Raw genomic sequence first — 144179 nt, 5'->3', positions numbered from 1 at the left:
GCTACTGTGACTTCTACTGTTAGTATCAAACACTTTGTTAGTATAAAGCAGTACTAAACAACTTTATTAGTCCTGCTTAATAGCCACTAAACAACTTTAATAGTATTTAACACATCAGTTAGCCATTGGGAGGAACTTCCACGTGTCCCTCGCTTCCTTTTGATATATAACAAAGGTCTCATAGAGAAGTGTTCTTGAAAATATACTAAACAAGAGCTTACAAACTTGTGCAACTGATCATGATATGAAAAGCACAGTGCGATCTCAAATCCATCCACTTCCGTCGACAGTTGCTAGACTGTCATTCAGGAACGATCTTGCTTGTTTTAAGATTCTTCGTGAAGAAACATAACGTTCAAGCTCAGTTGAATCGATCGAACCCATCCATTGCACAGATCCTGGGTATTCTCTCCCAAAACAGACTGGGAGGAGACCGTGAGCACCCATCTTCGATATAAGGTCTGCAGTTTGCAGCTTGTCATGTAGCTCCATGCAAGCCCATTGCACGATTTCCACAGTTAATGAACGAAGCCGAATGCATTAGCGCCGCTAGTCAGACTGCCAGCCCTTTCATCTTCATGCTCAGGCTTCTACTATGGCACAGGACCTAGCCACTATTGGCACAGTGCCCGCTTCCTGATCGTCATTAGCATCGGCGGATTCCCACCCGCTCAGGAAATCCCTGGCCAGCAAAGAGCTCTCGGTGACCTGGGAAGATTCTGCATCGAAGGAAGACATGCTCATAGAAGGGGAGATTAGAGAGATCTGAGGGAAACCAAGCTTGTTAGTATTTGTCACCGAAGATAGGTGGTTACTATCTTGCCACAGCAGAGGGCTTGTTCCATCATTGTAACTGACCATCCCAGTGTGATCATCAGTCAGCTTGGCTTTCTTCCCCGGGTGCATTCCGTCCTGATACCCTAGAAGCCTGCTGACTGCATCAATGTAGCACGGCCACTGCTGATCCACACTAGGGCTCTTCTCTAGATACCCTCCTGAGTCCTTCAAGCCTCTGAAGGACGCTGAGGATGACCCTTGGTAGCATAAGACGCTGCTGGTAGGAGAAGAACCGGACGAATTCTTGGCACAGCTGCCTCCTGACCGCTTCTCCTCTTTCTTATACCGTATTCCGCAAGCGTTACAAAGAGACTGACCATAATGAGGAATACAAGAGAGCTAAGTTAGTGAAGACATGGCGAACGACACTTTCTGACGACACAAAATGAGAAACGCAAATGGGCAATTGCCACAGGCTTGAAGAATAATACCTTTGGACCTAGAGGACCGTTCCTCCACAACGGGGTCTTCATCGTCTTGCATTGTGCACAAATCCTGATCACATTTCGTTGCCCGTTACTCAAAAGTTTCCACGTCATGCCCGACGAGATCTTCTCCATAGAGGGGCCGGGATCACAGCTATTGTTCACGGATTGAGAAGACTCCCACCCGTCATGGTAACTCGTCGAATTGAAAAAGTCCTGTAAATGGGAATACTGTGGCATGCCTCCTTGATGGGGGAGAAACATCAAATCTTTAGGACGTTCCTCCGACTGCACGGGTTTCACGTTTATACCGTTGGATAAGTCACAGCTGTAGTCTACTAGTTCGGATCGAAAACTTGTGCTTCTCCTGAGGACACTCGTGGCTTCTTGCTCAGCAGGTTGCCCATGCAAATACTCAGTATACGGATGGGATTGTTTGATGTGCTCCTCACATGCTCTCGCCTGCAGCCAACAATGAATATAACTATCGTCAGTAGCTGCAATATGCAACTAACGTCCCCGGGCGCGGCTCTCTAGAATCTATGACACGGTTTGAGCTTCGAAATCCTACTGTAGCTCCTCAGTGGCTGAAACATGACATATGACGCGGTCGCAGCTTGTATCAGATATTGCATCTTAGCACGAAGGAAAATGTTCTATGTTCTCCAAAGTCACCCGGTTTACCTTCGGGTATGGAGCACTTCCGACGTCCAACCGAGTTGCCCCCATCCAATCATGCAAAACACTTCTGGAGTACCCATCTCTCAAAAATTGTAGCTGCTCCCTAGTGTATACGTGAGCCGTGATCTCGGAACCAGCTGCATTAGCTCCGCGGGCAATCAAGGCAGCCGGCTTGGCAGCGCCAGTAACGTCCACGAAAGTTGCCGCGGCGAGCGAATCGGGCTCAGATTCTCTTCTCAGCGTCAAATTGGCTTGTGCTCTTGCCGAGGCCTTGGGGTAAGGAGCTGAATGCAAAGGGGAGCCGGATCGTGACTGTCGAGTTGCAGCTTCAGTACTGCGATGATCCCGGGAGGCCATGGTTCCAAGAGATAGGGTGCAGTCGACGTCTGAGTCGGAAATTTCGGAGCTGAATTCCATGGGGGCGGTGGAGTACTCATAGTCTGGAGGGTCTGCAGGTAGGGAAGAAAGCCAGGGAGCTAGGGAGATAGGTATAGGAAGCCATAAGGAATCCAATGGAGGAGCAGCTACGGAGTACTGAGGAGGATTTCAGGGGGGGGGAAGGGAGAAGGGAAGAAGATGGTTTGGGCAGGGGGAGAGTGAGCTACTGAGAGGCAATGGAGTTGTCCATTATCAGTGATCTTTGAAGGATCTGATGAGCGAGTTGTGTGGGTCGAGAGCTTGAGAGAGCAGAGACGCTGCGAGACTACTACTAGTGAGAGCCAATGAAGCAAAACCAATAGCGTACAGATGATTAGGAAAGGTATTTTATGAGGGCCAATCCACGAGTGTGAAGGTTCCGGCGAGCGACTTATCAGGTAGGAAAGGAAGAAAGAGATGCAAAGATATGCAAGAACCAATGTTGGAGGTGTAATAAAATGTGAGAGGGACACTCTGTGCTCACACCGAATGAGAGAGAGAATGAGGGAGTTTAAGATGGGGAGCCACACAGCCTCTACAGTCATATACTCACCCCATAAGAGAGAGAGTGTACTCTCTTTGTGACACGCTAGATAGAGAGAGAGGTAGGTTTTGGGGGTAGGGTGGTTTGTGAGTACTTAGTGCCTAAGGGTGGCTTCACCCCTCATAGACGAATAAACCCTTTTGGAGGATGGCCACCACGTGTGGTGGTTCACATGACCCGGGGGTCAAGTTTTATGGAGAGGCGTACTATTCAATTACACCAAAGTTTTATTGGTGGAGTAGATAGAGGGAATACTTTGTGTGAGGAGATGTTGGTTCAACCCCCATTCAACTGCCATTCGTGGGCAAATCTATTGCAGCCAAAATCTAGGCCCATGTTTCCTATTCGTCTAAGTAGGACGACGAACCTTCCTATCACCTTTTGAGGGCGATCGAGTGAGTAGTCTGAACTACGCCTAAGGTTGTCCCAAAGGCACCCAACATATGGGAACCCAAAAAATGTCATGGGAAGCCTTCAATGGACAGGGGTTTAGAGCGCATTAGCAAATCATGGCATGTATGCTCCATTTTCTAATTGTGCAGATTGTAACCTTGCATTTCATGTTGCCTGCTTGTAGCAATCTTGTGCCCCATTGCCCAGATTGCTCCCACCTCTAGCCTTGCATCTCATGTTGTCGACGTGAAGCAATCATATCCCATTGGAGTTGGGAAAAATCCCTCTCCACCTAAGTATTGCCATGTTGAAGGCTTAATTAGAATTATGGCTATGTAAAAGCAAAACGGTGGATGGAATCAATTTGGCATGGTGGATTCAAGATCACGAGTACAGAGGCCAACTAAGAGCACTAGCAAAATATGCTAGCCTGGCAAACCGTGGAATGCGCCCTTATACCTACTAAGCAAGAATCTTTAGAGAAAACTAGCATTTAATAGGGAGTGATACTCTACTCGAAATTGATTGGTTGGACAATGGGTGCCACAAGCTTGGGCATCCAAGGTTGCCTCCCTCTTATGATGGGCAGGAGATGATAACTGACTCAGACTAAATGAAAATGGCACCACAAAATCTTAGGGTGCCAAAGATCTATGGCACGAAGCGAAAAAAACTCTACTTTAGGGTCTTAGCAAATATTGGAATGTTAGCGTACTCTAATCTAGCATGAGAACAAAAATCTTGGGTATGGAGACTAACATGTGTGACTATTTGCTTGACGAATGTTAATGTGCTCTAATACAGTATGAAAACCAAAACTTTGAGTATGGAGATTAACATAATATGAGTAGCAGAGGAACACTGATAGCTCAAGTGGGTTGGCACTCGTCCACTTGAGTAATTGCCTGCATTCGATTCCCTTTGAGAAGTGAAGTGATGGTAGCTCAGGCGATTTGGATGCTGGCTGCCCACCTTAGTCATCATCCATATTTGATTCCCCCTGGGAAGAAAACTTGTTGCTTGTCAATGTAAGCCATAGGTCAAGTGCCTCTCGTAGATGGCTATGTGTGTGCATCGGGGGAAAATAAATGTGGTGTGAGCATAAATGGCAGTGTGCATCAGGGGGGGCAGGGGGGGGGGGAGACAAAGAGAGAGAGAGAGAGAGAGAGATTGTCTATCCTTGAAGGAACATTTCCCTTTTGCATCATACCAAATGGTGTCTATGAGGAATCGAACTCATACACCTAATGACAAAGAAAGCTTCCTTAAGTCCAGTGCACACGCACAGGTTGGAGCACAGCCTCTATGTGCATTCTCGTGGTGCTATGGAGCGATTACAGAGGTGATGAACAAAGAAAACTTTATCCATGCGACTTTGAACAACGTTGACCAGATGTTATTGCATAGTCCCCCCTCTCCACACTCTGTAGTTGGAGAAACCTCCATGTCGAAGTGAAAGTTGCTACGATTGCCAATTATCCAGGAGTGGCACATCGGTGTTGAAATTGGTAGCCCCAAACCTTGAGGTGCGAAAGAGAGCACTGAGGGTGCATTTATGTGCCTTCTCAATTGAAGTGCATGAACATACATCACCCCCAGCCATGCACGACTGGGAGCACGTGCACTAGCGCTCCCATTAGTGAACAGCTAGTGCATAGTCCAGCTGCACACTGGTTGCAACCTGTTCGCAGCTCGATGGTGCAAAAACACTTGTCTCTTGGTCACCAGCAATTGCATCTATCGTACGCATCTGCACTCCTCTACACCTCCTTCGTCTCTGACAAGGCCAAATGGGTGTATGCATTACTGCGAGAGGGTACGTTTTAGAGAGCACTAAGGCTTAATGCACAAATGCATGATAGTGCGCAGCTGTTGGCGTATGGTTTAGGCCACACGAGAAATTGGAATAAGGCTGGAGCGCCTCCAGTCTTAGATAAATGTGAAATTGGAGCACTTGGATTTTGAAGGTGCGAAGTTGCACACCAATGCTTCATTTTCTCTTCACCCGTCTGCACGCTTGTCTGCAAACGTTCCAGAACTTTGAAACTATAACAAGAATAGTTAACACCCAATCTTTAAGTGCCAACTAAGGCTTTACAGAGGCAGGTACAAGCTCTCACGCTCCAAATAGACCTAAACTGCAATCCTTAATGGCAGAGAAGCAGGTGCACATTTGATTCACAGGCAGTCATTAGCTTCATTGCACCAATTGAGCACCAGTTACGCCGTGTGCACTCGTGCTAAAGGTGCATTGATGCTTCCCTTCAATTAAGTAGTGTGCACTAGCTCTTAGCCACGAAAACCCATCCAAGTTTTACAAAACTTGAGAGAGAGATGTACACAATGTGCAAGTTTTACAAAACGAGAGAGAGAGAGAGAGATGTACACAATGTAGAGTGTGAAAGTCTCAAGAGAGTGTGTTTGGAGAGAGAGAGGGGGGGGATAGATTTGGCACAGTAAAGAAGATGCTTAGCAGCAGAGGCACGTGCGAAGCTTCAGAGTTCCACGACGCTCTTCTGCTGTACATCTTCTGCATATTATCGTAACAGGGACTATTCCTGACTCGTCCACATGTCGTCTTTCTGATTTACTACACCTTTTGGACCTTAGGCTTTTCTAAGGTTTTTCAGCCTTCCTTTTCACCCTCTCCTACCATCTTCATCTCCTTCATTCATCGCTCTTTGATGCTCACCACCTTCGATTTGGTCGCTTGTCACCAAATCTTTCGTCCCTGGAACATGATCTTTACGACTCCCCTTCCGATTGCAATCTTGCAGGCTTTGAATCTTGGATCGCCCTTTCATTTCTTTCAACCGGCCCCCTCCTTCCGTAGCGTTACGATTCGATTGATTATTTTGCCACCCTCGGTATCTGTGACCTCGTAAACTTTTCGTAGAGATCAACTCCGCCCGTCTCTTCCCCTGCCAATCCCGCAGACCGCAGCCCTTATCTACCTCGTTTTCTAGACATGACGGCAGTCTCCGTGCTGCCGACTCCGCAGTTTTTCACCCCAAAGACCGTGAAATAGTCCTTTCTGGACAGCAACGGAGCTGTAAACTTGTAAAGCGCAGAAGTTTCGCGGGAACATAAACAATCTTTTCGATCTTCCGCATGGGATTTTGAAATTTGAGCCTTTGAACCTCACCTGGCTGCCTTCATCGGTTTTTCTCGAACCATTGCGAATTTGCATGTCGGGTAAAAGATTCCGAGGGCGATCCCGATAGATCTACCCAGTTTGATTTTTGATTTGCGGAATGTTTTGGACGTGAATTCTTGCATCCTGGGTAGATTCAACGTGCCACTGCCAACCTATTTAGGCAGATCTACCAGCCCGGTAATCGATTTATCGTTTATTCTAGATTCCAGAACGCATCTGATGAACCAGTAAAACAAGGTCCCGATTCCGATATTGTATGTTTCTAATAACGTAAATTCATGTGGGCGACCTGCACCTTGCAGTTATTTCTATGTGCATAAGACAGCCTGAGCTTTGTCTGTCGTTCGCAGAGTTTGTCTCCTACCAAAAAAAATAATTCAGGAGCTTTCGATGGCGCCAGACTCCACACCAGAACCTGCAGATCGGCGGGGTGAATGCAGAGGAGCTGAAAAAAGAAAGAATCAACAGCCCAAGCGGTAACCTAATGAATGCAAAAATGCGAGGCAATCAATCGATCTACTGCCGTCTCTCAAAACAAATATACTTTTGCAGAGCAGCTCGGGGATGACAATAATAATCAAGCGTTTTCAAACGCATCTTCGCCTCGCCCAGCAAGCATCCACAAACACACTTGAACTGCAAATTGCATGGGGGAAGCATCGAGGCGATTGCAGGGTTGCTCTGCGGTGGTGCTTAGGGGCGTCGTCTTCTTCTTGTTGCCAGTGGGTGCTGCAATTTCAGCATTAGCAAAATGGCCTGTATATAGGCCTGGTGCGATTCTGATGATGAATCAGTTGACAGACTAGGTAGCCTCCAGTGTCCACAGCCTTTCAGCCGCAGCAGGGCGCGGCCACCACCATCCTTGCCTCGATCTTTGCGAGTTTTCTGTCTTCTTTACGATCCACCATTCCGATCCCGATTCGTCTCTTGTTGTAGACGATGATCTATCGTTATCGCCCGCAGACAGCCTAGTAGCCTCCTGGCATCTACCGGGACGGCGGTCCCCGCAGTCTCGAAGTTCCGAACTTCCTTTCTTCCTATTGCTCCCAACTTCCAAGTCGCTCCTTTCGTCCGTGCTCTGACATCCCGGATCTCTGCGCCTCCTACGCAGACGCATTGAGTACTTGCAACGGATCCGTCTTTCAAGTTTTGACTCCCCCTAATGAGTCCCTTGCTTCATTCCCTCGATCCAGATTCCGCACCAGACCTCATCGGTGAGACCCACTCGCGTCATTAGTCATGACTCACGAGCTCCACAACCAGCATCAGCCTCCGGGTGACTAGATCCGCGCATTGCTCCCTTTCACCACAAAAGCAGTGGTTCATCCTGGAAACAATACCTGCCCGTTCCGTTTCAAGACGTATGTCACGGATCCAATTCCAGCTCTCTGCAAGTTGTCTCACGTTCTCAACAGCTAAAAATTTTCACAGACAAAACTGCAGCTGGCCTTTGCAGTGTGCAGGTTTCTCTCGTGAGTTTAGCTCCAATGCCCCAGCTAGCACGCCTTTATGTAAAGATCAAACCTCGTGCACATCTAATTTCTATTCAAGGGGAGCGAGAAATCAAGGGTGCAGCGACCTAGCTGGATGCGAGCTACCTATATTTTATATGTGGTCTCAAAATCTTCTGAATTCAAATTTCGATAACCAGCAGTGGGTATCCAATCCGCGAGGAGAGGCCTAGATCGACGAACGCCCTAGGCGGAGCACACGTATCTCCTCCTACTTCATCAAGGATAGCTGCTCAATCGTGATCAGCGCTCAACAAGCCAACAACCCTGTTCTACGATTGACCGATAGGAGCTACGTCGTCTGCTTGTACACCGTGCCCCATCATCAAGACTCAACTGGTTACAGCATATTCATATTCAGTGCCGAAAGTTGTTAGCTATCAACAACATTCCCTTTCAACAGTAGGATCTTCAAAGACCCTGCTATAATGAAGGTGGAAGCTTCCGTATGCTGATTTTCCATATCTTCTTATTATGGGCTTTTAGTCTCACTAGATCATGCCTAAGATCACGAACCACAACAGGAGTGATTCTTTATTTTGCGTCATCGATTGAGGTTGAGCGGCAACCATCCTAGACAGATATCCTCTACCTCATCTCGAAATTTAACCCCCAAGGAAATAGGTCCTTTTAGGTTTGTGAAGGGATACAATTTCAAGAATGCTTGGCCAGCGGTTACACATGAATTATGTTCCTTGCCAATAGTTGGAGAGGTTAGACATTAATCACACGGGTTACTCATATGCATGATGTGCACAAATTGTATGTTGGCCTCTATTCCTTTGATTAGAATTTTAGATGTGCATAATAAGTGACATCATGAATACAATCATCTTATAATGTTCAAATATTAACTTTTTTCTAAACATTTATTTCAAATTGTCACATTGGTAAAAGGTTTTGTTATGTGTACCTTTTGAAGCACATATTCGTCCAAACTATGATGTTTGTTTCAGATTCGCAAACTCCAACACAAACATAGAAAAAGAAAAAAGATTAATAGGCCTCGTATGGAATACTAGAGCAACATAGACACACATGAGAAGAGGTGCTCATTAGAATGCATGCACAAGGATTGGGAAGGGACGGGAAGGGACCCAAAAAAAAAATCCATACATGTGTATGGCGGAGAGTTGGCACTCTCTCTCCATAAATTTATTATCATAGGGGAATGTGCCTTTCCCCCATTTCGAAAAAGATCACCGCTAGTGTTGGAGGTGTAGCACATAAAAGAGCACATCTAGTGTTGAATGTGTTTTACAAAAAATAAAACAATCTTATAATGTTGTACTTACGTGGAATGCCACATGCATCTTTTTGGTTGCCAAGTTCGGTTTGCTTATTTGTTATTGGGTATTGATAGTACTTGTAAATTAATAAAAATGATGAATGTCAATGTTTGAAAAGGCAATTAACTCGCAAATATGTTATACCAATAAAATGTCTAAAAATGACAACATGATAATGCCTAAAATTTTATGACGACTAGATCCCAACGGATGGCCAAGCTAGACTGTATAGGACTATGTTTTACACAAAGTAAGAATGTATCTCTCATCAATGGACTCAACGGTACTAGAATATTTTGGATTATGGGGATTGTCAACTTGTATTATGCTCTTATGACATCTGTCAAGTAGTCAAACCCAGACCACAATTTATTGGGAAATAGTGACGAGAGCACTAGGTTAACTATGGAGTACAGACTCCATATGCCCACCATAAGAAGTGAAAAGCACGGCATCGAAGGCTGCAAACGATAGTGAGAGAGCACCCATGCCCTTATCAAGAGTGCAAGCCTATTTCAAAGAAGCTAAAGCGTACTCAACAAGTCCTCCAATTTGTGAAATTACAATCTCTAACTCCTCTTGGTTGACCTTGAGAACCACCCCATTTGATTTCACCCACATACTTGCCCATAACCTTTCTCATGTCTACTTTTTCTATTTGAAAAAGCCATAATTAGCCAAACTCTTGTTGATCATAACCTTGACAATCAATCCCTTTATGAGAAAATAATTCTTTATGTTCACCTTCTCCTTAGCCCTTTCCTCCTCCTCCATCACTTCGGCAAGCAAAAGCATGTTTTTTTTTTTGTCAGTCTCCACCTTGGATCGTGAGAACCACCTATGAGTGTCTTGTCCTGATTGTCCTTGACGTGAAAAACTATACTCAACATATGTTGTCCAACTTTATTACTCAAATTTCACTATCCCCAATGGCTCTCTATCATGCAACACCAAGTGAAAATGCAACCCTTAAGCTCTCAACAAAGTCTCCAGTAGCTGGCACTGTTATCCAACTATCTGATTTTCACTGGTCAACACTTTGGCCGGTTGAACAAGCTAGATCTTTCACAGCACAAACTTACAACAACATTCCATAGACCGTTAATGAGCTCCGAAGCCACATAATTGCCTTACTAGCTTGATCCCCCACTTTCATGTCCCAACTACGTTTCCTCAACATTTTCCACAATCAACTCATTTGCACCATCTTTCCACTAGTTGGTGAGAAGGTGACAAAAACCATATGACCATACACCTTCCACAGCAATCATGTTGCTCACCCCATTCCATTTCTACAAGGGCTCACAAATCTTTTCAACCTTAACCTTGATCAATTTTGAAGAGCCTCACTGGTATTTGGGTTTGTATAGCTTCGCAACAAGGAGAATGTGGACCTATCATCCAAACAATTCTAGGATGAAATTTTTAAGATGCACAAATAGCTTCATCATCTTGGGAAAAGATTAAAAGCCCAATAGTCATATTTTCATATATATCACAGAGAAAGTGTTTGCATTGCTTAGCTTAATTCTTCACAAGATGGTCCTCAAGGATGGATAGACTCAAAATTGGTTTGGAATGCAAGGCCTAGATTTTGATGAATGGATACTCCAGAGTCTGGCCCCATCCTTTGAGAGCCTCTAGAGTCACCTTTCTCAAGTCTAATGAGCTAATAAGCTTATAGATCGAAGAGGGGGATTGGAGACAAGGATTAGAGAAAGACTGTGTTGAAGGCACATTGGTGGCAAAGATATGTCATATGCCATTCAAAGGAAAGAAACCTTAGAAGAATTCATAGAAGGGTGGAAGTACTTGTCTAAGAACAATCAAAGTCAACAAAGAAAATAGTCTTATGCCACGAAGAAGTCATTTTCCAAGAGAAAAATTAAGTGTACTGGTTATGGCAAGCTAGACCACATTTCTAGAAATTGCACAAGTGTGTTGACGGCTAGGCATGGCAAAATATTGCCAAGATATAGTTCAGGGCACATGCAAAAGACGTAAAGTATGAATTTGAAGGTTTAAAACATGATGTAGTCTCACATAAGATGTTTTGTGAAATGGCAAGAATGACAATTTTTGTAGATAGGTCATGTGGAGACCTTGGACATCAAACTATGTATAGCTTTGATTGCATCAAAGAAAATCTGATCTAGACTCATGTTCATCACAAACATGTGTTACCAATGTGATTGTTCAAGAGATGGTCCAGTTAAGGGAGGTCTATATGTTTCTCTTGGAGACAATCATCCAATCACAATCAAAGGAATTGGTGGCATATTAGTTCACTTTCCATATGTAATGGGCTTTATGTGCCAAGACTTACCATGAATCTACTAGGGGTGACTAGAAGTTTCGAGTTCTATTTGATCATAATAAGTCGTTCATGTCCACCTAGGAATAAGTGATTGGACTTGGATTGAGAGATGGAAATTTTTACAAGCTAGCAGTGATATCCCTTGTTAGAGAGCATGCATGATTGCATGTAGTGACTCACCATAGTGATAGTGGCACCAAAGTTATGCACGTCTTCACTTCAAATCCATGCAATTGCTTGAATACAAGAACATCATTAGTGGACTCCCATCCATGAAAGAAGGAGAATTGTCTAAAGGACAACCTTATAGGAAATTAGCATAGATAGTCTTTTCCCAAGGTGGCAAGCCACTCGAGCCAAGAGGCCATTGGAACTCATATAGAATGACATTTTCAGGTTGATGCACCATCAATATAGTGTCTATATGTCTATACACTTTGAACTTTGTTAATTATCATATAGATACTTGGGTTTCAAGAAAATGTGATGAGTGTGAAACCACAAGTGAGTGCAAGAGCTAACATTGATAGGAACTAGTCGATTGAGTTCGCATAAGGGTTAAATTGGCTTTAGGACTTCAGTCTCTTTTAGACATAGAATGATCTATGCTAGACCAAGCATAGTAGCAATAAAAGCAAGAAATCCTTTCTTTTATTGGCTCTTTTAAAGTGCTAGGATCATATGTGTCAATGAAGAGGCTTCAATATGCAAAGAAAGTGGATCTAATATAGAGGTTCAAAAGTATAAGCTGCATGGCAAGTGTCAAAACTTGCACATGATGTACCAAATGTGTAGAGCTCAAATATCTATCCCTTTTCATTTTTGGATCACTTGCGAATTCTTCCTTAATCAAAAGTTATGTCTTGTCAAACTATGATCAAGAAGAGGGGCCAAAATGGATGACGTGGTACCGGGTAGTCATGTTTAAATGCAATTTTTTTCATTGTGGAGCATAGGTACAAATATTGCAAGTGTCTGCACATACAGTGTGCAAAGTGTGCTTTGCAAGAGGTTATAATGTGATGATGTGGTAGTGGTGCCACGTGTATGGTGCCATGTGTACATTGATGTTGGAAGTGTGTGCACATGCAATGTGTAAAGAGTGCTTTGCAAGAAGTTATAATGTGATGTTATAGGAATGGTGTCATGTGGATGGTTGAGTTGATTTGATAATGCCACACGTCACGTTATTCTCTCCACTACCATGTAGTCTACTACCAAGTGTCAAATGTGTGTGGGTTGCCGTATTTACTACTCCCATATGGTCTACTACTAGGTGTCAAATTTGTGGGTTTTAATGTATTTTCCAGGTGTTAATGGCACATGGCTTATCTTCTTGAAGCTAATATTGTGGATGCAAAATTTTGTCATTGTGATGTCAATCATCCATCAAGGGTGTGTTAAATTTGCCACTACATGTTTTCTCTATATTTGTAGTTCTTGTAGGTCATCCAATATGTTCTCCTATTGTCCATTGCATTGCAATAGTCTTTTGCTTGTGTTATAGCTTCTATATCTAGTTGTCTATACTGCTCCATCACATTGTAGAGTTGTTAATTTGTGTCAGGCTATTGAGTTTGTTGTTGAAGTAGTTGTGTATCATTGTTTGCCCAATCATCGCTGCTTGCTTTTTGGCCTACCCGAATGGGGTAGTACTAAGTTCTAATTCGACTCTTAAGATAGGAAGATATTTTCTCTGAAATTTCTTCATTCTCCAAAGTTTTTTGGTGGTTCAAATTTTCCAAGCTCCAATTTTAGCATAGGCCAATTATGTTGTGCCATCAAATTGCATCAAATTCTCCATACATCATAGATGTTTCCAAGTACAATTCTATAGGTTAATCAATTCTTTACCAAGAATAATTGGGTTTGCATGTGAGGTGGGCCATGGCTTATGAGCACAATAGTGGTAGCCGGGGCTTGGATAGAAACATTTTTCCTGAGTAGAATCTTGGAAGAATTCTTGGCTCTAGCTCTGATGATCATTTTTCATCATTTAGACTCTCCCTTCCACAAAATGATCCACCTTCCGCTCCTTGCATGCTCCCCACCTGGTGGCACTGTTTAGTGGTCAGCATGTTTTTGCCATGCGCTTTACTCAAGAGACCTTATACATTGGGACCTTGGATCATCTAAAGCTTCACATCAAACACATATCTATGTTGACCAGCCACAGGAGACATGCTTGGCTACCTCAAAGTTGTCGACAGGGTACCTATAGAGATTAATAGATTTCACAGTCCTCAAACTTGAGTAGCCCAATGATCAATTATGCTCAAAATCTATTACAGCTTGCAATGTTGTGCCTTGATAGATCTTTGAGAAAAGATTTATAGGAAAAAAGGCAAGCTTCTATGTTTGGCGATCTTTTCCCTACTGGTGAACATCGGATCGAGTAGCCAGTTGGGATCTACTGGTAAGAAATTAGGGAATCCCTATGTAGACCGCAACCCTGTATTAACAACTTTAGCTTTATGTCCCCTCATCTCAAACAACCATTGTCTCTTCAGCTCTATATGGTGGATCTTGAAACTTAAAATGGGCAAGTGTTGCTTTGGCCATAGTAACAATGGGATTAGGGTGATCTACATTTTCCACAAGTAGGTGGCCTTCCATTCTCATCTGCCATGCTTCATCTATGGCTCTCTATAGATCTTTCTATGACCACATCAAATCGTGCAAATCCCATTGCATTTTAGCAACAGAGACACCTAGAGTCATATGATGGGTGATCCTTTGCAATTTAGGAGGTTTATGAATACCTTGCATATAAATGAGTAGGCACAACATTAGTGTGCAAATAAACTTGAGTTTTTTAATGCCTCCCATGGTGTAGTTCCTCCGCCGCCAATGGATTGCAAGGAGATTATGCAAGACAATAGGATTTTCTTGGACAATAGAGCTATAAGATCAACTCTAGATTTGAGCATAAAATTGTAAAGCTTACGTACTACCTTTGTACTCAACATTCCCCTAGGATCATGGCATACTAGTAAATCACATTATGATGAGGCATTCCTTTACCTCCTAAAATGTCGCAAAGCTACTACAAGCCTTCAATGCACCAATGAATGTTTTTTGATCCACCGTGAAACTTTCGTAGCCTGTTATATATAGGGTAAAGGGGCTGATATAGGGTCAGGTGCCTTGGCCTCAAACATGGGGCATGTGAGATATGTTGAATGTCTTCTATCTGGATTTTCAACATTGGTGTATTTCAAAACAATCATTTGTTGATTGTAAGCTCCTATCATAGTACTCGCCCTTCAATGCCTTAGGTATTGGATATTTCTTTTTTTCCCAAGATTTTAAAAAATTCTCTCTTTTTTTGAAAACTTTATATCCCCCCTCTATGGTTATCAATGTGATGCATTTAGAGTTGAAAAAACTTCAAAAAATCAACAATGTAAGCCCTTCCACTAACAAAAAGCTAGGGGTGTATAGTTAGTTTTACCCTATTTTTTTAATAACACTAACTTAAGGCTCTTTACCAACAAGTGATTCCTCTTCTTCTCTACCAATTGCTTAGTGAGATAGAGTGGTTGGAGTAGTATCTTGTTAGAAAATAGAGGTGGAGGTTGCTTTTACATCCAGCACTCCTTGCAATGGGGGTTTCCATTTTTTGAGCGAAAACCCCCAAGCGACGAGCGGACAAGAGGTGGGACATGTCTAAATATATAGTCTCAAATCATTTTTGGGGAACACAAAATTCCAAATTCTTTCTAAGGAATATAAGTACATATGAAATATTGATGAATAGAGATAGATATAAATATACCTTTATATAGTTCCCATATATAATGCTTGTGGTGACTTATTTTATGACTTTCAAATATCCTTTTTCTTTCTTTCACCACTGGATAGATCAAGAAATTTTGAGCAAATCTCCTCTTTACAGTTCATCATGCTAAGCTAAGAAAAAGATATGACCCCTTTCTAATCGACCCTCCAAGTGTATTCTGCTACAGGAATGTGGTTTGAAGAGCTTTCCCCAACCCTATTCCATTGGCATAATACACTTGGAGGGCCTAAAAGAAGGGGTCATAACTTTTTCTCCTTAGCTCGGATTGAGGAGCTGTCAAAGCAAAACTGTTCCAAAATTCATGATCTATACAATGGTGGGATTTAAAGTATAATTTTGAGAGGTGGCAATTTCAAGATGTATATAAGAGTTACAACTTGTCCCTAATTCATATTGTGGTAGGAAGAAATTCAATGCAGACTACATTTCCTTAAAAGTAATTAGGCTCGAAGAATTGGGAATATTTTGAAAAACTAATCCATGCCTTCCCATATTTGATAATATAGTAGAGATGAATTTATGATCGATTATAATGGCTTAGGTATGAGGATTTTCAATATCTCTTTCCTACTATACCAAGGAATATGGTATACACTATTACATGAGAGCTTGCTAAAGCTAAGGGAAACTATTCTAAATCCATTGAAGTATGATAATCCTCAAAAGAGAGTATGGGAAGGAGGGATTTATAAGAGTTTCTAAAATGTTCACTATTCGTTCATATATAGATGATGTTTGAGGAATTAAGAAAGAATTGTTTATTCCTTTGAGAAATATACTAGCATAATTGGTGTCAAAAAATGTCGCTTAGACTTTTTTGCTCATAGGTTTTAGCTCAAAAAGCATGTACATCCCCTCTTAATGGGTCCTATTCTGTAATTTCTTTATCCATATTTTTGGGTAGTCCTAGTGAATATTATTCACCTTGTTTTTTCTATTGTTTGTCAGTTTGTTCTTTTGTTCTTATCTCTTCAAGATTTGGAAAAACTTCAAAAAATCAATAGGTGCAAGCCCTTCCACTAGCAAAAGGCTAGGAGTGTATAGAACTAGCCCCTTTACCCTATTTTATGATGACCATTGGCAAAGGCTCTTTAGCAACAAGTGGTTCCTCTTCTTCCCTACCAATCACTCAGTGATAAGATAGAATAGTTGGAGTAATATCTTATTAGAAAATATAGATGGAGTTTGATTCTACAACCAGTACTCCTTGCAATGGATCCTCTTCTCTATTCCTTTATCTATTCTTTTGGGTAGTCCTAGTGAATATTATACACCTTGTTTTCCTATTGTTTGCGAGTTTGTTATTTTGTTGTTATCTTCTTCCATCTTGGTCATTATATATTTGCTATTAGCATATTTGTTGCACGTTGCCTTTGTGTTGTCCTCTTGTCGTTGCTTTGCTATGTGTTGCTTCAATTTCCACAATTGCTACTATAGTTTTGTTATTGAATGCTAGTCATTGATGTAACTAGTTGCCTTGCTTATTGGCAATGTTATGGTGGTTGTTAGTCATCTGAAATTTATCAAAGGGTTTACTTGTGTCTAGCATCTTGAGTCATTGGCACTGCGGACGTTGAGCGATGCTAGCATCATAGAGAAAAAGTTGCTTTGTAGTGTTCCATCGGTCTACCATAGCGTTACTATACCATCTAGGTGTTGAACATCGCCTAGGATGTGCTGCCTTTGTGTGTTCCAATGCATAGGTATTTTGCTGGTCTTTGTTTCTTATTGATTTGCTTGCTTAGACTAGGATGCAAAACTTTGTCTCATGGAGCAAGTAAGTTGAACTCTCTCTCTATCTCTCTCTTTGGGGTTAGAATTAGGTTCTAACCCTCTCTTTTGTGTTAGTTCTATGTAGAATATAAACATCATGTTGAGATGAATCCTCAAGAGGGTGGCTGCAGGTCCTGGGGAGGGACATTGCATCTAGTGAATAATCATATTAGGGGAGAAATGGGGTCTCAAAAGGGCCTCCAATTAGTGTTTCCTAATTTCAAGGGGTTAGAGAGAGATTTGAGGTGTACCAATGAGAGTGCTCCTTTGTGTGGGGCAATGGTATGTTGATGTGTACAAAAGGCCATGTTGAGCATTTAATGGGTGGGTAGACATCTCACCCATGGTTTAGACCTTGATCTTCACTCCTAGCCATTGATCTCATCTACAATCCAAGGGATACACCCAAATGGAGTCCATTCCCATAAAAGAGCCTTTACCAAAAAAGGTAAGTTGGCCTTTTATATGTTCAAAGGCATACCATAAAGTTTCTCCTCTTGGTCATACAAGGCTATGGCTTGCCGATAGCTGACAGCATGGGGTAGTCTTTCCATTTAGGTGCTCTTACAAGTCTGACAAACTTGAAAGTCCTTAGTAGTAAGTTAGCCCAATCCTATTCATAGTGTGTTATAGCTTTTATGATCCATGTGGTTGCTAACTTGAAAGCTGATTTTGTTGGGCAATGGCAATATCCAATCATCCTTCCACTTTTGGCCTAGTGCAGAAGGACCACCTTACTTTAGAAATTCTTCTCCTAGTTTCACTACCCCCCACAAGAAAGATCTGTATACAATGTTTGAGACCTACTTCCTACCAAATTTTCTTGAAATCCCCTCCATCTATCAATCTTGCTCCTTAACTTGTTAAAAAACCACTCCCATCTTTTTTTCATACTAAGGTATGCCCAAAAGTCTAAAGATTTGTTGATCCTGATATTTTGTTGACAATACTACATAACCCATTTTAGAATGGTTAACTTTTGAACCTAAGGTGAGACAAAAAATGTCTAAACATCTCAAGGCATTTTCTATGTGCAAAGGAGTGTTTCTAATCGTGAGATGTGTCATCTACAAACTATTGGTCGACCAAGTGCTTTTTAGAATGTATTTCAATCCTTTTGAGGGCATCCTTGTCCACTTGATCTTGAATCAATGACCCCAAAGCATCTACCACAATTGCAAATAGAAGAGGTGCTAGAGGGTATCCTTGCCTAATGGATCTTTTTAGCATAAAATAATGTGATATTTCCCACATTAACACAACATTTGGCTGAGGAATTTGTAAGTAGTACGCCACAAAAGATGTAAATCTTTCTCCTAGACCCAATTCTTTAAGGGATTTTAGAATGAAATCCCAATTTAACCTGTCATAGGCCTTGTCAAAATGAATTTAATGAAGTAGATGTCCTGATCTATCTGTTCTACATGAGCATATTTCTCCCACAATTGATTATAGCTTCCAAAATGTGTCTACCCTTTATGAATCCCTTCTACTCTTGTAATATCCATTTATCCATTTTAAGTTTTAGTCTCAGTGCTAGAGCTTTGGCAAAATTTTTATAACTACAATTGAGCATTGTCAACAGTCGCCAATTTTTTAATTTAGCTTTCTCTCCTTCCTTTGGAATGAGTTTCATCACTCCTCCATTCAAGTGTTCTAAAAGGCTACCCACAACCATACATTCCTGCCACAGCTTGATCACAAAAGGTCCAATAATATCCTAGAAGACTTTATAGAACTATATAGGCAAACCATCTTCACTAGGTGTTTTTCCATCAACCACAACAAAAATTGCCTCCTTTAGCTCATGCTGCAATGAAAACTCAGTGTCATGCTGGGTTTTATCTAAGTTTGAAACCATTTTTTTCTTTGTCTACTACTGACATTTAAGGCAACCGACCATCACCTTCTCATTAAGAATATCTATAATACTCAGCAGCCTTTGGAAGTGTTTGAGAATTATTTCTATGTTTTCCTCAATTGAAGAAGCATGTGAGAATTCATCCTTCTTGAGGAAAGGTATTTCTTCTTGGGTTCTCCTTTTCTTGATCAGCTTGAAGTTTTCTCTTATCAAGTTTGTCAATTTGCCAGCCCACTAGTCTCAAAAATAGCACTTTGTATTTTACAATCTCAGTTATTCCTTAAACCTATTTCTTTCCTTTTAATGAGTAACTAATGTTGAGCCTGAGTGTATAAGCCTCTTGCCTTTTCTTCCAAATCCCCCAATTCTTCCTTCAACTTATCCATTCTTTTGGCTCTAATAATTGCCCTATTTTTCCTTGCCTCTTTAAGAATTCTATGTGTACTTGTCACTCACCCTTGGGAGCACATTTTCTTTAAGCTCCTCTCATATTTGAAATTCAAAGCCCCTCAGAACATAACCATTCTTCAGCCATCTATCCTCTACACATTCAGCCATGATAAAATCTCCTAACAGCTCACTATTACAGCTTAGATTATTTAGGGACTCTCCAATTAACCCTCTTGGCCGTACTCTTGTAGGAGCATAAATTGAGGTGGGGCTTGGCATTTTGCGAGTAAGTTTTTGCGAGTTTTGTGAGTTTTTATTGAATTTTTTCGATAGCTCATGGCATGCCATTAAAGATCGTATGGTGTAGAACTCTTACAGCCACCTTGATCTCTAGCTACAAGGATTGATTTGACTCAACCATAATGATTTTTTTTAATGGGAAAATTTAAGCAAAACTATGCATTTAGCATTGGGAGAAATTTAAAATATTGTTTCATGCACAACTTGTATTCTTACATGCAGAGGACCCAATACAAACAAACACATCTCCCACAAAACTAGAAATTACAGATGTTCAAATTTTTGACCCATGGATGAACATTGTTACTTTGCTCCATTGGTACAAATTCCTTGGAACAAAACAAAACTTGATTGCTAGAGGGGTATAAATTCCTTGGAAGAAACAAAACTTTTAATACATGCACAATTTGACTTTTTGACACCAGAAATGAGCTCAAAAGGCCCAAAAACCTTGACAACAACTACAAACATGGGTACCTTTAGATGAAACCCCAAAAATGCCATCTGGGAAAAAAGTTTTTGGCACCCTGTCTTTAAAGCTCGCCGGCGAGCTATTGTTTCAGCTATTTATGGTTGGCTCAACCACGAATGCAATAATGCTTGGCTACTGCTTGCTTGCCTTTATAGCTTAATGATGATCTATTGATCCAAGGTATTTATAATGAGATCTTGTCCTCTAATAGAATAGCTCCATGGTTTCCATTGAGTGTTTCCTATGTTTATGAAATATATTGCCTAGTTTATTATTATTTATACTTGCATGGTGATATGCAAGAATTATAACTAGCCACTAGCCACACATAAAAATACTTGAAAAACTCGCAAACTCGCAAAAACATTTACTCACAAAATGTCAAAACTCAATTGAGGCTACGAAAAAAGATGCATTTCTCATCCTTCATTTTATAGAAACCCATCTGTGATTTCTAAGTTTAAAATCCATGCTTGATAGTGAGTGAGTACAACAGGTGTAGTACCTCTCCTACCTTCCTCATGAGAGGTGAAGAACCACACCCTTCTTTTATCAATTGTCTTGAGCCTCTTCTCCAATGTGTCCTTAGTAATGTTAACTACTTGCAAAGCAAGAAAAATTGGGGAGAGCGCATTCTCTTTCAGCCAGCTAGGTAGTTTCGGATGTCTACCAGGGGCAATTAGTCCACACACATTCAGTGTGAGAAAAGTGATTGGGCTACTTAGCATTTGTACTTTTCCCCTTTTTAGCCTTGGGGGCTATTCTTTGGACCCGGGGACTCCTTGACCTATCACCTGGGAAATTCTTCATTTGTTTCAAACTATTGCTTGATGCTTGCTTTGCCCACGTAGTGCAATGTAACTTCTAAGGTTATCTACATTTTTGTTGGTACTATGAGGTTCCCTCCTTGTTGCAGTCAATCGATGTTGCAAGCGATAGTAGCAAGGAAATTTTCTTCTAAATGTCTTCTACAAACTAGCAACTACAGGATATGTTTGTTATGATGACTACAAAACAATCTTTTTTTCTTTTGTTATCAAAATAGGTCTACTTAGGCGGTGCTTCTCGTAGGGATGCTCGGGGCCTAGTTTCACAAGGATTACATGAGAAATTAGTGGTAGTTTGCTGTGTGCAAAGGTTTGGCCATTTTTTTAATGCCTTTGTAGAGGCCTTTGCGATTGAATTTGAGGACCCAATTGTCTACAAAAGCTTCATAATGGGCATTATAGTATGCTATGTGCAAAGGCTTTCACAATTTTTTAATTGCCTCTATAAAGGATTTGGCGATTGATTTGAGGATGTGTTTGATTGTTGTGAAATGTTTAGCATGGGCATCCAATCCTAAACCTTGAGAGTCGAATAATTATTGCTTTAAGAGTCAATTGTTTCTTACTTGTTGTGATTTGCTTCATGTTGTTTGCACCCAGTTTTCTTCGAAAGGAGCCTCCTTTTGATAATAATAGTCTACCAAGTTGACATTGTAGAGACATTTTGTTGTTTAAAATTATTTTTAATATGATAGAGAATGTGTGTTTGATTTCATTGCCAGAAATATAATGCATGTGTGATTGCATTGGAATATAGGAATATAGGACAATGCCCCCCATATTTCATAACTTGCATGCAATTAAAAAGGCCTTCAAAATTAAGTTTCCTAAGAGAAAATAAGCACCTAATCGAAATGTTTTTTTAATAATATAATGCTTAGTGTAGAACTAATAAATTTATGGTTTTCCTTGCATTACAATCCATTTCAATAGCATTTTGATTTCTTGCCATTACGTTATGTACTTGACAAAAGCATAAACTTTCTTTATATAAAACACACTAGTAAACTATATTGATAATGTTTTGACAAAATTTCTTTTGATGCAAGAATATGTAATTAAGTTTCACACAAGAGAAGCAACATTCTTGGCATTGAGCCCTCTCCTATAAATGTTCATGTGCAAGCTCTTCTTTGTTGAGTGGATTTGCATCCCTTCTAAATTGTTCCCCTCTCGTTAAAACAAATTGGAACAAAAAGGTATGTCCCAAAAGCAAGTTGTTTGAAACTCAAGTGTGGATGAGAAAAGGCCTAGAGCTAATGAAGTCAAAGATTAATACCATCCATCCATTCCATGCTTAGAGTCATTGAGTGTACCAACCTTTCATGAGGTGAACAATTGGTTAGGTGATGAGAAGGAGATAATTAACCATAGTATAGGAAGTTCTACTTTTGATTCACCAACCTATGATGGCATCCTATTCACTGACTTCATTTTCAAATTCCTTGGACCATCCATGTTTAACCTTATCCTCTTCCATATCATTTTGACTCCTTGACAAATTTAGACCTACTCCTCTTTAAGGGACAATGCTTAACAGTATGCATTGACAACCCATAGAGGAAACAAGAATTAGGAAAAATTTTAGACACCAAAGGTTGCTCTCCATACACACTCTCATTTTGATTAATAATTACTAAAGTATCTAGGAGATCCTCTACCATGTCTAACTTGACATAGACCTATGGTTTACTTCTAGGATTGATGAATTGTTCCTTATCAACTCTAATTACTTGACCCGGACTCCCACAGAAATAGGATGGCTGATTTGCTAGTGAAATAGGGACGTCAGGGAGTTCAACCCAAACTAGGATAAATGTAGACCTTGGTTTATCTGGGTTAAAGTCTTGAGACCAGTACTCAAGATAAAGGGGATGTTTTGTCATGGTTCATAAGCTATGATGAAGGGCATCAAAGGCCATATCCTTGTTTTTTCAAGGAGAGATAATTAAAACCTCTTCCCTAAAAATATTACACTAGTAACCTCTAGACCTTTCCTAATCCAATTGGTCCTCAACCAATTTTCTAGAAAGGCAATTGGAGGTCTAGGACCTGGGAGGAATCAATAAGTTCGTTGGAAGACATCCCATCAATTGATTTATCAAGTATATCATCATCTACATAGGCAGCCACCTTAGCTTTTGAATATGCACTTTCCTCATCCGAGAGTCATCGTTCTCTTGTTGAAATGATGGTGGATTGTTTGGTGGTCCAACTCCAATTGAAATATTGGTCTTTTTTGTCTGGTCTACCTCTGGTTGTATTGGGGTTGCTTCTAGAGTCACGAGTCATCTCTGGGCTGCCTCTGGAGTGTCCATCTACTCCTCTATGTGAGAACGAGGAGACTCCTCTTGAATATCTAGCAAAGTCGGAGGGGCCACTGATACTTGCACTTTTTTCTGGCTTTTAAGAGCTTCTTCTAAGGGGGGTCACTTAAGAAATATGCAAGATAGCAAGTGTGATCAACGAAAGGGGTTTTATATTTTTATGGAGTTGCAGAATAGACATAAGGGGCTTTAAACTCAAAAGTGAAATTTTTCATACATAAGGGATTCTTTAATCATCTCAAAATTTACAGAAGGGGGGTATATAGGTTATAAAAATCCGTAGCTACGGGGTTTTTTTAATACCCCTTGATCGCACGTGCTAAATGAGGTTTTGACATAGTGGCCCCCCTGAGATCTTCTTGGGTGCTTCAACAATCTTCTCATTGTTTCCTATTCCAACTCCTTGTCCAGGTGGCCAACTAAGGATCTTGTTGCATTGAATTTTGATTCTCTACCTCCAAGTTGGTCCCTTGTGTCTCTTTAGAAGTCTCTTGTGTCAAAGGGAGATGACTAATATCCTCTAAAATTTGCAAAGGCGAGTCTTCTTTTTGTTCATAATGGGGAGCACTAGAATGACTGCATGTGAAAGGGGGGGTGAAAAGTCCTCCCTTAAACTACTGAACAGTCCCTACATAAGAGGGCCTCCCACTCTTTCAAGCATATCCTCTAAAAGGATCCCTTGGAAATTAGCTTCTAAACATATCTCGGACACCTCCTGCTTGATGCAGCTTGTTGGAAGGCTTTCCTCCATGGCTACTATCCTTCTGACTGGGAAGAGAAGAAAATTTTAACTGGGAGCTAAAATCCTTGCTCTCCAATCGATTCTGGGAAAGTGCAGCTCTCCATCATCATGCAAAGAACTGGCCATCTATTGGAGGTGACTGGGAGTCACCTCATGCAATCTTGTAACTAGAGTCACATTAGGCTCATATACATCTATTGTTGGGCTAGATTTGGTGGTAGAGGTCAAGTTGGTGGGAAGCTCCTTCCCTCCACAGTCCACCTCCATCTCCCCTTCCTTTGTCCCATACTTTTTTACGTCCACCTTTTACAAGAAATAGGATCTCATAATCCTCCAAGGATCTTGTGAAGGACCAAACACTATGGTCAAGGATGTGGGCACATTATGATCAAAATGGGGCCATCCAATTTAGACATTGTAATTGAGGTGTGCCATCATGGTGGAGGATTTGGTGGACCATCCACCACCATGGTAGAGGATGTGGACAGTGTGCTAGTCATAAAGACATGATAATTGAATTCTAATTATTTAGCATGGCATAAGAGATTGGGTTAGAATGAAATTCTAGCAATCACAGTGTGCCTGATTGGCCCATTATGCTATTTTAATTACGTCCTCACATGAATGTATGATGAACCAAACTCCGATTAATCAACTAAATCAACTATTGGCTAAAAATAAAATGCTAATTACCACAATGCCTAACTTTGGCTTGTATGTTGGTTTTAATTACATGCTTGCATGTATGTGATGATGAATCAAACAACAACTGCTATAATTAAATATCTTGAAATATGGAAAATTTTTGGGATGCCCACTGAGATGAGGGACCATCATGGTTGAGTTGGGCCATTGAAATGGAGGACCCATCTACCTTGTTTGACAACCAACCACCACACTGGATGGGTCACTGTGACTGCACACTTGAATGAATGTGATGATTAATTTAATTTCAACCATATAATTATTTATCTTGGAATATGGAAAACCTGTAAGATGACATCAAGATAGGACACCTTTGTGTATGAGGTGGCCCATTTTGGTGGAGGATCTAGTCCCCAGGGGGGCCACTATGTGAAAATCCCATATAGCATGTGCAATTAAGGGATATTAAAAAAAAACCCTACCTACAGATTTTGATAACCTATATACACCCCTTCTATAAATTTTGAGATGATTAAAGTATCCCTTATGTATAAAAATTTTCACTTTTTGAATTTAAAAATCCCTTATGTATGTATATTTTCTGTAACTCCATAAAAATATAAAAACCCTTCCACTGATCGCACATGCTATCTTACATATTTCTTAGTGGCCCCCTCGGGATCTAGTCTACCTTGTTAAAGAACCAACTACCATGGTGAAGGATGTGGACCAGAGAGAGAGAGAGAGAGAGAGAGAGAGAGAGAGAGAGAGAGAGAGAGAGAGAGAGAGAGAGAGACCACTGCTAGTTTTAATCACATGTTATCATGAATTGAATTACGAGAATTATGGATAGATTGGACTATACAATTTTGCTAGATGTCACTCAAAGTATGTTGGTAACAAGGATTTTATCACTTTCATGCAATGACAAGTGTGGTGGTCCACAAGGATTCTACATGGATATCATGGAATTTTGCAAATTGCATGTAATGTACATGAGGCTAAGGGCACCCCACTATGCCCATCTTGGGCTAACCAAGCCACCACTATGCTTGACTTGGGCCATATGGCTAAAAAAATATTTGAATGTTGGCTAATGGTTTGCCCCAATGGTGGGCAAAATACAAGCAAGGTGGGCACATCTGCTTAATGGGGGATCTACAAGGGATTTGGAATATATTTTTCCCACCCTCATCCTTTGTCTCCGCCATTGTCTTTCCCCTCTGCCACCATTCTTGTCTTGCCCCTCTATCACCACCCTTCATCCCCACCCTAGTGTTCCCCCTCTATTGCCACCCTTCCATAGTTGCCTACACTTTTGTACTCCATCTCACCCTCATACCATCATTTCCACCTCTGTCTAAAGTAAAGGTGAATTTATAATAGTTGATCTTATCTACATATATCCTTCACAACTAGTAAAGTAAATCTCGTATCCCTTACAATCATAAGACCTTCACCTCATGTCTCCTTCCACCTCTTGCATGCCATATTGACTCTTTATTAAATAGTCCACGCTTAATATTAACTTTCTTTATAATGTGGTTGTTTTTAAAGAATTCTTCTAGAAAGTTTCTCTACATTGTGGATTTCACAAAGTGAGTTGTGGATCAATGATTTGACACATTTTTTTGTACTTGATCTTGAATACCACGTGTAAAAGATTTTTCACATTGATAATGATTGTTTACGGTATCTTGTTTGTCTTTAACTTGGCATATAGATCCTCCGATTGATAAGGTTTGTGTCTGATTTTGAATTTTTGCATCAATTTTGTTCATTAAATTTTTTGTCACTTCATGTATTCTATTTCTATTGAATAGAAGCTCTCGATATCTTGATATTTGATTGATTGCTCATTGAGAGGGATATTTGTTAAGGAGGCAAGGATGAAGTAGTCAATGATGAGGGTTAGGGTTTGCATTTATAATCTTGGATTTCATTGGTGAACTTTATGTGTAGTTGTTGAGATTGACAAGGTGAATACCTTTGCATTGAGTGTACTTGCTACTTGTGTTGAGCTTGTATTGTCTTCTATTAACAAGGTTAATACCTTTGCATTGAGTGTACTTTCTACCTGTGCTGTCTTGTATTGATGGCATGCATTGGTTTTTACCAGCTTCATGTTTTCACCTATGGAATGTGCAAGTGTACTCTTAAAGTTTGTTGGGTGCCTTGTGCTACTTAAAGTTTATTGGGTGCCTTGTGCTATTCACCCAAGGGCTATTGCCTTCATTCTAGAATTAAGTGCATGATGTTTTTTTGCTCTTTGATACTCAATTGGGTTTTATTTGTGCAAATCCTTTTGTGCATGAAGACATGTGAGTTCTGTATGCATGATCAGTTAAGTGGGACACCTCCTACATGCTTGTCTCAGGAGAGTTCATATGATGCCAATACCTATACCTAGGGTTCTAGGTTAAATTTGTTGACTACCTAAGGCACCTACCTTACATATATGAATGAGTTATCGTGTGGTTATCTAGTCACAACTAAGTTTTATTTGTGAATCCCAAATCTCTAATGTTATCAGCAACGGCATACACATCATTGTAGTAGCACTTGAGTCTACTCCTGTTGATCATTGAAATGAATGAAACTCTAGTGACGGTTTCCAGAACTATGATTTAGAGTTTTGATCCTATAAGTCCCTTAACTTATATATTTGAGATTTCCCATGAGGATCGTGCAAGTTTCCTCGCATATACGGCTCAAGCGGTGAAGAAGAGTGATGGCCTGGGGGTAGTAGGTACTATCGACCTTTGACTCCCAACACCAATTTTGAAGGTGTAATCTTTTACAAACAATAATTGCTGTGATAATACAAGCCGATGATACTTTCTCAGAGAAAGGTTTATAGAGAAAGGAAAGAAATGAAAAACCCTCTTTTCTTCATACACAATTTCGGTCCAAGGATTTCCTCCACCATCTGGCAAGTTCTTGCAAAAATTCTAGCCTTCATGACAGAGGTGACTTCAAGGAAAGCATTAGGAAAAATGGGAGATCAACAAAGAAAACAATTTGGGTAAATTGCAATTGCCTTTGTTTATTTCTTTGTCCTTGAGGTTTCTATCAAACCAAGCTTTCCTCTATTATTGGCATCATAGGCTCTCTATGTGCTTCTCCAATTGGTATAAAATTTCTTGGAGGGATTGTTAATATCCTAGGCACCCATGTACTATGAGATGTAGGCTTGGTATGATATTATTTCAAGCCCATACACGAATTGAAAATATTTAAATCTTGTGTTGAGATTGAGTGTAGTCTAATATGCCCATATAAGGCTACCTTTAGCTTTTCTTAAGGCTAAAATGCTTGGTTCAACTATTTTACTGAGGGCATTGCATAGTATTTTGTTGGTGGACTCCACTTTCCCATTACCTTTGTGATAGCAGCTTGTGCTTCTTCTATGGATGACCACAAAACCACTCAAAAGTTCCATGATTCCTTCTTTCATGAAATGGGTGCCTCTATTTCACACAACGTCTATCAGGCACCCATATCAAATGATCACATTTTCATTTAGAAATTTTGTTGTTCTTGTAGCATCTGCATTCCTTTTTGTTTTGCATTCAGCCCAATAATCTTTAGCCCCAAATAACGTATCGGGCATATGTTCCCACAATAGTTGGATTTATGGGTCTCATAAAATCAATCTCCTAGCTTTCAAATGGGTTTTGAAACAAGTATTGTTAGGGGTTTGAAATCCTTGTCTATTGTCTTGTTTAATCATTCTTTGGCATACATTACACTTATTTATGCATCCTTCCAGAGTGTTAGGCACTAGCAGCTTACCAAATAGATTTTCCTTGTGCTATGTCTTCATTGGCAAAGTGTCCTCTTATACTACCCTCATGAACCTCTCAAGCGATTGGCATGATCTCATCTAGCATCATAAAAGACGTTAAGATTTGATATTTTCATACTTTGTATAGTTGACCTATAATCAGTTAACATGGGTTAGCTTTTAGGATTAGATCTATTGCATATCAACTAGTTTAGTTTCCAAGGTCTCTTCTTGTCTCATCAAATACCCAATGATGTTTACAAATTGGTCAATGACAAAATTCTTTGGAACAATGCAACATTTGACAAGGGGGTATCATGTCATCTTCTCCTCCAATTGACGCTTTTGTTGTCATTAACCATGACACGTGGTACACTGTGTAGTATTGACCTCCCTTCTACAGCACTATTTGAAGTCAAATTCTTGTAACAATAAAAGCCATTTGATTATTCAAATTATGGTATATGGAGATATAACAAGGATTGATGGGACTAGTGTAAAATATAGATTCAATGGTGGACAATGGGTAATGTCCAAATCTCTTCACAATATAGACCATTGGTAGTGCTTCTTTCTTTGCGGTGGTGTAGCTCAATTAGACATCTTTTAGTTGCGTGAAATGCAAACTAAATATAGAGTCAATGGCCAATAGGTAATGTCTAAATTTCTTCACAATATAGACCATTGCTAGTGCTTCTTTATTTGTGGTGGTGTAGCTCAATTTTGCATCTTTTAGTTGCATGCTTTGCAAAGAATATTGGATAGTAGTTCTTTTGTATTCCCCAGTTTGACACAATACTTCCTATTGCATAGTTAGAACCATCCATATGTACATGGAACTCAATGTCTAGTTTGTATCCCTTAGTATGCAATACTTCCTATTGCATAGTTGGAACCATCCATATGTACATGATGGAAATCAATGTCTAGTTTGTCTCCCTTAGTATAGGGGCTATGATTGTGTTTAAAATGCCTATTCATATTCTTCTCCCGATGCACATTTTATCAATAGCTTATGTGCTTGTATAGGAGTCTTGCAACTAGAGTACTTGAGGATGAATAACATATAGTACTCTACATGGCCCATACTTGTACACACTTAGCATTTATGTTGAGTACCTATATTTTTTGCATGTCAGTAGCAATCCCAGGTCTATAGAGCATGTGTCCCAAGACAAGTTCATGTGTAACCAACACTTTAGAGGGTTGAAGGAGATGCCATACCCTTTACAATTTTTCAATACCTCTTTAAGACATTTGAACTCATCCATTTTCCTTGAATGTATGAGTAAGTCATGTAGGAAGACCTATAAAAATTTAGTAAGGAATGCCTTGTACATGGCCCATTGGATATGAGCAATTTATACTTGTTTGTACTCAGTAAACCCATCTAAGAAGTTAGAGACTGCTATCTCAGCTACGTGGAGATTAGTGATCTCTAATTGTAGGGGTAGAGGTTAATGATCTCTATTTATAGTAGCATTTTCATTTTTCCATATTCATTCATATTCTTAACTTCAAGTTCTTTCATAATGGATATGAACGTGTGTGTCCAATAGTTTTATAATTCCTAGTACACCATGGTGCCATACTTTAAATTTTCCCTATAGTGTCCATATATATAAATTCGGGTTGGCGCTTTCCCTAATAAGTGGGATGTGTGCTACCACTTTAAGAGAAATTTCTTCTATTTCTTATAGGAACAAGCCCATAAAATCCCTATAATCCCTCAATAATGCTTTTACTTAATTTTCTTCTTTGTGTGTGAGTTGATCATTCATGTAGACCGGATTTTGTTCTCCTTTCATGGCAAGTTTCAATTTACTTGTCTTTCTTGGCACCTCATAAACAGAGGTTTCCCCTTGGCTATTTGTTTCTATAAGCTCTAAGACCCTTACGGGCTTGGCCATTGCTATGTTACATTTCCCCTCATATAGTTCTTGAAGTTGTAAGTTCTTCTAAGCTTGGCCATTGCTATGTTACATTTTCCCTCATATAGCTCTTGAAGTTCTTCTCTTAGGTGCACATACCAATGCAAGAAACTTTCTTGGCTTTTGTTGCTACTTGTTGATGGTACTTGGCCTAAGGTTAAAGCATGGTTAGGTGGTACCAAAAATAGTGTCTTTCACACTGCTTTTAATACTATTTTTTATTTTGTTTTGGAGATTTTTAGGTGAATTTAAAAAATACTAGTAGTACTTTTAGAGATTTTTGTCCATAAAAGCACTTTCAAGAATATTATTTAGAATTTGAAGCCACAATGGAACCCTCAAATCATCATTTTTTTCCTACTTGAAAGAAAAAACATGGTACCACCTAACCATGCTTTAACCCCCTACTGTCTTAATGATTTTTTATTTTATATCTTTTGTGTTGACCATTCTCACATTGGGATGAAATAGTGCTTTGAGAATCTAGTGATTGATTCTCTACTAGAGCTTGGTTCTCAAGTGATGGTTCCTCTGCCTTGCAAGCTTCTTCAAGTCCCTTGTTGTCCTTGATATGTATTCCTCTCTTACAAGCATTACTGTAATGCTCATATTTGCTAATCTTTTCCATTTCCTTCTAGATGATTCTTTTTAGGCAAAAAATGGACCAAGTTGTTAAGTACTTTTCATCCAGGTCTGGGTCACACTTGGTTGTTACTATTAGAATAATCTAGATATCTAGGTAAACCTCGTGGGGGCTTAGAGGTGAAAATCTTGCTTGGACACTTAGCATCATCGCATGGTCCTCAGGATGTGGCTAGTATAAGGATGTTGTTCTCCTTCTTTCACGTAGTTTCTCACAACAAGGCAATTCCACTCTTGGCCTTTCATGAGCGTCGAGCTGGTGACCAGCATATGATTGGAGTAGGTGTGCTGGAGATCATGGCTCTTGACCTCAATCGGTTCTTTTATATAGTGGTACTTTCTAGTGTGGAGGACTCTCTCATAGTCTCTTGTGTAGGAGGATAATGTTCTAGAGTGTGTTGCATGTGTCATAGCTATACTTGGTCACTCACAAATATGTAAGCATAACACATGGGTTCAACAGAAGGATTTTTAAAAACCCCCTTTTTACATTATTTTTACATACGTAAGGGTAACATATAAGTGGTTGCTATGTTGCTTAGCGAGCAAAGAAGAGTGGATTTGAGCACAAGTATTGGAGAACAAGCATTTGTGAAAGAAAAGATTAGAGAGAAGGCAAAAATCGTGGTAAGAAGGTTTCGTTAGCTTGAGGCTATTGTGGACGAGAAGGGCACGATGAGAAGAACTACTACAAGAAAGCATTTGACATTAAATACAAAGAGGGTAAAGATGCCAGTAGCAATGCAAAAGGGTACCTAATTGAAAAGAGTAGGATGATCAATTTGCAGGACTAATCCAAGGAGACTCACCACCGATGATTGATGTGCTGCATTCTGAAGCAATAGTCTTGGTGCAACAGTTTTGGTTTGAAAGCGATAGTTTTGGTGATAGATGATTCGTTTGATGTTCTTTATGGTAGTAGTAGATCTTTTCCCACTTAGTTTATGAGGGGGGGGGGGGGGGGGGGGGGGTGTAGAATTATCTAGGTATCTAGGTACTGACCTCATGGGGGGGGGTAGAATTATCTAGGTATCTAGATACTAACCTCATGGGAGTTTAGTGGTGAAAAGCTTGCATGGACACTTGGCATCAGTGTTTTGGAGTGTCTTGCATGTGTCGCAGCTATTGTGTGCTCACTTCACTGGAGTCGCCTTGCATCAAGAGCGTATGTGGCTTATACTAGTGTGGCCATCTTGAGCTGCATGTGTTGCAGACGATCAAAAGCTTGTATGGCTTTTATCTCTGATAGTGTGTCATTTCAAGTTCTCATCCTTTTTATGTAGGCTATAGTTAGTTGTGTGAATCTCTCAGGCTTTTGTTGCCTTTTGTCGAGGTCATTATCAAATTCTTTGTTTTCTACTACAAGCCCAATAGGGCTGCTCGGTGAGTTGACAATCAATATAGTGTGTTTTGATCATATGCTCTCGGAAGACTTCTGCAAACTTATTGTCATTTTATGTGATTGTTACTTGTTTCATGTTTCATTCTTCGTTACCTTTTTTTTCTTTCCCTTGCTTTTGGTTTGGAATATCGTTTTAAATTGATAGAGAGGATATCCTAGGTAGCTCTTTCCTCTATCAATAGGGTAAGATGATATTTGGAGGCTTCATCAACCAAGGCCACAAAGAACCATGCTACTTTGGTTCCCATTGAATTGTTTGTTCCCCACCGACTGACATCCCATGGTTCAAAAGAAATTTGCCAGAATGCCTTCTTTCATGAGTTTGAGTTTGCTCAAATTTTCATCGTTGTCACATGGTTCAAAAGAAGTTTTCTACGTCCACATCTTCATATATTTCACCTTCACTTGTTGAGATATTATCCTCAATTGATTGGATACTCCTAGATTGGATAGGATTTCAGGGTCATGGTTGCTTATTTGATAGGTAGAAACTTTGGTGTAATGTGTGTAGCACACCTTGTTGTTTTCATCTGAGAGAGGGAGAAGCTGTTGAAGAAATCAACCTCTACACGTGATGTTAAAGCAGATACCTCTTGGGGCATGCAGTTGCTTTGCCGATGATGTTAGCCTCTCAATGTGTTGAGCAAGGGAGATCGTATGAGTTGCCAAGGTTCTTGCAAGGACGAGTGACCTGAGTGACACGAAACAATCCATGCGGAACAAATGCTGACAGCCTTGAAAGTTTGAAGACGGTTGCAAATCCGAACCCAGAGTTCGTGATTCTCATCGTTGACGGACGGACAAACCGGATGGAAGTTGTAGAGCAAAGATAATAGAAGTCCCCCAATGCTTCGTACTTCATCGGCTCCCTTATGCAACGCTGCTTAGTTGGCCTGGGAACATATGTAGAAGCTGAGAGTTTAGAAGGAATTGAAAAGCGGGAGATGCCCATGGACGAGTGTTTTTCAATTGGAACGATTATCTAAGAAGCACGCAAGTATTAGCCGTAGACTCCGTCCAGCCCGTTCTTTATGCCATGCAACACAAACGATTTTGCATGTATGCCGCATTTGCCTTCTTTGCTGGTGGATTTTCCCCTTTAAGCTGCTCTCGACCAGGTTTTCCAGCTAGTTGGCCGATTCTTGTGGTTTTGCTTTGTTGATGCAGGATGCTCTCGAAATCAGAACCCATCTAGCACTTTAATCCACCGGCAGACAAGGCAAATCCGGTGCTGTGCCGCAGATGCGACCAAAATCTCATGAGAAGATCAAAATGACGAAGGAAGACAGAACAAGAAGATGACACGCACCTGCTGCTGCTGCTGAGAGAGCTTGAGAGCCTCCATATCCTGGGCGCTCATCATCTTGAGGGTGGGGACGTCGTCCCAGCCGTCTTCGCCGAGGGAAGGGAGGATGTCGAGGAGGGAACCTTGGCCGACGAAATCGTCGAGGAAAAAGGAAGCCATGGAAGCTGAAAGCGAAGGCGAAGAAGGAAGAAATTGGGCAAAGATTCAAAGACAAAGACGAAGACCAACAGGATTTTGGAAGGCTTTGAAGAAGCAGAAGATGAAGAAGAAGAAGAAGTCAGAATTGCATGTGTGCTCTATGGCGATACAAACCAGAAAGTTTGGTAGGCAAGATACCGGTGCGTTCCTTGCTCTTATTGCCAAACTTTCTGGTTTGTATCGCCAGACTTGCAATGGAAGCGGGGAGAAACTCGTGTGGTTCTGTGGCATGATCACGACGATAATGGTTCCTTCTCACAAAGCAGGCCTGGAAAGGAGTAGGGAAGGGCCATTGGGAGTACTTTCCAAGGAGGAAGCCCGGAGGATTTCCGGTGACAGGCCGGATGCCGGGAGCTGAAATCCGACCCGTTTTTCAATCGGGAAAGGGCGACAAGTGGCCCTTCCCGGCCGTCAAGGTGGCTTGGGAGACGAAATTCGTTCATTTTTCCATCGACTCGATTCCTGGTTTTAGGGTCTTGCAAAATGGACGGCTGAGATTTAATCTCAACCGACCAGTAGGAAGGAACAAGGTTGCCAGGAGGTGTTCCGCATATATGTAACCTTTTGTTTTTTTTGTGAGGAGAAGGGGAGAAAAGGTGGGAAGAAAAACAACAAAGGGAGGGAGGCAAGAAGAGGGCGGAAGAGGGACAATGAATGGAGTCTTACTCTACAAGCAAGAGAGGAGAGAAGGTATGCGGTGGGAGAGCAAAGGGCGACAGGGAGAGATGGCCACTTAGCATAAGTTAAATTTACTTAAACTTCATTTTTTGGGGGTTTGGAGTCTGTAATCACATTTCACGTGCTGTTTTGCGAGAACAGCACGTTAAATGTAGGTCTAATTAATTTGACATCTGAAACTATAGATTGACTCAATCGTTAGCCTGGCATCTTTGTATGCAATTTTTAAAAAATGTTGGCGTTGAAATCATGCTCATCCAGGCTTTGGATAGGAAGTTACAGATTTTACTTGAAACTTCACCCATTTATTTGTCTTATTCTGCTAGGGGAAAATATCATATCAATGTAAACTTCAAAAATAAAAAACATTAGAAAAAATGTTTGGGATAGATACTAGCGTGAATCAATGAGTCTGACTCATTTAGGATCCAATTTTTGGATGCTAAATTCCATAACAATGTCATGTTAAGGAATAAACAGATCATACTCTCCAAGATTCTTAGTATCCTAGCATTGGAGATTCATTCATGAAATAAGGGTTGTGAAAACTATTCTATACTTTGATCCCATATCTATAATCCTGAGGTAAGTATTGTAGATTATATACATTGTTGAGATTGCCCACTGCACCTTATTTCTCAAAAGTTACAAAAATAATTTTTGCGTATGTGACTATTGTAATCCCTAAGTTCACATTCACTATGCGCCTTCTACCATGAAGGGTAGGGGCTCCAAGACACCCTCGTAGCCACAGCACTAGCAACACATATTGCAATATCTATTTCAGTGTACAAACCGAAAGCATCAAAACCACTCCACATGTCCCATGGCCATCTTTGCACACTGCCAGCAAGTGCGTATCACGACAAACACAAACCTCCGCTTAAATCCTACCATCTTATATACTATGGCCAACAATTTATGGTTTTCTAGAACATGTTGCAAGAATTGAAAAGCTGCAAGGGCTTCAAGGGTTTAGTGAAGTTTAAAATCTTGATGGGGGATGAGATGGTGTAACGTCAACTACGCAAGACACGTCCAATAATAAATTCAAGATAAAATAACACAAGATCTCATCATTACAACTCATATATATGCAACAAAGGCAATTCACGAAAATTCTTTTCTTATGCATGTGGTTTGCATGTGTGAATCAAGAAATGAGAGCCAAATGATGACAATGGATAGGAACATGTGTACGTTCCGGGTCCACTAGGGCATAACCAGGGGCCATAACACCCAACATCTGCATCCGTATGCATGCCCCCTCATAATCATTGTCAATGAAGCAAAACTGAAACGGTATCGATAAAAACTCGATATATAAGGCTGAATTCCTTTGAAACTTCACATTTAAACACGGTTTGAATTGACAAACACCTTTACTGGATGAGCATTCAGTTAGACATCATGCAACTAATTCCATTGGTCACCACCAAGGTACCAATGGGTAACATCTCTTTCAATTCAACCATTGAGCCTAGCATTCAGTTAGACATCAACCCTCAACATTATTGAGCTGACTTGATATTATGCAAACGTGTGTGTGTGTGTGTGTGTGTGTGTGAATGGGGCCATAAAACCATTATTAGTGAGCATGTGTGTGTGTGTGTGTGTGTGTGTGTGTGTGGGTTGCCAAAAACCAAAAGCAGGAGTGGTGATGTGAGCAAGTAAGGAGCGCATCATAACAGCCCAAGGCTGATCATCTCCTTTTAGGTCCTTGTTTCAGAGCTTGCCGTCAAACCACTTCTTGCAGCGCACTTTTTTTAATCTTGATGCCATATGCCGCTCTCAATCTGGTCTCATCGAGCATTTCAAGCTCTACTAGTCTTTCTGGAAATGCCTCATGAGATATTCGGTCTCTAATTGCAACTTTGAGATTGTTACCCCCTTCAACAGAAACACCATAATAAGTTTATCCATATCACGTAAAGTACTGATCAGAGTAAGGTGCATACAGGAGGGAAATCCTGAGTAAACTTCCAGACGGAATTGCTTGTCTATTACAGTTATAGTACCTCCAAGAAAATGGCTGTCAAATAGCATAATTACAGGAGCAAACCACAAGCAATCCCGCAAATGATGCCACCGCTTAATCTCAACCAATGTACAGACATTGTTCGACAAACAATTGGATGGCTAGCAATTAGCCTGCTCTCATATATGTTACATTTCCTCAAAAAAAAACAGATTTACAAATATGATGCAAAAGAATCATGCTGTCTCTTTGCCAACTAGATTTCTATTGGTACAATATGTAGTCGAAGCAATGCAAAAAATTGCCTTCTGTATTCACCCTTGCGGATGTCCGCTCTATACAACACTGAAAAACTTCTGGAGGAGATATGGCTTCCAGAAAATCATTTCTGACAGCTAAACCATATAGTCAATCATCATCTGACAAACAAATTATCCCAGCACATGCAATGTTCCCAGCTTCATCAAAAATATCTGCCGCCAACCCTAAACCATTGCTTAAAATTTGAGCATGTTGACCGACCATTTGAGGTGAGGTTCTACTGTATATACTTTCATTGATGAGCCCATATGCAGCCTCAGAAACAGATAATGTGCGTGTATTCTCCTCAGCCTGTGGTTCTAAACTGTTTACCAGAGGGGCCCTTGACACCTCATGGGTTGAATTATTAATGATAGGCCTTTCAAGTGAGTTGCCCATCGCCATAGAAGAACTGGAAATTGGCATGGGAAGTCCTATAAAAGGGAGGAGGTCCTGGGCCACACCTTGACTCAATTGTGGCAGAGAGCTCATAATAGAACCAGCTGTATTGACATCCCCTGAGAATGGAAATGTCACGTTGGAATGAGAAGCGACAGCTGTTGAGTATGTAGTGACATAATATGTGGAGGTTCTTCCTGTAGAAGCTGCTGTGAATTGATTTTGAGTGGCAGGCAGACATGTACCCCCATTGAATAAATTCGTGGCTTGGGCATTTTGTGTGGATGAAACTGGAACAGCATACTGCAAGCTGGAGCTTGTGGGATTTCGCACTAATGCCATGGATGAAGGCATTCTATTCGGTGCTTGAGTAGCCTGGCATGCACGTTGTGTCGGAGACCTTGACAAAAAGAGCTGACTGCTCTCACGAAGGTGAGGACTCTGACTAGGAGCATGATGTGTAGGCCTTGATTGACACGGCATCAAAGCCACAGGGCTGTTAGCATGAGCAGATTGCAAACACATTCCGCCCGTGGCCTGGACTTGAGAATACGCTGCTGCTGCATGAGTCGCTGATGATTGTACAAAAACCCCTGCAGACGTGCTTGGTGATGTAGCAGGAACCACTGGCCGCTCAAACACAGATGCACTATTTAATGCAGCAGCACCAGGTGAAGCTGATGGCAAGGTGCATCTATTCTGGTCTCCACCCGAAACTGGGGGTATTAATATACCCCGTAGAGTTGATGAAGGTGTCCTCATATTTGCTAATGTAACCTGTTGCTGACGACTCTGCGTCTGACCAATACCAGCAAAATCTTGTGTACCACTAGCGGTTCCTGCAGCAAATCCTGGGAATCAGGGCTTCATGTGCACAATGCATCTGGTACACTGAATTTATGTATATCCCATGCCCACACAATTTTTTGAAGCTCAGGAACGTAAAAATAAGGATATACCTGAGTTTACAGAACCAGAATTGTCATGACTATTTTTCAGCCTGAAAACCTCAGCTAGACGACGATTCATCTCCACCTTTTTCATATTTGTCTCTAGGGTTCCTGCTTTCTGTGTATACTTCTCATCCTCCTCTTGTATCATTGCCCTGAACTTTTTCTGAATTGCCTCTAGTTCTTTTCTATATTGAGCATTTAATCTGTCCTTCTGAAATTGGCACATAGAGCATCACAAGTAATGGTTCCGTGTTAGCATATCACCAAATACAGTCATAGCATGGTGTCATAACATCTTCAAACTAGATGAACACAGTTCCTTCTGAAGTTAGCACATAGAGCATCACACGTAATGGTTCCACATTGGCATATTACCGAATACGGTCATAACATGGTGTCATAACATCTTCAAACTAGATGAGCACACAGTTATAGGTAACAGTGACGATTAAATCAATGAAAACAGAAATAAAGCATGGATTAGAATCTACCTCTGCTTCATGTGCACTCTTAAGTTTATCTTGCTCTTTCCTTAGTCTCATCAACTCTTGAACCAATGGATCAGCGTGATGTGGCTGATTCAATCGTAATGAAATATTCTGCAGACTGCGGGTTACAGATGTGCCAACAGAACTACCAGTGCCTGTGGTCACTCTTTGGGCAACAGCACACGAAGCATTCATTCCTGCACCAGATGAAACCTGTAGAGAACTTGCTGGCATGCCTCCTGGTTGACTGATTGAACGATTGGTACCGCGCAATGTAGTGGCAGGTAAATGGACGGTTCCTGATGTGAGAGAAGCAGGAGGACGACTAGTTGCAATATTGTGTCCCAACTCACTTGTGTTACTAAAACTCTGCACGTCTTGAAGCCGTTGCTGCCCAGCAGGAGCTACAGTAACAGCTTGGGACTGCTGCACTTGGAATTGAGGCAGCTGCTGGTGAGGTGCCAGCTGCACCTGTGGCCGGGGTTGTGATTCTGATTGTAAGCATGGTTGTGGGATCAGCTGCACTTGCAGTTGTGGTGGTTGTGCCGGTGGTGGTTGGTTGACACTCGTTCCCACAAATGGATATTCCTGGTGCCCTGTAATGACAACCTGTTGTACACCAACTCGGTCTGTGGATGGTGTAGACAATCTTGGTTGCTGCTGCTCCTGCTGCTGATAATCTGGATGAGGATGTTGCTGCTGCCCTGTAATGACAACCTGTTGTGCACCAACTCGGTCTGTGGATGGTGTAGACAATCTTGGTTGCTGCTGCTCTTGCTGCTGATAATCTGGATTGGGATGTTGCTGCTGTTGATGTTGGTGATGCCTCTGTTGATCATGGTAGTGATGCTGCTGCCTTTGCTGTAAAGTACTCTGTGGGCGATGACTTTCTTTCTGGAATGGTCCATCTGAATGTCTTCTACCTACTTGGTTATTAATTTGAACATTCCCTGGAATGCTAAGAGTATCTGGAGAACCACCTGGCTGAATTTGTCTTGTAACTGCCTGTGAAACCGGTTCACAGATACTTGTTGTCCTGGCAGAAGAAACATGGGAGTCTGACCTTCCAGGTCCCAAGGAATTTTGAGCAGCACTATTGCCAACATGTGGATTTTGATTTAAATGGTCTCCTGCTGCAGATGAATTTATATTTCCTTCGCTCATAGCCACAAATTCTACAGCCCTATGTATAACAGGTGCCACACCTAAATCCACGGCGCCTAAGACTGACTTTAAAAATGCAGGGAGAACATTATATACATATGTTTCACTGACGTCAATGCTTCCAACATCAATATTAGGAAGGGGAGGTGGAATCTGGCCAGCAGTTATCATCTGTATATGTGAAGTCATGAGCTTGTTCTCCTTCTCGCGTTCTTCAAACTGTCGCTTCACAATATTATCACGTACTGACTTAAATGATATCCCTAACATGCTCTTGTTCTTAACGTAGTAGTTTTCTTCCCGAGACAGCATCTGATCTTCATGCTTTGACCCGAGTTTCAAGATTTTGATTTTTGAGCATGTTGATAGATATCGCTCCTTCAGTTTCTCTAAGAATAACTTTTTTATCCTATCAAGATTTGTTATTTGTGATTTCTGAACATTCAACAGAAATTGCATCCGCTCTCTCTTCTGATTGGTCACTTTTTCCTTCATCAATGTCAGGCTTCGTGGTGAAGGTTCTTGCTGTTCCGAAGAGACTCTGCAATTGTCCACACAAAGATCTCCCTCACTTCTTTGCTCAATTTCAGCCCGGTCTTTTAAGTGGGATGAAGGGGCCACTTTTTCAGACAAGGTGGGTACTCGCTGCTGCTCCAATGGTGATGCATTCAAAACTGTTTGCCTCAAACTCTGTGTCTCCCCTTGTGAGGACATTTCCTTTCCTGGTTGTGCATCAACAAGTTTTGGGTCTGCTCTTTCCAATAAATCATGTTCTTGACCTCTTGAACTCAAAGACTGCTGAACAGAATCCTCAAAAGCAGCAAACCTTTTCTTCCATCGTTCCTCCAATCTAGCATAAACAGTCTCAACTTTGTCAAGCTGTACACCAAAGCAGGACTCTGCCAGACACAGAGTTGCACGGCGATCTATTGAATAATGTTGTTGCTCAGCTGCCAGCCAGCACTACACAACAGATTGAAAAGGGTCTGATTAGTAATTCAACCATCTCCACAGATTTACCGTTACTAGAACAAGCCATTACATAGCAAATGTACAGAAGTTTCATCTGATGTTTTAACTTTCTTTCTATACAAACTTGATAGAGCTATATACCAGGGAGAGCTCGATTGCATGTAGCAGATGTTTTTCCTTTGGCAATTTGAAGGAGCTTCCAACTGAAAAAAGTAACTGTTCCACATGCACTGCTGTATCTTCCTGAGGAAGGAAGGAAAACTATGTCAATGAGCTTTCTACAAAACATTGCAGAGTCAAGCACATGTGAAAAAATAACTAAAGAGCAAGGGTAGTCAAAAATAGTCAGTGCATATCACTCATCGACATCATCTAACAGAAGTTCATCTTTCCACTCATTCGCAAACTATTTGAAGGGAAGCATCTAGGCAAAGATGGCTATGACTGCTAATATGCAAGAGATATGCATCCTATCACTGTTTCGGAGGACAAGGGCCACCAATAAATGCCAAAAGACCAATCTTGCATTCCTTTGTATCATACACATTTTGTTGTTCACCCAACCTAGACATGCAAAACAATTGGTTGAACAAGCCATGAGAATTCTCTGCCCGAAATATAATAATTAAAAAAACCAAACCCCCCATACCCCCACGAGAGGGGAGCAGGTTAACTAAACTTTATGCCACCCAAGTGAAGTGTACCTGAAACTGCAAAGCCTGGCAGAGCTTAGCCAGATCAGGTTTCATGCTCAAAAGCAACTGTTGTTGCTCTGTCCTCACACCAGCAACAGGTTCAATTGGACCTTCATTACCACTTTGTTGCTGAGCACCGTCAATCGAACCCTTCTTGGGTATTTGTGGAGAGGATTCACTTGGTTTGGCCAAAGCTTTCTGGAGGCCCTGGCCACTCTCCACTCTCAGTGCACCAGCAAAGCCCTCAGTACCTGCACGTGGATCAAGTGATATCTCCCGCTCAAACAAAGTGCTTCTTCCACTCTTCAATCCAATAGGACCGGAACAAAGTTCTGCCATCTCAGAAATCCTTCGTTTTTTCCTCCGTAATTCATCTTCCTCTTCCACTAAACCTTGTGTATTGCTATTAGTAGTAAATGAATCTTCACAATATTGCACCTTTTTCCTGGTCCTCAGCTCTCTTCCTTGAGCATCTTGTAACTCTATCTGCCTATCCCTTAGCAGCTCCAGCCAAAAATCTGTTGCAGTAACTGTGTCTTCTTCAGCAAGTTCCTCATTGGTCTCTCCATATAAGAGGACAGCCTTGCTATACCGTCCTGCTTCTCTTGGACAAAGAGCAGTTTTCCAATAGCGATTATTACAGTAGGCTTCAGTCGAGACTTGTCCTCCTAAAAGAAGGTTTGCATCTTCCCTGGAGTAGCTGATTTCCTGAGCTGTCTTTACCTGCTCTTTTCGTCCAGAATTATTGTCAAATAATGCAAAATTTATTCGAGCTCCCCATCTCAACAACTTTTGGCATAGCGCAAGGGTAAAGGCATTGTAATTATTATCAAGATCGGTGTTCTTTCTGGCAGAAATAAGGACTCTTTCCTCAACAGTATGAGGAGAGTAGAACCTGCATATTGTCAAGTTTTCGATTTGGGGATTAAACCCCACTTTAGTGAGAGCTTGAATATCAATCTGAGGATTCCAGTCACTATCAAATATAACTACACAATTTACAGACAGCAGCTTTATAGATGCTGAACATGCACGTTTGTCCAGTAGGAAGACAAAACACCCAGAATCCTGGGCATTGAAACGCTGCACAGCTGCCATTTTCTTATTCATTACAAGACAGGCATCAACACGCTCATATGAGTTAACACCAAATTGTTGCTGCATATAGTCATCCAAAATTTCCATTTGACTGGTCTTCTCACTTCGTAGATGCATCTGCAAAAGCACAAACAATTCAAATGAATCCATCATTGAGAAAAGAAAACTAAATTACTATTAAAGGAAATTCTCACCATTTCCCTTGTCTTTTACTTTCACAAAAACAAGAAAACATACTTTCATTCTTCCACACCCATTCATACGAGCCAAATAAGACTCTAATTTCCCTCCATCTGTGATAGCTAGACACCCTTGAAAAAGCAGGAAATCAAAATTAAAAAACTCGCATCTTCATAATGATAAAAACTCTTCATAATAGCATCCATGAAAGGAGCTAAATAAGCACCTGCAACAACCAAATAGGCAAAAAAGAAGCAAGCGGATGTCTTTAAAGTTTTAATGTAATACTCAAAATTACCTCTGTTCTCTAAGATAGCTGATGAAGGCGATGGTCAATTTCCAGCATGAGTATTAATCGGAGGGATAACCTCTCAGTAAACAGCGGATGGCCCTTATTGCGCCAAAATAGACTGCTGACTATGCAACTAGGTGTCTCTGTCACCTACGTCTGGCACTAGTGCATATTGTGTTTATCTCTTCTAAACTTGTTGCTAGATGTAGACCTTGCAACCCTTTGCCCCGCAAAGACACACAAGTGCGCAACAGTGGCAGGGCCAATCACGGTCAAAGTGGGCAGCAACTGGACCAGACCAAGCCGGACCAAGCGACCCCAGTTGGGCTTACCAGATCAATCAAAAGGGACGACCAGATTAGGTCGATCAACTAACCGACCAGTCCAATCGTTCATGTTTTAGGCCCTATTTAAGGAGTCCTAGGCTCTCATTCCAGGCAGCTATCCCAAGACTCACTCTACACGATTCTGGCCCTCCGTTCCAGCAGCTAGTCTTGACCATAGCCAAACAAAACGGCGGAGCAGATGCCACATATCTAAGAGCCATGGTGTAACCATAGCAAGCCAACAGTATCCTCCTAGGCGTTGAGTTCAACAATAGGCTCCCACATCAGTTAGGGGAGTTTCCATCACATTTTTGGTGTCATTTTACAGCAGCATGATACTCCAATGGATATCCATTTTGTACGCCATTATAGCATTCATGTAAAAGAAGATGTAGGGCATTTTTACCAACATTATATATATCATAAGTTGTCCTTCATGCTTGAGGTCTCTATTTGCATTCATCTTTCAGCACGGTAAGTCGCCACATGTTACACAAAGAGGCTTGCAAAGGAAATCTCTCTCTCTCTCTCTCTCTCTCTCTCTCTCTCTCTCGTGCCATGGGCAGACAACATGATGCAACTTGGAGCCATGTGACTATTGTGGGCTCCTATGGCCTACAGGGATAAAGCACTGGTCTGCAATTATTGTGGGCTGGAATTTGGTGGAGCCACATTTGGGAGGTACAAAAACAAAGGGAGTTGAAGTTTTCAAGCAAGTGCCACCACCTGTGGCACACAGATTTGAACTTCAAGCTGCAGCCCATACCAATGAAGTTCAAGAGAGCAGTGAAGAAATTGAAGCAGCGGGTAGTACTCTGAAGAGGGCAAGGCAGGAGCATGCAAGCTCCTCTTTTCAAGGTACTGATGTACAGCCAGCACATCTTGCAGGAGGAAAAATGGGACAGCTTAACATTAAGAAATCAATGAGAGGTGTCTACGAGAAGCAAGCTCGTCAGGAGATACGTATACATTTTATCAATGCAATTTGCCTTTTCATGTTGCCAAAACTCCACAATGGAGGCACATGGTGAGAACCATCTCTCGCATTGGTGAGGAGTGGGAGGGTCCTACCTGCAAGGCCTTGCGCACTAAGGAATTGAAGGAGGAGGTAGATCTTGTGCATGGAGAATCGCAGCCCATAAAGGAGGCTTCGGCACAGTATGGTTGCAGCATCCTGTCAAATGGATGGAGTGATGGGAGACATGTTATTAACATTTTGGTGTCATGCTGCAAGGGTACTACTTTCTTGCATGTTGTTGATGCTTTAGGGGCAAGCGTTAGTATCACGGGGGAGTTTATCTTCCTTCACATAAAGCAAAAAATCTTGGATATTGGCGACAACAATAAGGTACAAGTAATAACAGTTAATGCAAGTAATTGTGTCTCAATGGGCACAATAATTAAGGAGTTCCCGCGTATCGTATGGAGCCCATGTGCAGCCCATTGCTTGGATTTGCTGATTGATGATGTGGGTAAGTTGGATTGGGTGTCATGGCTTATGGACACAGCTGGTGCCTTCATCCGATTTGTCACAAAGACGCCTAAAGTGTTGATTACGTATAGAGCTAACAATGACCTTAAGTTATTGAAGCCTCCACAAACACACTTTGTGCATATGTGTTGTCATGTGCACGGATCGGTATCTGACGTGTACTAGTTACACAGAACTAGCTCAGGTTAGCTTGGGGAGGCTTAGAGCTAGGCAGGCTTGATTCTCGGGTTGAGTGGCAAGGGTACGAACTATTTATAGGTCTTCGCTATTTTTGGCGCCGGGGCCCGAGTCTATAAAAGAGGCCCAGGGGGTTCAGTTCTCAGTGTGCAGTTGGGAGCAAGTCTCGTTCCCAGGTGCTAGGTCTGATCCTGGATTGTGTCGCGGACGCGCGCCTGCATCTTAGCGTAGTCCAAGGCCCAGTGGCAGATCCAGGGCTTCACAGCGCCACCTAGTGGTATGGGACACCAGGCTGGTTTGGGATCTGATTGGGGGTTCGTGCCAGTAGCTCAGCTCGTGACTCGGGGGGACATCTTCTGATTCGGGATCACATCCCGTAGATGTCACGGTTGGGTGGTGAGCAGCCTGCTCAGTTCTGATGTTGTGTGTGGTTATTTTGCAGATCAGGGGTTTCAGGAGTGCTGGGATGTGTCAGTTGGTATCAGAGCCAACTCCTGAGGTAGGAACTTCTGATGCGAGAAATTTGACGGATTTCGCTTCCAGGTATGCCCTAAAATTCGAGATTACCTGCTGCGTTTTTGCTGTCTACCTGGGGTATAAGGGGTGAAGGAATATCTGGAAAAGGCAGGAAGAAGGAGAGGCTTGATTTCGAAATTACTGAAGAGCCTAAGTGAGAGAGGGAGTGAAGTTCTAGCTAGGAGAGTGTGGAAGAGAGGCGAAACAGGGCTGTTAGGTAGGAGATGGAATCGGGATGCTGGTTAGGGCTGCACAGAGGTAAGTGTCGCTGGTAGGTGAGGCTGAGGAGTGCGCCATCTGATGGTGCAGAAATCGGCCCAGGCAGGGGGTGCGTCAGGCTGAGCAGGGTGCGGTCAGTAGCATCTAGGGGTGGCTGAGGTGCGAAAAAGCACCACCTTCCAAGCTTGGAAGGTGGCGCAGAAAAAAGCATCGACCCTCCAAGATTGGAGGGTGTGCATGCTAAATTTAGCCCCAAGCCCCAATTTTGGGAGGCCAGCTTTTCTGGAAAGCGTGGCTAGGCTTTTCTAGAAAGCACAGCCTCCAGAATAGCTGTGCTATCTTCTATAAAGACTGGCGAGACCTCAAGTCCAGCCATAGCCTCAAGCTTGACAGCGCAAGAACAGCCTGCCCCTACCAGAGTTCCGCCATCTAGCTACGGCTGCAATAGCAGCAGCTCTGCGACCTGCCTCTGCCTGAGATCCGCCTCCACGAAACGGCTGCAACAGTAGCAGCTATTCCGTACTGTACGGCCTGCAGCGGACCTGCAGAAGGACACCATCACCTACGCGAGCTGATCGTTGGTGCACGACATCTTCTTGTTCCAGCCAGCTTCTCTGATTTCGCCACATCTTGGAGGGACGGTTTCTTTCCTCTACTCTTCTCCTTCCAGTTTCGATTCTCCCAGCTATTTCTCTCAGCCTGTAATCGAGTCAGTATTCAGCCATGTCTGATGCTCCGAATCCCGAGTTCACTATGGGAGAGCAGGAATTAGATTACACTCCAGTGGGAGAGGATGATCAGGGTCTCTATGATGACCTGATCACTAAGAAAGCCTTCAGTGAGTTCACGACTGCTCTGGATGGTAAATTTGAGCAGGTCAACGCTAATCAGTCGGGGTTGACACAGCAACTCCAAGGGATACAAGCTACTTTGACTCTTCTGGCTAGCACGGTTCAGGCACTCACGCATGTGGATGCCATGGCCTCCGTGCTAGGCCCGAATATCACTCCGGATCCCTTTCCAGGTGACCAGAAATCAAGAACAAAGGAGGTGGTCGACACTTGGTTGCACAAGTGGCAAGTTCACTTCCAATTTCACCCCTACCCAGATGAGAAAAAGATTCAGCTAGCAGCAGGGTTTATGTCAGGTAAAGCCTTGCTTTGGTGGAAAGAACTTCAGCCTAAGCCTGACACTTGGACAGAATTTGAGGGTATCTTCAGGAAGGAGTTCCTGAAGAAGGAAGATGACTATGATATCGTCGGCAAGCTCAAAGCCCTCGATATGTCAAAATTGAATTTAACTTTTGAAGTTTATCTTCAAAGATTTAGGGATCTGCAAACCAGGGCCACTAAAATGGATCCTGTAACCTTGTTAGGTTTTTTCGTGGATGGTTTGCCAGACTCCTATAAGTTACAGATTAAGAATAACAAGTGCACAACATTGCAGGAGGCCATGACATATGCGTGCATATATGATGATACCATGGCCGGTACCAAGGCAACCACAGTTACCGAGACCAGCAGAAAGAACAAACGCAAGTTCTTTCAGCATGCGACTGGTATTGGGGAGACGAAGTCTACGGACAACGCCTCCAGGAAAAGCTTAACTCCTGCGAAGAATGGTAAGGCCCGTTTCCTTCGCACTCTCAGGCTCAAGAAAGAGGGCCGGTGTTTTTATTGCGAGGAGCGGGGCCACACGAAGAATGAGTGTCCTAAGCGGAAGAACCAGAAATTGGTGCTAGGACCGAAGCTCCAGGCAGGTCCACGTACCGCAGCCAAGGGAGCCAACCAGGTTACGATGACAGGTATTTCAGTAAATGTCATTACCTGCCCCCTTTCTTGCAATTGTACCTTTAATACTTCGTTGTTTGGTTCCCATGATCTTTTCCGAGTTTATGGAGAAGTTAGGGACCAACAGGTTCACATTCTCTTTGATCCGGGCAGCTCTCACAATTTTGTTGATTACAAATTTGTGCAGAAGATGGGGCTGTCCACAGTACCTAGCGACCACACCTACGAGGTGCAGCTTCCAGCTGGGAAGCAGTTTTGGGATCGCAAGGTTGAAGCGCTTCCCATCCGGATTCAAGCCTACACGGGAGCTCTCACATGTTATGTTATGCATCTAGAGCATGTAGACTTGTTGATCGGGATAGAGTGGTTTAAAACCCACAATATCCAGATCGGATGGACGGAGCATACACTTTCTTTTGTAGACAAAGGCACCCAATTTTGTATTCAGTGTGATAAGATTATCCCTTCTCAGGGGCCTATTGTATCTGCGATGCAGCTTCGGAATATATTGAACACTTCTCATTATGATGTCTATCAGTGTGTTTTGATTCCACTTTCTTCATTTGTTGTTTCGGTAATTAACAAAAATGAATTAAGTGTGTTTGAACACCGAGAATTGAGAACGTTGTTAGATAATTTTAAGGACGTATTCCCAGCTCAACTGCCGGTAGGGTTACCTCCAGAAAGGGCAGTAGATCATCGCATAGACTTAGTCCCAAGGGCTCAACCTATCAGTGTACCACCGTATAGGATGAGCCAAGTCGAGGAGGATGAGTTAGCTATCCAGCTTCAGGATTACCTGAATATGGGCTATATCCGCCCAAGTAAATCTCCTTGGGGTGCACCTGTCCTCTTAAGAAAGAAGAAGGATTCTTCCTGGAGGATGTGTATAGATTATAAACGACTAAATAAAGTTACAATTAAGAACCGCTATCCTTTACCTCGTTCTGATGATTTGATAGACCGTTTGGCCGGAGCGAAGTATTTCACTAAGATTGATTTGCGTACGGGTTATCATCAAATCCGTATCTATGCTAAACACATAGATAGGACCGCATTCCGGACTAGGTATGGTCATTACGAGTTCCTCGTATTACCTTTTGGTTTGACCAATGCTCCTGCTACTTTTCAGCAGATGATGAACGATTTGTTCAGAGATTATCTGGGCAAATTTGTTGTAGTGTTCTTAGATGATATCTTGGTATATAGTAAAACGCTTGAGGATCATATAGGACACCTTCGGGTTGTCTTACTTGTTCTAAGATAGCATAAGCTTTATGCCAAGATGAGTAAATGTGACTTCTTTATGAAGGAGATCATTTACTTAGGACACAAGATTTCTTCTGAAGGTATTAGCATTGATCTGGATCGTATCCAGAAGGTTTTAGATTGGCCTATACCTCAGACTGTGAAACAACTTCGCTCTTTCCTAGGATTTACGGTATTTCTTCGGAAGTCAGTCCGTGATTATTCACAAATCACGGTACCCTTGACCAACATATTGAAAGGTCGTGGACGCAGGTCTACTCAGCCGATCCCTTGGAATGATGCAATGAACAAGGCTTTTGAAACCTTGAAGTTATCTATCAAGGAAGCACCCGTTCTTGCATTACCTGATCCTACCCGGCCTTATGTTTTAGAGGCCGATGCGAGTGATTATGCGATTGGGGCAGCTCTATTCCAAGAGGGCAGACCTGTAGCTTTTGAGAGTAAGAAGCTAGACGACACTCAGTATCGTTGGCCCACACTCGAGAAGGAACTTTATGCGGTAGTGTATGCTCTCAAGGTTTGGAGACACTACTTGTATGGTTCAAAGTTCCTTGTATTGACTGATCACCAGTCAATTAAGTATGTGTGTGATGGATCAGAATTGAGAGGAAGGAAAGCCAGATGGGCAGAGTTAATGCAGGATTTTGATTTCGAAATACGTTATCGTAAAGGTTCGTTAAATAGTGTGGCGGATGCCTTAAGTCGAGTTAAGTTTGTAAATGCTTTGTCATTTACGGAAATATCCTCAGACCTATTTCAATCCTTGAGAGGGCTATACGCAACTGATAGTCATTTCAGTTCTTATTGGCAGAAAGTCCAGGATGGGAATTCCATGGTTGACCAGGACTCAGGGATTGTGCCACCTAGGATACAGGCGGCGGGAGGTCAGTGGATGATTAGGAACGGCTTGCTGTTCCGGAATGAAAAGATTTGTGTGCCTGATGTTCTGGACCTTAAATCCAAGATTCTCTGGGAGTGTCATGATGCTCCTAGTGCGGGACATCCAGGTATACATAGGACTCTGTCTCTTGTGAAGCATACCTTTTATTGGCCTAAGATGCGTGCATTTATAGAGAACTATGTGGTAGGTTGCCGAGTTTGTCAGGTTACTAAGGCTGAACGCCTTAGGAGCGCGGGCTTATTACAGCCTTTACAGATTCCAGGTAATAAATGGGAGAGTATTTCCATGGATTTTATTACTGGTTTACCTCGGACGCGCAAGGGTCATGACTCTATATGGGTCATAGTCGACCGTTTGACAAAAATGGCTAGATTCTTACCTACAAGAACAACTATTTCAGCTGTTCAGTTGGCTCACGAGTTTGTGGACCACTTGTTCAAGCTGTATGGTTTGCCATCTGACATAGTCAGTGACAGGGACTCAAAGTTTACAAGTAACTTTTGGACACTTGTATTTGAGAAGTTAGAAACTACTCTAAGTATGAGTTCCTCAGATCATGCACAATCTGATGGCAGTACAGAAAAGGTCAACCAGTTGGTTGAAGACATGCTTCGGGCATATGTATCTAAGAGACAGTCTTCGTGGGAAGATTATCTACCCATGATTGAATTTGCTTACAACAGTGCAAAGCATTCTAGTACAGGTTATAGTCCTTTTATGCTTATGTACGGGTTTCAACCTAAGTCACCAGTTATGGTTGGATTAAAAGGAATTCAAAATGATGCTGCTAAGAACTTCTTGCAAGACATGCAGGAAATGTTGCAGTTTGCCAAGGAATCTATTAGAAGTGCCCAAGATCGGGACAGATTTTATGCTAATAGACATCGTTCACCTAGAGAGTTCTCTGAAGGAACGATGGTATATTTGAAAATTCCTAAGGAATCCAAGAGCCTAAGTACTGGTTTGGTTCCGAAATTATCCCCCATATACTGTGGCCCATTCAAGGTCATTAAAAGAATTGGACCAGTTGCATATCGACTAGAATTGCCTCCTGATGTTAAAGTACATCCAGTCTTTCATGTCAGTAGACTGAAAGAAGTATTGGGTGCTGATGATCAAATTGTTTCTCCTCATGAGATTATAGAAGTTACAGATTTAACTTTTATTCCTCACGAACCTGAATCTATTCTTGAATTTCGTGAAAGACAGATTCGAAATCGTACTATCACGGAATACAAGATTAAGTGGAAGGATCGTGTTGAGGAGGATGCAACATGGGAGACATTACAAAACCTCCAAAGAACATTTCGCGATTTCTTAGCAAACTCAGGAGTGAGTTCTTAGAGGAGGGGGAGTATGTCATGTGCACGGATCGGTATCTGACGTGTACTAGTTACACAGAACTAGCTCAGGTTAGCTTGGGGAGGCTTAGAGCTAGGCAGGCTTGATTCTCGGGTTGAGTGGCAAGGGTACGAACTATTTATAGGTCTTCGCTATTTTTGGCGCCGGGGCCCGAGTCTATAAAAGAGGCCCAGGGGGTTCAGTTCTCAGTGTGCAGTTGGGAGCAAGTCTCGTTCCCAGGTGCTAGGTCTGATCCTGGATTGTGTCGCGGACGCGCGCCTGCATCTTAGCGTAGCCCAAGGCCCAGTGGCAGATCCAGGGCTTCACAGCGCCACCTGGTGGTATGGGACACCAGGCTGGTTTGGGATCTGATTGGGGGTTCGTGCCAGTAGCTCAGCTCGTGGCTCGGGGGGACATCTTCTGATTCGGGATCACATCCCGTAGATGTCACGGTTGGGTGGTGAGCAGCCTGCTCAGTTTTGATGTTGTGTGTGGTTATTTTGCAGATCAGGGGTTTCAGGAGTGCTGGGATGTGTCATGTGTATTGTATTGGAGAGGCTGATTAGAGTGCATCATGGCTTGCTTCGCACTATTGTATCTACATAGTCGATGGCTTGGGAGGATCATGATAACCCAAGGCTCTTGCATATACAAGCATAGTGATGGGACAGAGCTTTTGGGATGACGCTGCTGCACTTGTGGTTGCTTTGAGGCCGACTTTTGTGTCCTTCGATTCACAGATCGAGATGGCTCAACTTTGGGCTTGTATGAGTTCATGTATAGAACCGGGAGATGCATCAAGAACAACGGGACATTATCCCTTGCAAGGTAAGTGTGGAATGTCTTGTCTCTTAGTCTCCAACCTTCAGCTGCAAACATTATTTTTTGCCCCATGATATAACTTCTTTTTTTTTGCAAAGGATATGATATAACTTGTTAGGACTTACAATGATTCATGACCATTTGAGTTTGTCAAATCTGAATATTTCAGGATTGAGCATATTAGAGACATTTGGGAGAGCAGGTGGAATTGGTTTCGCAAACCAATACATGTAGTTGCCAATGTATTGCATCCATTGTGGAGGTATGAGGAGCAATACATTGATGAGGAGCTGAATTCAGGTTTTAATGCCTATATAGATCTTATTTGTAAGGGGAACACTGAACTTGTCAAGAAACTAGAGGATGAGTTGTTGGTGTTCTGCAACTCTAGCTTGACTTGTAGCGAGGGTTCGAGAGACGCAACTTCATCCTGTGTCTAGGTGGGAGAAGTATGGAGGATCGACTCCAAGTTTGAGGCGTATTGCTATGAGTGTTCTTTCACAAGATTGCACTGTTGCAGCTTGTGAGAGAAACTGGTGTACGTGGGCATTGTTTCACACCAAAAAGAGAAACTACCTTTCATCGGCTCAATTGGAAAGGCTGGTTTTTGCTAATAGCAACTTAAGTCTCTTGAGCAAGTTCAAAGGTTGAAAGAGCCAATGCAAGTATGTAGTATGTACTTCTATGATTTGTTGCTTAAGCCTTGATGCATAAATTGCAATTTGTAATATTCTGAATTTGTATTTTGAGCAATGAGAAATCAGTATCGAGTTAACATTTCAGCAAAAATCACCTCCAAAGCTTTCATTTGTAGGTTGATCTTGATACAATGGAGATAGACAAGGCCCCCATTTACCTGACATTCCATAGGAGGAGCCGGACATCTATGCCCAGTTGTACGAGGAGATATTGCAGCATGGCCCACACACAAGAGCATGCGGCAGGGTACAGCCTGGGGCTGCAGCTTCAGAAGGTGGGGTTGGAGGAGTGGGGCTGCAGCTCCTAGGATGGTCCCACAAAGTAAGGCTTCATCGGAGAACGAGGTGGATGATGAGGAGGCTGTTGCATAGAGGCAAAACGACCTATACATTGTATTGCAGGAAATCAACTTAACTGAACTACAATGAACCCTAGAACTAGGTTGGGACTAATAGTCCTAAAGCTACTAATCATACGTTGACTAAGTGGACTTAAAGTCCCAAATAATACTAGAAGTAGCCTAAACCATAGGACAGCCATACCAGAGCAATAAATCTAACAAAACCCCTCCACGGTATAGGTGAAGTATTCTGGAAACACCTCAAAGGTACTTGGAACTAATGCCATGGATGGCACTATCATGTAACAAATGGAATCGAGTGTAAAGCTTGCCGAAAAGCTTCAAACTTGGGTCATGGAAGCACTTTGGTAAAGATATCTGCCAAACTGTCTTCCGCCAGAAGACAAGACAACTGAATATCCCTTGCTGAAAGCCTCTCTCTGACATACTGATAATGAACCGCTACAGGTCAGAAATGGTAGTGCTAACCACACCCTTCTCTATTTTAAGCGGGGCGGCCGCCGTGCAGTGGGCCCTAAAGAGGCTGCTTGATACACTTGAGAGATCATCGACAATAGCGTGCAGTCAAGTGTCCATGGCTTCTTGCTAGAATCCCTACTTGGTTCCTCTTCACACCAAGAAGCTTTCAGGAAATCGCACAAGAAGCCCATGGTCCAAGAAGGATCCAAAAAACACAACGAAGAACAACAAGAGGCCACGAACAAAAAAGAAGGAAATGAAGAGAAAGAAGCAAACAAGAAAAGTTTAGCAAACACATATCCAAATAAGAAAATCAAACTAGAGAAAGCATCAACTAACTAAACAAAAGGAGGAAAAGAGCGTAACAAAAGGGCAGACATCATTGAAGAAGTTAAAATTAAAGCAAACAAACGAAAAAAGGCTCAGCAAGCAAAGTCACTCAAAACAATCAAGAAGTGATTTTAGTCTCAGTCCATCACAATCTGCTGCCAAGGCTTGTAGGCTAAAGCAGGTCAACGCAATGAAAAAAGATACCGTAAGGGGATAACCAAATGTTGCTGGTCAACCCAATGCAAAATGATACCGTAAGGGAATTACCAACTATTAGCAATAGAGTTCAATAACCAAACTACCTTGGATGCTTCCCTACACATGGTGGATAGCTTGGAGCAAGCAAGGCAAGGTCAGTTTTTCTAGGTATGACACCAATCCCATATGAAGAAGTCTCACTGAGTCAAGAGAATATACGACCTCCTGCGCAAAGGAGTCAAAAGAGGGAAACACAAAATATAAGTTCTCTTCAGCTAACAATAGAAGGGATTTCTATTATTGCAGGGAAGTTTTCTTTTTTTTTAGATTTCTTACTAACAATTTTTTTTGCAACCTTTTCAAGGGTTCTTAGTAGCCATTTGAGTACACTGGCAACCACTAAGAACACTTTCAGCATCCGCAATTACAAAGAGAACATAACACATAATTTCCTATTCAAAAGATTTAAAAACTGTCCTGTCCTAAATAGTGGGCAAAGCCTCCTTGCATCTTTATCAAATAAAATAAGCAGAGCCTTACAGAAGTTGCACCCACACCTGTGTGATTATAACCACTCTTTTGCCTGATGATTTAGCTTGGGAAAGCATTATATCCAAAAGCTTCAACTTTCCGCTCGCCTGGATTCCAAAATCCAGCAGGTCCTTTCCAGGTAAATGTGCTCGTGACTCCTGGAGTTTAGGATTGACCATATATGGATGGTTGCAGCACTGCAAGAAAACGAACCACAATAGATTGTATAATCAATTAATCCATTCATAATCCATCCCACATCATGCACATTAGAAACAAATATCCCACTGACAGAGAAGCTAATTCACCTTCCAGATTGAAATGATAAAACATACTGATGATAAATTCTGGCTAGAATATAAGTTCCATTGAATAATTCCTGTGCTAAACCTACCATGGACCTTGAATGGGGGTAAATTAATCCTGAATATTAAACGACATTTTGAAAATAGCAGGGCAAAGTCACTGTAGAACAAGGTCAACATGAGTGGCCATTTCATTTAAACTCTTGTGAAACTATAGCCCTAGACACAACTAGAAAAATCATTGGTAGTAACTTGCCAAAACTTTAGAATGGCCATTTCATTTAAACTCATGTGAAACTATAGCCCTAGACACAACTACAAAAGTCATTGGTAGTAACTTGCTAAAACTTTAGAATGATCAAATCCACCTCAAGAAGTCCTTAGCATGTGGCACAAGGCATCTTTCAAAGAATTACTCACCTAACTACAATGCTAACTCTTTGCTTTTCTAACATTTCATGATACCCCAACCCATTCACTTCCACATCCCACTAGATAAAGAGCAACATGTGGACACCTATGGATCAAGATGATTTAGCTTAGATTAGATCCTACCATATGAGGACAAAGGCCCACCAACTAGCCCAAAACAAAAGTAAAGCACAACATTTAGTACCACTGGAATGCCCCATGAAGACACAAACAACTAACAAATGCATAGATTGTCAATCTTTGGTTACCGAAACCCTCCGACCCCCCTCCCAAAAAGGGAAGAAAGCAACCGTAAAGAGCCACATTCTAATGTCTTCAAAAGATCAAATGATAACACCTACAAAGATGTATAATGGCAAAAAGACTGACTTCTTGTTAGAGAAGATATATTTGAGACATATAGTGTCCACAATGGTGTACATTGAAAAGAAAAAGCCTAGGCACTCAGCCAAGCTAGGTGCAGCAGTTAAATATGAAACCAAAAAAATTGTAATCCTAGTCAAGACGAAAGCAGTTCATGATGAGCTAGCATGGTGAAAATATCTATCTAGATGAATCCACAAAGCATGCCAAACACATTCTCGAAAAACACAACACACCCCTATGTCATATGTGAGCATCCACTTATACAAAGGTCTTTGTACTAGGTTTCTATCAGCACTCCATAGATGAAGGGGGGGAGACTCAGCCATGACAAAGACCAGTACTAAAGGAGAAGGCTAATCAAAAAGTAGTCCACATGCCTAATGGTTTTTACCTCAAGATTTAGATGAGCTTTTTGCGCTAAGATGTCTTTTACCATGGGGAGATGAATGCACTCACTAGTTCTCTACTAAAATCCAAAGTTCCCTCCAATCACACAAAAACTCAATCAAACAAGCATCTCTAAGCATGAGGGCACAAAAATCAATACTTTGTGTTGTGTGGCGGTATGATACATACATGTGTACACGCACGCCTGCATGCAACGCACACACACCTCTCTCTCTCTCTCTCTCTCTCTGTGTGTGTGTGTGTGTGTGTGTGTGTGTGTGTGTGTGTGTGTGTGTGTGTGTGTGTGTGTGTGCGTGCGTGCACACACTAAGCTTGAGGGAGGAGGTCTTGGCCCCGATCTTAGCACAGATGTTTAATCATGCGGTATGGCATGGCTTCCCTTGTGCTTGGAGCACCACCACTATTGTATCGATACGCAAAGCCAAGGACCCCATGGACACGGGGAACTACCCATGATACACTAGCCAAGATCAATAGATCAATGCTACAGAGAGAAACACATATACAAAGGCACATGGATACCGGGCATTGGGACACGTTGATTTTTTAAGACAACATTCCACCCTTGACCGTATCTTCACCTTACTGGCAGTCATTGAGGAGGCAAGATCGAGATCCTAGAAAGTTTATGCCTGCTTACGAGCCCGCATGATTCAGAGACTCCTGGAGATGCAAATACCATGAGTCATAATCTAGGGGCTAATTGTTGAAATTATCACCATAATTCATGGCAATGACCAATGTATAGTCAATAAGTGGGTTAGGGGCACTTTTCCCTCATTAGAGGTTTTTCCCCCTAGCCACAGTTAGAATCCCTAACTACGATTAGTGGATAGGATAAGGTTTTGTCACTTAGACAAAACTTTCTCCTCTTGTTATTTTTCCTTTATCTCTTCTATTCAAACATTTTGGTTGCCGTCTTGCTCCCTCTTGTTTTAACATTTGGTATCAGAGCCTGCCTCTTCTCTCGGACCTACCTCTGCTGCTACTCATCCCTTGCCACAACCCGGAATCCGTACCAGCAGCTCATCATACACGCTGTTGATTCTTGTCGGTACACCTTGTCGTACACGCGCCAGCCATTCCGTACAACGTACGGCGCCCCATGCAGGCCACACTGCAGCCTGTCCATACATTTATGTACGCACCCCTGTATCTACAAGCATGCAGTGCCATACATTATACGGTACATTCCCCGTACATTTCTTGCTGCCCCGTCCATACCTGCAAAATCGTACGGTCCTACAGATTCGATCGTAAAATCGACATACTTACCTGCCATACGGTACGTACGGATTGTTTGTCGTACTACATGTCCGAACCACTGCCAACCGTATAGCGTCGTACCCTATCAGTCCATGTAGTCTGATATCTATACGGCTATATGATAGTACCACCCATACAATCTACCTCTCCGTGCATATAATCTGCCTCTCCGTGCTCCATGCCCATCTCTCCGTGCATGTGCCATCTGCCGGTTACTTTTGAAGGTGACAGTTGCAAAGTGCATTTGGGGATTTCTTTTTGGGTGTGCCCACAGACGGACATTTGCATTGTTTGGTATTGCTCAAGTGTTGAGCATTTTGAGGTTCACGGTTGGCTGAAGGTGTATGCACACTTTGAATGCCATTTTAGCAAGACTTTGCTACAATTTTGTGTAGCCAGTGCTTGGCTGATTTTTTGGGGCAGAAATATTTTGCATTAAAGCCATTGTTGGTGACAGTTGCAGAGTGCATTTGGGGATTTCTTTTTTGGTCTGCCCACCGACAAACATTTGCATTGTTTGGTATTGCTCATGTGTTGAGCATTTTGAGGCTCACTGTTGGCTGAAGGTGTATGCACACTTTGGATGCCATTTTAGCAAGACCTTGCTACAGTTTTGTGAGCCAGTGCTTGGCTGATTTTTTGGGGCAGTGGAGAAATTTGGAGGCCTTGCAGATAAATCTGCAAATTTGGAGCTTTTGTAGGCAGATTGCAAATTTGGGGCTTTCAGTAAATTTTCCCTCTTTCGGATGCAATTTCCCACAAGAATTTAGGCCTTTTGACATTGGGATGCAATTTGGCAATGTACTAGCAGTTTGGGACTGTTGCAGGCAGTTTTGGACTCATCTTGAGTGACATTGCATACATTTGCAATTTTGGCAGTTTTTGGGCATTTGCAAGGCATTTCGGGTGCATTTTAAGCCTCTGATTGCCTTTGACAATAAACTATCATTGTGGACAGATTGCTTGGCAATTTTGGGTTGTGGATCTGAAATCCCAGGAAGGGATATTATTTTCACTTTTGCTACAGGTGTGTTTCTTTGGCAGTTATGGCCCAGAACAATCCCAATGAAGTGTTTGGAATCCTCACACAAGAGGATAAGTTGGATGGTACCAAGTATTCCTTATGGAGTTTTATGGTACGCAATATTTTAGTCGGCAAACACTTGTGGGATCATGTCAATGGAGATGAGACACGGCTAGAGAATGTGGTTTCACTTGCCACTCCTCAACAAGGAAGAGGAAGGGGTATGGGACAAGCTCAGGGTGCACGACAAGTGCTAGGTGTAGCAATTGCAGGACAAGTGCCTTCACATCAGCATAAAGTTGATTCTGGACAGCCTTCTCACAAGGCTAAGAATGATGCAGAGAAGCCCAAGAGAAAGGGTGTTTGTCATTATTGCAAGACGCCGGGTCACTACATAGGAGAATGCAAGAAAAGAAATACCAAAGAAAAGAAAAAGGATTCAAGTATGGTTGTCACATATTCAGCTCCTCATGCACATGATGGTGGTGATGCTTCAATCACAACTTAGTGGAAGACGAGTATGGCCTTTTGACTTCCAGTCCTAATTTTCACAGGTGGTTGCTCTAGATATTATAGCCACATCTTATGCTTTTCTGACTTGTAGTTATGATCCTTCTAAGGATTCATGTGCTTTCAATGTGAATGAGACATTGAATAATTGGTACTTTGATAGTGGTGCCACCAAACATCTCACTTCCAGGAAGTGTTTGTTTGATTCTCTGCATCCATCACCCGCTGGAAAAAGGGTGTCTTGTGCAAATGATTCTTCTTATTCAGTTCGTGGTATTGGTGAGCCACAAATGGCACAAATTTCAGAATTCATGATGTATTTTATGTACCTAGAATCAAGAAGAATTTGCAATTTCAATGTCCTCTCTCAATAAAAGAGGATTTCAGGTTGTCTTTGAAGATGTTTCGTGATCTTTCTCAACTTGATGTATTTGAGAAAAGATCAGATGATGATGCACTTGTAGTTTCTACTCCCACTGCTGCTATGCACAATGCGTAGTTATGGCATGTTAGATATGGGCATAAGCAGCTTGATGACACTTCAAAAACATTCTATGGTTGATGCTTTGCCTCCTTCCAAGTCACCTCCTCCTCATGCCTGTGAAGGGTGCATACTTGGAAAGATGCACAGGTTTCCCTTCAAGAAGGATGGTGTAGTACAAGTTGTTCGAAAATTACAGCTCATTCATAGTGATGTATGTGGTCCCATGAGGACTCCTACATTGGGTGGCTATCTCTATTATGTCACATTTATTGATGACTATTCAAACTACACTTGGGTCTATGGTTTAAAGAAAAAATCAGATGTGTTTAACCATTTTTGACACTTTGTAGCAAAGGTTGAGAATGAAATAGGCCTCACAATTCAGAGTCTACGCACAAATACATGGGGGGAGTATATGTCTCATGAATTTGAGGCTTATTTGAAAGAGAAAGGCATCACACATCGCCTTACAGTGAGGCTTACACCTCAGCAAAATGGCAAAGCTGAGTGGAAGTATATAACTCTTATGGAGATGGATAGATGCATGCTCACAAGCAAAAAGTTGCTTCACAGGTTTTGGCTTGAGAGTCTCATGTGTGCCAATTATGTTTTGAATCAGGCTCGATGTTCGTGTCTTTGGATGTGTTGCATATGCCCATGTGACTGTTGAGTTTCGACAAGCTGTCAGACAAGGCACTTAAATGCATATTTGTTGGATATAGTGCAGAGAGCAAAGGTTACCGTCTCTACAATCCTGCTTCACGCAAGAGATTTGTCATCGGAGATGTAATCTTTTCAGAAAATTCAGCACATACACAAGCTGAATTTAATGTCCTAGCTTCTTCTACATCAGATGATGTTTTTGAGGGGTTAATACCCATTGCTTTGGGTTCCACATCTGACATCCCTCCTGAAAATCAGAATTTGCAGCTAGCTCTTGGATGGGTTCAGCATGCAAGATTGCAAGCCTACAACCACTCCCATGGAGCCAGGGCTGAACCTTACTATCTATGATTCAGGTGAATCAATAGATGACAAACTCTACAGCCACGCTGGGATGCCTCATTTATTTGTGCAATACACTGCCCGATATTCAATTTGCAATTTCACAGGTGAGCAGGTATATGCACAGCCCAAAGTCAACACATTGGCAAGCTGTAAAACGCATCTTCCGTTAGTTGCAAGGCACAAAGTCTTATGACTTGATGTTTCCCGAGGGGGTGAATTGCCAATGCATGCTTACAGTGACTCAGATTGGGCTGGAGATTATGACACTAGGGCAGTCCACAAGTGGTAATTGTTTCTTTTTGGGACATGCTTGCATTTCTTGGCTCAGTAAGAAACAATCTACTGTGGCTACTTCCTCATGTGAAGCTGAGTACAAGGCAGCTTTCACAGCAACTGTTGAGTGTGTGTGGCTACGCCGCTTATTTGCTAATCTTCAACTATCATCGAAGGATCCTTCTCCAATTCGATGCATCCTTGAATGATTGTATTAATCCACTAAAGAGAAATAAATGCTCACCTAAGTGTTTTTCAAACCTTTATAGTCAAAATCAAAGACCCTGAAGTAAGCCTTATCCATATTGATACATTGTTTGATTTAAATTGATCCTTCCACCACTTACTGATGAGATTCATGTTGAATGCCATGCTTTTCCAAGAGCTACATCCGCATAAAATATCATAGTCATATCAAAATTCAGCTTTTCCAAATAGTCTTGGACCAAAGATTCCAACTGTGTTACCCTATGGTCCCACACTTCTATTGGACTTCCATCTACCATCTTGACTATATAGGCATGGCATTATCATTATGTCTGAGAGAAGTTATATGCAGGGGATATCAATATGATCTATGTCTCCACACATGATAATGTTGCAGACATCTTCGCCAAAGCACTTCCACGTGAGAAGTTTGAGGCATTTCGCAATGCTCTGAACTTATCTCCTTTTGGTGATTGATCCTTTCCTTGTACATCATCACATTGGCACTGCAGGGGGGTGTTGGTATTATCGCCATCTTTCATGGCAGTGGCCAATGTATAGTTAATAAGTGCGCTAGGGACACTTTTCCCTCATTATAGTCTTTTCCCCCTAACCACAATTAGGATCCCTAACTACGGTTAGTGGATAGGATAAGGTTTTGTCACTTAGACAAAACCTTCTCATCTTGTTGGTTTTCGTTTATCTCTTCTATTCAGATGCTTTGGTTGCTCTCTTGCTCTCTCTTGTTTTCTCACAATGATGAGCCTATATGCATCAATCAAGAGGGAGAGTACACACCCCAATCACGACTTTCATCAATCGCCTAGGAGGAGAGGGATCCTTGCTTCCAGATCTGATGCTACAGATACTGTTGTACGCAAATGACATAGTCCCCATCTCCTCTTGAGCAACAAGCCTACACCGACATCTAGAGGCCCTAGAGGTGTCTTATAGGGAGAAAGACCTAACGGTCAACCTTGGCAAGACTAAGGTTATGATCTTCAACACTTTATAAGCAGTACTTCATCGACACAGCTTCACTAAATCGAGGAGAGGTGGTGGAGATTGTACAATCATACACCTACCTTAGAGCATTCTTTGCAAGGCCGATCTTCACAATGACACACGACTAGGTCACAACTCCCACAAGGGCAAAAGGTTCTAGCTCAACTAGACAGAAAGTGCTTCCAAACACACCTCCAAAACCCCCCGACTAAGGGATCAGTGAGACCGACAACCATGTATGCAATACCCTTCTAGGGGGTGCCCTACCAGCATCCAAGTGGCATTTATTCCAGAGGCTACAAGTGATTATGGAACCCATGATGATTCAGAGTAGGCCCTTGGTCCACACACTCTTTTTTCTTTGGTGAAAACTATGAGTGATTATATTACAGAGAAGCTAACCCGAAAAAGGACGGCACAATGAGAAAATCTCACTATATGATAAGTACACACACACACATTGTGTGTTGTGTGTTAAGTGTGTGTGTGTGTGTGCGCGCGCGCGCGTGTGTGCATGTATGTATGTATGTATGTGTGCACGTGTAAGTGTTGTGTGTGTGTGTGCACGCGCATACACACGTGTGCGTGTGTGGGGGGGGCTACAAACGCACGCACGCAAGAGCTAGCATGGCATGCACATAAACATCATCCAGAACGAAACAAAAGAGAACCTTAGTACAAACTAGAAAGAAACCATGGAATATGCTGAAAGTGCCATGTTAGTCCTGCAATAGACTCTGAAAAGAATGGACAGCCCTTGCATTCTCTAAGAAAAATATCCCTCCTGACAGAGACTTCCCGAAAAGAACCCTGCATTGTCGCCTAACTAGCCATCAAATTATGTATGGTATTAGTCCAAATATTAGCCATGGTGTGAGACAGATGGATCTAAGATCCATCCAATGCCTCTGCACATCCGGCTCTCTAGATATGCCACGCTACAATACTCGCCAGTCTCCCAAGAGGTATCCGCAGAAGCATGCACCGGTTTGAAGGGCAGGACGGGAACGTCATCCACTCAAATAAGTAACGTCAAACCGAGATAGCCCAAGAAGAGTCTTGCCTCCCAAAGAAGACCTCACGTCCCAAAAGGGAGAGCAAAAGCCATTGAACCCTGGAAACAACAAGGAGAAAAGTACTGAAGATCCTAGCAATCCCCTTAAACTCCACAAGTTCACTACAATCCCTCCATGAATAGACAATAGAGTGATTTTTCTATTCATGAGGGATTTCTAGAGTTTCTTAAGAAAGACACTCTGCAAGTCAGTAGAAACATGAAAGTTCTCCCAATGAGGGGCTCTAGAGGGCCTCCAACCTAGCAAAAGAAGGGGAGACTCTTCTCCTGGTGCCCTACATCAATTCATTCCTCTCTCTCTCTCTCTCTCTCTCTCTCTCTCTCTCTCTCTCTCTCTCTCTCTTCAAAATGAGATCCGAGGACGATATCACTACCTCTTTCAGAAGGGGCATGGCTTTGGTCCACTTACACGGCTAATCCATTTTCCCGATCATGTTTGTGTTGGGCTCTATCTGATTGAGATGCGACGACAAAGGGATATACTAATGTGACAGACTAGAGAGCAACAAGGACTGATGCCACAGGTCACCGAGATCAACAGAGTACAGACACTTGTTACAAACTTCTATGCATCTGAGTCAGCAGTCGCTGAGGCTGAGGGAGAGGAGCTTGATGAGATGAGAGCATCATGGATCAGAAGTGAGAGTGTCCACCACGATGCTACCAGACGAGAGAGACACACTCCACGTGCAATACGAAGAGGAACCAGAGCACGCACGATCAAGGTTTGGTCTATTTCAGCCCTGCTCAGAGATGACCGCTAGAGATGAGGCATCACCCTTGACATAGCCCACCGGATCCAGAGATCGAGGAGACCATGCCCTCCACCGCATCGAGAGACAGCACGACAAACACAGATACGAGAGCTCACATCTCATCGGAGAGCCACCAGGTTACCGGGCTATATGGAGCCTGAGCATGTACGAGGAGCGCTAGCTCTGAGCACCTAATACTCTTCTATTATTTTGCTACTCTGGTATTTTGTTCACTAGTTTAGCACTGTAGCTTTCAGCAAGGGTCTTAGTGAACCCTTTGCTTCAGCCGTCAGTGGCTTGTATGAGTTACCTTTTGGTTTTGCACTTTGTCTCATAGGCCCGCGAGGCCTCTTGTAGACGTTAATACATCTTTCTTTTCTTTCTTTTCTCTCCTATGTGTATATAAATGTATGTATGTATGTATATGCACACACACACACACACACACACACACATAGATAGATAGATAGATATCACGGATGAGGGAAACTTTGGGGATTCAACTTCGGACAGATATCTCTTTGATGTGTATGAACTTGATTCATATGAGGATGCACGAGATAGTGTGCATTGCAGCTGGAATAGATTCTATGCAGAAAGAATCCACTTAGGATTTGGTTAATTTGCCTACTGGTAAAAAGGCTACTAGCACAAAGTGGGTATACCATCAAAACGCAAATCTGATGGTACCATTAACAAGTACAAGGCACAGCTGGTTGAGCTCGAAACAGGGCATAGATTATGAAGAAGCTTTTCCCCCACTTCAAGGATGAGCATCTTCAAAAGTGTGATTGAAATTAACCTCGAGCCTAGTATGTTAAAATTCATGCATACTTGACCAGCCAGGGTTGTTGCAATAGTCCAACTGGAGGCATGTTCAGATTTCAAGACTGCAAGCCCATTTCTCTTCCCATGGAGCCAAGGATGAAGTTATCCATGCATGATGGCAGTGAACCGTATAAATGGATGTCTTGTCTACTTATAAGATACTAGGCTAGACATTCAGTTTGCAATGTTGCGGTTGAGCAGGTTTATGCGCAGCCCAAGGACACTACATTGATAGGTAATCGGCATACGTACGTGCGTGCGTACGGTACGTATGTACGTATGTATGTATGTATGTATGCATGCATGCATGCATGCATGCACATACGTAGGTGTGTACATGTGTGTGTGTGTGTGTGTGTGTGTGTGTGTGTGTGTGTAAGAGAGAGAGAGAGAGAGAGAGTGTGTGTGTGTGTGTGTGAGAGAGAGAGAGAGTGCAGCCTCTGCTGTTCAGCCTCACCAAGGATCCCGTAAAGCCTCCCTTTTTGTCCGTACACCTGTACCGTCGCCGTACGGTTTTCGTACGACCGTACGAACAGCTAGGTTAGGTCTGGCTTACCTCCGCGCAGTTCCATACCTGTCTCCATCGCCGTACTTTTTTCTCACAACCACCTTCCGTACGTCCGTACAGCCCCGTCCGCATTTCCGTACAGTCCAATCTTTTCCGTGCCCCGTCTGCATCTCCGTACAGTCCAGTCTTTTTCCATACAGCCCCATATGTATCTCCGTACAGTCCAGTCTTGCCCGTACAATCCAGTACCTTTTCCGTACAGTCCTGAGTCTTGCTCCTGTACTTTTCCGTACAGTCTTGTGTCTCGCTTGTTTTGATTCTATACTTCTCCGTACAGTCCCTCTTGCCTTGTCGTATCTCAATCATGGCTTCAGGTTCAGATGTTTGTACATATGCTCGAAAAGAAAGACCCGCAGATGCTAAGCGCCGCCCTTCACAACCTGCAACACAAGATGATGAACTTACCATGGAAGCTCAATACGTGTTTGATACCCTTAAGGATGACTTTCAGCAGTCACGACAGGAATGGGGCAAACCAGTTCCAGAGGTCACGTACAAATTGAAATTGCCATCCCTCGTGAATCCTCTCAGGAAGTTATCTCAAACCGCGGTTATAATTTTCTTTCCAGGGAAAATCCCAGCAGCCAGTGATGTCGCACAATGGATTAAGTCCATCCTTGGAGGATGCTTTGTAGAGGGAGTATATTTTTCATCTAGAGGCTTTTATGAGGTGCATTTATCAGATGCTTTGTGCAAGCAGAGGCTACGTGAGCTCTCTCCCCTCTTTTACGGGAAGCAGATGGTACATGCTATGCCCTGGTCCCCAAACAAGGATTATCAAAGCCTTATATGACATCATTGTCCTGTATGGGTTGAGGTTGTTAACTTCTCGGACTATATGCGAAATATTGTTTGTTTGCAAGAGCATAATCAACACTCTAAGGTTGGTCATCATGATTATTTTGGCGGTTATGATATATATTATGCTGGTACCACTACCTACTCAAGTGTATGCATAATGGTTAGACATGAGCTGGAGCCTCAGTTAGCCTTCAATGACAGCAGTGGCAGATGGATGGTCATACAATGTAATGTCAATGGTGATATACTTGAGTTTGCATCAGTCTATGCCTCCCACACCTCTGCCATGAGGGCTTCTTTATGGGATTCTTTAACCAAATATCCATGGAGATCTAATGCATTCATCTGTGGAGATTTTAATAATTCCCCTCTGCCAAGAGATAACACCACTTCAAGATCTCATATGCTATCATTGGAAAGGCAGAAATGGGATAGCATGCTTCTTTCTGTGCAGGCTGAAGATTTATGGCTACTTCTCCAAGGGTCAGTGCCCGGATATACTTTTCATCATAATGCACTTACTAAATACTGGGCAAGGCTTGACAGATAGTATTTGTTTTACCCACAACAATATGCAGATTTTAGCCCTCATCTCCTCATAGATTTCTCATTGGCCTTGTCAGATCATGCCCCATTATGGATGAATCTGCACCTTGAGGCTTCTTCAGCCGACTCCATGGATTCAGCAATATGCTAATTCTCTGTGGCATATAAGGAAGCCCCTCTCATGGTGGCGGAAGAATCTCAGGATATTATGGAAGTGTAAAATGCCATTGAAACAAAGACTTTTTCTTTGGAGATGTATGACAGGTACATTGTCAGTGGGGGTCACACTTGCTAAACGTCGCATTGCACCATCCACATGCTTAAGATGTCAGGCTTCTTCAGAGACTGTTATTCATTTGCTTTGGCACTACCCGTGTACTAAGATCCTCCTCAAGAGAATTTCAGTTTATCTTCGGATCCGTTTCCCAAGTCACAGATTTGGGAAACATTTCTCACTCTTTGGCAGATGTATGAAGTCCTTGTCTCAACACTCACTATTTCTCTCTTGGGTGCGATATTGGCTCTTTGGACAATCTGGAGTGAGCATAATTTGGCATACTTGGGTCGGCAGATTCACAAGTCATTTGAATCTTTCCGAGCCTCATTGCGGCAATCCTTATATGATGCCTGCCATGAGGGTGATATGGATGCTTCTTGCATACAGCTTTTCTTTTTATGCTTCTGAACTTTGGGATGCTCTCCATTTTGGAGACCTCCCATCATGTAAATTTATGATCATATAAATATATGCACTGGATATTACCAAAAAAAAAAGTGTGTGTGTGTGTGTGTGTACACAAATGTAAATGTACATGTTCACACACGCACACATGCCCACACACACACACATTGATAGATAGATAGATATTTATGTATATGTATATGTATATGTATGTAGATATACATACATACATACATGCAATTTTGATTCCTTCAAGAGAATCTCAACTCCAATGAAACCTTCATCGTAACTTTACAAAATGCAACATGAGTGCGCCACCATTTTACAAGGAAGCTCGATAACATACATTCAATACAATGATCTTCAAATGCTTTGCCCAAATCTAGGAATAAAGTACATGATGGCCATCTATACCTAGACGCTGTGTTCTTGAGTTGCTCTTTCCGTAGAATAGCAAGGCAATGGAAAGGTAAACTAAACAATAGGGGAAAGCACTCCAATCATGTACAACTTCAGCTCTGTCAGTAGAATATGGGAAAGCAATCAAAAGGTAAATTAAACAATAGACTGCTTCCACAAAAATCACCAACCACAACGTTTCTTGGGTGTAGTACATCCAAGATGGTTATGTCTTGTACAAGTAATATGCGCGAGAGAACAAGAGCCCCCCAATTGTTCTTCTCATCACAAAAATTTATGACTAGTACCGAGCGATCACTCCAAAAAAAAACAAGCATGTGAATAACAAAAACAAGATTTCTTATTTGCTTTTTTTGAAATGAGAAACATAAAGTGAAAATCTTCAACACAAGGTCATCTAGGAAAGAAACTCTGACCGCGCGAATCTTTAATAGAAGTTCATGTGGAGAAGAAACTCTATCACCCCGCTTGCTGCGGGTAAGACTATCACACTTGTCTATAAGCAGTTTACAGTATTCTTCAACCTGGAATGTTGTCATTTCCACTGGTACCCAATATTCCTTTGGATAAATACTTTCAGAATCATGCTCATATTCATAGACAATGTACTTGTCCACTCTTGACTTCAATTTTGCAATCAAATCCACATCTTCATCTGCTGGTTGCTCCCATGTTCCATGAGCATCATTGGCATTTGACAGAATTGAAAGGAGCTGATGATAGTCATCTGCTGTACTCTGCAACAACAAAAGAATCAGTCCTTCCTTCAAAAATGAAGAAACTTGAGAAACCCTTTAAAGCACCAAATATAGTTTTAACAACCTTTAAAGGCTCACTAAAAAGGAGCAAGCGATAAACTGTATCAAGTTGTCGCAAATTTTTGCTGGTTTTGCTCCCTTTGAGTCGCTGACATTCGTCAACTACCAAAGCTTCCAATTTCAGTCCCTTGTAGTACTCCACATCCTGACACAAAGACCACATTGCATCAGTCTAATAATGTTATTAAAATATGATGGCATGAAATTGTAAAATGGCTCAGCACATCTGCCTAGATGGAGTCAAGTAATGATGTGCAGATTCGTTGCAAATAGTTAGCAACACAGCTGCATCTGGAAGCAGGATTCTTGAAAACAGATAAGGACTTTCACATCATTGCCTCCAACACAACTACAACAACCACCACACTTCCACACCAAAACCACCTACTATGATAGCAGATGAGTGTCACCTGCCACTGCCCCTGGGGAACCTATACCCCTACCCCTACCCTTACCCCTCCCAACATATTACATGTTACTCCTTACAATGCAAGCATCCTCAGATATTTTCCACCACCACTATGACCATGACCACTGTCATCTTGTACCACCATCTTTTGAGCCACAATACAAACAATGTTTCTATATAGGTGCCACCACCATAGGCCCCTCACAATTCAGCCAGGCATAGATATTACAGCTGTCCTTCGACCCATAGGATAGCACACAAACACACGTACACTTATCCTATCCACAACTAATGGTAGATCCATAGACAAGGCACCGAATCTCAAGAAACGCCCCTTCAAAGTTACAGTGAGTTACTTTGGGAGAAAACCATAACAAGGTCTATGATGGCATTCTGACTCTACACCCCATGCAATCTCAAAGGCTAAAGTCTAACATGGTTCAGAGGTTGAACTAAGCACTCTGATGGCTTCATGTTCAAACATGACCAAAGGTTCAAGTCTAAGCATAGATGCATGACAAGCTCACATGTCTAGGGAACGAATGCACCAGCATCCTAGAACTAGGCCAAATATGGGAGAACAACCAATACATAATAAACCCATGGCTTCTAGCTGGGTACAAACAATGGAGCCATTAATGAAACATGACACACAAATACACTCAATTTGTTATGGTGATTTCTCGGGGGCTACCCAAAGGTAGAGTACCAACACACACACAAGCAATCGGTGTCTATCTCTTCAACAAGTGAGAAACCAGAAACTCTAGTATTAAAAGGCTTCTCCTCAAGTACAGTGGATGGTCCATCCAAATCTTCATCTTCATCACTGTTTCTTGTACTACAAAGTTTGCATGCTCTTTTTATTGTTCCTTTGCTATCATTTTGATAGCACCTGTACTCTATGTGTCCAAGCTTCTTGCAGCACTTGAATGGTTTTCTGTTCTTCTTTAATTTGTTCTTTGAGAAGACTACCTTCTCAATCTCCAAGGTACCTCCATCTTGCTCTGTAATATGACGGTCCATATCAATGAGAATAGCCACCATATCATTATATCCCATCTAGCGGGAAACCTAAGCACTACAAGCCCTTCATTGTATTTTAAGACGCTCTCAATGTTTGAACAAGACTACAACTTGATCATCTTCATCAACCTTGCTTTGGTGGCAGCCAAATGTTGAAGAAGAGATGCGAGTGTGCTAAGGTGATCACTGCCTTCTTTCATCTTCAAATTGAAAAGCCTTTGTTCAAGAAAGGAATTAGAAACATGACATATTGACTTGCATGCCTGCCAGGAACCTCCAGATTGATCCGTTTTCATCCACGGCCAGTTGTTGGGTCTGGTGTTGCGTCCTAACTCTGGACAGCAGAGAGTTTGCTTCCAAAATTCCCTATCAAACAATTTGCATGGAGAGTCGCCTTCTTTTGTCTGTCAGCTAGAGTATCCCTAGGAGGGCAGCAAAAGTTTGGCAATAGTCACAGCCTATAAGAGTTGTGTGGTTGAGATGGTAGAATGCGGGAAGGCGTATCGGCAGTTGAAGGTGCAACTTTCCAAAGCACCTATCTTGATCCCTCCAAATTGGGAGAAGACTTTCCATGTGTTCATGGATGTCTCGGATTGAGTGATTGGAAGTGTTCTAATGCAGCAAGATGACGCAGGGTGGTTCCGACCAGTCTATTATGCAAGTCGCAGACTATCACTGGTAGAGCAGAATTACTCAGTGACATAACGTAAAGGCCTGGGGATTTTCTCTGTGAAGAAGTTCCACCACTACGTGTTGGGGTGCCGTTTTACGTAGGCGGATCGGTTTTTGGAAAAGTTTTATAATAAGCACACCTTGTTTCCTGGATTACCTGATCTTCCCTCATTTGAGCCTATGGTGATCCAACGGCCAGCTACACAAGAAGAACGCTGGCAATAGCAATTGCCAGAGGGTGCGTGGATTGAGGAGGTTCTGCCTACTGAACAGTGGCCTGAGCATCAGTCGGTGGATTGGTCAAGGCCACATCGTTTGTAGTGGTTGATGAATATGGAGCAGGATCGGAGGTTGAAGTTGTGGTTGCGGAGGAGGCAGCAAGAAACTATTGATGCAAGTTCGAGTGGAGCAGAACCAGCAAAGCAGTTGCAATTGGAGTGCCATGAACGCAGTGATGCGGGACCGAGCAAGGTTGGGGTAACTGATGCACCTATTCAGTGCATTTCCTGTTCGGATGAAGAGTAGAGATCTGGCGATGGCTTTTGGGTGGCCTCACAAGATAAATAGCAACCGGAGTGCAATGTGCTATTGCACAAGCAAGCGATGACAGCCTAGGACGTTCAAATAGGCATTAATAACTGATGACAGTTTGATGTTTTCTTTTCAAAACACATCCCAACAATATATCGTGGATAAGAGTATTTGATGACTTTTTTTTTTGCAAAGAAAGGAAACTTCTATTAATGCTTGAGAATCCCCATAGAAATCAGCAACCAAAATTGGGCTGATATGGTAAGTACAAAGAAGAAAAAAACCCCCTTGGTGGCCTGTCGGCAATCCCAGCTAGCTATCTAGGGCCTGTCCGGGACAGGGGCTACGGGACAGGGGCTAACAGCCAAGATGGTGGCATGTACATCCAACGGATATCTCGAGCCGAAAATGTGTAAAAGATGCCTACAAGCCAAGCTCATGAGTCGGGCACACCCTGCTCAGAATTGGCGCGCAGAGTGAAGATGATGCCTTGCCAAATGGCCACTTGAGTAGCCGCCGGTGGGACCTGTTGCCCTCCCATCACCTGACTGCAACGAGCAACCCAGATGTTCTAGGCAGTGATACTAGCCACTGTCTCCCAGACACTGTCCTCCAACAAAGGCGGCGACAAAGACAGCAGGGGGTGCGGCACAGCGGGGCTGCCTCAAGAAACTCAATCCGAAAGATTTGCTCACCATGGATCCTGTATGCTGCATCTGGAAGGATCACTGTCTGCCAGGCCACTCTAACCCTAGTGTTCCAAAGCCCGCCCAGAGAAAGTTTTGCACCAATCTTCTGAGCTGTCCCATGCATCCCCTATGAAAACACTAGCAAGAAGCAATGTACCAAGAAGCAGTTGATCTAATCTCCCGAGGGCTCACAAAAGATGGCCAGAGCCCCCCTGACCGCCTCCAGTATCGCCGCTGAGCCCTCCACAAACAATGTTGTGTCATCTACGAGCTCCGCATCCAGAAGCACCTCATGCTGGATCGGGAGCCGCATGCCTGAAAGGCCCGTGAACTGAGAGCATAGAAAAGCCACTAAAAACATGTGCTCTTGGACCAAGAGGAGGTCAACTGACCTTCCTATCACTGCTCTCTGTAACTCCTGGCGAAGAATCAAATACTGAGGTTGATTGCGTGCACGATCGTGAAGCTAATGCACGTTCCAGCTCACCATTGTCCAGCTCATGGTAAAGATGTGGAAGAGAACAAAGCTCGCCTATGTTCGGGAGCTTGTTCCAGGAAACAAGACTTCTGCAATTCTGAAGGGGACTTGGAGGGGGAGTAGTCCATGTCTGAGCGCCTACCAACCAGAGACGCCACCAGCTCGACACCCACCTTCCTAGCCCACTGCATCATGAATGAAAAATCAGCCCCAACGCCTCCGCACACTGTAGAGACCAGTGTTGAAGAGGAGGTTGTGCGTTTCAGTGTTGGAGAGACCTTGCATCAATAACATCCAAGCATGTTGAAGATCACTTGGATGGTCATTCTTGGTGTATCAGCCACATGGATATGTGCACCTAGCTTGCCAAAAGAATGCAAGCTAGGTGGGCTGTAAGTGCAGTCCAAGAAAACAAAATATGAGCCTAGCTTCTAGGCTGTGCTCTCCCCTAGAATGTGAAGTAACCGACGCTCAATCTATTGCTTGCGACACTGATGCAATCTGAGGGATGAGCTTTCCATACGAGTACACACTGCTGCGTTAACCGGAGGCCAAGAGCTTTTTGGAGCTGTCTCAAGTCGGATGACACTGGGGGGCTGTTCCTTGTACATACAACAAACCAGGCAGCGAGGAAGGAGGGCTATGAGCCGCCTTCCACTTTCCAATTCCCGAGGAGGCCTCAAGGGGGGCCTCACCACTCCCTTGCAGGTATACAACTTGCAAAGGGGCTGGGGGCCACCAACCCTTAGTTGCTTGAGCTGCCTACCAAGCTGAGCGCCCGTGGCTCTGCTCGACGTAACAAAGCCTAGACGGACACTGATGACAAAGGCGAGTTGTTGGTGTGAGGCTCACGAGCAACGTGGAAGTCAAGGAGCGAGGGCTGAGTTGCAGCCGCCAAAGCTAACTGCTTGTCACGAGGACGTGAAAAGTGATGTAAAGTATCTTCGTAACTCAACCTACGCTTAACCCAAGGTTAACCATGGTTAAGTGTTGTAATGGTTTGGCCGTGAGGGACTGGCTAGAGGAAGTGCACACTTCCTAGAAGTTCCTAAGGGCAAAGTCTAGGTGCACCACTAGGTCCTAGGGGCAAGGCAAAGGCTTTAAATGAGGGGTCTAAAAGTTGGGCCCAAGGACAACCAACGTTGTCCTTGGTATGGGGGTTAGGACTTTAATGAAGGGGCAAATGGCAAGGAGGAGATGCCATTTGTCATGCATGTGTATGCAACCTTCCATCTCTCTCCCCTCACTCTCCCAAAGGTGTTGGACGTTTTCAGTTGTTCTTGTGCAGTTTTTGAGCTGTTTGAGCTGTTTCAAGCCTGTTTTCAGCCGTTTTAACTCTGTTTTGACTGTTCCAAGGCTAGTACACACTTCTAGGAAGTGCCAGAAGTCATTTCTGAACTCTCTGAAAATTTTCGTACGGACATGTTCTGCTGCCTCCAGCAGGTGCCCGAGGTTGTCTTTTGCTGTGCTTGACCTTTGTGCACATGTTTTTGGCTGCGTGGTGGCTTCTGGAGCTGTTTTGGACCAGTGCAAGCTGCATGAGGAACTTTCCCCGCTGCTTTTGGCACCTTCTCTTAGGAGGACTCAGGCACAGATCCCGAGGCAATCGTTTCAGGGTAGATCTATGAACCATCTTTCCTCTACAACTCTTTCTTGTTCACCCTCCGCTCTCTACCTTCACTTCTCTCTTCTCCTGATTGCTGAAAGACACCTGCACCTTGCGGGGAGCCTGGACAGAGGATAGGTGCGAGGAAGGAGCTCGCCCCTCTGCCACAGACAGCGGGAGTTGGTTCCAGGTTCGGTTTTTCCTTGTTCTTTCTTGCTTTACAGCTTTTTGCAGTGCATGCATGTCGTGTGCAGTCCTTTCAGGACTCCAACAGGTTCTAGGAAGCACCCAAAGGCAAGGGTGATCCTGTGGAAGGCCTAAGGACAGTGTGGATGCATGTGATAGCCTTGAGGCTGCCTTGAGCTCAGTTTGCCAGTGGTTTGGATGCCTGAATGCCTCTAAGTTGTGTCAGATCAGAAGTGAATGCCTGAGTATGCCTTGCCAGTGGGAATTCTAGTGGTGCACTGGGATTAGATGCCTTGAAGACAAGTAGAGGATTGGCAGAGAGGAACAGTGCAGGGTTGAACCCTTGTTGTAAAGCATTTCCATTCAGAAGCATTAAATAAATACTGTAAGGGGTGCCAAGGCATTTGGGGCCAGTGGGTGCACTATGTACTGTTTTCATTGAGCAGGGGCATTCTAGCCTCACCTTTGTTGTTGTTGAAGCTTGTTTCTAAGTTGTGCTAAGTGATTTAAGTGACTGAAGCTCGCATTGTGGCTATTTATGAAGTTTATGATTGAGTAGAAGAGGATCACTGCCCTTTTGTTTATCCAAGGCCGGTTTCCCTGCTACTGAAGCCCCCAGCAGGTTGAAAGACTCGCAGAGTGGGCGGGAAGACGTAGTGATGACAAAACTCAATGTACGTGAGGGCGTGGGTGGTGAGGCGATGACGAGGGAAAGGAGATGCACGTCGACGAAGCTCTGGCGGGGGGAAGGAAGGCAAGGCGAGCAAGCGAGCAAGAGATGCACGCTTCCGTTTCACCCAATCAATCTAGGAAACCATCACATTGTAAGTCATTCTTCTTCAATAATCTTGGATGACTTCTTCCAAGCAGCAGTTGACCAGAACTTGAAAGAGATGCACAGATCTGAGGTTAGTTCATTTTTGTTCCGAATAGCAAGAAAAAGAGCACATCATAGCTCCTTTAAAACAGGTCGGCCTGCTATGGAGTTATTCGGCTAATAGCATATGTTCCAGATCTATGTCGACGTGTTGATTCTACTCCAGAAACGACGAGGACAGATATTCTAGACCAACTCTTAAATGGGCTCCATAAAATAATCTGACGAAGAAGAGTATCAAGTATTTGCTTGTTACGTATCTCGAGGAAACACGAGCTCTTAAATGGACTCCATAAAATAATTTGACGAAGAAGAGCATCAGGTATTTGCTTGTTATGTATCTCAGGGAAACATAAGCTTAGATGCCGAACCACTGAACTTGTGAAGGAGTTTTAGTCTTGTAGAATCACACAACCAAAACCAGACTTCATGATAGTAGCAAAAGTAGACATAAAGGCATATCTAGCATTAAAAATACCTCCACATCCATAGGCAGCAAATCTATATTTGAGTAAAGTGACAAATTTAAATGGGAGTATGGCACTGTCTTGTAGCAGCACTTTCTTCAGAATCAACGACATAAGCTGTGCGATGCTTGTGAGGAGAGATGGAAGGCTACAAAGGGCAGGTCTACAAAGGAACGGAAGAAGGAAGTAGACAGATCTGTAGGGATGTCACCAACAGTAAGTCGTCATTAAAAAAGAGGCGCGGCTCCAAGAGACGCAGGTGTAGGGGCAACGCTTCCATCTTTGGAGACGGGTTGCTCCACCACAAGATTTATCAAGAAAGGGGCGACGATAGGCAAGGGTGAAACAACAAGCATCTAGGGAGAAAGTCGAGCTCAGAACTGAAGAGGCTGAAGAAATGCTCTTAAACCATGTTGGATTACATGGTTCATAGAAGAAGTTAATAAACCAATTCCAAATTGAGTACATGCTTATATAGGCTCTAAGCCTTCTCTTATGACCCATAGGATACCACTCACACACACACGCGCGCGCACACGATAGTGAAAAATGGCACACTTATCATACCCACACCTAAATTGAGTATCCATGTGCTTTCTAAGTAAGGAAAATATATTGCATCATTGTAGAGAGCGGTACATAAGTATAAATGGTTCCTTTAGTTTTTTATGTTTAACTAATTCATTCATTTGGTCGTTCTTTCTTTCATTCATACAAGAGAGAGAGAGAGAGATCTTATTCTTGTTTTTTGGTCTATTTTGTTTCTTTGATTTGTTTGTTTATTTTTGCTTAGTCACCTTCTTCCTTCTTCTTTATTTCTTGTTATCTTTCCCTTTTGTTTAATTGACGTAATTTAACAAGCACTGGGTTTGCCCAAGAGACACCGCGAGCCTTTAGAAACCCAGTATAGCTGCTTATGCGTGGGCATTGATGACAACTTAAGCATTGCTTTGCTTGCTAGGTATGTCTACCTTTTGCTTTTCACAAAAAATTTGTTAGCTCATTTTTCTTCTCTTTGATTTTCTCTTAAAATATTCATTGTAGAATTTTGGACTTTCGAACAACAAATTCTGAATTTGTACGATTGGATATCTTCTAGTCTTACAAAGGTATATCATTCTCAGCCATAGCTTGAAGCATTGAAAGATGTCATATTTATTTCAACGGATCCACCCATGAAAATTTGGAGAAAGAATCAATGAAGGTACCAAAAATATAGATGCTGTCCCAAAGATGGTGTATGTTGGGATTCGGAGCCTTGTCTACGAATCGGCTGTTCAGCTCTCCGCTTTTGTTTTCAGCTTATGTTCAATCATTCTAAACATGCCTAAGGCCGATACAAAGTGCACACTAGATGCAATGGCTGAGAATGAGTCCGGATGCAAAGTGCAGACTTTGAGAACACACCAGATTAGTTTATTGTTTGTGTGTGTGTTTTTTTTGGGGGGGAGGGGGAGGGGGGGGTAGGGCCCTGGGATATATATGTGTCAAATGACTATGAGTTTTGGGGAGAGAGAGAGAGCAAGAGAGAGTGAGCTGAGAGCTGAAAGCTTGAAAGCTTAGTTGCAATAGAAGAGTATAAGAGTACAACTGAAAGAGTGAGAGATAAGGTTTTGTCCTAGTGACAACACCTTAGTAGTCACTAACCATAGTTAGTGAACTAACTGCGGTTAGGGGAAAAAACCTCTTAAAGAGGAAAAAGTGCCCCTAACTAGGTTATTAAATTACATTGTCACTGCTGAATTATATCTATAATTCTAACACCCCCTTGCAGTGCCAATGTTATGTACAAGACTGATCAATCACCAAACAGATAGAAGTTCAGGGCACTGCGAAATGCCTCAAACTTTTCACGTGGTAGTGCTTTGGTGAAAATAGTGTGGACACAAAGATCATACCGATCTCTCCTACATGCAACTTCTCTCTGACGTAGTGATAGTGAACCTCAATGTGTTTCGTGCGAGCATGAAACACTAGATTCTTTGCCACTGCAATGGCACTCTCACTATCAGTGAGAATTGGAGAAGGACCCTCCAAAGACAGATGAAGATCAGCAAATAGATGTCGCAGCCAGACACATTCAACTGTTGCTGTGAAAGCTGCCCTGTACTCAGCTTCACATGATGAGGTAGCCATTGTAGATTGTTTCTTGCTCAGCCAAGAAATGCAAGATTTACCCAAAAAGAAACAATTGCCACTAGTGGACTGCCTAGTGTCATAATCACCAGCCCAATCTGAATCACTGTAGGCATGCATCTGCAAGTCACCCCCCCTGGGAAATAACAAGCCAAAAGACTTCGTGCCCTGCAAATAACGGAAGATGCGCTTAACTGCCTACCAATGCATAGTTTTTAGGCTGTGCATATACCTGCTCACCTGAGATACTGCAAACTCAATATCAGGTCTAGTGTTGCGGAGATATATGAGGCATCCAACAGCCTGACTGTAAGATGTGGCATCAACTGATTCTCCTGCATCATCCATTGTGAGTTTCAGCCCCGGCTCCATGGGAGTGGCTATGGGCTTACAATCATGCATGTTAAATCTGTCCAAGAGTTTCTGCACATACTTGGACTGAGACATAACAGTGCCACGTCTCTCTTGAGAGAACTAAATCCCCAAATAAAAGTGAAGCAGCCCCAAATCTGACATGTTGGTCTGCAAATCAGCTTTGAAATCTGCGATATTATCTTCATTGGACCCTGTGAGCAGTAAGTCATCGACATAAAGAAGGATGACTAAAATTTCCCCCCCATCCATCTTGATGTAGAGGGTGCTCTCAGTAGGACTATTGTGCAGCCCCTTGCTGGTCAAAAAGGCATGAATCTTGGCATCCCATGCACGAGGGACCTGTTTCAGCCCATACAAAGCTTTGTTTAGCTTGCATACCTGAAGTGCATTTGCTGTAATTTCAAAGCATGGAGGTTGTTTGACATAAACCTCTTCCAGCAAGTCTCCATTTGAGAAGGCTGTTTTTATGTCCAACTGATGAACATTCCACTCAAAATGTGCAGCCATTGCAATAACAGATCGGATGGTGGTCATCCGGGATGTAGGAGCAAATGTCTCCTCATAATCTATGCCCTTTTTCTGAGCATAGCCTTTAGCAACCAGCCTTGCCTTGTATCTATCAATGGAGCCATCTGGCTTCCGTTTCACCTTGAAAACCCATCGTGTACCAATGGCATGTTTACCTGGTGGCAAGTCTATGACATCCCAAGTCTGATTTTTCTTAATGGACTGCAACTCATCGTGCATGGCATTCATCCAATGCACATTGTCCTTTGCTTCTTCGAATGTTGCAGGCTCCTCCTCATCGAGAAGAGTACTTGCATATGCTGATTCCACTGAATTAGCACCTTCCATGTGCCTTGCTGCACTGCGAGTCCTGCCAGGTAATGGAGCATCAATCTTACTCTCTCTGAGAGTCTGTAACAGCCAGTTTAGGACTGTTTTTGCTGCATGTATGTCTGCAATTTCTTGCTGAACCACCTGTTCCACTGCCTGTGGAGGTGGCAAGACATCTTGTGGCTGAACTGGAGCATCGGGAGGTGGCTGTAAATTCTGATTTGCATCAGAAATATCAGCAGGGGAACCCAAAGCAATGGGTAGTAACCCCTCAAAAACATCCTCTGAAGAAAAAGGCATATGAAATTCAGCTTGAGTGTGAGCTGAATTTTCTGGAAATATCACATCTCTACTGACAATGATCTTGCGTGTAGCAGGATTGTAGAGACGGTACCCCTTGCTTTCTACACTGTACCCAACAAATATGCACTTAATTGCCTTATCTGACAACTTATGCCGAAATTCAACTGGCACATGAGCATATGCAAGGCATCCAAAGACTCGAAAATGATCCACTGAAGGCTTTCTCCCATTCCAGACCTCAAAGGGAGTTTTTGTTTTCAAAGCCTTAGTGGGAGCCCGATTTAAGATGTAGTTGGCACACATCAAACCTTCAAGCCAGAAGAGGTGAAGGGCAGACTCAGCCATAATGAAGGCTAGCACTAAAGGAGAAGGCTAATCAAAAGGTAGTCCAAAATCTCTTCATTCAAGCTACAACTGCTTGTGAAGTCTAAACATTTTCATTTTAGTCTCTCCCCAACGAGCATCTAAATCTAAATCTAGCTGATAGGGCAACGCACCATGTAAGATAGAAAGAATTATCACAATGCCAAAGATCAATCTTCAAGAGTGCCTGTACGGATGGGCTACACACACATAGTACTGATGTACGGAATCTGTACGGACAACTCAACGCAAGTGTACGAGGTGTACGAACTGAACTTGGCCATGCTGTACGGCAAAGTACATATGTACGGTGCAGAGACTTATGACGACCTGTACGCAAGCAGGTACGACGATGTACGAAATATGACGCATGAGTGCCGTACCAACGGCTAGTTGACCGTACGATCTACGGACACCCACTGTACGGGCAGGTAGCGAACAAGAGACGGACATGTAACAAACCTGTACGGACGCCTGCAATGCAAGAGTTGTACGGAACAACAGCTACCCATCGTGCTTCGAGAAATGGGCGTACGGCAGTACGAACGAACTCCCAGCGGAAGGTACAGACTAGCAGTGATGATACGTGCAGGTACAAATTCCGTACAGTCGTACGGACTGTACGGACAAGCAAGTACGCGGGCTTGAGCTTTGGATTGCTTCGAGCTGAACGGACACCAAGAGCTTGGGCTGGAGGGAAGAGCTCAACGAGACTCTGATACCAAATGTGAGTTTTGGGGAGAGAGAGAGCAAGAGAGAGTGAGCTGAGAGCTGAAAGCTTGAAAGCTTAGTTGCAATAGAAGAGTATAAGAGTACAACTGAAAGAGTGAGAGATAAGGTTTTGTCCTAGTGACAAAACCTTGGTAGTCACTAACCATAGTTAGTGAACTAACTGCGGTTAGGGGGAAAAACCTCTTAAAGAGGGAAAAGTGCCCCTAACTAGCTTATTAAATTACATTGGTCACTGCTGAATTATATCTATAATTCTAACAATGACTTCACAGAATTCTTAAAGGAAAGATGGATTATGCATCAGTATACAGACATGTTGTAACGGGTCTCTCGTGGAAATGGCCAGTTGCATGATTGAAGCGAAAAGCTTTGGTTCGAGGCAATAACGTGTGCAGCACATGTTTTGAAGAGATGCCCCACTAAAGCCTTCAAAACTACTGCACCATTTGAGGCTTGGTAGAATAGAAAATCCAAGGTGGACTACCTTAGGGATTTGGCTGTGTGGCTATGCACATATGCAAAGTCGATTGAGAAGCAAGCTAGATGTAAGGCAGTAAAATGCATTTTGCTCGCTACAGAAATGAGGGCAAGGCTTACTATCTCTACAATCCTCAGACAAGAAAGATTTCTGTCAGTAGATATGTGATTTTTGCACAAAACTCAGATCAGTACATGATCTAAATTTGGTGGACAGCTGCATACAGGCACTCATGATGTGTTTGAACGGTTGGTTTCAGTGATAGTTGAAGGCAAGTCAGAGCAGCCAGTAGAAAATCAGAATATTCCACCTGTATATGCTGACCAGGTCCAAGATCAGCCTATCACATGAGGATCTGCAGGAGGTTGTCAGAGAAAAGAGGGCTGCTTCACACGAAGAACAGTCACTGGATGGCTGTTACAGACTTTACAGGACAATAGACTTTCAGCCCCTCTCTCCAGTAGAACCAGGGCTAGTTCAAGAGGGGCAGATGCAGCAAACTTTGCTGATACAGCTTGGATGAGTTCACTGCATGAACAAAAGAACCAAGCAGTTTTCATGATGCTCAATGCAATAAGCATTGGATCAGGGCCATGCAAGCAGAATTGGATTCTAAGAAGAACAATACATGGGAACTGGTGGGTTTGCTGGGACAAAGTGGGTGTACAAGATTAAAAGAAGATCTAATGGTACCATTGAGAGGTTGCCAAGGGCTACTCTTAGACTATGATGAAACCTTTGCCACCACTTCCAGGATGAGCACCATTAAGTGTGTTGTTTCATTGACTGCTCATTTTGGTGGATATCAAAACAGCCTTTCTCAAATGGGACTTACAGGAAGAAGTGTATATGAGTCAGCCTGATGGTTTTCAGATGCCTGGTCAGGAACATAAAAGTATGCAGACTCCACAAGGCACTTAAAGCCCTAAAACAAGCCCATGGGAGAAAATTCATATATTTGTAACCAATCAGGGTCTTTAGAATAGTCCCGCTGACAGTCCCCGTTATGTCAAAAGAGACAAACAGGATTTGTTGATCAACATCCCGCATGTGGATGATATGCTGCTCACAGGCACAAATGAAGAGAGAATTACAAAAGTTGAGCAGGATCATTCGAGATGTCTGATTTGGGTTTGTTACACTACTACTGGGCATTCAACTTATGCAAACAGATGAAGGCATTGTGCTCAAACAGTCAAAATACATACAGAGACTGTTGCAAAGGTTCAATTTTCAGGACTGCAATCACATTTCAACTCCCATTGAACCAGGGTTGAGGCTGTCCACGCATAACCTTTTGATGCTGTTGCATACAGTCAGGCTGTTGAATGCCTTATTTATCTCTGCAATACCGATCCAGATGTTCAGTTCAGTGTATCCCAGTTGAGCAGGTACATGCACAGCCCAAAGGCACAGTATTGGTGTGCTGTAAAGCATGTTTTAAGATATTTGCAGGGTACTCAGTCTCTTGGAGGGGTGACTCTGAATTGCATGCTTTCAGTAATTCAGATTGAAGCATGGTGATTATGACACTAGACATTCCACCACCGGAAATTGTTCTTTTTTGGCAGTTCATGCATTTCATGGTTGAACAAGAAACAATCCACTACGGCAAGATCAGCTTGTGAAGCTGAGTAGATGCAGCTTTCACAACTATGGTTGAATGTGTATGGCTCACTAGATTGATGGCAGATCTTCATGGTGGTTTACAGCCATCTACTCCTATACTCACTGACAGTCAGAGTGCTATTGTAGTGGTATGGGATCTCGTGTTTCATGCACATCCTACACATCAGAACATTGCAAATCTTTTCACCAAGGCCCTCTCTAGACAAAATTCTGAAGCTTTCAGCAATACTTCCATTGGGGGATTGAGATTACTCCTTGTACACCAGGACATTGTCACTACAGTGGGCCGTTAGAAATAATGTATTATTAAGGCACTGGCCAATGTAGCTATTATTTACAAGAGTTAAATCCTTATCTAAGGTTTTTTACCCCTAACTGTAATTTGAGATTGAGTTACTGTTATCACGTGTGGTTTAACTCTTGTTGGGTGCCATCCATAGATTTTGTCATGTTAGGCTGCCCTTGTATTCTCATTCTCCATGTTGCAATCTTTAGTTCAACTTGCTCCCTCCATCTCCATTGCTCGCAAGCTTCCATTTTGTTCGCACCAATCTAGAAAACCCTGTTGTTCTTTTTCAGATGATATACTGAACCATGTCAATCATCGCAAGATTTGTTGAGCACCTTCGCATTCGATTGACAATTTCAATAAGAGGGAACTCTACACCACCTGATATAGGACGTGTTAGATTTCCTACAATAAGTTGGTATGTTTAGACCATATCATATTCGTTCATAGAATATGGAGAGCTAATAGACATGTACTGTGATCGAGCTATCTATACCTATGACGTGTAGATTTTAGATCCTATCAAGGATCCAGATACATTTAGCACACTACATTACCTTCAATCGTAGAAAAATGTAGAGAAAGGTTCAGACCCATCACTTGATCTCAGTTTGAACTCACATTTGTTTCGAATGTTAAGGTTTGGGTACAACTAAACCATTTTCCCCCTGTGAGAATTGAACTGAGAAGAAAATACATTCCTATTCTTTCGATTTGCAATCCCTAAGACGAGCCTCTCCAGATTTCGTGTACACAATGATACCTATGCTTTTTCAAGGGCTAATAATATAAGGATAGTTTTTAGTTTCCTCGAGCAATCAATTTATGCTTGTATGTCAAAAGAAAACCCTTTGGAAGAAAAAGAACGAAAACTGCTAGGCATATTCTATAATTTCACAAGTAATCCCAGAAATATAACATCTACCAGTTCAGTGACACTCAAAGATCAGAGATTAAAAATCACCATGTTCAATGTATCAAAGCTCGTGAGGACAGTTTGAGCCATCAAAACTCCATTATCGTTGTAAAACTCATATTTCTGGATGATTTCCCTAGCTTCTTTGGACCCGCCGTACGTAACAACATTGGCCATTGATGCCCATTTTTGAAAGGCAGCCTCCCACATTGCAACAGATGATGGCGGAACAACAACAAGAATGGGATTCAACACTTCAAATTCCTCAATTAAACAGACCAAAAAGGCTATTGTTGTGATAATTCTCTCCTGCATGGCAACAAAGTGATATCAGTAAGCAATGCAGACTGCCAATCCATAATGTACTATTAACCTCATTTTTTTAAAAATGACAATTAAAAAATGCCAATTTCCCCAAGAGGAAACCACACTGCTTCACTACAAGCTTCCCAAAACATAGTTCAATCGCAGTACTGAAAACAAGCTGCACATTTGCATGACGTTGCAAACAATAGACTCAAACGTCACTATAATCACAGTTCGTTTTTATATTCCTCGCCTCTCTCTAAGCAAAAAGTTGTGATTGAAATTGAATTTAAAAACTCCAGCTTTTCCTGCACATGAATGCATGCATATATGTAAAAGAGAAGATGGCACAACCCTGTATACACAAAAAGTTCCATAAAGTATTGCATACACACTGTATTTACCATTCATGCAGGAATTATAGACATTTTCAAAAACCCTACACAGGTAGCAGTATGAAGAGAGTTAAAACCACACCTATAATGCTAGACCAAAGGCACAGCCAAGGCTGCTGAGTGGGCGACTGTTGGAAAGTCCACAACGGAGGGTACAGACAAGAAGCTTCTCAAGAATAGCGACAAGGATAGACATAGCCCAGGCACTCACACAGTAGTGTAGTAAATTTCAATTCAACTTCTGTCCTTCAGGTGTACTTAACATACATGTGCAAGCAAATAAATAGACAATGCTTATGACAGAGATATAGAAACAGCAATATATATTCCATCCAAGAGATGGACACAATACAAAAGACAAGGCCAACGTACCACCAAAAAGGTGGACCCTTGTACTACCAAAAGTATGCTGTTCTCCTACCTCCATGGCACTTCTAGAACACTCAGCCTGCATGCTCCCGTAGAGCTTGAATCGCCTCAATATCATGCCTGCTATCACACCTTCAAGCTGCCCCTCCCGGACAGCCAAAACTAAGGCAGTTTATGCTGTGGAGACGTGACCTCCTTGCTGCCCTGATGTGCAGCCAATGGTGAGGCACAATCTCCACCTATGATTGATAGACAGTCAAGAGTGAAGGCTTTGTTGAGCTCTTTGTCTGCTCCAGACAGCCACCTCCCTTGTTCCTGAAATGGTCCTTGAGGCCCAAGGGGCTGCCTTTTATAGGCCTCAAGGGCCTCCAAAATGAGCCAGCGCAGCAGGCTGCCCCCTCAGTTGGGCCTGATCCAGCCCAGAATCCTCTGCTCCAGATCCGTACAGGCTGCTGCTAGCATCCAGAGACAGGCACCTTTGTGCTGTCTTGTTCCTGCTTGATCCTGGGCTGCACAGGCCTTGTTCCAGCTCTGAAAAACCACCCGTACAGGTCCACACAACAGGCACAACCTGTCTGTACACTTCCTGCAGGGACCAGGGTTGCTGACATCACCTTCCATGCTGGAACTCCTGCGGAGGTCCGCTCCCCCCATTCCTGACAGCCACATGGCAGTTTCATACCACTTCTGTCCTCCAGGGTAGCTCTTCCTTGCCAAGTACCTTCCTAGATGTGCTGCCCATGTGGCAGCCCCTTTTCTTGCATCATCTTTATCTCACTGACAATGTGCTGCCCATGTGGCAGCCCTTTGTTCCATGTTAGATCTGACCATATGGCATCCCAAACCAACACCCCCACGTCCTCAAACACACACTTGTACACCTCCCCTTTGTTCTCCTTATCTGGGGGCTCACAGTTGGGGACGTGACCACACAAACTCCAACAGAGACAATCAACCAAGCATACCAATCCATAAGAAACAGAGCAGCTAGGCTTGCTTTACTGAAAAGAGAATGAAGCTGAAGGCTTTCAAGCTCTCATAAATGAAAACCTCACCCCATATGGATAAGTTAAAGATGAATGCATACACAAAGTCAAAAATCCTAGGAACTTTGGAAGAGGAATGTTAACAGAGGAGGAAGAATCGTAGGACCTTTGCCAACATAACAGAGATCACTTTCTTTATAGAAAGTTTCCAAACTCAGAGAGGGTTTGCCAGAAAACTGGAGACAATGTAGGGCTTGTTGACTGACATGGTGTGTCTGTTGTATTTCGCTCACAAATAAGCAGGGTTTCAAAAGCTCAAGCCTTATGAATATGCTAGATGCATAACGTTGAGTTTATAGTCCCCCACGGTCCCTTTAAATAGCAGTTTGCCGCTTCCCTGTCACATAAAATAATACATTGCACTCACCAAAGCACACCTATCACATAAGCTCTGGGCATTTATTATAATACAACCTGGTCATCTGATCAATAGACTTCAAGGAGCAACAGATCCAACAAATGCCATTTAAACAATGATGGCGCTATATGACAGTCTCAGGGCTGCTTGAGTTAACCAATCTAACCCTGAGGAGAGGGGTCTCAATACGAAATCAGCCATCAGTTTTGATTTTGTTGTACACACATGATGTGGTTCTTCTCTAAGAAAGTGACCAGTTTTCAGTAGCATGTCCAAGCCTTCCATCATGTTTATGATTGCAAAGGTCCAACAGTCAATGTTTGGTAATACTAAGGTTACAGCTATGCATATAGTGACAAAGAGTTACTGGAAACAATATCAAAGTACACGGGTTTTCAAAACATGTCCTTACCATGGCACCAATTGACATGCTAGACTCTAGCACGGGGTATACAGTCCTTAGAGCGCCTTTCACATACACCTCCTAGGCCCAACAATAAGCCAATGTTTTTTACTCCTCAGTCAAACAAGCAACTATGTTGGGCACCGTAACTGCTTCCCACCAATTTGGGGGAAGCTAGTGAAAATGTACCATCTTATATCCTATAACCTTGCAATACTCCGTAAGATAAAATTTTTTTGGTTAAGGGCAGCACCACTCCATATAATTAAAATTTATCAAATCGTTAGCTACCCCGCACACACACCACCAAATGCTCAGGCAGGTAGTGAAAGTCATCCGCCGTGTGGTGGAGCATTTCCTGCTCCCCAAGGTCATTGAGTTTGGGCTAGAGTCTATGAAGGTTGATATGTAGAGGTTGGATGCCAAATGTACTGCATTAGAGGCAGAGAAAGAACACTGGCATAGAAAACAAGAAGCAGCAAATGAGGCGGTCTCCCAAGCACAATGAAGGGCAAAGGAGGAGAATCAAGAGATTCGCTGAAGGAAAAATTAGCCAAATCCAGGAAAAATTAGCCAACAATGGAGAAGTTGGATAAAATAAGCAAAGAGAACATCCAGCTGAACATGCGAGTGGAGGTATTGGACATCTCTTGCCATTTGATTTGCTAAGTTACACAGCCACACTTAGTTTTGGCAGTTTTTGAACATTCAACCACTCAAAAGAAAAAACATACCACCCACTCCGTACAGAAAGTTTTGCACAAGAATAGCAAAAGTCGAAGACGCCCACAAGCACCACGAAAAAACTTAAGTCATACACATGTTGTAATTAGCTCGAAAACCAAAACCAAAGGTTACCAAACAGTAAGGGTGCACTTTAAAGCAGCTGTGTCATAAAGTTGAATGGATAGCTTAGGTCCTAATCGTATATTGCGCTAATGATACACACTTTTCAGCAATTACACCTGTAATGGCACAATGAGCATTACTAATTGTCTCCAGACAGTCATAGACCAAACAATAAAATTCAAATGTGCACATATCTCAACACACATTGCAGCTTGAGAAATGCGGAAAAAAATAAAACAGAGAAAATCATACAAGTGCCCTGTACATTAACTCCAACATCCCTTCTCTCATCCATATAGATCTCAGAATAAATAAATCGGAATTGTGGCATTTCTGGTGCCTACCTGGTGTGCTTCGTTGACTACAATCCCATTCAAGCCACTCTGCCAGTGTTTGCGTAATTTGTTTAAAATGTCCATCTGACTATGGTTGAGCTGTTCACCCATTAGCCATGCTGGCTGAACACTAAAGCTGTTAACTGCATCATCATGCAACCTCCCAACCTGTAGCCAAAATTCCCCCAATCAGGTCACACCTCAAAGTCAATAAGCTTAACACAACACACTCAAGCACTGTCCACGTGCATTCATACGAGAATCGACCATAATCCCACGCACTCCTCAGTTTGGAACAATGAACATGCTACAAAGTGCATCCATTAGGACAACTCATGCCATAGGATGGCAATACATGCCACAAATAATAGCATGAGGGCATTCCTTTCATGGGTACTTAATTAGAAAAGGATTCCTTCTGAAAAAAACACATAAACAAATATTCAACGTGACCTTTGTTTCTAATAAAAGGAGAACCAGAGAAGAAGAGACAAGATTGAAATTACATCTTCTCTCCCTCGTTGAGCACGCTGCCTTGCGTTCTCAGAACAAACTTCATATCTCTTTATGAGCTCTTTTGCATGTACACTATCAAGTGGCCTCCTGTCGGCCGGCTCCCAAGTGCAAGCCTCATAACCTAGATTTCTCCATTTGATGTACCACTCAAGATATTGACCAGGTTGGTAATTGCTCTCTCCTTCACATACTGACAGAGGTCTTTTGGACAGCATTGTCAGCCGTTTCCCAATTACTCGACATGGCTTAGCCCACTCTGGATCCCACCTGGAGGCCTGAGAATAGAAGTAGCACAGCAAACTAAGCTACCAAAATATGGAGGTTATGTATGTCCAATAAAAGCAACCCTTAGTGGACAAACTGTTTCGATTAAAGTTGTGTCACGACTCACGAACCATTCAAAACTTCTTACTCAAAACACACCCATGAAAAAAGGAAAACAAACCCCAAAAAAAACAAAGAAAAAAGCATCAGCACATAAATCTACCTTGCCTTGATCATGTCTCTTCTTGAAAGAGTGGAGTAGTTTAGGCGCTTGTTTCAAGACTTGACTTTCTAGTAACCATACATTATGAAAATGTGCAACTCCCTTGAACTTCACAAAGTACAGCCTCTCTGCACAAGAGATATCCAAATAGTTTGAGGTTGAACCTATATTGCAAGGTATTTATTCGCCATATTTTGAACATCCTTTGCCACCAATCTACCCAAAAATATCACAGCTTTCCCAATCTACCTCAATAATATACACATTAGGACCACTTGCATAAGATAAACCTTGGATTTTGAAGCTTCCAAATGTGAGAGTTGTAAACCTACCATGCAAAGCTTCAGGCAGTTCTTTTCCATCGAGTCGCTGTAGAGTATCATTAGCAGGTAAGGAGCAGACGATGTGAGTTTTTGATACGCTCTCAATGGAATTGTACTCTCTTACATCCCAAATAGACTCTATGCCCTTGGAAATGGAATGCACTTCTGCAAAAATCCTCTTATATGCACAATCAGGACAATACCAGTCACCAGGAGGTACATCCCTCAGTGGAGGATCAAGACAGCCTATGTGATAGGTTAACTTGCATCCTTTTCCATCGCAGCAACTGCACAAGATGATATGAAAGAAGTTTACTCAAGGAGGCTTGCAGAGTCTAAGATCATGCATCATGAAGCAGTAAAACCGCAAGAACAATAACAGCCATCTTCATCTGGGTACTTCGATTCCTTTAGTCTAAGTTCAACTAGTCCAAGCCATATAAGAACGATTTGACTCCTTCGATGCTTTCAAGCATTTTCTTTTATCCAACGACACCCAATCGGTTTCAATAAGCAGCATATTAAGCACACAGCACAAGTGCCCAGCATAAGCATTGGGCAAACACAAACCAGAGCTAGAATTCATCCCACAAATTAAACGACTGCAATTCTCCAGTTGAACTTCCAATATGGGTGAGAAGATACGGACATAAGGTTTCCTCCCAGTTTGCATTGGTTGCAAACACTGTCATGATCATCCATGTGACCATAGCTTTCAAAATATTCACCGTCCTCCAGCGGAGAATGAAATTTATCCTCGTCCCTTTCTGTGTCCTCTATATTTGAAACTCTGTTGTAGTCCAGATTTATTTCACTAGCCATTTCATACAAAAGAATGTCAGAAAGCTTCAAAGCTGACTTAACAAAGTTGTTCCCCTCAAAACTCAACCTGAAAATCAGACCCTTAATTTACTAACAATGTCCATCATCTCCCATGTCCAAGGTTAGTGTTGCAGACATTCATCTCTTTGCCCGAAAGACAAGTAACTGACAAGGTAAGTCGCCGAAAAGAACGTGACAAAGCATGCACAGTACATCAAATATTCTAAATATCAAAGAGCAATCCAATCCCCAATACAATAGATGGAATTGTAGATTGAGTTCCAAAGGAAACGCATCAAGACACAACATCTGCAACGACCTATAACCTCTGAATTTCTTCTACACCCATAAATAATCAAATGAACTCCTGTCCAAAATGGAAGAATGAAGAGAAGGTTGCCTTTCATGAGCCTGAACTCACCTGTTGTCACTAACAGGTTGCCCTGCAGGAGCATTCACCAAAAGGTCCAGGATCCAAGCAAGCGAGTTAAGCATATCCTTTCATAATCCAAATTCATCCTTAAAAAGTAGCACTTTACCATTGTTCATATGTCCCCAACACAATATTTCAAACATTCAGATCCAGCTAGTAGGAAAGATGGGAACCAATTGAAGAAGGGTCACAGCCCTGTTTGTCTGCTACAGCCCACTCATATCAAGGTTTTTCTAGTGTAATGCGGAGGGTATTGATGTTTTGCTCGGCTATGTAGTTGCAACCAGGCCTTTGGCATGACTGGCAATTTCTGAATTGTTAAAAACTTTCTTTTCTCACTCAATGAATTAAAACTCAAACCCCTATGGTGACTTTGTGTTCTCAATTCATATGAGCCTTCTGAAACCTTTGCATGAGCCTTGTGTGAAATGGATAAGCTCCAAAATCTGTAGGAGCAAGCTATTTCAACTCACAAATGTCATCATGGAATCAAGACTGGCCCAAAAAAGAAGAAAAAAAAAGTGTGAGTATAGATTCTACAAAGAGGTTACAAAGATAGTCATGAGTATAGATTCTACAAAGAGGTTACAAAGATAGTCATGAGCATGAGCATGAGTGTGGAAGATCAGCCAAAGAGGTTACAAAGATAGTCATGAGTATAGATTCTACATTAACTATTTTGTTTTCCCAAAGAGCATGCAAAGAAATCGCCCTTGGTGACATGTGGACCTTGAATATCATTGTGGATATATAGACGTTGTCAAAATCTTGACAAATCAAGAAGATTTGGCCATATGGTCAAACATTCTTCAAGTTCTTCTTATGTGGATGCACATCCAACAAAGGTTTTGCCACAAGGCCAATACTTTGTATCCCCATCCTTTGGAAATAGGATGTGCCAAAGGTTTGACCTTGTGGAGAAAGCTTTTAAGGGAAATATACTCAGAATTCAATTGCTGAGATCTTTTCAAACAAATTAGAAATATCATACGTAGGTGCTACATTGAATAGCACCTGGCTTTGGATTCCCCCTAACATCATGGATGGATTTTGGGATATTTGGTAAATCTTCTTTTGTTTACACTTTCAAATTTTGCACAATTCCCACTTACCAAAAATGGAAGTATACCTTGTAATAGACCTTCATTTCCATAATTTTTCATTTATTGATTTATTTATTTCTGATTCTCTTATTTTTTGCACATGCTGTATTGATTACATGTGCGAATTTTGTGTGAGTTCATGTTTCAAGACCTCACACATCTGTGGATTATATTCGGTAAAATCCAACGCTTTGATATGTAGGGACGATGTGCAAGAGGAGCAAGTACAGGAGTCGATGGAGATCAGCCGTCACATCAACTAGATTAGAGAAAAAGAAAAGTACATAGTACTTGAAGGTAGACCCTAGGACTAAGTGTCCTAGGTGTCACATAGGACTAAATGTCCTATGTGGCATAAAAGGCACTAAAACACTAGAGTGCCTATAACTATGCCTACAAGGCACATACCAGGGCCCATAGGGCATCACTAGAACCGGGAGAAGATGGCCTACAAACCCCCCTCCATGGTATGGGCTGAAGTATTTTGGAAACGTCTCAGAATACTTGGTATTTTCTGGTCATGGTGGCACATGTTCATCCAAAAGGATATAGCCACCTATGAATGTACAAGGTATGTCAGATCATGTAACAAAGGGAACCAAGTGTAAAGCCTATCGGAAGACTTCGAACTTGGGACGAGGAAGTGCCTTTGTAAACATATCTGCTATGTTGTCCTCTGTGGGAAGGTAGGACAACTCTATGTCTCTTGCTGACAACCACTCTCGAACATAATGATAGTGAACCTTAATGTGTTTGGTACGCGCATGAAACACTGGGTTACACGCAATGGCCAAAGCACTCTAGCTGTCAGTGTAGACCATAGTGGAGGATGTCTGGCGTATACCAGGATCTGTAAGTAACTGTCGAAGCCAGACACACTCTACTATAGCAGTGAAGGCTGCCCTATACTCAGCCTCACAGCTAGATGTGGCAACTGTTGGTTGCTTCTTGCTGAGCCAAGAGATACATGAACTGCCAAGCAAAAAGCAATTGCCGGTATGTGATACTCTGGTGTCGGAACAACCTACCCAATCACTATCCGTGTAAGCATGCATGGTAAGTGAACCCTGATCACCATAGAAGAGGGCTAAATCCTGAGTGCCTCTCAGATATCTAAAGACACTCTTCACTGCCTGCCAATGCTATGAACTGGGCATGTGCATTAACCTGCTGACCTGAGATACTGCATACTGTAAGTCAAGTCTGGTGTCATCTCCCCTCTTGAACATCTTCTCAAAGACACCCTCTCTATATGGAAAGACATATCTGCAGCACCAAAAGCTTGTAAGCATGACAGAAGGGACAGGCAAGCAAGAATTTATACAAGAATTGTTGCACAAAAGTACTTCATCTCCACCACCACCTCAGCTGGTATCCATAGTGAAGGAATTGATCACAACTCAAAGAGCAACAAACCAGAGTACAAAATAAAATGATACTGCGCATCGGGGGGTTGCAAGATGGATGCATTGGAGGCAGTGAGGAGGGTCCTATAGAAGACAGGATATTATGCCTCAAGAAAGAAATATCACAAATCAATTGGGATGAAGACGACATAAGCGATGTTACTCAAAAAGGAACACAAGTACAAGTACACTTCAATGAGAGGGCAGCAAGAATCAAGATTCTCATACAAACACACAAGCTAAAGGGTACAAGAATTTGGATATCTGAGGAGCTCACTCCAAGCCAGCTAAAATAAAGACACGTCGAACTCATAAAAGTGAAGGAAGCACACAAGGAAGGTAAATGGACAGTCTACCGGGATGGACAGGCTTTGATTCGAGATTTAAAATCTAAACCCCAAAGACTCTCAGTCTTAAATTGATGTTATCCAAGTCATTTTCCTAAGATACAATTAGTATTTAGTCATCCATCTAAATAATTGGGGGGCTGAGCTACCTTGAGCGCTCCCTCAACTCTCTGGGTATCCAGAGGTATCTGCAATTTTTTAGTGTGTACTTTGTCTCATAGACCCGTGAGGTCTTCCGAGGACGTTAATATCTCTCTCTCTCTCTTTCTCTCTCTCTCTCTCTCTCTCTCTCTCTCTCTCTCTCACACTCTCTCATATATTACCGCCACAATGCTGACAAACAAGAGTGCACATACCACATGAAGCACGGAGAAACCATATGTTGAACAATATTTGCTGCACTCAACCTCTCTGAGAATTAGTTTCTCAAACTCTCTCTCTCTCACACAGAGAGCACTAGGGCCCAGGACAATCGTCGGGCTGGACCCCCCAAAGGTCTTTATTGATTGTGAAAAGTATGAGTACAAAATTTAGTTCAGCACACAGGCTACACAAATGATTAAGGTCCGGTCTATCTCAGCAGTCCTCAGATGAGATCGCCGGAAACCACGCCCTCCATCACCCCGAGAGACAGCTTGACAAAAGCTCTTTACATCCCATCAGAGAGCCACCATGGTGCTTAGATTAAAGAAGCCTTGTAGGCTAGGGCACACAATGGAAGCTCAAATGTAGGAAAAACGAGCTGCTCTAATGAATGAGAGAGTATAAGATACATGCAATAGAACAAAACTCTAGGGCAAGCTGTCCTAACTAGACTAAGTGTTCTAACCGGTACGTGTACTAACTATACCAACTGACCTAACTGCCTATAACTAGGCCTACAAGGCACATACTAAGGAATGAGTAGCCTACAAACCCCCCTCCATGGTATGGGCTTAAGTATCCGAGACACATCTCAAAAAACCTGAATAACTAATGTCACGGTTGCACATGTTCATCATGTAGGTTGCATAACAGATCAAGTCACAAAAGTTGATAAGTTTAAAGCTTGCCGAAAAGCTACAAACTTAGTAAATAACCTGCTGCATTTTTTGTCCAAACCCCAAAGCTCGCACAGTTTGCGAGATGAAATCCCATTGAACTGTGTCAAAGGCTTTTGCAATATCTACCTGCAAGAGTAGAACATGGCATATTCAATTCCAATATAAGCATTGGCAATGTTATCTGTGATATAGCGATGTGGAACAAAGCCATATTGGGAGGGATGCAACCCATCATGCAAATAACCTTTAATCCGGTCAACCACCATTTTGGCAATGATCTTGTAAATGATTGGCGCGCACGCACACACTTTTTTTTTTTTTGGTGAAAACTTTGATTGATTATATTACAAGAATAGTCACCTCAGAAAAGAGGCGCTAGAAAATTCAAAATACATCAACTAAAGATCTCAATATAAGCCAAATATACATCCTGATCTATCTGGCGACTCTGCAAGCAATCAAAGCAAGATTGCTGCAGAGAACACTTAAAGAAAGCAAACAAAGAAAAATCCGAGCCACGAGCGACATTACACACACACACACATTCTTTTCTTTTCTTTTTTGAATGTGAAACTAAGAAAATTATATTATGAAACATCCATTTTACAATAGGGCAGTGCTCAAAAAAAGAGCCAATGCCCTATCCATCAGAAGCAGTAAAAGAAAAGCCGAATGCAAGAAACATCCAAATCTTCCTCATGCAAGGCATCATATAAGGATTTTCGCAATGAGGCCCGGAAGAACTCATAAGGGTGTTGAAGGGGTGAATTCAGATATGCATGATTTCGTTGTAGCCAGAGGGTCCATAAGGCCCAATATCTTGTCCAATGGAAGAAAAGAGAATACTGTGACAAAGAAGCTGATAATCTGCCAAACATCCAGAAAAACCTCGAGAACCTGTGTTACACACACACACACACACACACACACACACACACACACATGCACACACACAGGTATAGTGCCGAGTAGAGACATAAGATACATAGAGACAATGTATAGTTTAAAATTTTAAATCAAGATTCAACTTTCAAGTTTAATGCCCATTCGGAAATACACAAGATGGTCCATGGACTAATCATTAAAAGTTCATGAATCATAGCAAAATGTGATACACATAGGTAGCACTGAGTAGCTACAGACCTAGAAATCGAGTATCGATTGGCCTAGAATCTAGAGCTAAGGGCCCACCACTCCAAGATTCGTTGTAATACGCTCCTCCTCATCATTGTGATCAGTAAATGATGACGAACAAACTGAGTGGGTGTATGATATCCTTGGGCCATAATAGACTATGCCAGTCTTTGGAATGCAAAGGGAGCAACTTGGACTTCTGAAAATTAACATGAAGACTAGCTACCAAACCATAAACAGAGAGGGCCTGCATCAAGGCACCAAGATCATGGGGCGTATTCTTCGGGGTAAAGAAAGAATCATCAGCATAAGCTTGAGCAACCATGTGGCGATTAGCATCCAATTCCAAGCCATGAAGTGATCCTGTGGCCACAAGATGATCAATATATTGCAGCATAGGATGAGTAGCAATGGCATACAATAAAGCACTGAGAGGGCATCCCTAGCGGACCGAACAATGAAGAGTCCACTCATCAGAGATATTCCCAGAAAGAATGCAAGCCGCATTGCTCTCTCTGTAAATACACGTGTCCCAGATAGGAAGATGTCCCAAAACCCTTGGTTTTGACGACGAGTGCAGGGAGATGAGAGCTCACCTTACACGTGAGCGAGTCTTGGGACATTTCACTTCATCTGAGGCACAGCGGATACAGCTATATGCGTAGTAATTATATTGTTTTGTATCTTTAGTGCTTAACCTTAAGGCACACTCAAGGCACATTTCATGTGCTATGTAAAAAGGACACAAAGTAATATATTGAAGTATTTTGAGGCGTCTTCCTAATAAGTTCAATCTAATCAAAAGTACTAAAAATTTGTGCGTTCATCCATTTGTAGTTAAGCATGGATATTGTTTATACAGTCTCTTCATTTTCTTCAATCTATATTAAGTAAAAATATATTCTATTCTAGATGAAATTTTGTAATAGGAATTTACTTCTTGTTAAGACAAGCTACAATAGGGGCATAAGAAGTGGGCTTTCCTAATACACACGATGGATGAGGTGGTCGGATTTTTTCTTAGAAGGGATCCTACTATTGGATGGGGGCTCTTATCGGAGGGGAAGCCGCCCATCCCCATCATAGATCCAGATATTTGGCACACTTATGCATGCTCTCTCTACGATGTCCTAGGACAGACACCACCTGGTATGTCCTCTATGCCAGGCCCACTACGTGTCACTTGCTCACTGCACAGAATGTACAGGCTGCCCTTCTCTGGCTTCCTAACCAGAGACCACCAGATCATAAGGTACTGCACACTAAGCACTCAGCACATGGGCAGGAGGTCTTGACTCCAGTTCTAGCGCACTTATGCCACGGCTTCCCACCTACCTGGAGCACTACCACCATCGTACCAATACAGAAGACAGGTTATCCCATGGACACTAGGAACTGCCGCAGTCTTATGATTGGCCACACTCTAGCTAAGATACATGGATCAGTACTAGAGAGGGAGATGTGCAGCCACAGAGGGTCATGGGCAGCGGACTCTTGGGCAAGCAGGTTTTTCAACCAAAATAAAACAACACTTAGAAAATCACCCTAACCAATTCCAGAGTCCACGCTAAAGCACAAACCCATGCTCATGAACTCTACTTCTTTTAAGCAAATGCCTCTTCTCAGCCCACCCTAATCTTGCCCTATCAATGCTTTGTTTCTCCTTCAAAAATCGTAGCAGGAAAGATGAATGATTGCTCCATTATTTCACACCAAAGTGTGTCCTACCCAACTACCCTTGGTACATCTTTCAAGAAAATATCTATGGTCTTTGGGACTTTTATCTAGGAGTCATTGCCGGGGGAAAAGTGGGCATGTCCCACTCAACTACCCCTCGGTACTTCTTTCAAGAACAGATCTATGGTGTTTGGGAGGTTCTATGTAGGGGTCATGTACCGGGAAAGGAGTCGAGAGAGAGAGGAGAAAACAAAATGCAAAACAAAAACAGAAACACAACCATATGTGTGCACATTTGTGTGTGTGCATGTGCACCTTTCCTTGAATAGGAGGAGAACTTACTGACCTGCTGGATCCAGATGACTGTCTGTGACTTATTGCTTCTTTGGAAGCCGTAAAATCTGGGACCCTAAAATGAGCTTCCATACAGGTAGGTTGGCATGCAGCTTCCTCAACACACTGACTCTTCGACCCTCCTAACACATTGGCACAAGGTTCGATTCCAGTTTGTTCGCGCAGGGTAGACTCTATTTTATCACCAGACTTCTTTGCCAACTTTTGACCCTCATCAATGATGGCCGCACAGGGTGACCCACTATCACCGGAATTATCTGGTTTATTTCTTCTCTCAGAAGATGTATACTTTAAGCGTACACTATCAGATTGTTTCTCCTGCATTTCAAATAGTATCTTAGTTAAACGCAATGCATCACACATATGCAAACAGATCCTAAAGACAAAAACACAATTCAGAAACTGCCTCCATCCCCCTCTCTTCTCTCTGTCTTGTCTTCTTTTTTTTTTTCCTTCTTGCAACATCAACCATGGAAACCTATTTTCCACTGAAAGAACATTCCCAAAGACCTGGACAAGTAACGTGCTTGCTGTGGGAAATACACCATGGTTTGACTTGCATGAAATAACAGCTATAGACGGAAAGCATGCAGAAGCTTCAACTCCAAACAAGTTAACAACAAAACAAAATAATCATCACACCGTCTCATATGCCAATATATATATGCTAAACAGCACACATTTTGAATCCCTCCTGCAACATCTCTAGATATTTTATCATATTGGACATCTAAATTTCAGTAAAAATGTGACTAGATCAGAAGCATGCAGAAGACAGAGAAGCACTTTTGTGCAAGATTTTGCACCAGACCCGTCACCCTTCCCTTTATTGAGAAAAACTCTCTAGTCACAAATGAAACACCACATAGAAACTCAGCAAACGATCGAGATCCACAGAGGCCAAGTATGTGAAGCAGAGGCAGTCCTGACTCTAGTTTAGTACAGCAGGAGCTTAGGCTAGGCAATCGCTTGAACTATAGCAGAAATGCCCAATGGAAACAAACTAGTGCAAAACAGTTAATAAAGTGTACCTTTCAAATTGGGAAAGAATGAGTCATGGGCTGGACTCACAACAGTGCCATGTGATGGGCTGCACATGGACAGTATAGAAAACTCCTTGTTGGGTTCAGCTTGAGCCATTTGTAAGGAATCCACATTCATTTATAAGTGAGGCAGCAAGGCCTAATATAATTTTAAGGCTGGCTACAATGGGTGACACATGGCAGCTTGTTATTTGATACACTATTGTATATGTGCCACTTGGCATACCCAACAAAACTTAGGCTAAAGGACCTAAATAACTCCACCAAAACATACCACATTTGTATGTACAAATCTGAGGCAGCAAGGCCTTTAATAATTTTAAGGCTGGCTTCAATGGGTGGCACATGGCAGCTTGTTCTTTAATACACTATTGTATATGCGCCTCACAGTTGTATGTACAAATGTGAGGCAGCAAGGCCTTTTACAATTTGAAGGCTGGCTGCAATGGGAGACACATGGCAGCCTGTTATTCAATACACTATTGTATATGTGCCACATGGCATACCCAACAAAACTAAAACTAAAGAACCTAAATATACCACACTTTAACAAGTCAGTAGTCACCCTTGATCTACTCATCGAGCCCTATCCAAAATACACTAGCTATAGCAAACTAAGTAACTAGCCTTTGTTATAGTATGGAACACGTTCTTTATTAGCCATGATAACTGACTTAGACAAAACACCAATTGACTCATTGAATACAGCCTGGCTCTTTAACCACATTCAGAAAACCTTGGACAAAAGCCACCAATGTATAATGCTAACAAACCTGTAATCATTTCTTCCAACCACAAGATTTAAAGATTAAAAGATGCCAACGACCTGATAAACGGCATAGAGGTATCAAAACACCGAACTGATATCCTTTCTCAATGAAAGATAAAAAGGACACGAGTGCACTTTATCAAACCTTGGACAAAATGTGACTCTCTAACATAACTACCAAGCAGAACTTCTGGAAGGTTTTGGAGTAGTTACAAAATAGATATACAGAATTCTTCTGAGTCCATTTCACTCTGCAAAACTTAAGTCACGATTGTAGACAATCAAACAGCATTCGCATACCTGAGTCTCTTGTTGGGATATCTCAAGGTGTATGCCCCAGGCACACCTTGGTTTCTATGTGTGTGTGCTAGAGGCACAGTGGTGCCCATAAGCACTGTTAGGTGGTAGATGCCACATAGGATGATTGAGAGATTCGAGGAGCTGATTGAGGAGATGATTGTGGAGCTCAGAGGTCATCAATGATGTCAGTGATCATGTAAGAGGTGCCTACATATGGACCTCACCTTTCTTCATTCCATAATCAAGCATTCTCATTTTGTGCTCACTTCATGCTTTCCCTTTAGTTCCTCAACATGGTATCAGAGCACTATGATCCTCCTTGAGCCCATTTGTGCCACATCATCTTCTTCTTCTTCTCCATCTTCTTCTTCTTCTTCATCTTCACCAATTCTTCCCAAAACTTGCTAGAGCTTGTTCTCCCTTGTTTTTCCGCCATTCTCCAAATCCTCTAAGCTGGAGATACCCTTCGTATGGGCGAACTTTCACCTGCAAAGAAACATCGTCGCTGCTGGTCGCCATTCCCTGAAGATCGTCGAAACTCCCTTCTGCGTATTCTCTGTTTCTGCTCCACCTTTCTCTAATTCCTTTTAGGGGAAGCTTCTCCATACCTTGGACTATCTTGTGTTGAAATTTGAGCAGCAATGGTTGCATATTCGAGGAGAAAACGCGAAAAAACCAGTAAATCTTCAAGCTGCTAGCTATGGCGACGTGACGCGGCATTTCGTCCTTCCTCCTCAGTGGCTCTTCTCTGGTATATGAGCTTTGTTTCTACCTAGAAAGCCTTGTTTTCTTTGCTCTGAAGGAGATACAAGCCCTCCAAGTTCAGGCCTCTGTTTTGGACAGTTTTGACAAGGTTGTGAGTTTAATGCTACATTAGATGCTACTTTAGCATTTCTGATGTTTTAAAGTGATGAATAGCTTCAGTACAACTATGGCTATAGCTTTGCTTTAAGTTGCTACACCTGGATTTGCTTGGAATGCTTTCATTTAGCCACCTCTATGAAGCATGCAAGTGAAAACATCATTTCCATTATGTTTTGTAGTATGGAATTTGGTTACAAGCCTTTGCTATTCTAAATGCTTGTATTTTGAAGCTGTTCAACTCTTTCTAGCCTTGTAAGAGAGTAGACACTGCCCATTCTGGGTTAGACCCTCTCATGGCTACCATCTTGAATATGGATAAGTTCAATGGTGAAGGCTTTCACACATGGCATATGAAGGTTAAGTTTGCATTGATGAGGGAAACCCTCTGGGGGCTTGTCAAACCGGCTTCAACTTCTTCTTCAACAGCCTCTAATGCTGGAGAATCCTCAGCTCCGACACACCCGGCAAGAGATCCTCCTAGAGAGGAGAAAGCTTATGGCATCATTGCTCTTGCCTTAGGAGATGACTATATTCATCACATCTCTGACTTAGAGTCTCCTTTTAAAGCTTGGCAGAAGCTTGACATTATTTTTGGTGCTAGCTCTCACATCTCAAAATTGTCACTTAAGATTGCTTTCTTTGAATTGAAGATGGTTAGTGGCACTCCTCTGGCTACCCATGTCAATCTTATGCGGAGTCTCATGGCTCAACTTGCTTCTATCAACTCTCCAATCACTACACATGATGCAATGGCAGTATTGCTCAAAAGTATGCCTGAAGATTATGATCATGTTGTTACCACTTTGAAAAATCTCCCTAATCCTAATCTTGAAGGTCTTATTTCTGCTCTTCAAGAAGAAGAAAGGCACATGGAACTCCGGAGAGGAAATGACACAGCATACCAGAGAGGCAATGACACAGCCTATGCCATAAAATTTCAAAAGGGCAAGTTTTCACCTTGCAAACATTGTGGAAAGACTAATCACCTTTCAAAAGACTGCTTCAAGATCAATCCATGCAAACACTGTGGCAAAAACAATCACCATGAAAAGTATTGTAGAGCCAAAAAGGAAGCAACTACAAAGTCAGAGACTGCCAATCTACTTTCATTTGATGAGTCTCCACATGATGAAGATTATGCTTTTTGAACCATCTCCATATATGCTCCAGATCTTTCTTTTTATGTTGAGTCAAGGTACTCAGCCTGGATAGTCCTCCAAAATGAATGAAATAAACTATTGTGTTCTTTCTAAACACCTCTGGTCACCATATGATGTAGGCCATGTGTATGTGTTTTGCTCCATGGTACCTCCTGCAGACATTGTGTGCATGTACATGCAGGGGAGATAACCATTGGAAGGTCTTATGTATCCCTTTTGTTTACCTCACACCCTTGGGAACCCCTTGCTAGCATGAGATCCTAGCCATAGATTAATCCTTGACCACCATGAGATGGCATGAGAAACTATGAGACTAGATGAATCCTTGACATAGCCTGAGGCATTCCCTTGAGGGGGGGGTTGTTGGGATATCTCAAGGTGTATGCCCTAGGCACACCTTGGTTTCTATGTGTGTGTGCTAGAGGCACCGTTAGGTGGTAGATGCCACATAGGATGATTGAGAGATTCTAGGAGCTGATTGAGGAGATGATTGTGGAGCTCAAAGGTCATCAGTGATGTCAGTGATCATGTAAGAGGTGCCTACATATGGACCTCACCTTTCTTCATTCCATAATCAAGCATTCTCATTTTGTGTTCACTTCATGCTTTCCCTTTAGTTCCCAACATCTCTTTTGCTGGGGGTCACCACCCAACCCTGTAAGGAGGACAAAGGGCCAGTAGATCTAGGGATGGCGGGGATAGGAACAGGGTATAGATATGTGCTGCAGGCCTCTGTCTGCAGCTGCTTGTAGCCTCCTATAAGCTGCACAGTACATCATGTTGGGTGCATGGCAAGGGGGCCAGGTAATGGCCCTGGCCTTCCTGATGTGAGGCCAACTACTCGGGCATCAGGTTGGCTGGTTCAGACCTGCTACTCGGCCAAAATAGCACCCAGTCAGCAATCTATGTTCGGCCAAATTCACAGACCAGGTCGGCTTGGAATATGCCCGCTTCAGCCCTATATATGGGCCACTTTGCAGGCTCATGGGGTATCCCACTGAAAAGTATGCAAGAGCCCATCAGCTTGCTCTCTTTCTCTCAGCTCAATGGCATCCATCTCTGCCTATAGTTTTGCCCAACATACACTTGATGTTCACTTGATGTTTTGTAATGTCAACCATACTCATGGAATCCTAGGCTTCAGCTAAGGTAGGGTGGAAAACCATGAGGTCTTGTCAGTTGTTGCACTAGTGGGGCTTTAGAGGGATGGGGACCAGGGTTATTCCTAGGCTTAGGCATTAATGAAGAGGTGCAAAGGGAAGCCATGAGAGGGATTTTATGGGACGGTTCACACATGGCACCAGCCAAGTGGCAAGAATTGAGCATAGGGGAGGGTTCCAGAGAGAGAGCTAAACTTAGAAGCAGGTCTTGGGATGGAAACCTCATAAAAAGGATGAACGTAAGAATAAAGAGACCAGACAGTGGAATCCATGGCTGGATCTTATACTGAGCCCTTTAATTTTCAATGTGTTACATTGGTATCAGAGCCATGGCGAGTCATGGGAGAGGAGCGTGATTTTGCAGCAGGTTGTGCATGTCTGAGTGTAGTGTATCTCAAAAGCAGCTACATCTCCTTGAAAGTGCTATTGCAGCAGCTTGTTAGGTACCTCTGCACGAGATGTTGCAGCAAAGAAGATGATGATAAAGAGAAGAAAGAAAAACCAGTTAGCCTTCCTGCTTTGGACTCATCATGGGCCGTTTCCTGGATCCGGTTCAGTGATTGAGCTGATGGAAATCCTCCTATGCTAGTGCAAGCTGAAATTATGCAGATAACCCTGCAGTTGTAGAAGATACCCATGAGGAGTCTATGGATTTGGAGGAAGAAATAGATAATGGCAATAATGGAGATCCTTATTTGGAATTCACAAAATTAGAAAACTGTACTCTTATAGAAACGCAGTTAGAGATAATTAATGATTCATTAAAAGTTCTAACTAAAGCAGTCTAAAAGTCGTCAGATTCTCCGTCTATAATATCAATAACTTGGCCATGCCCATTATAAATATGAATATAAAATTGAGAATTTTTTAATTCAAGATGATGCCTAGAGGATTAAAGAGATGTCCTTGAATAGGGTCAGATGAAGATTCATACACTGAATTGACTTATGAACCAACCAAGCATACCACAAGCAGACTAACTTATAAACGAGGCAAGCATAAAATGATATGGCAAAAATGCTCTCAGTGAATATAAAGATATTCAGGATTACTTCTTTCTCCTCAGATGGTTCCATTAATAGAATAGTAAGGTTTCTCATACATTTGGTATACAGTTGACATCCATGCACTCCTCTCTTCCCTACTTCCTCAACAGCTATTGGGTGCAACTCTTTCTGAACAGACTTTGTGCACCCTGCAATGCAAGGGAGTATCAAAGCAAAGCAGGGAGGTCTTTCATACATTAGATTTTCTCAGCCGCCGTCGGAAGCATCCTTGAAAGAAAGAAGGGAAGAGCCGCAACTTCCATCAGTGCTAGCCAGACTGACTTTTTGGATGGAGGGCCGAGTACATCATAATATCATCAAGGTTACCTTGCCTCATTTCAAAGGAAAATGTCAAGATGATCTGAATATCCATGTTATGGAGTTCTAATAGGTCTATACTGTAGATGGAATCCGAGATGACGACATCCATTTCCTTGCCTTCTCGCGCTTGCCTTTATATTTCCCATGCCTAGATGAATCCAGGAACATTCCCAAACTCATCCTCAAAAAACACAACATAGTGCAATGTCAATCTCACGATAGTCACTCATAAGATTGAAAACCATAAACTCCATCACGCATAGCAGGGACTAGCTACTATGACATCCCCACTGACATCATCAGCGCCCAACAGTGGGTGTAAACCATAGTAAAAAAATATGCTCTCACACATACAAATCCACACACCCACACATACTTGAACATCCATTTATACAAAGTCTTCGTATTGAGTTTCTGTCGGTAAATGCCTTTACATTTCCTTGTGAAAGTGGTGAGCAGCTTCTCGTCACCATCAGTATCTTGCAAACCTAGCTTCTTCCTTAGAAGCAGAGGACATACCCCATCGAACATGAGAAGCCTTGACCATTCTCGAGTTGTTGGGGCAGTCACTTGCCCATTAAAGCTACGTAGAAGCTTTTTGAGGAATAACATGGCAAGCTCATTGTTGTCAACCTGTTAACCCACCGCCAAACCTTGACCAGATGGTTCTTAACAAGTTTCCCCTCTCCCTCTGTCATCGTGAATAACTGATTCTAGAGAGTGTTCGCACCAAGTTGTTGCCTCAATACAGATCGTTACAAATCTTCCAAGCCTCAATCGCATTCTTTGCCCCTTGAAATGTGCAAAAGAATCATCAATAGTGCCTCAGTATTTTATCATTCTTTAACCTCATTTGGATCTACCTTTATAACTATCTTGTCACATCCTTGAGGTCCTCGAGCTTGGTCACAACACCCTCAATAATCTCCCAAGGCTCTCTCACCACCATGTGACTACATAGCTTTATCTTCTAGTTTGGGTAATTCTTCCCATCCAACATTCCCTTCTATCCAAAATTTGGGATAGGAATACGTGATTCCATGGACACTTCAATAGATTTCCTAAAAGGTCCTTGGCTGGTGGACCATCTTGATTTGAGCCATCAATGCATAGCTCATTGTCGGAGCCTATGAGGTCTCATTTCTCCCTCTAAACACGCTTTAGGGATTGTTGTAACCCATGAGTCGTTACCTTCATGACCAGTGTGGCACTTTTCTCCTTTTCAAGAGTCTCTTTTTCTTTGACATCTCTGCCACTATCTTTGACTTTGAGTCCTCTTTGTTGGAACATGGTGCTGCCTCTTTCTCCTTGAGTCTGGGTACTGCAAGGGGCATTACCGGGGTAGAGGTTAGCATGTTGTCCACATAGGACTTGATCTCCTAAAAGATAACATCCCTACTAACCACCACCTTTTGTGCATCCTTGATGTAGGCTTTAGAGTTCTCATTGTTGCCGATGAACATGCACCTAACGTCTCTGTGGACAAGTACCCAAAAGTCAAAACCTAAAAGTCAGCTGCATCTTTTCCTTCTCGCTTCTGCTACCTGGTGGTATCAAGATGCAAGCGCATGGAGAAGGAAAGGGATAAAAAAAGAGCGAGGACCAATAAATACAAGCTCTCCAACCCATTTTTGAGATTATCAATAGATTATTTTTTTTAATCGCCTAAGTAGATCGAGTTCCTTACCACATGTATCAAGTTGACACAAAATAACCTCAACTATACATTGGTGAGCCCTAAGGATGCAAAAGTATCAAAATGGATCCTCTTTGGATATTTCTCATCATCCTATAAATGCATGACCTAGCATTAACATTAAATGCGTAAAATGGACAAAGCAATGTGCACAATAGAGTGAGTCTCTTGATGAGATTCTTCCCCTAGAACGTGCAAGCCTATAAGTTCTTGCTTTAGCTACCTTATGTCCTGCTTTGATCTGTTGATTCCAAGGTTGCTTTGATCTGTTGATTCCAAGGTACTTGCACACACCCCAAAACCATTATGTTAGCAACCTTTATGTTCTAGATTAAAGAGGTGTATAAAAGGATGTGTATATTGGTGGTCCTTGGCAATCTTCCACATTGCACCCCAAGTCTTGGTTCAATAAATTTTGAGCCTACCTAGCCAAAATAGGTCACCTGACCATAGTAGCTCCTGGGTTGGACTCTGTTAACCAACTCAAGAGACCATCATCCTTGAATTAGGCCTCCGTTAACCAGCTACACAGACTTCATATTGTTAGAAACATGATGGAGAGAGACGGAGAAAAGGTTAGGGTGTGAGGAAATGATACATGAATGAAAACATAACGAAAGGCTATCTTATTCATAATCATGAGAAGAACAAGCCTTTTATAGACTACTCACTCACACACTAGCACCTAGTGCATATGGGATAATTCCCACAATGACACGTGGCACTCACACATGAACTAGTACTAGATCAACTAGTACTACACACTAACACATCACATCACCACACTCTTTGTGCTATGATATCTCCAACACCCACCTTCAGAGCAAAGAGTGTGAGACCCAACACGCAAAGAGTAGACCGATCCCCCCTCCACAGCAATACTGCAAAGAGCAAGTCCAACTATCCAACACCTCCCGTGTGACAGTCACTTCTCAGTCAGCTTGCGACCGGCAAGGGCAAACCATCACTCCTCATCCCCCCTTACTCTGATACCATCAACCAAAGTAAAAGACAATACATTCATTTTTGGGAGACAACCCAGGGTAGAGTACCTCTTATTGACTCCAAATACATTCACTTTAGAGGGACAACTCAAGGTTGAGAACCTTTATTTGACTCAACACAAACACACATAGAACTAAGCATCACCTTCCTCCTCAGAGAGGAATAGATCATGCAACACAGTAGATGAAGCTTCCTGCTCAGGTCCAGTAGATGTAGCATAAATATTCCTGAGCTTGTTCACGTTCTCCTTGGCTGAAGTAGTGAGGTCAAGTTGATGAAGTAGTTTGTTAGCCAACTTCACACTAATAAACGCCATTGCTTTGTCATTCTGCTCATCCCTAGCTGAGAGTGGTGCTGATGAGTCTTCACAGCAGGACGAGGCCCCATAGTATCAAACTGAGATAACAAAACCAATAGGCTGAAATGGATAACCAGCAAATGAAGAGGCTCGTCTAAGGCTTTGAAATGGATCAGCAGCCTTCACAAATGCAAGGCACTTGAGGAAAGGCTTGAATAAGCAAGGCTAGCAACTAGTCGATGACCTTGGAGGCTCCACGTATGCAAGAGGACAGAAATAGAGGCCTAGTGGTGCTCCAAATGAGAACCCGAATCAGAAAGCAATAGGTATATACCCCGAAAAGCAGATATAAACCACGAGGTGAGCACTGTGGGCGTGATAACTGCCCAAGGTGCTGCTGCAGGTCCGAAACCCTAAAAACGGCTCATGTAGATGTGCTAGAGGCCAAGGAACTGCTCGAAAATGCTTCTGTTGTAGGCGGTTCTGCAACAGCAACCCTGGAACACCTTGAAAATGCAAGCAGGGGCTCCAACTCTGGTCAAAAATGCCTCCAAATAGGTTGAAAATCTGCAACCAACACGCATGGATGGGCTGCTCTGCTGCAGTGGCCTGGAAACCCTAAAAACAGGGATGAAGATGCTCTAAAATGGCACAAATTTCCACACGTTCTGCTCCTAACAGATCTGAACAGAGGCGGCTATGAAGGGGAGGCAATGGAAACATCTGCAGGAGACAAAAACGAGGCTGAATCTGAGGCGGAAATGTGCAGGGCTGAGGCAGCTGCAGGAAGAAAGGTTTGAGCACAATTAGGGTTTTGGATTAGGGTTAGGTCTAGGATGACGTGGCAGCTATGGCAGGGTGAACCTGCTCTGATACCATGTTCGAAACATGGTAGAGAGACGGAGAAAAGGTTAAGGTATGAGGAAATGATACATGAATGAAAACATAATGAAAGGCTATCTTATTCATAATCATGAGAAGTACAAGCCTTATATAGGCTGCTCACTCACACACTAGCACCTAGTGCATATGGGATAATTCCCATAATGACATGTGGCACTCACACACGACTCACACACATGAACTAGTACTCGATCACCTAGTACTACACACTAACACATCACATCACCACACTCTTTGGCTATGATATCTTCAACACACATCATAATTACAACTTGCGTCCCTGACCCAACCATCATTGTGGTATCTGAAACTGCTAAGAAAACTCTTTAAAATGCAAATTAAAGAAGAAAGATACTTGTTCTAAGCCCTGACATAGTCAGTTATTGGACTTGGCAATAGGGCAATGAAACTCTTATCATTCATCCTTACATGTTGCAACTTACGTCTTGGACCTTGAGTTTTAAGGCATCAAGCAAGAGTCGAATAAGAAGGTGATGCAAAAGATGAAAGTGCCTAATCCATAGAAACAAAGATGAGTGAAGGATAAGCTGCCCTTTTAAAAAACAACAATATAGAATGTTTGGTCCTCAAGACGCACAGCAAGACAAGGCAACCTTGTGGTGGGAGGATTATGGAGCAAATACTCCTTTGTTATAGAGTCTAGGTATGTATTTTCTAAGTCGATGAACTAAATCATCTCTTTGTCAGCACATATCAAGTCACTTTGAGCACAATGCATCCCAAAAGAAAAAACACCTTGAGCCAAAAAGAACCAATGGCTTCAAAATTGTTTGAGAAGATCAATGGTTGGTTCAAACATGAGAATTCATTGGATGGAAGCCAAAGGAGGTTCAATTGTATGACGGGACAAGGACTGATGAGACAATGGGGATGATGGAGAGAAGCACGCATACACTAGTGAGCACAATGGTGGAATATAGAATCATCACGGGATTACATATTTCAGCTTTGTAGAAGCCCAAGAGTTCTCTTATTAAGGATCTTTTCCAAGTTGCCTCATTTCTGTACGCCATTTGGAAATCCATCGTCATGATTTTACATATATTCTCTACAGTCCTTATGTTAAAATTATTGGAATATTATAGGCAATAGCCAATGTAATATAATAAGTAGGTTAGGGACACTTTTCCCTCATTGAGGTTTTTTCCCCTAACCACAGTCAGATCCCTAACTACGGTTAGTGGATAGGATAAGGGCTTTGTCACTTAGACAAAACCTCACTCTCTCTTGTACTTTCTTACTCTTCTATTCAGACGTTTTGCTCACTCTTGCTCTCACTCTTGCATTCTACTCCCACAACTCTCACATTTCGTATCAGAGCAGATTCACCCTGCCCATGCTTCAGCTGCTCCTAGTACTACCCCTTGCCCGCAAGCTCAAGTTCCATCTCTCGCTCCTGCCCGTCCATACAATCCATACGATTGTACGGATTTCTGTCTGTACTGCAGACGCATTCGGTACCTGCTCTCGTACGTTCTGTACCGTCCCATCGCCATACATCCGTACAGCTCGTCGTACTGTTGCAGGCCGTACCAACTCGCCATACTATTGCACGCCGTACTGTTGCAGACCGTACATCTACTAATCATTCCGTACTGTCGTACCAACTCGTCCGTACATTATACGAAATCCATACGCAGACTGCGCCTCAGCTCGTCCGTACCTTGTACGAAAGCCGTACCAGCTCGTCTGTACCTTAGACGGAATCTGTACTGATAGTTCCGTACTGTCAGTTCCATACAGGTTGAATTAGTGTCTGTACTTCGAGCAGCTTTTCTTTGCAGGTGGACTTTGGAAGACATGCATTCTTGCAGCTAGCCATTGTTTGGCTTGCATTCTCGGAGCACATTTCGGGCATCTTGTTCTGTTGCAGGCATTGCAGTCAGGTTGCAAAACCTGCTCCAGAAATTTGGGGCTTTTTGGTCCTGCTTGTAATCTTGCATACAAAATTTGGGGCTAGGGCTTTTGGGTGAATTTGCCCCCTTTCAGATGCAATTTCTTGCAGATTTTTGGGCATTTGCAAAGCATTGTGGTGCATTTCAAGCCTTTGATAGGCTGTGATAGCAATTGTCATCGTGCGCACAATTTTTGGCAAACTTTGGTTATGCATTTTACATCCCAGGAAGGGATTTTACTTGTCTAGTTTGCTGCAATTTTTCGAGTTTTCTGGCAAAAATGGCTCAGAACAACCCCAATGAGGTGTTTGGAGTCCTCACACAAGAGGATAAGTTGGATGGCACCAACTACTCCTTGTGGAGTTTTATGGTTCGCAACATCTTGGTTGGCAGACATCTCTTGGATTATGTCATTGGAGATGAGGCAAGGCCAGAAACTGTGGCTACACCTATCACTCCTACAGCTGGAGGCAGGGGTAGAGGTCAAAATGCAGGACAAGTGATTGGAGCAGCAGCTACTACTCTAGTGGCTGGTGAGCATGCCATGCTTTCAAGCCCAAAGGGAAAGGGCAGCAAAAGCAACATGAAAATCAGCAAACACATCAGCATAAAGCTGATTCAAGATAGTCCTCTAATAAGGCTAAAGGTGATGCAGATAAGCCTAAGAGAAAGGGCATTTGTTACTCCTGCAAGAAGCCAGGTCATTACATTGGTGAATGCAAGAAGCGAATAGCTAAGGAAAAGAAAAGGGATTCAAGTATAGTTGTCTCAGATATATCAGCTCCTAATGCACATGATGGAGGAGATGTTACAGCCAACTTTGTGGAAGAACACTATGCCTTTTTGTCTTGCATTTCAGATTTTCATGTGGCTAGTCCAGATACTAGAGCCACTCTTGAGGATGACCCGTATGCTTTCTTGACTTGCAGCTATGACCCTTCAAAGGATGCATGCTCTTTTAGTGTCAATGAGAGACTGAACACTCAGTATTTTGATAATGGTGCTTCTAAGCACATCACTTCTAGGAAGAGTCTTTTTGCATCTCTGCATGCACCACCTGCTCAAAAGAAGCTGACAGGTGCATACAAGTCTTCTTATTCAGTGTGTGGAGTAGGTGACATCATACTCACATCCACGGATGGCACAGATTTCAAAATTACAAATGTTCTTTATGTGCCAAGCATAAAGAAGAATTTGCTTTCAGTGTCCTCTCTCAATGGAGCAGGATTTCGGGTCATATTTGATGATGCTAAGTGTGTAGTCCGAGACAAAGAGAATGACTATGCTTTGATGTTGTCTGGCACTTTGTATCGGGGTCTTTTTCAGCTTGACATTTATGAGAAAAGATCCGATCTTGCACTTTCAGTGAGCACTCCCAATGCTGCGATGCAAAATGCGGAGTTATGGCATGCTAGATATGGGCACATGAGCTATGGCAGCTTGATGACACTTCGAAAGCATGCTATGGTTGATGCATTGCCTTCTTTAGAGTCACCTCCTCCTCGTGCATCTGAGGGATGCATCCTTAGCGAGATGCATAGATTTCCTTTTAAGAAGGATGGTGCAATGAGAGCCACTCATAAATTACAGCTCATACACAGTGATGTCTGCGGTCCCATGAGGACACCTGCTTTTGGTGGTTATCTCTATTATGTTACATTCATTGATGACTACACCAATTATACTTAGGTCTATGGTCTGAAGAAAAAATCAGATGTGTTTATGCATTTCAAACACTTTGTGGCCATGGTTGAAAATGAGACAGGACTCAAGGTGTAGACACTTCGCACTGACAGAGGAGGGGAGTATATGTCTCATGAATTAGAGGCATTTTTGAAGGAAAAAGGCATCACACATCAGCTTACAGTGAGGCAGCAAAATGGCAAAGCTGGGCGCAAAAATTGCACTCTCATGGAGATGGATAGATGCATGCCTACTAGTAAGAAGTTGCCTCACAGATTTTGGCTCGAAGGCCTCATGTGTGCCAATTATGTTTTGAATCGGGCTCCCACAAAGGCTTTGAAGACAATCACTCCCTATGAGGCTTGGCATGGGAGAAAGCCTTCAGTGGATCATTTCAAAGTTTTTGGTTGTGTTGCATATGCCAACGTGCCTATGGAGTTTCTCTAGTTGTTTCCATTCACATTCCACGAAAAGTCGAAGTTCTGCTCAGCTTTTACATTCTGAATAACTAGGGCTAGGAGGATAGCCACATAGATAGGTAACCGAGTAGGTATGTAGCTAGGTGTATATATATCTAGATGAATCCAGGGAGATCCCTAAACTCATCCTCTGAAAACACAACAAATACTAGACTTTCAATCTCAAGATAGTCACTCCAAGAACCCTCGACAGTGAATTTCTGTCCTTAGTTCTTGGATTGAGCTCTCCGCCACACCTAAAAACAAAGTACTCTCTTTTTCATGAATGCTTCAAAAAGCTGTTCGTTTTCCTTATGTTACGCAGTAAATAAGAATGTAGGGATAGAGAATGGGCGTTCGATAGGGCCCACCAATGGGGAGGAGCGCCCCATGCTGGTATTATGTTAACTCTTGCTCAAGCACACAGCACATGCAACATGTGTACGAAGTGGATGCAGGGGAGGTGAGTGAATGTGAACAAGAAGACACACGATGAGACATGAAGAGGCTCACACCTCTTCGTACCACCCCTTGGGATACACTTAGACCAATCAAATGACTAGGGTTCCCCCTTAAGGTCTTGGAACTTCTACAAGCACTCTAATGTGCCTACCCCCACCTAGGTGCCTAATACATAATTCTTTTTGTATCATTAATAAAGCAAGTGTTACATGTCCAAATTTGGTGCCGTCTGAAGCAATGGCTATGGTTGACGTGCCCCATCTACTCAACTAGTCCACCGCCATAACAATCTGGAACGATTGGTGTCCATCATAAATACAAACATATGTCACACCATCAAATTGGTGCATAATGTGATAATGTTCTAATGTATGTCAATTATGTTGTTAATCATTTTCGTTATGACATGCACCCTAGCCTCTCCAGCTGCTACTGCATACTAGCTTTGCTGGGAGCGGGGGCAGGGCCGTGCTTCCTACTCAACTCTGCCACTCCCCATTTCTTTGCTTTCCCTTTGGCCCAGACCTGCTCATCAAAGGGGGTTCTATTAGTGTAAAGCGGCTCCTATTCCATTTACCAATAAGCACCTGGTCAGCTGACATTGGAGGGCACTACCACTCCCGTCATTAAACTGGAAGGGGTCTTGGAGAGCACTTCACCCCCAGGTTGCTGAAATTTTGTTCGAACCTGCAACAGCGACCTTGCTCCTTAGAAACAATATTTGGCATCCTCTTCTCCTTCCAAACGGCTTGATAGTTTGAGCAGTTTGCTCGCTCAAGTTTCTTCTAGTGCATGTGCTCACGCTAGAGGAAAGCAAGTTATATGCAGGTGTTGGGGGCAAGAAATCAGGAGCTGTGGATTGAGAGTTTCTCTTCTCACTGTAAAAGAAGATAATCACTCAAAGAATTGAAAACCATAAACTTCATCACAAGTAGCAGGGACTGGCTACAATGACAGCAGTGCCCAACGGCGGGGTGGACCATAGTATAAACAATACATATCCACACAGCCACACATACGTAAGCATCCATTTTTACAAAGTCTTCCTAGGTTGGTCGCTATGTGGATAAATAGTTTCACATCCATATAGGCATTGATGCATGGTAATGTGTGTGTGCAAGCGTGTGTGTGAGTGCAAGAAACAACTAAAATGCAAGACAATAGCATGCATACAATCAAGAGAGACGAACCTGAGTAGTACTGTGAATGGCATTTGCTGCTTCAAAGTTAGCATTTCTACAACAACAAATCCCGTTGACTTCCACACTCATAGAGATCCTACATTCAGAAAAAATCGGATTATTCTCAATTTGAACAATCACTTCACTGCATTTTCATGTTCTCCTCCATCTCCCAAAAATAAATTTATTGAACAAAAGCAACCAAAATATCATCCATTTCTATGCTTCAAGCTAACTTGTTCGGACCCAAAAGTGCAGCAATTTTAAGTAGTTTCAAGTCAATTATAGCCAACATTTAATAGGTTCTATTGAACAAAAAATATTAGCAGACAACACCACGAGAAAATTATTCTTTCATGGTTTCCTAGGTGCTAGATCATACACATCATCATAGTTTATGGATATTGGGTAGAGCTAGAACGATGGAGAGACAAATAGACTTTATTGACATCTTCAAAACACTAAATTGGACTAAAAGACCGCACGCGAACCCATGATCCTAGCAGAAAAATAATGAATGAAGAGAGATGAAAAAACAACAACAACAACAACAAGGCATTCCGAGCACACGCAAAGAGCAAAGGGAAGGGAAAGCCAGATGCTATTTAAAACAAAGATGTTACTCCTGCTCCTAGCACAAAAGGTAGTAGTTAAGCGCTTCTATTATAACAAGACTGGATACTATGCAAGGCACCTAACCAAAAAGACGGCAAGGAGAAGCCCAGGACAGTTCTAGACAAGTAGCAATGTCATCATATGTCAACTATTCATCGCCAAAGAGGTCCACTTACCAATAGTGGACCCTTTTGCCATTTATCAAAAAGAACACAACTCCTCCAAGTGCTCTTTGAAAGAGATTCGTAGTCCGACTAATCCTCAGCATCCAGTAATTATGTTAGTCTGCTGACATGGAAAACTGGATGAACTCTTACATTAGGAGGCAATTCTAATTCAAATACAGCCTATCCAATTCTTCCTCAAATCCAAAATGGACCACAGTATTTGGGGGATAACTTCTTAATCTTATCAGTGCTTAGACTCTTAGATTCCTTGGGAACTCGTACGAGACATCACCGTTCCTGCAGAAAACTCTCTCAAGAAACGATGTCTATTAAAATAAAATCTGGCCCATTTTGGGCAGTTCTAATAGACTCCTTGACAAGCATATCCTGCAAAAATGATCTTGCAGCATCGTTCCTGATTCCCTTGAATCCAACCGTTACTGGTGAGTTAGGTTGAAATCCACACGTAAGCATAAAAGGACTAAATCCAGTACTTGAATGCTTTACACTGTTATACACAAATTCCATCATGGATAAGTATTCTTTCCATGAAGACTGTCTCTTGGAAACATATGCATGAAGCATATCCTCCAAAAATTATACCTTTGTAAGACTAGAATAAGTCCAATCATACAAATTTAGATTTTTTGTTGTTCTAAAGATCAAAAATCTACACAGAAAATAAAAGAGAAAATAAAAGAGAATATGAAAGAGAAGAAAAAAGAGGTAAACAAAAACTTTTAAGAAAAACAAAAGGAAGACATACTTAGCAAGCAAAGCAACATTTATGTCGTCATCAATGCCCAAGCATAAGCAGCTATACTGGGTTTCTAAAGACCCGCGGAGTCTCTTGGGCAAATCCAGTGCTTACTAAAATACGTCAAATAAACAGAAGAGAAAGAAAATAAGAAATAAAGAAGAAAGGAAGCAAGTGACTAAGCAAAAATAAACAAGCAAGTCAAGAAACAAAATCTTCCAAAAAACTGGAATATCGCTCTCTCTCTCTCTCTCTCTCTCACTCTCACTCTTATTTAAAACAAGTAAATGGTCTTTTACACTTATGTATTGTTTCCTACAAAGAGTCAAAAATACATTTCTAGCTTAGAAAGCACAAGCATACTCAAACAAACTCTCTTTTGAAACTAAAAGAAAAACAGGCTATTCAGCTCCCCGCTTTTTGTTTTCAGCTTATGTTCAATCATTCTAAACATACCTAAGGCTGATACACCATAGATAAAAGACTTCATATCTAAGATTGTGCGTACTTTTTTCATTACTTTCCTTGAATTATACCTCTTGTGTAATAGTACCTATGTCAGGCCATCAGACTGTGCATGTTCAAAGGACCTCAAACTAAGAGTGGTATCCAACTTGTCAAAGACAAGGGCCCAGAATTCACTCATAAACTTAGAATCACTATCGCTGTTCACACGCTATCGCTGACTATGTACACAGGTAAACTGTACAGATGGAATATTCGATCAACAAACTGCTGAGCCAACTGACTTGTTGTAACGGCTGATCTAGTGGATAAAAATCTACCCATCTTTGTCAAGCAATCTACTATAACCCATATGGCATCATGACCCTTGCGCATTCTTGGTAAATCCATGATTAAATCCATGGAAATACTTTCTAATTTATTACCAAAAAATTTCAACGGTTGTAATAAACCCACATCTATAGGCGTTCAGCCTTGTTCAATTGATAAATTAAGCAACCTACGACATAGCTCTGAACAAATTCCCTCGTCTTAGGCCTATAGAAAGTATGCTTCACTGGAGACAATGTCCCGTGTACCCTTGGACGTCATCATGACACTCCCAAATAATCTTGAGTCTAGATCTGACATGTCCCGTACATAGATCTTTACAGCAATCCTATCAAAGTCGTGCTTACACAGAAGCATGATTTTCCGTCGAATAACTTAATAATCTTAGAATTTTAGAACTTTCATAATTCCACATAAAAATACCACAACTTTAAATGCATTCATACCACATACATCCACATAGTAACAGAAGAGATTGAGAATGAGAATGAGGCCGCTCCCTCTAGCTGGGTAAACCCAATTGTATTTTTTGTATTCAATGATGCTTAGCCTCACTAAGACAGTAGTACAGATCTTTGGACAAAACCCCCTATGAGAAAACCAGAGTTCTAGACTAAGACCTAAATATAGGACTATAACAAAAATCCTCCTTTTCAAACTGGGGCTCAGATATACGTAAGACACAAAATCATCCAAGAAAGTAACCACTGGCAGCCCCTAGCCTGGTACCAAGTGGAGAAAGCCACAGAAATGGACATGGTCATCCTCCTTATCCCTTAAACACAAATTCTACCTGTTAGCATTATTATAGAAACCTTAGACTCTTGAAATATCAACCTTTCAACACAAGCAAAACCCTGACTATCTAAAAATCTAAAAAAAGACAACTTAGAAAATCAACACCTTCAAGATTGACCGAAGCAAAAAACGTTTTTTAAACAAGGGAAAAAGATATAGCTCAACCATCAATCACACCTTATAGACTAAATGTTGGCTGCTAGAGAGAGAAGACGTCTAGAGAGAGAAAGATCTAGAGAGAAGTGTTAAATTACACGGCGCAACGAAACAAAAACTAAACAAAGAATAGAGACTACACAGCAAACTGGAGATGAACAAAATTTTCCTTCAATACTGATGTAGTACAGATGATGGCTCCGTCCACCCGTGCGCTTCCACAGTGGAGCTTAGATGGCGATCTAGACAAATACTAGGTGAAGAGCTACTAGCTGGAAGATCTCTGCTGGAAGATCTGATCTAGCACAATGGACTGGGGAGGTCACCTCTTTATAGCTATGAGGGCGGTAGTCGGATCAACGTAGTCGGTGGAACCGACCAATCAACCTAGTCGATGAAGCCGACCAATCAGCCTAGTCGGTGAAGCCGACCAATCGTCCATGGAATATTCAAGGAATATTCCCTGTACCTTCACCTCGAGGACTCTCACCCCCGAACCCCCACCAAGGAGGTCAGCTGGCCCCCAGGCCCCAGCAAGAATAAGGGGCTCCCACACAATCACCTTTCTACCATCAATAGTCTCATTGATAGACCTCATCTGACATGCAAATCAAGATCCATCCAGTGTCCCGGGCTCACACATGGCTTCTCCTCATATGGAGGCCTTACAACTTGAGCACCTTGGACCACTGGTGGTTACCAGGAGGATGGGGCATTGAGCATATCTAACAAGAAGGCATCTAGAGAGAGAGTCTACAGAGAAAATATCTAAAGAGAAAAAATGTCTAGAGAGAAGGCATCTAGAGAGAAATCGTCTAGAGAGAGAAAGAAATAAATAAATAAATAAATTTTATTAGAGTCTTCGGAAGACCGATGGGTCTATGAGACTGAAAGAAAACCTGATACAAATCACAGTAAGGGTGGAGCTACTGAAACGAGCATCATCACCCATGTTGAATCCTAAGTCTGATCATGCATAATCAAATACATCTAGATGTAACAATGAAAATAAAAAGACTGTAGCAGAGCGGAATTCTCCGTATGTCATGTCGCCCTGGCTGTAGCCGGTGATGGGACGCTGACGCCCCTCAAGGGATGCCGTGCGTCTCGGTCTCCTAGACGAGGCTCGACGCAAGACCAAAGCCGCCGTGACTCCCATGGGACGTATACCGAGTCTAAACAATGACGGGAAGCCCCCCAGAGTGATCTGTGTGTACCCTCGATGTCTCGTGTGTCGTGCTACAGTCGTCGGATCGGGGTCTCTGTCCCGTCTGCGGCTGAACGATCAATGTCACTCGATGGGAAGAACTCTGTGAGCCTGCTCTGAGAGGTGTCTGATGATGTGGCCAAGCCCCGTCGCATGAAGTACTCTCTGTGTCGGACCCCCTCGTGAAAGAAGGCCGCGAGACATCTCTGATATGGATAGGCGAGGAATCTAGAAAGGAGCTCGAAGCCGTCTCTAAAGAGGCAGTGGTAGCGACCTCGGATCTCGTAGTACACAGGGCACCTAAAAATAAAATGCTCCTCCGACTCAACCTCCTAACAGTCGCACAATATGCATAAGCGATGCTCCCTAGGAATCCCCTCTCCTCTACCGCTCTCTATGCGAAGGCAGTGTGATGATACCCGAAACTATCCGATGGAGATCCGTAGTAAGTGAGGCATATGAAGCTCAATGTACCTCGGTGGTGTGATGAATCCCTCCTCCAAAATACGAAGACAATAATCTCTGTAGAAACTCAGCTTCACTGGAAGCTCCCTCGGCTCCAACTAGGTCCTAAAGGTGTGTAGCTGCAGGAGATCCTCTCGAATGACCTGGTTGGTGTGTGGCCCGATCGGGATGGTGGGTGGGAGTACCGGAGGGGCATCTAAACTGTACTGAAAAGAAGATATCCTATCGATGTGAAACCCTAGTCTCACAAACCATCTGTGAGTCCGTGCATACCAGCATCGCTCGTCTCCCTCTGCTGCCAACCTCATGGAGGAATTGAGAGCCAACCATGGCAACCTCTGTCTCCCTGATGTGCAGTCCCCATATGATCTAACCCGGTGTAGATATGTGATGGTTTGAAAGGCTGCATCTAGCTGGAGTGGAGAAGCCCCAAACTCGGCCTGAATGATGTGATGTGGTACCAATGGTTTCCCCCGGATCATCCATGAGAGCATGAGGATCTGCAGGCGCTCCACCCGTGTCCACTCTATCTCTGACATGTCAGGCCCCCAACAAGGGCTGCCATACATACCGGCTGGTCGGACCAAGGAGTCCAAGAGAAGAGCCTTGGTCCGAGATCATCTAGAGAGAGAAAACAAACCCTGAAAATAAAGAAGCAATTTCTAAGAATAGAATACCCTGTTTGATCAAGATTTACGTGTAGCAGAGGCTGAAATAGGGTGCTCTCAAGTCGGCATGAAAAATCAGCAAGAGGATGGCTGAAAATAGTGCAATAAACAGCAGCAAAGGAGGCAGGAGGAATAGGTGATGTGCAGCAACAAGAGGAGCGGTTGAAATAGGCAATGGATGGGCAGCAGGAGCAGCCTAAGAGATAGGGGATGGACAGCAAAAGAGAAGCACGAGAGGTAGGCGATGAATGAGCAGCAAGAGTAGTCTGAGAGATAGGCTATGAACAGAAAGGGAGGCTGAAGTGAAAGGCTACGGAGGATTAGGAGCTCAAGCTCTAAATGAATTCCAGGAGAAGACTCGCCCTTAATTTATAGGAGAGCTAGTGGAAAAGGCAAGGCTAAAAATAGAAAAGAAGCTTGGGAGATAAATTAGGCACCCAGTAAGCTTGAGGAAGAAGCTAGACACCTAGGTGGCTTGAGGGGGAAGCAGAGTACTTTTAATAATTTGATAAATTTAAGTTTATTCTAAACCACTCTGCCAGTGCACAACATTAATTATTCTATGGCTTAGGACTCAACAAAACCCTAAATCTTAATCTAGCTTTAGACAGCTCAAAATTCTACTAGACTGAAGTTTTAGCTCTTGAAAAACTCTATAACCTAGATACTCAATAACTGAGCTTTGAGATCATCGACTGTGTGATCTAGATCTGTTCCTCATTGACTCAGCATCATAGTCTAGCACACCAAGGCTCACCATTGAAGGTGCTAGAAGGAATGGTCGGGTATGGAAAACCCTTGTGGATGTGCGAAGCGTCATCAATCTCATACTGCATGCTGGTAATTTAATACCAGGTGGATGGTGATCCGATAGGATAGTCATCTGACTCATAACTTCACTGGCGTGAAGTCCAACCCATGCACTATCTTCCAACATCTTGTCACTGGATGTGATTGATGGATACTAAAGATCCATGGCCATGCTGGAGATGGCAGTGAAAGAGAAAGACCGTGCAACAAAGGACCATACTGAAGATGATGCATCAGATTGGTCACGCTGAAGATGACAAATCGAACAAGGCAATAAGAGCTCTGATGTCCAGAAAGGATCACACAAAAAGTGACAAGAGCTACACTGGAGATAGCAATGAATGGTGATCAGCTAAGAAAGAGAGACTCTGAACTGCCGATGAAGATGTGTACATGGTAGCAGAAGATGCCTGGCCGGGATTGGAAGTCCTAACAAGAACTCGCATAGAAGAATACACACGTGTGGTCAGTAAAAATGAGATCTCAAAAAAGTAAAAATAATGATCAAAAGATATGGCAATAAGAAAGAGCCATTGTTCCAAATCCATTCCGAAACATTGGTCTCCTACCACTTGTATCCTAGGTGACACAATCCCTAAGTGTGCATCAATCATGAAGCTCCCATCTTGGACCTTTAGTCCACGACCTTTCAATATGTTGATCAAGGGGACCGTGATTTCAGAATAGTCACATACCGGTTTCAACTCAACCCAATAACTTGACCTAAGTAACCCTAACCCATGCTAACCTTATCGAAGTCTATAAGATTTGCAGCGGCCAATGGCGACGGTGCGACATCCAAGGTAGCGTTGGGTGGGAACGTCAGTTACAGCGGCTACTTGTTGAAGCTATGATTGATGCTGCACCTTTGTTTGATGTTGTACCTACAAAATGCCTACCCACGCAACGTGGATCCTTCATCTGCATTAGCTGTAGCTCACGTCCCAAAGCCTTAGTGGAAGCCATAGCTTAACCAGCATCTCCGAGGGTCTTGGACTAGATGTGGGCCTGCTAGTTGAACCTCTGCATGAGCATTGCCTTCTAGTTGTTGATGTCTGCTCGTCTCGGGTCTTCCCGTTGTGGCTGCTAAGCCAATGGGATCATTGTGTGGCGGCGTTTTGATTGGCTGGGAAAAACAAGGGTGCCAACAGCGACTCTCTGATACCAATATAGAAAAGGGGTAAAGGGCAGATTAGAGAAAGGAGCTAGAAGAGCGGAAGGAAGAGAGAGTGAGGGGTAGGAGAGTGAGGTAGAGGTAGGCTGCAAGTAGGAAGGAGAACAAGGGAGAGACTAGAGGGTAGATAGGATTAGATGTCACATCAAAAGTGCATTGCACATGAGGGGAGGGTACTCATATAGTACTCCTTATCCCCTTTGACCTCTCTATCTTGCAAACACCCCGAAGTACTAATAATCCTTACCCCCACTAACTTGGCCAACTTTTGGCCCGCCAATACCCCCTCAAGGATGGGTATCTCGTGAAGAACACTCATTTGTATGTGATCTAAGACATGCGGATGAAAGTTACAGAGGAATCTCATGCACCACCCTGAAAGGTATTTCTATAGGCTAGGATGCGAAGGACATCCACAAGTTTGTAACGGAATGCCTTATTTGTCAAAAAGTAAAGTATGACAGACAAAAGACTCCAAGACTTTTAATGCACTTTCCCACATTCCATGGGAAAGTAAAGCCATGGATTTCATCTTTGATCTACCGAGATCGAAGAATGGAAATGAAGGGATTTGGACTATTATTTTTTATTTTATTTTTTATATACCTTTGTAAGACTAGAATAAGTCCAATCATACAAATTTAGATTTTTTGTTGTTCTAAGGATCAAAAATCTACACAGAAAATAAAAGAAAAACTTTTATGAAAAACAAAAGGAAGACATACTTAGCAAGCAAAGCAACACTTATGTCGTCATCAGTGCCCAAGCATAAGCAGCTATACTGGGTTTCTAAACACCCGCGGAGTCTCTTGGGCATTTGATAATAAGCAAGCTCATTTCATTCCTGTCAAGAAGACCATCAAAGAGGACCAATAAGAGGACCAATGGAAAAGTTGTTTATGGCACATTTTATGGAGTGCCCAAGTCAATAGTAATTGAACAAGACCCCCAGATCACCTGTTGATTTTGGAGAGCTCTATTTGATAACATGGGAAAGAAGTTGGATTTTTCATCTTTTTTTCACCCCCGAGATTGCAAATCCCAAGGTGCTAGATCTCTTGAAATGCTATGAGTCCGAGTAGGAAGCCAAGTGGGAAAAGTATCTTGGAGTTTGCCTACAACACCACCACTAACGGTTCCACAGGAAAATGAAGTAATATGTGGAAGCGTGATTCTACCACCTATTCTAAGGACCAAGGATGAGATTTTTGCAGCTGATCAGTATGTTCAAGACCTAGAGACGGCTTTTTCTTAGGTTTGGACAGCCATAGAAAGATCCACAAAGAAATACAAAAAAGCTGCACATAAGAGAAATGAATCTCCAAGAAGGAGATTGGGTACTTCTCAAGTTTGAGAAAGGTAGACTCCGGAAGATGAAAGGCAAAGAAAAAGCATATCCAAAGCTGTCTACCAAGTACTATGGACCATATTGGAACACTAACCCAATCAATGAAGTCGCATACCAAATGAAGCTATCAGAGAATTGGAAGATTCACAATGCTTTCCACGTGAAAGAAATATCAAGGACCAGAACCTACAGAACCAGTTCAAGAAGAGCAACCAAAGATGGGAGAAATCGAGGAAATCCTCCTACCATAACAATTTGTGTATCACACGGAAAAGAAAGGTCCCAGAGGCAAGGTTACCCGCGGGCACCTTGTCAAGTTCAAGAACTACTCGGCACTAGATGCCAAGTGGGTGGATGAGGAATTATTCTCCAAATACCCACAAATTTTACAACGGTATCAAGAAGCTTTTTAGTTGAGGGCAACTGATAGAAGTCAAGGTTATGTCTCAAATTTTTATTGACTCCAATCAAAGAAAGTTGACTATGGTTAACCAGAACAAGTTCAATTTTCCTTTGCATTGCATTCGTTAATAAGCACTGAGGCCCACAAGGACTAGGATCAGTCCAATAACAATGCATGCATTAGCTAACCTCTAGCAGATTAAGGTGTTGTATATTGTTTATTGTGTAAGACCTTGGAGAGTGCCAAAAGGCCACGATTTAAGGGGGGAAAGTGTGCAAAGGCGGACAGCCAGCTTTTACGAAAGGCACCCATGGAGTAAAAGCACGAATACAGCTTTATGGGGCGCCTTTTCCTAAAACACTAATTCAGCCAGATGTCTAGGAACAGGGCCAGCAGCAGCCCCTTGTGTCCCACCAATGGGGCCTCACATACTATGCATCCTGCCCTGAACCAGTGCCGATTATGTGGCCCAAAGGATGGCCAACACCATGGCTGTCCAGTGAAGAACAGGTCTGCCCTAAGAGGTGGATCATCATTAAATTCAAGGACAGTGGTATGCTGCCCATGTGGCAGCCTCTTCCCACACTCTAATTCTCTCAAGGTCACTCCCCCATGCTCTCCTCGTTTGGGGGCTTACAAGCAGGCATCAATGCCAGGATGCTGTTTGTCATGGTCTGGCTCATGCCAGATATAACAAAAACACTCTTCACCATGCCTTTACTTCTCACCCAAAACTGCCTTACTAACATCTAGTGCTAGCTTGATGTCAAGATTGATGTTGGTCTTTGAAACCCATAGGCCTGAGGTGCCCAGATGCTTCTTGCTGAGGGAGGCCCTTTGGGTCAGTGACCCTTGCTCATGCCGTATTAGTGCCTGCCTGTGGGTGTAGACCCCAGTTTAAATATACGCGCTCACATACATATCCACGCACCCACGCACTTGAGCATCCATTTATACCAAGGTCTATGAAGGTCTGCGATCTGGAGGTGAAGGAAAGACAGCCATGATAAAGGTTAGCATACTCTCTTCATTGAAGGTACAACTGCTTGTGAAGACTAGAATATGCTCTCCCAAACGAGTAATTCGAAGCAATAAGCCTAGAACAGAAAGATAAGCAATGCAACCCTAGTCTTAAATCTTAAATTGCAAATCTGTCTACTAAAAATATATATGTGCCAAGCACACACTTGAATGTAATCACTTGACCTGTTTCTGTGATGAACTCATACCTCCTAGGCTTCTTGCAATTCAAACATTCATCCCCTTGACTCAGTTTTAAGCCATGAGATGCTCTGCCCTCTGCCTCCGTGCAGTTACCATTGCTCTCTGAACCGTGCATCTGCTGATGTGCTGCTTCACTTTTCAATGACTCAGTAGGCCTCTTGCACATCTCTATTCTCTCATGCGCTTGATGAGAATGTGCTCCTTCGCTACCAACACACGTTTCTTTCTCGATACTGTTTGCAATTGCCTGCCTCTGCTGAATTCCTTCAAATTGACTATCACTTACTAGCACTATTTGAGAGTATGCTTTCTTTTTCTGGTGAGTGACTTTGGATTGCCCATGTCCCACTCGCTGAGATGTGTGATGGGCATCATCCTTCCTGAAAGACCCTTGTGAAATTGTCTCAGGAATACTCTCTAAACTTCTCTTCCCTTCTGCCTGCTCCATCAAGGTGTTACCAATGCTGTTTTCAGTCGAAGCCCCTTGAGCTTCATCAATAGATGAAGCTTTTCTATCCTCTTTGAAAGATGAAGTGAATGGAGCCACCCTCAGTAGCTCACCTGATGAGCTGGAACTGCTTCCAAGCCTTTCATTCCTTCCAGTGTTAATCACTAATGCCTTTTGGTTTGAGTCACTCTTTGTAAAAGAAGACCTGGAATGGGAACCCTCAATCTTATTTCGATCAATTCTTTTCACAGGAGACCTTCCAAAAGCTGACCATGGAATGTAATCTTTCTGTGTGTTATCCTTTCGAGGCCGCTTTGAACGTCCAGGTGAACCATCTATCCCCTTTCCTGAAGAGAGAGCTTTTTCTGGACCAATACCTGCTGCATTTGCTTTCACTGGAGAATTAAAGCACTCGTTTCCATCCATCGTCTTTGTGATTTGTACTGTATCTCCCTCTTCCACCAGATCAGAAGCAGTGACTTGCTCTATGTTTTCTCCAGCTTGTGCCACCAGTTTATTTACGTGCTTTCGTTTCCTGCTAAAGACTTTGCAGCTTTCTATCTCAGTAGGCCGAAGGGAAGAGGATTTATCTTGTTCAACTTGTGTATCTGTGTGTGATATGTTTTCTTGTTCTTGTTCATCCTTGCTGGCGGTAATCAGTTTTTTTTTTAGTTTGCTCTCAAGTGAAAGCTCAACTGAACCACTGGACACAGCTCGGTTAAGTAAACAAAGCCCAACATCTTCCCGCCCTCTACCTGCATTCAGACACAAAAACCACCATCAGATATATGTGTAGAAGGGAAAGCACAGATGAGGTCGATTATGTTCTACAAAGTGAAACTGGTTCATTCATTCCAATAAAATGCATCTACATAAGACAGACTTTCCAAAAAGCGCCATATAGCTAAGCAAAAGATAAGGGCATGTCATTCAAACTATGGGCATCCTGGCAAAAGGGCACATGTTTAAGGAACCCCGCAAAGATACATTCTCTTTCCACATTCGAACATCCGAAGACAGTCCACAGCATCGTGTCTTATATGCTTCATGTGTGCATCTAGCATTGAATAGATAGTGTGTATTTAGCTGCCTCCGCTCCCTCAAATTCTCCCAATCCTATCGTGCAACTCAATAGACAAGCTTCATTTAGCAGGCCATTCAGGAAAAGTGCAAATTGTACACCAGTAACGCCTTCAGAATCACCTTATGGATAATGCACCATATCAGACCTAATGAAATTTTCTTAGTCAGTAAACCAAGAATATGCCTGGAGTTTTGTACCAAAATACCTTCTGCAGATAAACCGTTCTTCAACCTTTTTGATCCACCTAGTTTTGCAGCAAAAATATTCCTAAACTTCCGAGCATCTAACCGTTTTCCCTCATTGGGCCTCTTCCGTGCTGATGGCTCATCACACTCCTTCATGCTCGAGCTCTCTCCTGGCGAAAATGCCCTGTCAGTCTGTTCAACAACTTTTCGAGGCTGCCGCTGGGGGCCAGCCAGCTCCATGGAGGATTCATTAACCGTTGAAAAATCCCCATTAGCAGAGTCTTGCTCTAGTTCTTCCGTAGGTTGACCTACAGATCCACCTGCGTCTAACCCAGAGTCCCTCGTCTCTAAAAAAGCTGAGTCACACTCCTGGCCTCCAGCCTCAGAATTCTCTTCGATAGAGGTTTCAGGGAAGTCAACCGCCTTGTTTAGCTTAACCACCATAGGTTCTTTTCTTCCACCAACACCAGTGGAAGGATTATACTCCGATAATCTTTTGGGGCCGCCACCCTCACCTTGACTGCTGCCATCTGAGCTGTCTACATTGACTTCTTCATCTTCATCACCCCTCCAACCGTGCAAAAAATAGACGCACTCTGGGTCTTCGGCCTCGACCCTCCGCCCCATTCCAGAATCTGAAAAACCTAGGACAGCCATTCACCAATTGGACAAGGCTGCCATGCATACCAAGACTTCGACACTATAGTTCACATCGAAAACGTCCAATCTCCACAGCCGGTAATGACGTTACGATCCTTCACGAACTCCCTTCCTCATTCCGTTTCCAAATCGAGCCAGATAAAATCCCACGCTCTGTCAAGACCGTCAACAAATAGAACGTCAAAACAGCGAAGAAAACGTTAGCAGGCACATGACTGTAAAAGCTAAGAAAGAATCGAGCCTTGCGAGATACATTTGCATAAAGCTGAGGAAGCGATAAAACCGCACGCAGCCGATGAACGGGAATTCAGGCTTAGGGGGGAAGCATTAGATACTACCGACTGGTACCTCCCAAAATCGGTCATTTCAATTTTAACAAGCCCTTCCACAGACAAGAAACCTCATGAATGTTTTGCATGTTGCAAATGCTGTTACATGCTCGTGAGAAACATGAAACTAGTATTGCAAATGCTGTTCCTTGCTCCAAAACAGACACAGTGCCTCAAGAATCGTCTTCCGTGCTTCTCAACAAAAACCATTTTGTGTTTCAGAAAACGCTGACCAGCAAGAGAAAAACCTAGCACGCCTGAAGAATGATGGAAATGTCACAACAACATTGATTGCTACTGGCGGGCATACGCTTGATGTCGGAAAAAGGAACTTGCTTAAACGGGGGGCACAAACAATAGTTAAGGTTTGCTAGGCGTGTGAAAAGACAAACATCTGGAATCTTCTAAATTGAAGAGGAGGAGACGCCATGCAATGGCTGCTATGGAAAATCATGCTAGATTCCTTGCCTTGTTCTCCAAAGGGTGGGCTTTGCAGGAAGTTCGCTTTATCAATCCTGTCGAAACGATACAACCGCCGCGTTTCCCTATCGACGGTTTCTTACGACGATTGGGAATGGGAAATGCTTGCAAAACTTGTAGGCTAAGAGAGGTTCTGCCTGCTCAACGTTCTCTGGGAGTGAGAAAGCGAGGTACAAGCACGTCAATGCAACCTCTCGTGAAATTCCTGTTCTTCAGAGATCAGGCAAGGTATTGCAGAATGCTTTGACGCCTACAAGAAACTCCAGCGTCAAGGGAAGCGTTAAGGGACTCTGTAGAGGTGCCAGAGAATAGAAGAGGGGAACGTTTAAGTTTCTGCTAATGCAGATTGATGTGGGAGCTTGAAGGAATTGGCAAGAGAAGCCTTCTGCCTGGAGACCTTCCCTCCTTCCTGTATCAGTATCCCAGCAAACGCTGAACAGTAAAGCAGACATGAAAGATTTTGTGAAGGGATGGGGGAGGCCAGAGAAGCAAGCCAGAGGAAAGAAAGCATGAAAGGACTAGTGATGTGACAAGGTGATGGAGTGAAAAACAAGAAAAGGGAGGTAGTGCAACTCTCACAGAGGAAGGCAGTCACAGGAGGGATGGGCAAGAAGTAAAGGCAACTGACAGGAAAGATTAAAGAAAGGGGAAGGGAGGGAAGTCTTACAGGGAGATGTGGAGGGCAGATGATATTGATCTTTAACTGTCTGATCTTTGACTGTAAGTTGCCAGATTCTTGGGAGGAAAAGGAGATGGTGATGAAAAATTGTTGGAGGTTAGAGTGTGAGCAAAAATTGTGTCTGGTTTCAAATTTCTTCTTCTTGTTGTACTCCTCCTGCTCCTGCTGCTGCTGCTTCTCCTCCTCCTCCTGCTGCTGCTGCTGCTGCTGCTCCTCCTCCTCCTTCAGAAGGTGCTTGCTGCTGCTGCTGCTCCTGCTCCTTCTCCTTCTCCTTCTCCTTTCTCTCTGTAGATGATGCCTTCCCTGCAATTCTACAAACCTGCAATAGCCGTTTCTTGCTTTAGCGGTTCACATTTCTCCTGCTGCTCCTCCTCTCCTCCTTTCTCTGTCCAGATGTTTTTCCCTGCAATTCTACCAACCTGCCATAAGCGTTTCTTGCTTCCAACAGCTATGGCGGTTCTGCTGCTGCTGCTGCTGCTCCTTCTCCTTCTCCTTTCTCTGTGCAGATGGTTGCCCTGCAATCCTACCACAATACAATAGGCGTTTCTTGCTAGCAAATAGCTATGGCGGTTGATATTTCCTCTGCTGCTGCTGCTGGCTTGCTGCTGCTCCTCCTCCTCCTTCTCCTTTCTCCGTGCAGTTGGATGTCCTGCAATTCTCCAACCCTCGTTTCTTGCTTTCACTAAGCTATGGCGGTTCATATCTTTAAGTACCCTCCCCCCCTACAGACTTTCACACCATTTCCTTCACCATTCCCCATTCACACCCGTCCTTTACCTTTTTCACATCACACCTGTCCCCTGCCCCCAACCTGAGGGCTTCTTCACACCTACCCCCTTTTAACTTCCACATCCCCATCACCAAACCCCAAAAATAGAAAAAAAAGTGAAATATAATACACTTTCCCCTAGAAAAAGGCACGTCCACACACCCCCATCACCTTCTAATCTCTAGATCCCCGTGGCCCACTTCTCCCCATTTTAATAGCTACATTTGTGATATGTGTCCATCTTTTCACAAACCCTTTAAATACTCCCATTTTTCTAACTCAAAATTGTTGAATTGTGGACTTTTAAGTTTTAAATGCTTCCCCACCATCCCTTTCCTCCCCTACCAAACTCCTCACTTGTCAATCCCCCTAGCCTCTAGTACCCTACCACCCCCTTTATTTATCAGTCCAGGGCCCCCCTTCCTCAGTGCTTGGCCCCACCTCCCTCGTCCCCTCTCTCCACTTGTGCCTCCCAAGCACTTGTAGTCCACCCTTTCGTGTATCTTTACACCAACTAAGATTGAGGAAAGCCAACTAAGATCCACAAATATCAACTAGGATTTTGGAATTTAGCGGAATTTGTGTAAGTCGAACAAACCCCCTATGCTAGCATTGGTTAACTTGGAGGGTCTATTTTTGGTTGGCTGAGAAACAAATTTTCTCTAGCACTACACCTAATGTCACATGTTATGCCCACCCTCTTCCTTTCCTTATACCAGTCAACATTGTCCCTCTCCCTCACATTCCCTAACACATCAATCAAAGCATGATCCTTTCCTTCCAAGATCCAATCTGCGCAAAACACCACCTTGCTCGAAGAGGGACGGATACCAATACACTTTTGTCGTTCTAATGTATTCAAGGGGGACAGATACCAATACATGTTTGTGTATACGCATCCAAACACATATATGTATGCGTGCACGCTTACATGTGCAATACATGTATGTATGCATGCGTTGTTTTTTCGGAAAAAATGTATGTATGCATGCGTTGGTACACATGTTCATGTACCAATGTATGCGTGTACATGTAGACATGCATTGGTAAATGTTGTGTGCATGTTAGGACATGTGTGTCTGTGCGTCCTAGTGTTTCCCATGTGCAAGAATTTAAGTGTACATGTGTGTACACACACACCCACGTATATGTGTACACGCACGTGCGCATATTCTTACCCCAAAGAAAAAGTGTGTGTGTTCATATGTTTCCGCCTATATTATCCACGTGCACAATGGACCCTTATGGATGTGCATGGAGCATGGATGTGCATGTGTGTCCACATGCACACACATGAACGTATGGGTATGCGTGTGCACTATGCATGGGTATGCGTGCATGTGCACAGGGGTGCATCAGTATGTGTGCACATGTGTGAGCATGAATATGAGTATGAGAGAGAGAGAGAGAGAGAGAGAGAGAGAGAGAGAGTCTCTATGTTTGTGCATGCACGCACACACAAATGTACACAGCATGTGAATGCACGCACATGGGTGCCTGCATGTATGTCATGATATAAATGCATGCAAAGACAAGATGTCATTATATTGAATGGAATTTCCATTGAAACATATGAATTTTTTGAGTGAGACCTTTAATGAGGTTCAAAGTTTTTCAAATCTTGAGAGTGCTTTTAACTCATGAATCCCTCCCAAAAGAGAAAGGGAATTTACAAATGTACAAACAAAGCTCGTGACTCTTTAGCATTGAATATTTTGTCTTGTCCCATCCCAATAGTGTCACTTTTCTCCAAGTTCTATACATAAAGGAGTATACCTTTGGACTCATTGTTACAATCTTTAAAAAATTAGGCAAAAGCGTTTCTAATTGCATGCCACTTTCAGGCAACTCCATATTCCATCAATGTATTTACTTTACCGTAACATCACACATATGTTTCATTGGCTATAGTATTTGCTATTAAGTACTTAGGTCATTATATTTGTTGGTGGGTTTAACCCTATCATAATTTCCCTTAGCTATCTAGGCTATGGTTGTGCCAACCATATCATGATCCTATCATTATTTTCTCTAGCTATCTAGGCTATGGTTGTGCCAAACCATATCATAACTCTATCATAAATTTCTCTAGCTATCTAGACTATGGTTTTACCAACACCAAATTAACTTTTGATGAGTAGGAGGTTAGTCATATACTAAGTGCCAAGCCTTAGTGGCAGTATAGTCAGCAATCTGTTCGTTTGTGATGTCGCAGATGATGTCACAATAAGTTGTACATAAAGGCAATCTTGAGCAATCAATGATGTCAGTGGAGATTGCTTGCAGAGCAAGCAACTTGGCTTGTAACGCAAGGCATCTTGGAGAAGGTTAAGAAAAATGGTCCTAGTTTGATTCGTCACATATCACAATGTTATTATAATATATGTAGGTCCCTTAAGTTGTGGGTTTTGATCTCATTAATGGTCTTTCTCAATGAAATTGTTGCATCATTTAGAAGGGCACCAATTTTCAAGGTGGTTTTCACACAATTGGATGGTGGGTTGGGTCATTTTTAGGGTAGTTTCAAGTGCTCTGTTGGTGATTTGTGACTTTCATCTATGACATGTATATATTGTAATGTTGTGTCACATATTCCAATTATGCATGTGTAGTGGGCCATTGTTGCAGTGACACATTTGACCCATTGGCCTATTTTATTCATTGTACTTGCAAAACACATCCATCGTGATTTGGACCCACATGTCATGTCTTTTCCTTGTCCCTCTTATCATTGTGGAGCATTCGTTCATTAAAATTAAACAACAAAAGTAGCATCTTTTCTTCTCTCTTGAGGTGAATATATGATTCAATTGTGATGAGGGAGGAGAAAATAGGTAACATTAATGCTCCCTTGGAACGTTATTTTCCCTTTTTCAAACTGGTTCTAATTTTATATCCCCACCTATCTTATAACTTGATCCAACTCCACCTTTCAAACTGGTTCTAATTTTATATCCCCATCAATCTTATAACTTGATCCAACTCCCATCCTATCTTTCTTGGCCTTTCCTTTCCATCTCCCCCACCCCCTTAAAAAGCTCCTCCCTTCAAAATATTTGTACTAAATGAAAAATGTACAAATTTGAAAGAACTACTCTCGATTTGTTAATTACCAAATTTCACTATCTAAATCAATATATATTGTTAATCAAATCAAATTGCATTGTAGATCTATTGTTTTATGTTATGATGATATCATTTTAATAAAACCACAGACTTGTCATCATTATTACTTTATCATAGAATTCTAAGTTTGTACAAGTTGTTCGTGATTCTATGCATAGTTTCAACTCAAATTTAACATCATACCTTGGAGTATGGAGGTTTAGGGTTTGAGATGTTGTACTTGCTTTGAATCTTGAGGTTCTTGTTTACAATTGAAATATCATTTCACAATTCATCCTTCTTGGAGTCTTGTCATCTTTGCAAGAATATAGGTGTTTCTATTTTTCTTTTTCTTTTTTGATGGATTGAAATTTATGCTGAGAGGGAAATTTTTCATAGACGTGGAATTCATTATCTTTAAATTGATGAAAGAGGAAGATTGATCCTTCTTTCAATTATTTAATCATAATCACAACCAAAATTGTGAGCACAATACAGATCTCACTTTGTATGTAAGATTATGCCTTGCAACCCTAGAAAATCAAATGGATGGAATGGTACTTTGATACTCAAAGTTTGTAAGTATAAAATTACTTGAGGATACAATTCCAACAAGAATTAATGTGCATAATGGTGTATACATAGCAATAATATAATTGGAAATCTACCTAATCATATACATGCAATAATGTAATTGAAACGTAAAACTAGTGGAGGATACAATTCCAACAATGTGCAAGCTAATGTACATGCACTAATATAATTGGGAGCAGTGAAAAGGCATTCAAAAATGTGAGTAATCAAGGTCATGGTTCTCTATGTTCCTAATCATGACATTCACATTTTGAACATGAAGTCGAGAGGTTACATTGAGTCTTTAAGGCACTTCTTTTTTCTTCCTTTTTTCACAAAAGAGCCGAATTAGCATGGGGGGTCAACCTAGCAAAAAAAAGGAGACCTAAAATTACAAAAGTTGGCCACTTAGGGGGGCTAGCCGCCCGAGCCTATGCTGGGAAGTAGAGAGCATTCATAATTCCAAAAGGTGAGTCCCTATATCTTCGAGAGCTTAAGCTACTACTGGGTCTTGGTTGAACACCAATCGGTTAAAATCATTCAGGTAGACACGATCTCGTGCAGCAATCGCAGTAGCCCTGAATCCTGTAGACACTTTATGCCAGAAAAGAAGACGATTTTTGGTTTCCCATGTGGCTAGACACACCGTAGATCTAATGTACGGCCACACTGCTGCAAGTGTGGAAGGGAGCTTGCTAGAGTCACCCAATAAGACTATCCACCACCTAGGCCCCAACCCTTCAATCAATTGAAAGGGGGTAGTACTCAAGTCAACATTTATTTGAGGGTGCAAGAGTGAGTGATCATAAAAGTGAGCTATTAATATTGGGATGAGGTCATAAAAGTGTACACTATCTCTATTCTCATTAATTATTTGAGAACTTTCTTCAATGCATTCCCAAAGACTTTGAGTATCTTCATGCATGTCATTGTTGATGTGTTTAAATATGTACTCCCTACTTTGCCCTTTTTTCCTTGAGTATCTCCGTGCATGTTTTCATTTATGTTTAGATACATCCTCCCTCTAATTTTCCTATTTTCTACATCACACTTAGGTAATCTCACTCCCTTGTTTTTTTATGGTCTCAAAGCAATAGTTTCTTGTAGCAGTCGTTATGGGAGATTTCCACCACATGAAGCGCAAGCCATACAAAACCAAGAAAGTGCTATCGAGGAAAAAATTGATAGCCTTTTTGAGACAAAAGTAGATAAGAAATAGAAATAGAAGGAAAAGATAATAAAAAGGAAAGCAAAGAGAGAGGTAGAGTAAATTTTGTTTCTTTGGTGGGTGCAATCATAGTTTTGGTAGGGGATCCCATAAGAGGATGGGTGCTAGAATAATCATACTTCACCTCCTAATAGCATGACACTAGTCTTCCAGTAGTCTCTCACCAAAGTTCTAGTTGTGTGTCACCTGAAGATGTGGAACAATGTGATTGGCTAAAAAAGTACAAATACTATTGCCATGAGAGTGTGTTTGATTTACTTAATTGGGTCACATTTATTGTATCTTGAATTTAGAGGTCTATGAAGATCACCAACTAGGACTTTATATAAATGAATCACCAACATGACACGCGTGACCTCCAGTTTTAAAAATTCTTTATCGTTACTTGCATTGTAGCTTACCTTTGAAAATTTCTCTAGTGTCCAAATACTAACTCTCCTATCCTATGCTAAGCTTTGTAGATCCCCTGAGTTTAAACAATAAGAAGGCATGCAAACTTGCACTTCAAGGAGCTACAAAGGCACCCAAATATTTGCTAAGACAATCATATGCCCTCTAATGCCATTGTAGCTCTACTAATGCCTTGTAGCCCAAAGCAACCTAATCAACACCTTAGACAATGAACAGGCCTTCCATTGAGGGAAAGGTTTGCAAGCTCATCATTTTAGCATCTCAATATCATTCTAGGTACAATAGCTGGCCCTAGAAGCTTTGACAAGCCCTAGCTTGTCAACGGCTCGCTAAAGCCACACACCTCAAAGCATACATTTCATTGGTTATTATAGCATTAAGCTGTAATGTGTGGACATTAATGCTTACATTTGATCCAAAGCTTACATTTCATTAGTTATTATAGCATTAAGACTTAATGTGTAGACATTAATGCTAAGAATTGTGGTGCCATGGAGCACTAGAGGATGGTGTGGAAGAAGAGTAGGAAAATATATGATTGGAAGATGGGAGATTGCAACAATAAATCGATGACAAGTGTACTCATGTGGATGATGTTGAGCTTATACTTGCATATTTAAGAAGGCACTCTCCAAGGGAATGATTATGCTTGCTTATGGATCTTCTTCTTCTTCTTACCATGTCAACTTACTTTGAGCCTCCGCAATCTCCTATATGTCATCACGAGGTATTAGAGGTGGTGCTTAGTGAAGTGCTGCTCTTTCATTGCAGTGGACCTTTTGAGCAACATCTCTTGCTCTCTAGTATTCTTCAGCCTACTCACGTTTCAAGGAGGAGAACTACCAACCATGATGAGCTATTGATTTCTACCTGATTTTCTTCTATGGTCGATTTGGTTCTCTCCCAACTTTTGCCACCCCTCATCTCGGAGGAAAATATGCCCGCCATTTTTTTAAAATCGATTGATTCTTTGACTGCTCACGTCATTTAGATACAGGTGCATTTTTTGCTAGTCAATCTCATCCTTGAAGATGTTGATCTACTATCTAGCTCTAGACCTTGTAATTCTGCTACGTTTTCCTTGCTACTACTGGTAGACATTCCATTGTACCTGCCCACCATGCTAAAGTAGCTCGACCTTGTATATGCTCCATTTTTATGATGCTACTAGTCAACACAATGCTGTTTCTACCACTATTCTGAAGAAACTTTGCTTCTCTAAAACATGTAATTTATGCTACCCGAATCCTATCATCAAACAACTATCGAGTTGTCTATTTAGCTTTGATTCTATCTACTACAATTGGTCAATTCAACAATAGATGGATGCCTTTGTTTCCCATGGAGAATCACGGCAAGTTTTTCCCAAATTTATGTTTCCTACAGCCCCACTTTTTGACTGTGATTTGTTGTTGTATGACTTGTTGCTGCCCATGAATCTCTCCACAGCTCCAACATACATTTAATTATTCTCCCTTTGACTTATTAGAATCGTGATGGCTTGGCTCTCCTCTTTCTCGTCCTTGATAGATGACTAGCCATTGATTGGCTATTTTACTCCTCTTTCTCTAGTTTCTTCCAAATATGATTTTCTCTCCTAAGGTTCCAAATTCTCCTAATTATTTAACACATGGTAATTCAAAAATTTTCACCCCTTGTGGGACGTACAAAAGTAACTATTGCAAAATTCGATGGGCATGGGTTCTATACATGGCAAATGAAAACCATGTATATGTTAATGAGAAAGGGATTATTGTAGCTAATTGAACTAAGTGAAGACAAAGAGAGCACACCAAGCACATCAAATAATCACAAGGCGCTTAATGGCCCAAGGTCTAGGAAATGAGGTCATAAAACACATTACAAGGATCAAAGATGCAAAACTAGCATGAGAGGAACTCAACAAAGCTATTTGGGATTGAGACTAAACGCTCAAAAGTGAATCTCTTAATGCAATTTTATCAGTTGGATAAAAAATATGACATCTCAAATCAACAAATTCAAGGCATCAAAGGAACGATTGGCGAGGACGAAGAAGAAGATGGAAAAAGTCAATAAGAAGCCAGATGATACTCTAGTATCCACACTAAAAAATGTTGATAAGAGTCTCAATGAAATTGAATGAGCACTACTTGAGCATGAATCAAAAGTAAAGGACAAAGTTCTTCCCTCTACATTACGAGATCAAGTATTCTATGTCAAAGGAGGAAAAAACAACTCATCACCACTGCCAAGGTAATTATTGTGGGAAGCTTGGGCACACCAAGAATGAATGTTGCAACAAGCACAAAACAAAGTTGGAGGTGGAAAGATCGCTCATGGAGAAGAACAATGCTATCACAAATAGAAGCAATCAAACTACACTACAGCCCAAGAAGTTCCTATCAAATTTGAAGGGAAGCTTTTCTTAAAGCCAGTATACTTTTTACCATTTTTTCTTTACAAAATTTGTTGCTACTACCCTCTTAGGCCATATGATGCACTCAAAGTGAATAGCCAAAGTAGCTAGAAGGCCAAAGTTGCCTAAACACACAAGGAGAGAAAGGACGAGTGAAGATGAAATTTGTAGTCTCGCATCCAACCACCTTGCAATAGCCATGTTGGCACCAAAGGGGGGGGGGGGTCTTGAGAATTGTGGTGCCATGGAGTACTAGAGGATGGTGAGCAGTAGAAGAGTGGTGTGGAGTAGGAAAATATACAATTGGAAGATGGGAGATTACAATAATGAGATGATGACAAGGGTACTCATGTGGATGATGTTGATATTGTACTTGCCTATTTAAGAAGGCACTCTCTATGGAATGATTATGCTTGCTTATGGCTCTTCTTTTTCCTCGTCATATTGACTTACTTTGAGCCTCCATAGTCTCCTATATGTCATCAATCAATAGTTATATTGATGCCTCCCATAGCTATCACATGCATTTGAAATATGTATGCAAAACTAATCTCAAAGGTTCTGTGCTAGCTTACAATTCTTCTCATCCACCTCCAATGTCATGACCAACATCCAAATGCCTTGTTACATTAGCATGCATAAACTATCATGTCACCCTAGAGTTAACCACAATAAAGCTTGACTACAATTGAAGACTAAACCAATGTCACACAACCCTAGGTTAAGCTATATAGGTATGTTAAGATTTATTAAGCTAACCCTTGATTAAGGTAACTCAAGTTGAGTTAATATTAAAATAAATTAACCCCAACTTTAGTCAAAACCTAACCATAGGTCAATATCTAATTACAAAACTAATGTTGTTAATCCTTTATCAGCCCTGGTGTCCTCCAGGGTAACCAAAGCCTCCAATGCAAGGTTACCAAAGCCACAAATTCAATAAAATTTCAAACACAATACCAAAAGTCCATTTTTTCTTCAAAATTGGCCTAGATTCTATACATTAAAAGATGAGCCAATTCACTATGTATCAAATGCTATTTTGTGTCGAGCAAAATGGCAAATGGTATCTTGTGTCGATCTCTAGTGTCAAGCAAAACATAATTATATCCAAACAATGTGTCCCAAAATTTGCAAGCCTCCTTAACTATATTCGGTTGTAGCCCATGTTTTGATAAGGTAACATGTACAAATCCCTCATGGTTGTTGGATTCTCATCCTCGAGGTTCACATAAACTATCATGCTTTGTGAAACGCAACAATGCACTCTACCTCATAGAGTAATCAACATCAATGAGCCTTTTTAATTTCCAACTCACCAAGCTAGCATACTTAGGACCCACCAACTAAAGTCTTTTCTTATTAGTTGAGTATCTTCTTCCATTGGAATATTTTGTATCACTACTTTTAAAGGTACACACCTCATATTATTGTAAGACCATACAAGTACTCCATGAATAGATCTTTCAAAGGATGAAGATTATCCCTAGGTAGGTACAAGGAAGAAAGAATACTACCATGCTTTCGTTGTATCATGATGTCTAGATTTCTCCTAATACATAATTAATATGAGTAGATTCACAAGCTACTAATACAACACTTATAGTTGGTAACATCTTTACAAACTCCATTGGCATCCTAAGTTCACAACCAATTTACAATTTTGTAACTGCATATACATGGTTCAATAAAGAGGTTAGATTCTAACCAAAATACATTTTGAGTATAATTTTTATATTATACATCATGACCATTAACACCAAGACCTTGGTAGTATATCATTTCTATAAGTCAATAGTAGTAAACACCTTAGTAATTATATTATTTCTATAAGTCGATATTAGTAAACACCTTAGTAAATATATTATGAAATAAATACCATGCTAATTGTGACAAACACTATTTTTATGAAATCAAATATTCTTGTTAAAATGAATTAGCTCTATTGTGTCAAGCATAAGAAACAATGCACGTTTCTTTTTAAAGCTTGTCGATCCAATCTCTATATCACTAGTTATGGCCATGGGGATTCGTCCCCATGGCCACAACATGAGATCTGTAGCTTGGATTGAGGAGCTATAAAAAGAAAAAGTGTATGGTTTGTTATGATCCATGGAAATGGTGCTATCGAGGACTTGGAAACAATAAGTATATTTGTATCAATAAGGGTTATTCATAGAAATAAAGTATTCATATGAATAAAATAGGATAAAGTATCGAATACATTTTAAATTTAAAAATACACATTTTAAAACATTTAAAATCTTTTAAAAGTCATTTGAATTAATGCAGCTTAGCTCTTCACAAGATTGTAGCATAGGTTGTATCATGATATCATCATTGAATTTATGGTATGAGCGTGGAGATGCGAGTACATCATTAAGACTAGAGGTTTTGCCAAAGGAGTAGGCTAGGCAATGATGCCTCCTTAGTCTTGGACCATACTATCCTAGGTAGATCAGGCTAGGGCTAGATAAAGCTTGGTCACCAACACCCCAAGTTAGATTCTTGGCTTGGTTTTTTGCCTATGTTGGGTTGGTTTTTGCCATGAGATGGTTTCTAGTCCATCAATGTCTCTTAGAACCTTTCAAAGACCCAAGGTGACATCCTCTCCAAAGTGCACTACTTTTGGTCAACTCGCTAACTCTTAGGACTAGAGATCAACCCTCGAAGGCAATTGTAGAGATATTTGTAGTGTTGGAGGGATCACTAACTCATATTTGGAGATTTAAGATCCCCTATCCTTGAATCTTTAAACAACTTCACTACCCCATCCTTTTCATTCAATATCCTCATGCATCAATGCTCTATTTTCCCCCATCCTTTCTCTTCTTGGGGAGATTAAGAGAGGATGCATCTTTTATGAAGCATTGCTTCCTCCCAAATACTTTCCTAGGAGTAATGGAAATCCCCTCTAAATTCCTTCTAATTCTATTGTGATTTGACAACTCCATGGATGTCAAGAGTAAAAAGCAAGTTGATCTTTGTGGGGCAGATTAATGTGCATTTAAATAACGTGTTGCATGTATATCAATGTGATCTTCCCTTAATTATACCTTACTATAATGGACTTCTAATCACTTATCTTTTTGGTGGAGGTCCATCTTAACTAATTAAAACATTAAGTATATTTCAATCTTTGAAACTCATGATTTCTCTATAGCTCTAATGCTTTGATACACAATCATTGAAATGAGCTAGAGAAAAAATATGACATTTTACGTTTGAAGCTATAAGTTTGAGATTGGTCACTTGACTCACCATGATTTGTTATAGAATCAAAAAAGGAAAACACCTTATTTATCAAACTTTGCAACACCTAACAATATACAATTTATCTCAAATTTTATCCAAGAAGTACAAAACTTACTAGCTCCTTATATGGGTGTATTTGAATGATTGCATATAATATCTTGCAAATAGTCCTACCTCATCTTCATCCCACATGTCCATTTGGGAGATCTAAATCACTTTGATAACAAGTACCTGGAGAAAGCTTTGACTATAGAGGAGCTATTTGAAACTGTCAAGGTGATGTCTAATGGGAAAACACCGAGAGAGGATGGACTACCAATTGAATTCTACAAAAGATTCTGGTCCACTGTTGGCCCATACCTCCTTCTCTTATGGCAGGAAAGTGTTGAAAGTGGGTTCCTGCCTATACATATCAATGGTGGTATTATAAAACTTATTCCTAAGGAAGGAGATAAGACTGAGCTAAGGAACTGGAGATCTCCTACTATGCTCAACTATAGCTATAAAATCTCTGCTAAAGCTCTGGCTTTGAGGATTAAAAATAGAATCGCCAAGTGGATCCTATTAGAGCAGAAAGGCTTCATAAAGGGCATACATTTACTTGAAGCTATCATCAACATTTGGGAGGGATGTGAGTATGCCAGAGAAACAAAACAGGACATATGCTTCTTGAAGGTTGACTTTGACAAGGCTTATAATAGACTTGAATGGGAGTTCATCATCCAAGCTCTGACTGATATGGGTCTTGGCCCCCTTTACATTTCTTTTATCAAACTCCTCCTCACAAATGCTACAGTAAAGATTTGTGTTAATAAGATCATGAGCCAACCATTTGAGCTTAAAAGATTTATAAGGCAGAGGTGCCCTATTGCCCCCTTACTCTTTGCAATTGTAGCAGGCTCCTAAGGATGGCTTCTCCATCAACAAAGCCAAGAAAACAAGTTGAAAGGTATTGAGCTACCCTTAGGCAGGCACCTTATCTGTCAATAGTTTGCTGATGATACAAACTTAACCCTCAAGAATGAGTCACAATATATCAAGGTGGCCATGGAGTCTTTAGATATTTTTTGCAAAGCCTCTCAATCACTCTAAAACTGGATATGCAACTCTCAAAGGTGATGAACAGTAAGTGTTGGAAGGGATGGGATGCCAGAGGGTCAAGCATGGCTTAGTCTTTAGGCTGCTGGGTATCCCCATGAGGTTTGATATTTCCCTCAAGCAAAGGTGGGATTGGTTCATGAACAGATTCCAAAACAAGATGGAGAAATGGAGAGGATTTCAGGCTAGTTTGGTAAGAAGAACAACTGTTCTTAACCATTGCATTTATCCTATTGTTATCTTCTACCTCACAGCTTGGTCCCCCTCCAAAGTTGAAATTAACAGATTCATGAAAATTTGCACATCTTTTCTGTGGGGAGGCAAGATACCCAAGGTTAGGTGGGACTTTTGTATCAAACCCAAGCAGGAGGGTGGATTAGGAGTTATTGACATAGAACAGGCTGCTCTGAAACTCTTCTCAACCTGGATTTTAAAGGCAATCCTAAACCCTATTGAAGACTGGGCTCAACTTCTCCTTAGGAATGTTAGCTCTCTAAGATCCCTTAGAGTTCTCAAGTGGAAAAACTACCCCATGCTATCAACTATTTGTAACCCAGAACCCTATAAACCTAAAGGCAGCCAGCTTTGGATCTCTCTTTGGACAACTTTTGAAGGGATTAAAAGACAAATTGTCTTTTCAGGTAAAGGTGCCTTTATGACCTTGGACTCAATTTGGATTTTTGTTATTTTCAAAGAAGTTGTTCTTTCTAATGAAGAGATAGCCAAGGCAGCTCTTCTATTTAAAAAGGGTTTGCAAAGATGGGGTGGAAATTTTGGGTAGAGATTAGGAGAGAGTTCAGTCTAAACAATAAAAGCCAGTCACTTGTTATGAGTAGATTACAACTTTGGAGTGGCAGCTAACAATGGAAGGGGGGATCTTTCCTTGTGTACAATAGGGAGTTCAGCTTGGTAAAAAGTTCCTCTTTCTTCCCCATACCCACACCAAGTAGGGACATGGGTGATCTCTGTAGGGTTCTTAATGATAGGTGGAAACTTCATGACTCTAAAGAGAAATGGAAATTCAGGTTCTGTGCCATCTGGTCTCCTTCAATTCTAGACAAACAATCTACCCTGATGTGGCTCATATTGCATAAAGCTGTGTGGACCAATATTAGAGGACTCAGGATTGGGAAGGGTAATGGTAAATGTATGAATTGTCCCTCTACTAATGAAGATATCTTCTATCTCTTTGTGGCTTATCCAGTGGCCAGAAAGGTATGGAAAATAGTCCAACTGGACACACGGGAGCCAGTGAATTGGAAGGCCATCTTGCTTGGAGACTCTTCAAGGACAAAATAGGACACCTTGTCACCCCTGAGAGCACATGCACTTTGGTTTATATGGTAACCAGGAATAATCTTTAGTTTAATCAAGTTATTTTGCAAGTTGACTTACTGTTTGTTAACTGGCTGAACAGGACTAGAAGAAAATCACAGAACTGATCCACACTTTCCAAGCAGAGGTTGCCATCTTCAATGCTGACTTACAAGAACACACCCAAAGCTGCTTTGGGATTGATAATTCCACACCCTTTGAAGTCCCTACTAAGATCACTGAGTTTCTTAATCAGGTACCCTCCACAAAGGTAAAAAAGGAACCTGACTGACCTTGTGAAGCCTAGGTAGATGACACTAATAGCTCTAGAGATTCAAAGAGTTTCAATTACTTTGATTACTTTAATGATGACAATACAAATGACACTGAGGACTCCTATGTTCCTCTCTTTAAATTTAATTGCTACTGTTTATGTTTTACTCATAAATGTTTTGATGAAACTCTCCCCATGGGGGCTGGTTGTTCTTTACCAAAGAACATCTAAATACTTATGATGATGATGATATTCTGATATAACAAAAACTTTTTTAGCCCAAAAATAAAATAAAATTAAGTGGGTGTATCTCCATTGGAGGTTACTTGTTTTCCCATTTATTCAATTTAGAATTTTGCCTTATCTCACTCTTCTTAGTGCTTGGGAATATCCATGGTAATGTCACACACTTCATGTATTGTTTTCTCCCATTATATGGGCCATGACCTCCCAATCCTCTTATTGAGCTTCACCTTTGCCTATTGTTTCTAACATGAGCTCATGACCACCCATATAAGACAACCTTATGAACCCTATTAGGGATTTATATTTTTAATATTCTATTTTAAATGGTTTTTTAAGGTTATCTAAAATGAAATGGTCTACAACGTGCAACAATTGACTTCTCAATCAAATAATTCAACAAGTATTTTTGAGTGATTTGGAAAGGGATGAAGTAAACAAGAGTATGCTTTGCTTTTGAGATTGGTCATAGAATGGGAGTAAATAATAGTTTTTAAATTATGGTATCAAATGCAAAGTTTGAAGGCCAAGTTGAGCATCTCTCAAAGAATTATGGTGGTGATTTTGTATATGAGTTAATAAAATGGTATGCAAGGGAGGGTTTGGAACAATGTTACAACTTCCACAATTGGACTAAGCCATAAACACAAAGTATAAGTAGCAAGTTCCATGTCTTGCAAAATAGTGTTTATGGAGGTGTTTTGAAATTTATGAATGGGATATGCTCATTCTTAAAACAACCCTTTTCTCCTAATACTTCCCATTGGCATGGTTGGGCTTTGAAAAAGCCATAGAAAGGATCCCTTGTAGTTGGAATCTTTGGAAGCCCTAGACTAGTTCTTTTGTGAACATGTTGGGATGTCTGTTGGTTTATGTCTTGCTTATGTTTATTACTTTACGCCAAGATATCAATCTTCTAGTAGAGTTTTTGGTTCACTTGAGACAACATGCGCATGACATTAGGGCTCTAGTTTAATAGATAGGATCCTTGAACATGCAAGAGTTTTAACGAAAGTACAAATGGTTGTGGTAAAGACGGGGAACTGAGAGCATTTATACACAAAGATCACAAACCTAGCAAGCATATGTATGAAAAGGAGCTTTATGAGATCTCCTAAAAATTCAAGCAACTTTTAAAGTAAGTAGGTGTGTTGCTGAAGTTGTTATTGTTTGAGAGATGCATTTAATGTTAGTACAATTTGTATTCATCAATCTTGGAAGGTTGTGCTAGTTTCAATGTGCAGTGTGAAGTAGATGGTTTGGTCAACACTTGTACAAGAATAAATTCATTGGGAGATCGTTTTTATGCCCTTATAAAGTTGAAATAGAGCTGCCTTTATGAGATTTTCCATAGAGGTAGATTTCTTGATCAAGGTGAGCTAGACAAGCATTGTTATCTATTCAAAAGGTCATTAATAGGAGTTAAATTAGGTGTTCGCATTATCAATCGAACCTATGCTGAGAGTGATGGAGATAAGGAGTGCTAGCTAGACTACTAGCATTAAGGGATTGCTGATTACTAGCACTAGCTAGTAGTCCTAGTAGTAAGTGACATATAGGTAGTCCTAGTAGTAAGTAACATCTAACTAGTAGTCCTAGTAGTAAGTGACATCTAAGTAGTAGGGTATTGGTGCTAGCTACCTTTACAAGCACTATAGGAGTACTATTTAGTAGGCTATTAGTAATACTAGTAAATAATGACTA

At 42.1% G+C, this 144179-nt stretch overlaps 1 protein-coding gene across 1 annotated transcript; it reads right to left on the bottom strand.

The window, feature by feature from the left end:
* Nucleotides 1-36655: 36655 nt before the first annotated feature.
* Nucleotides 36656-128122, bottom strand: LOC147887091 (uncharacterized). Its single transcript, XM_087394042.1, has 19 exons — nucleotides 127796-128122; nucleotides 125680-126472; nucleotides 123948-125145; nucleotides 113365-113452; nucleotides 97083-97408; nucleotides 89421-89585; nucleotides 88781-89058; nucleotides 88449-88576; nucleotides 87952-88236; nucleotides 87455-87613; nucleotides 83433-83693; nucleotides 68390-68530; nucleotides 67984-68304; nucleotides 54631-54801; nucleotides 41613-42818; nucleotides 41050-41151; nucleotides 38776-40899; nucleotides 38291-38495; nucleotides 36656-38170 (listed from the first exon to the last, which is right to left on the bottom strand). The coding sequence occupies exons 2-19, from the start codon at nucleotides 126314-126316 to the stop codon at nucleotides 37041-37043; spliced, it is 8925 nt and encodes a 2974-aa protein (XP_087250168.1). The 5' UTR covers nucleotides 126317-126472; nucleotides 127796-128122; the 3' UTR covers nucleotides 36656-37040.
* Nucleotides 128123-144179: the final 16057 nt, after the last annotated feature.

This window comes from Dipteris shenzhenensis, chromosome 23, assembly GCF_047967505.1.
Source record: "Dipteris shenzhenensis isolate YYH24624 ecotype China chromosome 23, Dip_SZ_1.0, whole genome shotgun sequence".
Taxonomy (NCBI): Eukaryota; Viridiplantae; Streptophyta; class Polypodiopsida; order Gleicheniales; family Dipteridaceae; genus Dipteris; species Dipteris shenzhenensis.
This window is presented reverse-complemented; position numbering and strand designations above follow the sequence as displayed.

What these genes read in the sequence shown, in the direction of transcription:
- LOC147887091 (XM_087394042.1), bottom strand. Translation starts at nt 126,316, where the DNA reads ATGGCTGTCCTAGGTTTTTCAGATTCTGGAATGGGGCGGAGGGTCGAG. An exon ending in AATTGCAAGAAGCCTAGGAG is followed by an intron (nt 113,453 to 123,947) that starts GTATGAGTTCAT and finishes TTCTGAATGTAG; the next exon opens with GATCTCTATGAGTGTGGAAG. An exon ending in TAGTCAACGAAGCACACCAG is followed by an intron (nt 83,694 to 87,454) that starts GTAGGCACCAGA and finishes GTTGCCATGCAG; the next exon opens with GAGAGAATTATCACAACAAT.